The sequence below is a fragment of the Talpa occidentalis genome, unplaced genomic scaffold (assembly GCF_014898055.3).
Source record: "Talpa occidentalis isolate TD23 unplaced genomic scaffold, MPIMG_talOcc4v2.1 talOcc4.7, whole genome shotgun sequence".
NCBI lineage: Eukaryota > Metazoa > Chordata > Mammalia > Eulipotyphla > Talpidae > Talpa > Talpa occidentalis.
This window is the reverse complement of record NW_023605083.1, coordinates 92,166,277-92,288,172: the sequence shown is the minus strand read 5'-3', so window position 1 is coordinate 92,288,172 and position 121,896 is coordinate 92,166,277. Positions and strand designations below refer to the sequence as shown.

General features: G+C 46.7%; 7 protein-coding genes across 19 annotated transcripts in view; 3 read left to right on the top strand and 4 right to left on the bottom strand.

Annotated features, from left to right (window-relative positions):
- Window positions 1-2,368: 2,368 nt before the first annotated feature.
- Window positions 2,369-8,298, top strand: RPL26 (ribosomal protein L26). The gene is made up of 4 exons (XM_054689236.1): window positions 2,369-2,481; window positions 4,148-4,320; window positions 5,097-5,237; window positions 8,108-8,298. Exons 2-4 carry the CDS (start codon window positions 4,153-4,155, stop codon window positions 8,234-8,236), a joined length of 438 nt encoding a protein of 145 aa, XP_054545211.1. The 5' UTR covers window positions 2,369-2,481; window positions 4,148-4,152; the 3' UTR covers window positions 8,237-8,298.
- A 17,171-nt stretch (window positions 8,299-25,469) lies between these two features.
- ODF4 (outer dense fiber of sperm tails 4) lies at window positions 25,470-32,358 on the bottom strand. Of its 2 annotated transcripts, XM_037492992.2 has the most exons (4): window positions 31,718-32,358; window positions 26,720-26,893; window positions 26,260-26,394; window positions 25,470-26,086 (listed from the first exon to the last, which is right to left on the bottom strand). In XM_037492992.2, exons 1-4 carry the CDS (start codon window positions 32,154-32,156, stop codon window positions 25,656-25,658), a joined length of 1,179 nt encoding a protein of 392 aa, XP_037348889.1. In that variant the 5' UTR covers window positions 32,157-32,358; the 3' UTR covers window positions 25,470-25,655. The 2 variants fall into 2 exon arrangements, with proteins under 2 accessions (XP_037348889.1, XP_054544833.1); XM_054688858.1 differs by lacking the exon at window positions 26,720-26,893.
- Window positions 32,359-33,289: 931 nt separating this feature from the next.
- ARHGEF15 (Rho guanine nucleotide exchange factor 15) lies at window positions 33,290-52,616 on the bottom strand. Of its 4 annotated transcripts, none has more exons than XM_037492991.2 (16): window positions 52,527-52,616; window positions 50,093-50,745; window positions 49,175-49,507; window positions 48,893-48,947; window positions 47,883-47,941; window positions 47,566-47,777; window positions 47,310-47,470; window positions 47,023-47,175; window positions 46,776-46,905; window positions 45,039-45,113; window positions 44,828-44,920; window positions 44,582-44,742; window positions 44,338-44,490; window positions 44,107-44,189; window positions 43,888-43,995; window positions 33,290-33,681 (listed from the first exon to the last, which is right to left on the bottom strand). In XM_037492991.2, exons 2-16 carry the CDS (start codon window positions 50,694-50,696, stop codon window positions 33,665-33,667), a joined length of 2,397 nt encoding a protein of 798 aa, XP_037348888.1. In that variant the 5' UTR covers window positions 50,697-50,745; window positions 52,527-52,616; the 3' UTR covers window positions 33,290-33,664. The 4 variants fall into 4 exon arrangements, with proteins under 4 accessions (XP_037348888.1, XP_037348884.1, XP_037348887.1 ...); XM_037492987.2 differs by lacking the exon at window positions 33,290-33,681 and adding an exon at window positions 38,355-42,891; XM_037492990.2 differs by lacking the exon at window positions 33,290-33,681 and adding an exon at window positions 38,355-42,891 and having other exon boundaries at window positions 43,888-43,992.
- Window positions 52,617-66,545: 13,929 nt separating this feature from the next.
- SLC25A35 (solute carrier family 25 member 35) lies at window positions 66,546-73,231 on the top strand. Of its 5 annotated transcripts, none has more exons than XM_054688859.1 (7): window positions 66,546-66,571; window positions 67,022-67,389; window positions 69,070-69,466; window positions 70,320-70,385; window positions 70,829-70,981; window positions 71,324-71,458; window positions 71,626-73,231. In XM_054688859.1, exons 3-7 carry the CDS (start codon window positions 69,092-69,094, stop codon window positions 71,797-71,799), a joined length of 903 nt encoding a protein of 300 aa, XP_054544834.1. In that variant the 5' UTR covers window positions 66,546-66,571; window positions 67,022-67,389; window positions 69,070-69,091; the 3' UTR covers window positions 71,800-73,231. The 5 variants fall into 5 exon arrangements, with proteins under 5 accessions (XP_054544834.1, XP_037349756.1, XP_037349755.1 ...); XM_037493859.2 differs by lacking the exon at window positions 66,546-66,571 and adding an exon at window positions 66,670-66,689; XM_037493858.2 differs by lacking the exon at window positions 66,546-66,571 and having other exon boundaries at window positions 66,821-67,389.
- Window positions 72,202-73,650, bottom strand: RANGRF (RAN guanine nucleotide release factor). Of its 2 annotated transcripts, none has more exons than XM_037493861.1 (5): window positions 73,444-73,650; window positions 73,248-73,364; window positions 72,869-73,025; window positions 72,696-72,781; window positions 72,202-72,471 (listed from the first exon to the last, which is right to left on the bottom strand). In XM_037493861.1, the coding sequence occupies exons 1-5, from the start codon at window positions 73,518-73,520 to the stop codon at window positions 72,348-72,350; spliced, it is 561 nt and encodes a 186-aa protein (XP_037349758.1). In that variant the 5' UTR covers window positions 73,521-73,650; the 3' UTR covers window positions 72,202-72,347. The 2 variants fall into 2 exon arrangements, with proteins under 2 accessions (XP_037349758.1, XP_037349759.1); XM_037493862.2 differs by having other exon boundaries at window positions 72,890-73,025.
- Window positions 73,651-87,291: 13,641 nt separating this feature from the next.
- PFAS (phosphoribosylformylglycinamidine synthase) lies at window positions 87,292-105,776 on the bottom strand. 2 transcript variants are annotated; one of them, XM_054689788.1, is made up of 29 exons: window positions 105,612-105,776; window positions 104,824-105,297; window positions 101,613-101,768; window positions 101,395-101,530; window positions 100,852-100,957; window positions 100,317-100,506; window positions 100,100-100,205; window positions 99,605-99,745; window positions 99,380-99,504; window positions 99,077-99,205; window positions 98,442-98,573; window positions 98,217-98,345; window positions 94,728-94,801; window positions 94,461-94,617; window positions 94,106-94,167; window positions 93,781-93,942; window positions 93,061-93,186; window positions 92,796-92,927; window positions 92,311-92,541; window positions 91,945-92,125; window positions 91,781-91,864; window positions 91,400-91,555; window positions 91,079-91,198; window positions 90,607-90,752; window positions 90,290-90,497; window positions 90,070-90,161; window positions 89,877-89,991; window positions 88,966-89,289; window positions 87,292-88,867 (listed from the first exon to the last, which is right to left on the bottom strand). In XM_054689788.1, the coding sequence occupies exons 3-29, from the start codon at window positions 101,752-101,754 to the stop codon at window positions 88,557-88,559; spliced, it is 4,017 nt and encodes a 1,338-aa protein (XP_054545763.1). In that variant the 5' UTR covers window positions 101,755-101,768; window positions 104,824-105,297; window positions 105,612-105,776; the 3' UTR covers window positions 87,292-88,556. The 2 variants fall into 2 exon arrangements, with proteins under 2 accessions (XP_054545763.1, XP_037348554.1); XM_037492657.2 differs by lacking the exon at window positions 105,612-105,776 and having other exon boundaries at window positions 104,824-105,363.
- A 6,603-nt stretch (window positions 105,777-112,379) lies between these two features.
- CTC1 (CST telomere replication complex component 1) overlaps window positions 112,380-121,896 on the top strand; it is a 25,121-nt gene continuing 15,604 nt past the window's right edge. For 2 of the 3 annotated variants that reach the window (XM_054689789.1, XM_054689790.1), the window contains exons 1-5: window positions 112,380-112,733; window positions 114,330-114,508; window positions 119,919-120,156; window positions 120,313-120,524; window positions 121,778-121,896. The exon at window positions 121,778-121,896 is cut by the window's right edge and continues 26 nt beyond it. In XM_054689789.1, coding sequence (XP_054545764.1) covers window positions 112,701-112,733; window positions 114,330-114,508; window positions 119,919-120,156; window positions 120,313-120,524; window positions 121,778-121,896 — 781 coding nt within the window. In that variant the 5' untranslated portion in view covers window positions 112,380-112,700. The remainder of the gene's footprint in view (window positions 112,734-114,329; window positions 114,509-119,918; window positions 120,157-120,312; window positions 120,525-121,777) is intronic. The other variant, XM_037492336.2, reaches the window with a different exon arrangement.

Sequence of the window (121,896 nt, the reverse complement as noted above, 5' to 3'; positions counted from 1 at the left end):
TCCTTCCTGGAGACGATGTGTCATCTTGCTTCACACCTCCGTGCCTTCCCTCAAGCTATTCCCATTGCCTCATGCAGCTAATTTTAACATTCTTCAAAAGTCACTCAAGAGTGACCTCACCCCTCTTCCCTGACCCCAGAGCCCTCTAATATTCCAGAAGCATAGAAGCACCCAGGCCAGTCAGGCTTGGAGTATACTACGATCCTGTGGTTAATTCAGTTGTTTATCTCTCCTCTTAAGACAATGAACTTTCTGCAGGCAGACTTTGGCTAATTTTGTAATCCCAGCATCCAATTCAGGGTTGCTTTGCAAAGATGATCCATAAACATTTGTTGAAAAGCATTACAGCAGAGGAATCCTCACTAAAATTGTGAATTGTGAATAAAACTTGGGACTATTTCCTTCACAGCTTTTAAAACACAACTTTTAAAAAATTATTGATTAAACTTCATTTTCTTTTTTTTAAAGATTTATTTATTTATGCATACAAGAACTGGGGTACAGGCCAGAGGTGCAGGGATGAGAGGATTCACCAGAGACAGAGTGGGGAGCAGAACAGGCAGATCAACCAAAGTACACTGCTGAGGGGAGCAGCAGGCAAGACAGGAGAGGTCTGCTGTGCCATGTGGGTAACCCCCTGGTGCCATGTGGATAACTCCCTGGCCAGCCGGGGATGGAACTCGTGCTGCAGAGGCTGCAGATAGCTTCACGTTGCAGTGCTTAACCCCTTGTACCACCAGGGAGGCCCAAACTTTTTTATTTTCTTACATTGTTGCTTGTTTTGTACAATATTTAATTTCCCCCCTCAGGTGTAGTCCTCATAAATCTCCCACCACAGGCCTCCCTAGTGGCACAGGGGTTAAAGACTCAGCACTGCCAAACTATTGCCAGGCACTGCAGCAAGAGTTCCATCCCCAGCCAGGGAGGCGACCCACATGGCCCAGCAGACCTCTCCTGTCTCGCCTGCTGCTCCCCTCAGCAGTGGATTTCAGTAGATCTGCCTGTTCTGTTCCCCACTCTGTCTCTGGTGAATCCTCTCACCCCCACACTTCTGGCCTACACCCCAGTTCTTGCATGCATAAATAAAATCTTTAAAAAAGAAAACTCCCACCACTACATCAATCATGAGCCATCACCTTAGTCACCTGCACTCTTCCCTCCTGTTTTGATCCTTCTCTCTCTCCCTCCCTAACGTATGCCTCAGATTTAGTTTGCCTGCAAGTTTTTTCTTTATTTTTTTACCGTTTGTTCAGTTTCCCTATATTCCTCCTAGAAGTGAAACCATCCAATATTTTTCTGTTTCCTTCTGACTTATTTCACTGCGCATAATCCCTTCTAGACCATACATGTTGTTAGGAATGGCATGAGTTTATCTTTTTTGATTACTGAATAGTACTCCATTGTCTAAAACACAACTATTTTAAGATCATAAAGCACGTGTTCTTTATTGATTATAGTCTGGACCCTCAAGGACATGGCTTCTCACTCTTTTGACTTGACCTCACAGATTCCTACAAACTGGGAACATATACAATTACCGCAAGGGCTGGGTAACCAGCCTGCAATACGTTCATCTATAAGCCAAGGGCTTTACAGGACCTTACACAAGCTCCTCCCACTTCCGTGTGGTTCAATATCTTTTTGTAAAATGGACTAAGATACACCAGCAGCACAAGACTACTGGATTAAAGGAGTTCCTAATGAAAAGTGAGAAGAGTGTCCGTAGCACTCAGCAAGCTAGTACTACATATCGTGTCTGATGTATCATTATGAAATGTGTCTTCTGCCAGCATGACACCTGTATTCATTCAGCAGAAACCGATCCCCAAGATGCCCGGCTAGGCACGCCGCGGGAGTTCACCCTGCCCCGCAGCCTGTCCCGGAATTCATTTGCAAGGGAGCGCATCACCTTGCCCTGCTTAAGCTCTTTGACTGCATGACAGCAGGCAGCGAAATTCAGAAAGAGGCTCAGGTCTCGGCAGGGAAACACCTCCTCCCGCCGCGCTCCTCGGGCCAACGCGCTCGGTATCACTGGGGGGCTCGTTGGAAACGCGGGTTCAGACGTGCTTCGGGGGTGGCGGGCGGACCGACGGGTGGCCCGACTCCTGGGAACGCGCCTCGCAGACCGGAGCCGAATCTGGGGCAGACCCCACGGCGGCAACAGCGCGCGCCAAGCTGTGTGGGCGGCAGCCGGCCCAGCAGGAGCCGAGGTACCTGAGGACTCCACACGCCCACGCGTGCCGGGCGGGCAGGAAAGGTGTCCAGGTAGCCGAGGTGCCTGGCGCCACCTGGCGGCCCAAAGTAGACCGCGCGCGCGAAGCCCGGAAGTGACGGGACAAGGACCCCGGGGGCCGCTCGCTCCTTCATCACCCACCGGGATCGCCAGATCCTGAGCAGCCCCCGCCACTCGCGGGGTGACGACGCTTCCCAGACAACACCGCTGCATAACCCAGCTCTCAAGAAACAGCAGGAACCTGAGAGGTGAGCTTTGCGGTCCCGCGCAGCGTCCCTGGCAGTTCCCCTCCTAGCCGCGAGAGGACACTAGTCACCAATTTCTTACCCAGTTTCCTACCCTCGTTCGAACTCGGCGCCTCTCCCGCTCCGAGACATCGAGTCTCGCGAGATCTCTTGTAAACTTGCCGAACCGGAAGTGGCGTGTGGGCCTTTTCCCTTTTGCGGCCATCGCTGGAGCACCGGCGGGTGAGCATTTGCCGGGGAAGCAGTAACAATCCGCAGCCATCCGTTCTCAGGCAGCAAGGCTTCGGACCCCGAGGAGTCCTATATTCTCCAGGCAGCCGAATGGCACCGGAGGAGAAAAGCTAGGATGATGTCGACCTGTTTTTCCCCCTAGCTGAAGGACGCCGAACTGGGGAAGAGGGGAGGAGAAGGGGTTTGGGAACTTCGAATCGGAACAGGGAGAGGAGGGATTCTGTGGAAATAAAGACAGGTCTGGACAATGTAGTTTAAAGAATGTTCTCGAGGGGCCTCCCCGGTGGCGCAGCGGTTGAGCGCTGGGTTGCGAAGCTGCCCGCGGCCTCTGCGGCGCCGGTTCAATCCCCGGCTGCTCCCCGGCCACCAGAGGAGGATCCCACATGGCGCGCAGACCTCTCCTGCCACCCGCTGCTCCCCTCAGCAGTGTACTTCAGTCCTTCTGCCTGCTCTGCTCCCCACTCTGGCTCTGGTGAATTCTCTCACCCTCCCGCGCTTCTGACTGTACCCAGTGCATGTATAAACAAAACAAACAAACAAATATAATAAATAAATAAATAAACATGCCTCTATTTTAAAAAAAAAAAAATAAATAAAGAATGTTCTCGAAATGACCTTGGTAAAACCAGGGAACTTCGAGGCTCTCGCACATGGGGAAGTTTTGGTGCCCGACAGTGCAGTATTTCCAGTTTGGGGTGATGGGGGTCTGATTGATTTTGCATGTGGCTAAATGTTCGCGCTCAAAATCTCATAAGGTAGCGATGGTCTTTCTAAAACGTGATGTTGTATTTGAAGAATTGAGTGGTCGCCCTGCTTTGCACTCAGCAGAGATAAAGTCCTAGCCTGTACATAGTACTTCAGGACTTTGAAGGATGTAAACAAAGTTCAGTGACTAAAGGAAGTATTTTATTAATGGGGAATTTTTTTTTTTTATAGAGGCATGCTTTATTTATTTGTTTGCTGGTTTGTTTTGTTTTGTTTATACATGCACTGGGTACAGTCAGAAGCGCGGGAGGGTGAGAGAATTCACCAGAGCCAGAGCGGGGAGCAGAGCAGGCAGAGGACCGAAGTACACTGCTGAGGGGAGCAGCGGGCGGTAGGAGAGGTCTGCGCGCCATGCGGGACCCTCCTCCGGTGGCCGGGAAGCAGCCGGGGATCGTACCGGCGCCGCAGAGCCCGCGGGCAGCTTCGCAACCCAGCGCTCAACCGCTGCGCCACCGGGGAGGCCCTAATGGGGAATTCTTTATTCCACAAACACAGTACCTATCCTGGTGAAGCAAGTTTTTTAAATTTCAATAGGCCGTTCAGTTTAAGTAGTTCTTTGATGGAGTTACAGAGCATGACAGTTTCTGTGAGCCTTTGAAATTTCAAAATGAAATTATTGCTGTTACTTGCGTGTGGTCATTTAAAGGTTTACACCTCTTAATTTCTCATTTAGCCAAAATGAAGTTCAATCCCTTTGTGACTTCTGACCGGAGCAAGAATCGTAAAAGGCATTTCAATGCGCCATCCCACATTCGTAGGAAGATCATGTCTTCTCCTCTATCCAAAGAGCTGAGGCAGAAGTACAATGTCCGATCCATGCCCATTCGGAAAGATGATGAAGTTCAGGTATGTGCTTTTTTCAGGTCATCTTGGCAGGTATCCTGCCCACTTGGCATAGAAGACCACCCACATTCTGAGAACAGAATTAACTGCAATAGAGTTGAGCTGGGCACTAAAAGTCAATTTGTGAAATTAAGTGAAAAGCTACACTTTTTTTTTTTTTTTAAGCTATCACCTGCAACGATTGATTTTGGCTGTCTCTAAAGTGCATCTATATCATCCATATTTCATGAGGTTAACATCCACTTAAATAAAATGATACCATTCCCAAATTGTATAGGTTGAGACCATCAGCTGCTGTGCTGTTAAAATTGCCAGTAGAGTGGGGAGGCAGTCTGCTGTGTTTTCAAGATAACACCAGAAGGTTTGCAAACAAAGACAACAATCTGTTCAGAATCACTGTTTTCCTGTTAAGCTGAGGATCACTTGGGACTCTTAGGTAGGAAAACAGTTAACCTGAAAGATGGAGTAACAAGTTCCTTGTGATCAACTTACTACGGAAAACCAGGTGGGCTAATTTTTTAGCTTTTAAGAAACCCACCACTGCTGGTGGGCCATTAGTTGTGTGGATGCACTGTCCATAGCTGTAGTCTTATACATGGGGCATGGTTTTTTGGTAGGCTAACTAAAACCAGAATTACTGACACATTTCTATTAAGAATACAATCTTTCAAAATTGAAAGGTCCTAAAGATTTGATAGAATGTTTATGATTACTGCTTTTCCTATTTACAAGGTTAATATTGTTTCATCTGCATATTTCTGTTTTTGAATTTTTTTTAGGTTGTTCGGGGACATTATAAAGGACAGCAAATTGGCAAAGTAGTCCAGGTTTACAGGAAGAAATATGTCATCTACATTGAAAGAGTGCAGCGGGAGAAGGCAAATGGCACAACTGTTCATGTGGGCATTCACCCCAGTAAGGTAGGTGAATGCTTGAACAGGGAGAAGGAAATTAGTGCAACTGTTGGCAAATATGATTTGTTACTTATTTGCAGGGCAACTCCCTAGACACTGGTTTTAGGTGTGTTGGAAATCTTAAAATCTTTATGAAATCAAGGTCCCTTTAAGTCATTCTGTGTTTAATATGTTTTCCTAAAAAGTTATTAATGAGCTGTTTGAACCATCTTAATAAATGCACCTTAATATTTAGGTTAAATTGAGCTGACACTGTTTACTTTTGTGCATTAAAAATGAGTTGGGGGGGCCTCCCTGCTGGTGCAAGGGGTTAAAGACACAACCTATGAAGCTATCCACAGCCAGGGAGCTACACACATGGTGTAGCAGACTTCTCCTGACTCGCCCGCTGCTCCCCTCAGCAGTGTATTTCAGTCAACCTGCCTGTTCTGTTCCCCGCTCTGTCTCTGGTGAATCCTCTCACCCACCACACCTCTGGCCTATACTCTAGTTCTTGTATGCATAAATAAAAAAACTGAGTTAGCTGTAAGGCCGCTTTACAAGCCTCTGCAGTGTGATTATTAAAAGTCAAAGGCTAAGATCCCATGGACGGTGGTGTAATGTCAAAGCCGAGATAGACAATCCAGTCTAATTCTATAGCAACCAGTGCCTTTCCTAGACTTTAATGTGAATTATCCAATATTGTCGCTAATCTCGGTTCCCTTTTTTTTTTTTTTTAAATGTTGAATGTAGAGGTAGTGAGTACACATAGTGATTGATCAAATACTGAAATGTTTTGTGGGTTTTTGTTTTGTTTTGTTTTGTTTTTTTAAAGATCTTGTGTTGGCACCATGAATTTAATTTTCAAACTGCAGAAAGATGAAAGACCTCCGTCTTTTGCCTAGAATTCATTATTAACATTTTGCCTCCTTTGCTTTATCTCACTTCCCCACCCCACAGTAGTCACAAGCCTCATGACACTTCAGCTATACTTCAGTATGAATCTTCTAAGAGCAAGTGCTTTCTCATTCTTGAACTGTGCCAGTCATATTTTTGCTGCCCTCACCAGATCAGCTAGTACCAGGGTCACTGATCCAGTGACAGCAGAACTCCTGTCACCCCCACTGCTCCCCTCAGCAGTGTTTTTCAATAGATCCTCCTGTTCTGCTTCCCACTCTGTCTCTTGTGAATCCTCTCATCCCTCATACCTCTGGCCTGTACCCCAGTTCTTGTATGCATAAATAAATTTTTTTTTAATTTTTTTTTTTTTAAAGACTTCAGGTATCTACAGGCGGATGGCTTGTCCCAGACCTCAGTATCCAGTTGCCTCTTTTGCATTTCAACTTGGATTTCTAATCAGTAATCTCAAACCTGACATTTTCAAATTTGTCTTTATCTTTGAAACCACCACCTCACAGTGTGTGACAGCCCTAGTCTCATTGTTCCACTCAAAATGTCATTTTTTATGTTTAAATATCCTCTGTCAGTCAATAAGACTTACTGCTGTTACCAGACACCTGTTACCATTAAAGTGGCCTGTGAGACCGTATCTCTTCTCCCCTCACCAGCCACTTCTTAACAGAAGCTTACGCCACTCATAGTGATCTAGCCCCCTAGCCTTCTCGCTGTTTCTACAACTGTGCTACTCAGTGTGTCTTTTGAGTAGCATCGCCTGGCAACTTCATAAACCTGCAGATTCTGTTCCCAGCTAGCTTAAGTAGAATTTGGGGGTGAGACCCAAGGGTCTGTTTTATAGGCCTTCCACTAAATGCAAGTTTAAAAAAGACATCTGTAGGGCCTCCCTGGTGGCGCAGCGGTTGAGCGCTGGGTTGCGAAGCTGCCCGCAGCCTCTGCAGCGCTGGTTCGATTCCCGGCTGCTCCCGGCCACCAGAGGAGGGTCCCACATGGCGCGCAGACCTCTCCTGCCGCCCGCTGCTCCCCTCAGCAGTGTACTTTGGTCCTTCTGCCTGCTCTGCTCCCCGCTCTGGCTCTGGTGAATTCTCTCACCCTCCCGCGCTTCTGACTGTACCAAGTGCATGTAGAAACAAAACAAATGAACAAACAAACAAATAAATAAATAAAACATGCCTCTATTTAAAAAAAGAAAAAAAAAAAGACATCTGTAATTACATTCTCGGGCTTCTGGACCTTTGTACTTCTCTTTAGGACACTTAGCCAGAGAGCTCGCTTCACTTTTATCCCTTTTTAGGTGTCTGTTCAAATGTAGCCCCATCAGTAGGGCCTTACCTAATCTTCCTATATGATTTAGCTCCTAGTCTCCAGCATTCCATGGCCTCTCCCATTGCCCTGTCTTTTCTGTTTAAAAATTTGGTGTACATTCACGTAATTGCTTTCTATCTCCCCATACTGGAAAATAAACTTAGTGATGGCAGAGGATTTCTTTTGGTCACCATGCTGTTATTTCCGGACCTAGTACAATGTTCTCAAAGGACTTCTTCATAAAGCTAAATTTTATCTAGTATGGAGTCTTTAGCAGTTAGATCTGTTGAAGTAAGATCTGTGCTAGTTTTGCAGGTTACCACATTTAATTTCCAATGCCATTCTAAAGGTACTCTAAAAACAACTGTATATGACTTGGTTGGATTGCAAAATTGGAATGAGGAATAGAATGGATGATTTTTGCAGTAAAGCATAGAAGATATGAGAAGAACCATTAACCTCATACTGCCTTCCATCCCTTGTTGGTAGAAAATTAGCATTTAAGTCAGATTTTATTTGGGGCTAAAGAATAATTTTTGGCATTTGTGAGTAATATAATCATTTCATGTTTAGGTGTCCACTAGGCCGCGTTAGAGAAATGGGGTTGAATGTTGAGCCTTCTCCTTCCCATGTGTTCAGTTGTTTAAAGCTTAGAAGTGTTTTTTCTTCTTCTGCAGGTGGTTATCACTAGACTAAAGCTGGACAAAGACCGCAAAAAGATCCTAGAACGCAAAGCCAAATCTCGCCAAGTAGGAAAGGAAAAGGGCAAATACAAGGAAGAAACAATTGAGAAGATGCAGGAATAAAATAGTCTTATATACAACTTTCATTAAAAACTGCTTAAATGAACTCTTTGCTATGTGTGTGGTGCTTTGGGATACTGCCTAGTTCTTAGTGGACTGGTTTTCAGGGAGCTTTAGGTCTCTGGAGGCCGGTCACCCCTATCTTAAGTAAAGTTGGTTTTTTACATTTGAATATCAATTTTTTTAATCATTGATGTTCTTTCTAAATTTTCTTAAGACTGATGAGATTTTTAAAGCAGCATTTTGGGGTATATCATGGCTTGTTGAGGCCTAGATTAAAAACTAAAACTAGTTGGGACCACTGCCTCTAGAACCTTTATCCCTATCTAAACTATATGGAGGCCTCCCTGGTGGCCTAGGTATTTAAGTCTCAGTACTATCACCCCTATAGCCTCAGGTGGATCCCCAGTCAGGGAGCTAACCCACATAAGGTACAACAGACCTCTCCTGTTTCACTTCCTGCTCTCCTCAGCAGTGTATTTAAGTAAATCGGCCTGTTGTGCTCCCCACTTTTGTCTCTGGTGAATCCTCTCAATGCCCTCCCCCCACCTCTGGCCTACACCCTAGTTCTACACAAAAATTATGGCTATTTTATGGACATAGCATGTTTTAAGATATTACATAAGTTTTATATTGCCCTTAGAAAAGCCTTGTTTAGACTAAATAGAGGCGCTGCTGTGGCTTCCTGTTAACACCCCTGACCACTGCTTCAGTAGGCCCCCTTTACCATTTTGTTCGTATAGTGCTGGATGAGACCCATGAAGCCCAAACAAATCTCTGGATTGCACTTGGAGCTTGTTTATAGTGAATTAAGTAAAATGGTGTTAGATGTGCACCCCCCTGCCTTTCCTCGCTTAAGGTTAAATTTGTAAAATAGGCAGAAAGATTACAGTTTACTTACCAGCCTGGAAGTTTTGTAAAGTGACAAAATAGCTAAAAACGATTTTGCTGCGGGAAGTTGAGTGGCTGGGGCCTCCCTGGTGGTGCATCGGGTTGAGTGCCTGTGCTGTGAAGCTGTCCGCAACCCCTGCAGTGGAGGGTTTGATTCCCAGCCGGCCAAGGAGATACCCACATGGCTCGGCAGACCTCTCCTGCCTCGCCCGCAGCTCCCCTCAGTAGTCTTCGTCTGTTCTGCCTGTTTTGCTCCCCGCTCTGGCTGTGGTGAATTCTTTCACCCTCCCGCGCTTCTGACTGTACCCCAGTTCTTATATAAATAAATATTTTTAAAAATATGTTTTAAAAAGTTGAGTGTCTTCCAGACCACGCCTTAAACGACCCCGCGGAGCACCGACACGCTGACAGCCCAGGGGAATTTCCAGCCCCTGAGCGGGTTCCTGCCCACCCCGCGCCACGGCTGGCGGCCTGCGGGAGGGGCGGGGCTTCCGGTCCGCGCGAAGCAGCTTCCGGCGTGGCCTCCGGGAAACGCGGGGCCTCCGTGGGCGGGAGGTGAGGCGGCGCTCGGGTGCGGCTGCACGCGGGCCAGCGGGTGGAGGGGCTGCCCGGCCCGGCGGCCTTGGCAGGGCTCCTTCCGGGTCGCCCCCTCTTCTACACAGGTCTGGTGGTCTCCGGCCCTTGCCTCCTATCCCCCGCCTGGCTCAGTCATTCAGCCCCGAGCGGGCTGTCCCGGGAGGACCTGGCGGGGGCGGCGAGGAGCTGGAGCCGAGTGGATCCTGGCGCCGCCAGAGCTGAGTCCGCGGAAATCGGGAGGGCACACAGGAGGTGGTGCCCGAGCCGGGGCTTCTGGAATAAGAGGAGTTTCCGGGCTGTGAAAGAAAGGTGCTTTATTTGCATGAATGAATGCATGGTCTCCATTTTCACAGTCTTCAGAACAACCTGTTATAGAGCAGCCCCGATATTAAACGGGTTCCTGGCTGTGGGTCCTCACCCGCGCGCTTAAAAGGGACTTATGAATACTCCACTACAGACACACACAAAAGGTTAATAAAAGGTTTATTTACAAGGGAAAAGGAAATAAGGAAATTGTACAACTCAGGGAGAAAATAGGGAAATAAAGTCTTTAATGCGTCCTACCCGATCCGACGACCTGGAAACCCAAAGTCACTCTCAGAGCTGGCGGGATGCTGCGAGCTGGCGGAGAGCCAAAATGGGGATCCCCAAAAGCCCATGTGTCTGCCTTTTATAGCCACCTGGCTGCTTAACCCCACCCTCAGGTCCCAGCCACCTTCCCTTTGGTGGTGATGGGATTTGGAGTTCCCAGTGTCTTTGGCTTTGACCTGGGGTGGGGGTGGAGTCCACAAAGCCTGTATGGAATTAGCTTTGGGACATCCTTTTCCCCCTAACAATTCCCCCCTTTCACTTTTTGCCACCATTTCCATGGTGATGAAGATCGAATATATGGAGGTTGGGATGCAGTCTCAGATGAACATTTTTTCCAGGTTCCAGAGTGAAAGAAAACCAGTCTCTCCAAGTATTTGTCCATTGTGGAAAGCAAAAGTCCTCTATTCCTGGAAAAACAGTTCATCAGTTCAAGCCAAAAAAAAAAAAAACATGTGGAGGCATTAGCCAAAACAGGACAGCAGATATGTATTTTGATATATTTGTTGTCTTGTTTTAGCCAATGCTCCAAATTTTTTTTCTTTTGGCTTGGATAATGGACTATTTTCAAGTAATGGAAAACTGTCCTACTGGACATTCATGGACAATGCTGCTGACTAATTGTTGCTTCTCTTACACACATTGTAACCCTGAAAAAAAGACTGTCTCCTAAGATTACACCATGAGATCTGTGCCACCATAGATATGGTGGAATAAAAATTAAAAGGGGGGATTGTAACAGGGTGGTCCCCAGGAAAGGGGGAGGTTCCCTGACCCTCCCAAGGGAGGGTGGAGCTGAGCAGGGAGAGGAGAAGCTGCAGAAAAGACTGAGGAAGGAAGGAGCAGGATGGAGCCAGGAGACCTGGAGGAGGCGCATGGAGCCTAGAGACACGTGAAGAAACTGCGCTTGTCTTTTGGTCATGGACGGGGTGACACAGATGTGGGTGAGACCCGTGGGGAGGTGACCATGGCAGCTTTTATCTTGATGTTGATTTTGCTCTTTTCCTTCCGGGATTGTCTGGTTGTTTCTGACCCTTTTCTGTGGATCCCCGCGGGAAGATGCTTTAGACTTGTGGCAGGCTTTGGGGCCTTGTTCTGGGCAGATCCCATATGGATGGACTTTTACCCACGAGGGGACGGGTAACTCTGGGTGCTTCATTTAGAAACTAGGCTCTTTGCCTTTCCTGTATTGTTTCCTAATTGTATTAAAGTTCCTTCCCATTAAAGTCTCATGTGTTTTGTGTTGATGCGGCGGATGGCAGAACCCATTTAGAATAGGCAGGTTTGCGGGGTTTGGGCTGCCCCTCTCCCTGTCCTATAACGAACCCACTGTTCTGGAGATTAGAATCTCCCCATTTTATTGTTGAAACTCTTACAGGATAGGGAGAGGGGCATCCCAGACCTCGCGAACCTGCCTGCCCTAAATAGATTCTGCCATCTGCAGCATCAACCCAAAACATATGAGACTTTAATGAAAAGGAACTTTAATATAATTAGTAAACAATACAGGAAAGGCAAAGAATATAGTTTCTAAATCAAGCACTCAAAGTTACCCGTTCCCTCGTGGGTAAAAGTCCACCCAAGCAGGATGGGCCCAGAACAAGGCCCCAAAGCCTGCCACAAGTCTAAAGTATTTTCCAGTGGGGACCCACAGAAAAGGATCAGAAACTACCAGAGTCTGGAAGGAAAAGAGCAAACTCAAGACAAAAACCGCCATTGTCACCTCTTCATGGGTCTCACCCACATCTGTGTCAACCAGTCCATGACCAAAAGGCAAGCACAGTTTCTCCACGTATCTGTTGCTCCATGTGTCTCCTCCAGATCTCCTTCTGGCTCTCCATCCTGCTTTGTTCCTTCCTCAGTCTCCTCTGCAGCTTCTTCTTCTCCCTGCTCAGCTCCACCCTCCTTTGGGTGGGGCAGGGAACCTGGAAACTCCCCTTTCCTGGGGACCACCCTATTACAAAATTAAATCCTCACTTTGCCCAAGTTAATCACACTGAATGGTAAAAACCAGAAGTTGAATTCCTAAGCCTGGACTCTTAACCATACTCTGCACTGCCTCAATACTATACCTTTAAGTAAAGTGTTTGACAAATGTCCTTTGTAATCATTTGTCACAGCGGGAATATAGCTAAGTAGAAACTTCAGAACATATACACCTGAACTAGTCAACTAAAAGCAAAGAGCTTCAGTGAGTGCAGGTTTTGGGGAGGTGGGAGAGATGGCTATCAGCTGGAACTGGTGAATGCAAATGGAAAGGACTGATTTGAGCTAAGTGTCATTTGAAAGGTCAACACAAGAACATCTCAGGGCTGAGAGGCCAAAGCAAAGATGCACAAGTGAGCAAGGAAAGGAAATGATCCCCATTTTCTCTAATGAAGCTCATTTTATCAGTTACTCCACTAACATACTGAGAAGCTGACCGCATTTCTTTAGGCCACGTTTCTCTTGCTCCTTTAGCACTTGTGGGAAACCAGAGAGTACAGGCTCAGACTAAAGGTAACTATCTGGCGCAGACACTCTTGTTGCACCTCTGCTTCTCTGTGCAGGGTATTCAATAAATCTGCTTTTCCTGGCCCTCAAAAAAAAAAAAAAGAAGGAAAAAAAAATTTAAACTAGCTGTGCCTCTCCACTCCAGCTTGTTACCAAGCAGATCTTTCCATTTTTCAAGAAAGTCAAATCTAGAATTTGAAATCTCCCAAGTTGTAAATATAGGTAAACCAGATTTAAAAATGAAACATTGTGTGGACTAACCAAAATAAGTCTACTAGCCAAATTTGCCTCTTAAGCTATACTTTAGATTTTCATTGTATTATGCAAGGACCATATCACATATGAGAGACTGATGGCGAGTTCAAGTTTATTTTATATTACCAGGAACACTTGACCAACTTCATTATTTTATAGCCAATGAAAGCCAAATAGGCCCATGAGGTGGTCAGTGTCCTATTGGATATTTTCACAATTCTTGGTACACCTAACATACTGGAGTCTGACAGTTGCATAGGGTTCATGAACCAGGTTGTTAACAAGCTCAATGATATTTGATGTAAGATTGTTTTTGCTAAGTACCACCCTGGCCAAGGCCAGGGCTTCATGGAGCAGGTAAGCCATGATGTCAAAAACATGATAAGTTCCTGAATGCAGAGTCACCACTCACGACACTGGGCCAAAGGCCTGCGATTCATACAGTTGAGGAATCAGGCCTTTGATGTTTCCTTGCAGCAAAATCCGTATGAGGCAATGTTCGGTTGCAAAGCCAAAATTGGGCTATATTCCTCACACTTACCCTGGGAAACTGTGGCTGTTTTACAGAGGAAGAACTACAAATTGCTGAAGAACAGCCAGAAAACAGCCTCCGGATTAGGTAGGAAGAAAGGACTGAGATCGGAGCAGACAGATTTGATATGGATGAGGACATCGATCCCACTCCTGAAGCTACAGAGTCCAGCACCTCACAAGGGGCCTCAAGTCATGTCTGCTGGTGAACTGACACCTTGCTGAGTGAACACTCATTGTGTCTCTGGGTATCAGATAACCATCTGAGAGCTGTTGCCAAAGACCCCAGGGGATAAGAATATGAGGTCTTCCATCTCCAGTCTCATTGTCCATGGAGGCTCTGAGAAGAACCCATTCCATGTCTTTCTATCTCTTTTCTCTCAGGGCTATCTATAATCTTTGGCATTTCATGACTTGCAGAGCAGTCTCTGGCTTGTTTTTATATGGGTCTTTACATGCCCTTATCTGTCTTTCTGTGTTTTCCTTTGCTGTCTCTTACAAGGCCACTATTAACCCCCAATTTCATGCCTTTGGATTTATGGGCCAGTCCTAATCAAGGATGACCTCATCTGGAGAGCCTTATCTTAATCACATCTGTAGAGACCTCTTTTCCAAGTAAGGTCAGATTTACAAGTATTGGACTTGGACACATTTTTTGGGTGGGGACACAGCTCTACCAACTACAGTCAGAATGTTTGTGGAACATAAACTGGTGTGGAGCTGGTGGGACATACACCTAGTACTTATTCCTTCCCCTGCCTATATCTATTCTTCAGACAGGTGTCCTGGAACATGGGAAAATCAGAGTGTAGATGAAAGACAAGTAATGACAGAAGAGATTGATTCACCATGCCCTAGAAACTGGCTGCCTCTCCAGTTGAGCGCAATTTCTTTCCTGCCTTAAGAAAAACTCTATGTACATCCCTGCCCTCAGAATGGCATGCACAGAGAATTGTGCAAACTGTTTGAAATGTATTTCAAAAAGTAGGTCAGAATTAAGGCATGGCTGAGACTTGGGTCTGAGTCTGCCAGCTGTCCATGCCTCAAACAGAAAAGCATGTTGAATTTCTGGAGCAGATCAGTGCATTGCAGGAAGTGACCAAATGTCAGGGAAACAACCAAGGACTCTGGAGCAAAATGAAAAAGTTGGCCTGAGGTCACTGATCCAACCAGAGCAAGAAGTGGAGAAGGGGAGCAAGATTGTCACCCACCTCTCCAGTCTGGGTCATGGTTCAGAGCAAGGATAACTGACACAGCCGAAGGGAAGCTTAATGCCTGGGTCTGTGTATGCTGTATTCCCAAGGCTTAGAAGAATGCTAGCCCATCAGAGGTTTTCAGTAAGGATTTGTTGAATAAGTAAATGATTCTGAGATGGGCACAGAGATGGGCACAAAGAGGGAGGAAGTTTTTCTCCCATACATCCCCCCTGCATGTCCTCAAACCATCTAAAAACCATTCTGGTCACCCTTAGTCCCAATATCCTCTCTTTTAAGGGTAATAACAGCCCTGACGCTGCCTAGTTGTGTGAGACAATGTATGTGAAGGACTTTCTCCAGAAACACTGAAATTCTACAATATGAATTGTCCTTTGTACTCACAGATCCCCTACTCCATGTGAGAGCTGGAGACCTCTCTCCCTTGCTATGACTTTGTTGACGAAACAGTGTTAGGTTGGCTGTCTGAAGAGACTGCTTTATTATTAGAGAAGAGGTGATATTACTTTCCAGCTTGTTTTGGGAGGGGAGAGGTGGGTTACAATCTTGCTCCCCTTTTCCACTCCTTGTCACTTGGCTTAGCAGAGTCTAGGAGCCCAACTAGTCTAAAGTTACCATCCCTTCCCCCATGTGACCTACTACCTCCTAGTTCCTGCACAAACCAGGAGTCACATCATCACTGCTTGTGGGTGAGAGGTGAGAGGAGGCACAACACTGCTGTCTTTCCCTGGGGGTGACTACAAATAGCCTAGGTTTCCAGAGCTGCTGCATCACACTTCCTTGTTTGCTTTTTGACATTAGAGTCATAAAGAGAAAGCATTGCAGGTGGACATCTAGACCCAGTCCAGCTTTACTTTGCCTTATCACATTTCAGCATCTGGAACAGAGGTTACTAACTGGTATGCCACCAACTGCTTTCAAATTCCAAATATATTTTCTTTTTTAAATTAAAGTGAATTGCCATCACTACAAAAACCTGCATGTCTAGCACCTCCTAAAAAATTGGGAGATGTGGCCACACTAACTCCAGATTTTTGCATGGCAGCACATGACTGGATCTAATGGTGGCTCCCAGAGGCAGCGCATGCAGGTATTCTCCAACTGGCCACAATCTTGGCCACTCACAATATTTGCATATCCGTTTCTGCAGTCCATTGCTAAAGAAAGATAAGTGAAATCAGTATGTCAATAAAGGTAAGAAACAGACCCTTGTATCTTTAGGAATACATGATTGAAATGGCATTTCATATCAGTGGGTAGGGTTGTATTCAATTAATGATGCTGAAACAGCTATCTGGGGGAAATGAATTGGGATTTTAAGCTACTGAATTTGGAAGTGGTTTGTTATGCAGCAGTAAATAAATGGTATGCTGATCTGAAAGTGTCAAATCTATTACCAGCTCCTGTTCCCCCAGGTAAGGCCCTTGTTATCTTGCTTAATTAGGAGCCAACCTGCCCAGTGAAATTTCTGGAAATAAAACTCTACTCAAAATAATAATAAGCACTAAGTACTTTAAATTTATATTATTTAATCCTCACAATTCTATAAAGTGATTGTGGGCCTCCCTGGTGGCATGGGGGTTAAGTGTCAGCGCTATCATCGCTGCCACCTGAGTTTGATTCCCAGCCAGGGAGCTATCCCACATGGCACAGCAGACTTCTCCTGTCTTGCCCACTGCTTCCCTCAGTGGTGTATTTCAGTCAATCCACCTGTTCTGTTCCCTACTCTGTCTCTGGTGAATCATGTCATCCCTTGCACCTCTGATCTATACCCCAGTTCTTCTACACTAAAATAAATAAATGAAGTGGTTTGAAGCTGAAGAAATGAGTTTAAGTAGGCAAAGTAACTTAACAACTTAATTTTCCTCTTTTATAGATAAGAAAATGATGCTCAGAAAGGTTAGTAACTAGCCCAAGATTCAAAACCAAGTCTGTATAAGTTTAAGTTCAGTATTTATAATCACCTTCTCTGCTCAAGGATTTCTAGTGGTTCTCATTGCTCAAAGATAATTATTTAAACCTAACTCCAAAGCTGATATCCCAGTTGAGATGAAATTTGGTCCCAGTTACCTTTGTGGCCTTGGGTCTAGGCATAGGAACTTTTCGGTTGCCCTTGTTTTATGGGGGGTGCTGCAAAGAAATTCAGCTCTCAATTAATCTAGGCACTGTCATAGTCACTTATTCCAGGACGTGGCTTCCTCATCAACATATGAGATGATTGAACCAGCTCATGTTAAATTTCTCTTCTAACTCACTGTGTAGTGTGAAAAATGTCTCTATACAGAAAGGAGATCCCTTACCTCTCCCAGAACCCCGACACCTAAGTCCCATGTCCGGGCTCTTGTCCACCCTTCTGGAAGGTGAGAGAAGATAGGAGAGAGACTTAGGGATTGGTGCATTAGTGAATGTTCTCAATTTACCATTTTATCAGAACTTGCTTTATGTTGTGAGATAAAATCTGCTTTTCTGCAGCTCTAGGAGAAGGGACATCTTCTTCCATATTTCTACAATTCTATTCCCAGTGGATTTTTAAGGTTAAGGCATTGGAATATCATTAGTGAGCAAAGAAAGGGGAAGGGGAGGCACCTATGAAGCTCAGACTTATATTCTTGCTTCCAAATTATTTTGTATGTTTTTGGACATGAGTGCAACAGGCCATAAAAGTGTGGTTTGCCAAAGCCACCTTAAATCACTGTGTGGGTTAATTACCTCTGCAGTTACTTCAGCCTTTCCAGATAATGCAGCTTGGGGTTGGTTTTGTTTTTAAAAATCACATCTTTTGGGCCTCCCCTGGTGGCGCAGCGGTTGAGCACTGGATTGCAAGGCTGCGCGCAGCCTCTGCAGGACCAGTTTGATCCCTAGCCACTGGCGAGGGTCCCACAAAAAAAAAAAAAAATCACATCTTTCCATTTGTTTTGTGGAAGTTTAACAGAAATTGATTTGAAACCTCAGAATATAAAAGAGCAAGAACCATTCTAAGACCATATCATTCAAAAACTTAGGTGATAGCAGAATAGTTTTGTCCCTGGAATCTTCCAAATTTTGTATGGGGTTCTATCCCTTTGAATTTGTTTCTTTTTTAGTTCCTGGTTCCTCTTTATTGTTGTTATCTTGGCACTAATCTTTGTTTACCCAGGTTCTGACATTTTTACCCCAGAATTAATTACCCCAGATGTTCTACTGTGTTTTCAAGCAAACAAAGAGGGCAGGAAATATGAGTTTCCTGAGCAAACAGGCTTTCCGTTTTAATGTGAAACTACCTTTTAGAGCCTTGTTTATCTTGTATCTACTTTTCTTATTTATAATTGATTAAAGTGGGTTGGGGTTTTTTGCATCTAATTTGATTTTGCCTTTTTCATTTAAAATTAGGTCCTGATATTTTGCCTTTTGCTTCCTCAGTATCCTTTGTAGACTATTACTGTTTTATTTAATTTAAACTGGTCCATCCTTCCTATTGACTACCTTCTTGCCAGGATAACTTATCCACTCCTGGAACTTTGGCCCAGGATTTCTTTTCACTTTTAGGCAACTTCCTTTGATATTCCCAACTGGGTGATTAGCAGATGAACTCTTTGGAGCCTTTGGGTTTTTCAGTCACTCCTGACTTTGGCAAGTCATTCAGTGACCAGATGTTTGCTTCTCATCTTCCTCCCCCGCCTCCCAGTCCACCTCAGTACTGTTCTTTGAAGGCTATTACCTCCCTGTATGCCTTTCTCCTCATGCAATAGCAGGAATCTTAGAAATCACTGCCTTAAATATAGGGACCACTAGGACCTTGCCTCAACACATAACCCAGATCACAAGTAATAACCCAACTGTCTTCCAGCCCTGAAACACTATGTCTGCCTGAAATGGGTTACAGCCACTCCAGACACCTGGAAGCTGCCATCCTTCTTCCTGTCCAGATGCAGATACTTTCTGTATCACGGATAGAGCCTCCCCGAAATCTATCATCAGTCTTGGCTTTTCCCCCTCAACCTCTCCTATCTTTTCTAGACTATCACGTTCATTCATTCATTTATCAACATTTATAAACACCAGCTATGTGCCCAGCATCATGCTGGTCTTTGGAAGTACCATCAAGGTCATGATAAAGCATCCTACATGCTGAAGAAGGGCTCAAAGCAGACCTCTAAGTCTCAAAAGGGATGCTCGGTTAAGACTCCATGCAAAAGTCCCGTAAGCCTAGTTTTGAAGGGTTGATTGCAGGCCACCACTGAACATTCTCCACTCTGCCTGCTATGCATTGGAACACTTCTTGAAGGGGAAATAGACTTGGCAGAATCCTGAGTAGAAAAGCCTGGCAGACACCACCTTAAACCAGTGACCAAGTTAACATCACCAGTATCCTGGGGCCTGACATGATGTACAGAGAAGAACAGAACATGTCTGATATTTCTATGAAAATGTATTACCTGAATCTAATTATAAAGAAACAAGTGACAAACCCAGGTTGAGGAGTAGCCTACAAAATAACTGGCCTGTACTTCTCAAAAAGATCAATGTTATGAAAGACTGAGAAAAAGTAGGCTAAAGAGACATGGCAACTGAATGCAATGCATGATCCAGGATTTTATTTTATTATAATGGACATCATTGGGGCAATTGGCAAAAGCTAATGTTATCTGAAGATTATAGTATGATATCAATGTTAATTTCCTGATCGTGAGAATTATAGTGGTTATATATGAGAATGTCCTATTTTTAAGAAATAAACATTGTGTATTACACATATTTGGGGGTAAAGAAGAATCAGGTCTATAACCTATTCTCAAGTGCTAGAAAAAAAATGTGTGTGTGTGCGTGCGTGCATGGTGCGTGTATGTGTGTGTGTGTGTATGTGTGTGTAGAAAGAGGGAGAGGCAAAAGGATAAAAGGTAAATGTAGTGATGTTAACATTTGGGGCAATCTGAGTGGAATATAAAGGAATTCTCCATACTGCTCTTGCAACTTTTCTATAAGTCTGAATTGTGTCAAAAAAAAAAAATTTCCATGGTCCACCAAATAAGACAATTTTGCCTTCTTGTGACCTTGGGCCCCTTGGGCTGCAGTGGTTGGATACCAGGCAAACAAGAATCACTCTATTTTCAGGTCCTGCTTTCCCCCATGTTGCAGATCCCAAGCAGTGTCTATAAGCCCCCAGACCCTGTGCCATTTCCTGCTCTGTACACCAGTATATTTTAGGAATTGAGTTGAATGTAGTGTCTGACAAATCCCTGCTCATCTAAACAGACATAGAGCCAGAATTCTCGCAAATATGAAGGACAGTTAGCTTCATTCCAAATAGTGCTCTCCAGCTGAGAACAATTCTTCTGTCCCACTAGTTGAATCCTTCCTTACTGCAAAGCAGGGGTTAGACTGTTTCTAATACTCTGTGAAGGCAGAAAAATGTAAGCCTGTGTTTTCTCCATTGTAGAAAAGCAAAATCTATACTCTCTTTCTTGACGTTTGGTTGGTTGTTTAATTGTTGTTGTTAAAGGACTTTTTTTTTAAAGATTTATTTTATTTATACAAGAACTAAGGTACAGACAAGATGCGTGGGAGGGTGAGAGGATTCACCAGAGACAGAGCGGGGAACAGAACAGGCAGATTGACGAAATACACTGCTGAGGGGAGCAGCAGGGGAGACGGGAAAGTTCTGCTGCGCCAAGTGGGATTCTTGAGGGCAGGGATCCAACCCTTGCTGCAAAGGCTTCACAGTGAGGTGCTCAACCGACTGCGCCACCAGGGAGGCCCAAGGCCTTTATTTTTTAGAGCAGTTTTAGACTTATAGCAAAATTGAGCATGAAATACATAATTCTTACATACCTCTTCCTCCCAACACACAGCCTCTTCCCACACCAACATCTGGCAAATTCTGGTGGTACATTTGTTACAATCATCGAGGTATTATTGTCATCCAAATTCCATAGTTTACTTTAGGGGTCACTCTTGGTATTGTACATTCTTTCGGTTTTTTTTAAAGATTGATTTATTTATGCGTACAAGATCTGGGGTGCAGGGCAGAGGAGCAGGGGCTGAGAGGATTCACCAGAGACAGAGTGGGGAGTATTACAGGTGGATCTACTGAAATACTGAGGGGAGCAGCAGGTGAGACAGGAGAGATCTGTTGCGCCATGTGGGTCACCTCCCTGGTGGGAGATCAAACTTGTGCTGCAGCAGCTATGAATAGCTTCATAGAGCTGGGACTTAACCCCTGCACCACCAAAGAGGCCCCCCCATTCTTTGGGTTTTAAAAAATGTAAAATGACATGTGTTCGCTGTTAGTATCGCACTGAATTATTTCATATCCCTAAAATCCCCTATGTGCCACCTATTCATCTCTCCTTCCCTGTTCCCAAATGCCTGGCAATTACTTGCCTTTTTTCTCTTTCCATAGTTTTGTCTTTTTAAGAGTATCATATGTTTAGAATGATATAAACTGTACAGCCTTTCACTTACCAAATGCATTTAAGTTTCCTCCATGCCTTTTCAAGGGTTAATAGTTCATTTATTTTTTATCACTAGTTAATATTCTGTTGTATGGATTTACCACAGTTCATGGCTAGAAATTTAGGCCTTTAGCAAATAGTCATATGAGGGGGTCACCTAGAAAAGAGATCCTGTACCCCAGTTAAGCCTTCAGATAAGTGCAGTCCCAGCCACATGCTCACTGAGCACTTACATGGTCTTTCCTCTGTGTGTTTTCATACCTAGGGTCTCTCTGTGTTCCTAATCCCCTCTTCTCCTGGGCCCACCCTAATCATCTCCTTTGAACCCAAGCACCTCTTTAAAATATCCTACCTCCAAATATACTTACATTTGGAGGGAGGAATAGGGACACATTCAACCCATAACAGAGGGCAAGTGTATTGTTAACTTTTAAAACTTCGTATTTTCCTGATGCTTCAATGTTTCCACAAACAGCTTGTGAGCACCAGGTGCACGAATGTGAGAAGACTGGTTCCTGCCACAAGTTCCTCTTCTTCCCTGACTATGATATAGTGACATTCAAATACACCAGTGAAGTCCCCTCACACATTTTGTTGTGTGCTCCACACAGACCCCAATAAAGGCACCCAATAAAGCCAGCTTGGTTGGACTGGCTCCTGGGGTACTCCTCTCATGGGGCCCCCCACATGCAGTGTCATGTCTTCCTCTTCTAGAACCAATGGGTACAATACATCCTCTAATCTGATCCATACGCCTTTCTGAGTGTAATTTCCACAAGTGGTAAGACTTATCCCAAAATACCCTACCCTTGGGCCTCCCCGGTGGCGCAGTGGTTGAGCGCTGGGTTGCGAAGCTGCCCGCGGCCTCTGCAGCGCTGGTTTGATCCCCGGCTGCTCCCCGGCCACCAGAGGAGGGTCCCACATGGCGTGCAGACCTCTCCTGCCGCCCGCTGCTCCCCTCAGCAGTGTACTTCGGCCCTTCTGCCTGCTCTGCTCCCCGCTCTGGCTCTGGTGAATTCTCTCACCCTCCCGCGCTTCTGACTGTACCCAGTGCATGTATAAACAAAACAAACAAACAAACAAATAAATAAATAAAACATGCCTCTATTAAAAAAAAAAAATTAAAAAAAAAAATACCCTACCCTTATGCACCATATTCCCCCATTTATAGTACAGTAAGATTCTGAACTTTCAACATATCATTGCTGTCATAAGACTTTTGGGGACTCTGGCAGAGAGTATTTTTCATGTGGGAGGAATGTTAATAATTTGTGGCCATAAACAGAATGTAGTGGTTTTAAAGTATATCCATGATGGGCCTCCCCTGGTGGCACAGTGGTTGAGCGCTGGGGTGCGAAGCTGCCCGCAGCCTCTGCAGCACCGGTTCGATCCCCAGCCACCACGCGAGGATCCCACATGGCGTGCAGGCCTCTCCTGCCGCCCGCTGCTCCCTTCAGCAGTGTACTTCCTCAGTCTGCCTGTTCTGTTCCCTGCTCTGGCAATGGTGAATTCTCTCACCCTCCCGCGCTTCTGACTGTACCCAGTACTTGTATGGATAAATAAATAAATCTAAAAATAAAAAAAATAAAATAAAGTATATCCATGAGTTCTTGATGCTTTTCCCACCAAGAGGTGAATGTTAATTCCCTTCCCCTTGAATGTGGGGTGGACTTAGTGATTTGTTTTCAGCAAATATCAATAGAACAAGGTGAAGTGACAGTGTATTGCTCCCAAAACTATGTCATAAAAGGTACTAGATGGCCTCCCCGGTGGCGCAGCTGTTGAGCGCTGGGTTGCGAAGCTGCCTGCGGCCTCTGCGGCGCCGGTTCGATCCCCAGCTGCTCCCCGGCCACCGGAGGAGGGTTCCACATGGCGCGCAGACCTCTCCTGCCGCCCGCTGCTCCCCTCAGCAGTGTACTTCGGTCCTTCTGCCTGCTCTGCTCCCCACTCTAGCTCTGGTGAATTCTCTCACCCTCCTGCGCTTCTGACTGTACCCAGTGCATGTATAAACAAACAAATAAACAAGAAATAAATAAATAAAATACATGCCTCTTTAAAAAAAAATAAAATAAAATAAAAGGTACTAGAGCTTCCTCTTCATTGCTCTTTCTTAGATCACTAACTCTGGGGGGAAGTTACCACTAAACACTCATATGGTCCATGAAAAGACCCTTATGGCAAGGAATTGGCTTCCCTGCCAACAGCCCAATGACTAACCCTACCAGAAGTAGATCCTTTAGTTCCACTCACATCTTAGTTAACTGCAACTCCAGCTGACATCTTGAATATAACCTTGTGATAGGCCCTGAGTAAGACCATTCAGCCAAGCTGCTCCCAGATTCTTGACCCCAGAAACTATGTGAGATAATATTTATTATTTCAAGCCACTAAGTTTGGGGTAATGTGTTACCTGGCAATAAATAACATACTAGGTCTTATCAAAGAAGTAAAATGATAGAGAGGGAAGAGTAGCTCCATTCATTTATTTACATCACCTGCTTAGTGTCTGTAGGCATTTGAGTTTATGACCCTACAAAGTCACAAAGGTCATCTATATCTCTAAGGAAGATGTCATGGCATCCCTTTGTTTGGTGTCCCTTCCCTCCAGCATGACTAATTCAATAAGTCCTCCAGTAAATCCTTACTACCAGGAGAGAGAAGTACAAGGGCAACACTGAGTTGTCAAGCCCATGTATTAGATTCTTCACTTGGAAATATTTGTTTGAAATTGGGAAATCCGCAACTTCTGGTCAGGTATGGTAAGAATATGACTCAAATCAAGTAGAAATCAGTTAAATATATTATGTTGAACCATATTAAATTGCCAACATTTAACTGCTAGAACAGCAGTATCATAGGGTTAAACCAATTTTGCGTGTGTGCTTATCATATTCAATCCACTCACAGTTTGTCCCTACACATTCATCCCTCCTCTAGCTGTCTGTCATCGTGACTCCATCTGGAGGAGTCATAGGTGCTCTCTGGGGAGGCCAGCCTTTCTATGCAGGCTGTGTGAATCCCAACAGTCATCCTCAGCGCTGCCAAGCCAACCGCTGCATGTATTCATAAGACTGGGTTTATAGCCCAAACATGTAGCTTGTCTTTTGATCTTAGGGCCTGACCCTAATATTTTCCTTGTGGAGGGTATGAAGAGCTGTTGCAACTAGAAAGTGGGTAGAAGTGGTGAAGTTGGTAATTGGTGGTGGTGGTGATGGTGGTAGGCTGTAGTAGTAAAGGTAGCAGTGGTAATGGAGGTGATGAGGAGGAGTTGAGGATGGTGGTGGTAGTTAGATAGCAGTGATAGAGGTCGAGGTGGTGGTACAGTTGAGGGTAGTAGTGTAAGTGGAGGATGTATAATGCTTGTGGTTGGGGATAGAGATAGAGGGGGTGGTAGAGTTGGGGGGTGGAGTTGAAGATGGTGGCAGAGGTTATAGAGGTGAAGGTGGTAGTAGAGCTGGAAGTATGGGATACGGTGGAGATGGTGGTGGTGCACGTGGAAGTGATGAAAGTGGTGGAGATGTTAGAGGTTGTAGAAGTAGAGTTGGAGTTGGTACTGGTGGTTCCTAGTCTCAGTTCTCAATATTCTCAGTAGGGACACAGCAGAATTTCTGCCTTGGACACATAGTACAGCTATACTTCCTCCTGTGTGCTCCTTATTTAACCCGCCTCTTACCCTGGAGCCATTTTGCCCTTGAATCCTTAACTATGTATAAGTCAAGTTCACAAATTATATCTCTGCTAATCACTGTCCCCACTCTGTCTCTGGTGAATCCTCTCACCACCACACACCTCTGGCCTGTACCCCAGTTCTTATATGCATAAATAAATAAATCTTTAAAAAAAAATAGGGCCTCCCTGGTGGCTCAGGTGGTTGAGCGCAGCGCTGTGAGGCTGTCCGTGGCCTCTGCAGCACAGTTCGATCCCTGCCAGCCGAGGAGATGCCAACATAGTCCGGCAGACCTCTCCTGTCTCGCCTACTTCTCCCCTCAGCAACGTTTTCGCATTTTTGGTCCGTCTGCCTATTCTACTCCCCGCTCTGTCTCTGGTGAATCCTCACACCCTCCTACACATCTGGCCTGTACCCAGTTCTTGTATGCATGGATAAATAAAAATCTTAAATACATAAATAAATATAATAAAATAAAGAGACTTAACTTTCAAGAGGCGTTTGCCTGTGTGTCAGTGTGTTATGGGAGCGGTTAGGCAGGTTTGGAGACGAACAGGTGCCAAAAGGCTCCCAGATAGTAAGAACGGGAAAGAAACTTGTTCTCCCTTTCTCTCCTTTAAGTTGTCTTGTTTCAACAACTGCAGGATATGATAAACAAGAGAATTTATTCCAACTTCCAATTTATCTCCCAACTTGTGGGCAAGGCAGGAACAAGGAAGGGCTGTTAAAAGCTGGCCTAAAATCCTCCCTAATACTTTGCATTGATAATGGCTTATCTACTCAAGGGCTGTAGGAATGGATGAGGAGGGAGATTCAGGTGAATGGTCAGAATTTGGTGTTGGGAGTTCAGTAAATTTGTTTTTTGACTCAGAATCCAGGGGTTCAGAAAATGCCTTTTTTGACTCAGAATCCAGGGGTTCAGAAAATGCCTTCTTTGACTCAGAATCCAGGGGTTCAGAAAATGCCTTCTTTGACTCAGAATCCAGGGGTTCAGAAAATGCTTTCTCTGACTCAGAATCCAGAGATGATTTCCTTTGCCCAGGATCCAGGACTTCCTCCTGGTTGACAGAGACATTTAAGATGTTTGAGGTAATCTGTTCAGTGTGTGATTCGCTGTAGTTACTGCTGATAGACTCAGAATCGGTGTCAGAAGGATGGATCTGAATCAGACTCCAGAAATGTTTGTAGTTGAAGTAGCAGAGGATCCCTGAGAAAGGACAAGGGGATGGGGAGAGGAAGGTCAGAGTGTAGGAGGAAGTGGCGAGCAGGATGAGGCCAAATAGAAGTCCCTAAGAGCCTATCCCTGGGGATTGCCAGCCCCCTCCCTCCACACATGTCCCACATGTCCCCTCCTTCCCAGGGGCTCTCCAGGCCACTCACCACAGGTGACATATAGGGTAAACACCAACCAACCAATGAAATAGCTCCAGCCAATGGGGATTGACAAATTCTTCTTCAATTCAAAAATCCAGAGGTTAATAGGAAACAACATGAGGGTGGAGAAAATGAAGGTAACTAGGAGACAGGAAACAGAGGGATCTTATTCTCACCCAAGAATCCCAGAGGGACTCTCCCTCATCTACTAAACACAGCCACAAACCACAGCTCCCTTAACACACAGAGTACAGAGCCCCAGAGTGTCATGAGAATCAACCCCTCCACCTCCACCTCTCCAGTGGCTGGGAAATGATGGAACATTGTTCTCAGTCAACAACTACTAGTTCTGTTCTCTTATCAGCCATAAAACCCCTACCCCACACCCCAAAAAAGGAAGAGGGAGAAGTGCCTGTGAAGATAGGGTTAGGAGAAATGAAGGACCTTTTCCAGAGCTAGGGGGCACCTTCAGAGAAGCTCATGACAATCCCAATCCAGCCAAAGAAGGGCAGTTTCGGGCAAACAGGTAGGTACGGCAGGTGCAACCAGATGGTGAGGATGAAGCCCAGCCCTAGGGCGAGGGTGAAGGTTATCTTGGCCAACCCAAATATTGGGTGATTTGTCCACAGCTTAAAACTGTCTGAGGAAATGAAAAAAAAACAGGATGAACTAAGGAGTCACAAAAAGACAAAACATAGTAAAATAAGCAAATATGAGAAAATGTTCATCTTCACTAATAACTAAAGAAATGTACATTTGAGATTTCACATTATGTTTTCATAAAGATTCTTCATATGGGGGGCCTCCCCGGTGGCGCAGCGGTTGAACACAGGGTTGCAAAGCTGCCTGCAGCCTCTGCAGCGCCGGTTCAATCCCAGGCTGCTCCCCGGCACCAGAGGAGGGTCCCACATGGTGCGCAGACCTCTCCTGCCGCCCGCTGCTCCCCTCAGCAGTGTACTTCGGTCCTTCTGCCTGCTCTGCTCCCCGCTCTGGCTCTGGTGAATTCTCTCACCCTCCTGCGCTTCTGACTGTACCCAGTGCTTGTATAAATAAATAAATAAATAAATCTTTAAAAAAAAAAAAAAGATTCTTCATATGGCAACTGTTTGATAATCCCAACCAGATGAAATTTAATACCTCAATAGAAAATGTGGACAGGGAACTTGAACTGCAATTCTCAAAAGAAGAGATCAAATGCTAAAAAAAACACATGAGGGCCTCCCTGGTGGCGCAAGGGGTTAAGCACCGCACTATGGGGCAATCCACAGCCTCTGCAGCAGGAGTTCAATCCCCAGCTGGCCAGGGAGCAACCCCCATCGCACAGAAGATCTCTCCTGACTTGCCCGCTGCTCCCCTCAGCAGTGTATTTCAGTCAGTCTGCCTGTTCTGTTCTGTTCCCCAATCTGTCTCCGGTGAATCCTCTCACCCCCCACATCTCTGGCCGGTACCCCAGCTCTTGTGTGCATAAATAATAAATCTTTAAAAAAAAACAAACAAACACATGAAATGCAACATAAAGAATTGTAAACTAACTGTGATTTTTTTATTTTTTTTTTTTTTTGGCTTAAAAAAACTGGGGTATTGGCCAGAGGTGCAGGGTGAGAGCATTCACCAGAGTCAGAGTGGGGAGCAGAACAGGCAAATTTACTGAAATACAATGCTAAGGGGTATTTCAGTAAGTGAGACAGTAGAGGTCTCTTGTGCCATATGTGGGTCAGCTCCCTGGCTGGGGATGGAACTCAGGCTGTAGTCATCATGGTGCTGAGACTTAACCCCTAGGCCACCAGGGAGTCCCTAAATGTGATTTTTTTTAATCTATCAAATTAGCAAAGATCAAAACAAAATCGCTAGTATCCAGGATAGGAAAGGATTTAGAGAAAATAGGTGCTCTCATACTACTGGTGGACAGCATTTCTAGTGAGAGATCAGGCACAAAATAGCAAAATAAAATATTAAGTTGTTAAGATCCTTTTACTTAGAATTTGTGTTAAGAAAGTAACCCAAGATCTGCACCAAAATCTATGTACAGGAAACACTAAAAATGATGATAAATACTTCTCTCTGAATTGAATGTCTCTCCTGAGAAACGAAAAACTGGAGAGGAAGCCTGGAAGCCAGGGGTGGGAAGCAGACTCTGATATGTAATCTTTTGTATTTCTTCCTAATTTTCAGTCTGTTCAGATATTATCAAAGCAAATACATTTTAAACATTAGTGATGCCATACAGTAATGATTTAATGGCATGAGTAAATGCTTACAACTGTAAAATGGAGTTGGCAACACAGCATGTAGAATGAGAATTTTGAAAAAACAAAGTAACATTTATTAAAATACAAATGAGTGTATTTATCTGTATTTATTTTATATATAAATACAAAAGATATGCACCTTGAATATTTTAATATAGCTAAGTACACACACACACACAAGACAGGAAATAAATACATTACAATGTCAACTCTGATTGTATCTATGTGGGGAAATTTTAGGTAACTTTTACTTTCTTTTTTAAACTTTCTACATTTCGCACAGTAACTGCAACAATTTTTGAGTCAGAAAAATTATACATCAGATATTTAGATATTATGCAAATGCATAATGAGACACACTTTCTCAAACATTGTTAGTAGAAGCAAATTGGTATCATACTTTCTGAAAGCAACATGAAAATTTTTATTGTCTTAAAATATCTAAATTCTTTGATCCAGTAAGTCCACTTTGGGAAATCTATGCCACAAAATTAATACTAAACACAGAAAAAAACTTCAAGATTAACAAACCTATTGGTCCTTTTCTCTCAAATATGAAATTAGAAATAAATTTACCAAGAATAAGAAAATAGCCAAGTCAAAGGTAAGAAGTCTATTAAGTTATGGTCACTTATAATATGAAAAGTTTATTATAGCTCATAATAATAAAATTAATCTAAAAGATAAAATTACTTATGAAAAATGAGCACAACTGTGTAAAAACTATTCAAAATCCATTTGACTTTAGAAATCTGGGGAAAATAGAGTGCTCAGTAAGTTGCTGTTAGTGGGCTGTCTTTGAGTAATACTGTAGAGCAAGGTAGGTGTGTAATGGGGTGCCAGGAAAAGGGTAGACTCCAGGTTCCCTGCCCCACCCAAGGGAGGGTGGAGCTGAGAGGGAGGAGAAGAAGCATGAGAGAAGACTGGGGAAGGAAGGAAGCAGGATGGAGAGCCAGAAGGAGACCTGGATGAGGTATGTGGAGCAGAGAGACATGTGAAGAAGCTGTGCTAGCTTCTTGGTCCTGGACTAGTCCAAACAAATGTGAATGTGAGACCCGTGGGGAGGATAACAACAGCAGCTTTTACCTTGATTTTGATTTTGCTCTTTTCCTTCCAGACTTGTCTGGCTGTTTCTGACCCTTTTCTATGGGTCCCCACCAGGAGGTGCCTTAGACTTGTGGCAGGCTCTTAGACCTCAGAGGCCCTGTTTTGGGCCAACCCTGTTTGGGTGGACATTTACCCATGAGGAGATGGGTAACTTCAGAAGCTTGATTTGGAAACCCTATTCTTCCCCATTCTCCCCCTTTTCTGTTTTGCACACTAATTGTATTAAAGTTCCTTTCCATTGAAGGTCTTATGCACTAGAGTATGTTTTGTCTTGATGCAGCAGAAGGAGAGCAGAACAAATTTAGAGGAGGCAGGTTTGGGGGCTTTGGGATGACCCTCTCCCTGTCCTGCAACAGATTCTCACTGAGTTTTGGGACAGAGACAGCTGCTCTTCTTGTAGGTGAAAAGCAATCAATGATAGGCCCTCTCATGTGATTCTACCTAACACCTTTATGGCCCTGAGCAAAATACTTAACCTGAATTTCTCAGATTAAGTAAGGGTAATTATCCCTACCTCTCAGGGTTGATTGAGAATTAAATTTAGCAAACAGAATGTGTGTGTATGATAAATGATAGTTTTTGCTTCCCAAAATCTATTTTATTTAATAAAGATGTATTGCTCTCATCATGGAATAAAATAATGGCTGTGTAACTTTTTTTAACGTTAATGAGAGTAAAGAAATGGAAATGGGTTTCCAAAGCACTGGTTTTTTCATAAGAACTGAGAAAAATTAGTAAAAGGATTCAAACTTCCAACTACAAGATGAATATGGTGTAATGTAAAAACATGATGACTATAGTAACTGATCGTATAACTGAAATACGGAAGAAAGTATAACATATTTTCTCAGAGAGAGAGAAAAAGAAGTGAGGTGATGAGCTGATTAGCTAGATGGGGGAAATTCTTTTACAATGTATATCAAATCACCATGATGTACATGTTAAGTATCTTAAAAATTTATATGTCGGGCCTCCCCGGTGGCGCGGCGGTTGAGCTCTGGGTTGCGAGGCTGCCCGCAGCCTCTGCAGCGCGGGTTTGATCCTCGGCTCCTCCCCGGCCACCGGCGGAGGGTCCCACATGGCGCGCAGACCTCTCCTGCCGCCCGCTGCTCCCCTCAGCAGTGTACTTCGGTCCTTCTGCCTGCTCTGCTCCCCGCTCTGGCTCTGGTGAGTTCTCTCACCCTCCCGCGCTTCTGACTGTACCCAGTGCTTGTATAAATAAATAAAAATAAATAAATAAATCTTTAAAAAAAAATTTATATGTCAATTATACCTTTTAAAAAAAAGGAGGGCCTCTCTGGTGGCACAGGCAGTTGAGCACAGTGCTGTGAAGCTGCTGCAGCCTCTGCAGCACCAGTTCGATCACCACTGGCCTTGGAGCTACCCACATGGTGAGCCAGACCACTCCTGACTCCCCTACTGCTCCCCTCAGCAGTGTATTTCATCGGTCTGCCTGTTCTGTTCCCAGCTCTGGCTCTGGTGAATCCTCTCATCCTCCCGCACATCTGGCCTGTACCCTGGTTCTTATATAAATAAAAATAAATCTTAAAAAAAAAAGGAATTGAGAAAGGAGACCCAAACCTTGGACAAGAGAGGACAGCATTACCTGAAACTAACAAGTATTGGGGCCGAAGTGGCCGCAACAAGACAGGGAAAGATCAAAGAAACAAGGCATAGACGCCCACAGCTAACCCCAAAAAGCAAAATCTGGGGCAGAAGGGAAGAAAAACAGCTGGGGAATGCCCCCCACCGCCCCCCCACGCTGGGTCTCCTCTCCCAGGATACTGGTTAATTATGCACGGTGACTGAGTCCATGTGCTGGAGTATCCACGCCCCTCCGCCACAGAATTACTGAGTCGTATTTAAAATAATGACATGTTCTATTCGGTCAGACTAATGGATTTAACTTGAATAAATTTAAGGGAGGAAAAAAATGATCTTGGAGTGTGTGTGGGGGGCGGGGGGGTGGTCTCAGTGCCAGTGGTGGAGCCATTTTGCAAGCCAAAATAGTGGGGATGACCAGAAGAAGGAGATAAATATTGCAGGGTACAGACGGAAATCAAGGCGGGCGGGAGTCCTGGGGTGCCGTAGGGTGTGAAGGGTCTCACCTTTCCCATTCTCTGAGCAGGGACACCTGTTGGATATGGAGATGTGCAGAAGCCCCATAGACATAATTTGAGCCGATGTATAGATTGTGGTACTAACATTCATGGGCCAGCGCTGGTAGTAGCGGCTCCCGGAGAGATACAGCCATTTCTTGGAGAAGAGCATGACCAGCAGCAGGATGAAGGCGATCAGGCTGAGCTCTGAGGCCAATGCCTGCGCTATCCAGCGGGAGCTGTGTTTCATTTTCCATTGCAGGGACAACAGAGAGTCCCTCTGTCCCTCCCTGGACATCTGCCTAGCATTGGCCGAGTCCGGGACTGAATAATGCTTCTCATATTGTTCTTCCAGGCTCACCTCCGCCCTATCCTGCTCCCCAACCCCCTCCTGGCTTTCCAGGTCGCTGATGCTCATTCCTGTCTCCTCCTGACCCAGGGAACTCATCCCTAGAGTCCCCTGTTCCCATCTTGTACACCCCCTGTATCTCCTTCTATCCTCCACCCCATCGCCCCTTTCCCTTGTTAGGTTCAGTTGTCCCTCATCTTTTAAATATTTTCATCAGGCAGAGTAGTTGCCACCATTTTCCCCGGGGTCTAGGAAAGAAAAACCCATTCAATAGAACAGGGACCCTAACTGCCATGGAATATTCTTGTGGGCAAAGGGGGGAGGTGGAGGGAGCAGTCAGATGGGGGAGGGGCTCAAGGCTTAAGCTCCAGCCCTTTCTCTAAATACTATTCCTCAGGCACCAACTCAAAAATGTGGATTGATGCCTCATTTGCCCTAAGAGCAGTGACTCTAAGGGCCTCCTTTTCTTTTCCCATCTCCTCTACAACAGCCCCAGCCCCAAATCATGCTCACTGATGAATCCAGAGGAGGGAGAAGGAGCTCCCCCACAACATTCCCCTTTTGTTGTTATTTGGAAATGTCTTCCAGAGGTGAAATTAATCTTCCCACTACCACCCCAACCCCTTACCCCCTCTGCTGCCTATACTCACACCCCCTCCCTCCTCTGTGTCTTTTTCCACTTCTTTTTTCTCAAGAAGACAGGATCAGCAGGGAGGACATGAAAGTGTCATACAAGCTAAGATTTTTCTGACATCCCTTTTAAGTTAAAGAAAAATAAATCTGAGTCACTTGTCACAGGCAGCCTCATCATAGAGGCATCTAGACTTCAGACACCTAAAACTTTCATGAGGAGAAAGCCTTTCAAATTTGGATGTGAGTTTGAATCCTACCAGAGTTGGCTTACTTTGTGGAGACAGTGACAGACACAACTGGCTAAGAACACAGGCTTTAGGGTCTAGTAAGTAGAGGAATGAATCTTGGGCCTTCCTCTTAATAGCCCGTGAACCAGGGTGAGTCGTATAGCTTGGTTATACCTGTGTACTCATCTGTAACACAGCTGCAAGTCTCAGACTTGGTTTGAGTATTGAGTGAGAAAATAAACAAAAAAGCACTCATTGTTCATAGCAAATTCCCAAAAAGTAACAGTTATTATTGTTAAAGTATCATTCCAACTGTCTTAACCTCTTTCACTAACAGAGAAAAGGCAAAAACAGGTTTTTGTTGTTGTTGTTTTTAAGATTTATTTATTTTTACACAAGAGCTGGGGTTCAGGCCAGAGGCATGAGCAGGTGCGACAGGAGAGGTCTGCGGCTTCATATGGGATTCTCCCCTGCAGGCAGGGATCGAACCTGCACTGCAGAAGCTGTGGACAGCTTCACAGCACTGCTCTCAACCCACTGCGCCACCAGGGAGGCCCCAAAAACAAGTTTTTGACAGTTTTTGACAGGTTTCTGGCAATGTAGTGACTGCAAATGATGGAAGGGAACTTGAATTAGTTGAAGCAAAAACGAGAGTAAATCATGAATTACCAGGTCTTGTGCACAGCTGGAACTCAGGAATGGCTGGAACTGGGAATTCAAATCCTGTGAGGGTTCTTCCTCTGTGCCTTAATCCTTTTGGGCTGCTATAACAAAATACCACAGACTGGGTAGCTTATAAACAACAGAAAATTTTTCCTTGCAGTTTCAGCAACTCGAAGTCCAAGTTCACAGTGCTGGCATGGTCAGGTGAGGGCCTGTTTCAAGGCTCCAGGCTTCTTGCTGTGTTATTAGTGCAGCTCTGTGGGGTCTTTTTTATAAAGGCACTGATACCATTCATGAGGTTCATCCGTCATGACCTAGTCACCTCCCAAAGACCCCACCTCCTAATACCATAACCTTGGCAATTATTTCTTCAACATATGAATTTTGGAGGATACAACATTCAAGCCACGGCACCCCGTATTTGTTTCACTCCTCCCTGAGCATCTTGCTCTTCCTCTGTAAATCCTCCTCCCTCTCTCCTTTGGCCCACAGGGTGAGAAACATGGCCCTCTTGCTCCAAACTATCTACCTTGCACCTTGGGCCGCCAGAGTGGAGACTTCCCAGTCCCAACCCCAAGTATTCACTGGCTCTGTCAGGACATGAAGCATCCCTAGAACAATCGACCATGGTCAGGAGTGCCTGGATGAGGAAGCTGACCCCTGAAGACAAGTGGGGGAGCAGTGCTGGAAGAGGGGGTGCTGGCCTATGGGGAATGTCATTCATGCAGCACTAGTGATATTCAGGATTGCATTTCCTCCCGTGGATCAGTTTTAGTTTGCCTGAAGAGTGTAAGATTTTCTAATCATAATAAGCTAGTCAAACAGCAACATAAAACACAACACAAAACAACATGAAATGATTTGGGAAATAGAATGTTTCCTGGAAAATGTAACTCCCAGAAAATGACATTATAAATATGATACCATTTTATGGAGCTCATAAACAAGCACAATTAAGCCATTGTTTAAGCACATTATTATGATTGCATGATATGTTTTTAAGTGCTGGAATAATAAACACAAAATATGGCACTGTGGTCAATTCTCAGAGGGGGCAGGGGAACGCAGCAAGGAGGATTACACTGGTATATACACGTTGTTGGTCATAGGTTCTCGACTCCTCAGCTGGATGACAGATGCATGCATATTCATCATATTATAATAACTATAACTAACATATTTCGCATAATCCTGTGAATGTATAAAATACTGTTTTTCAAAAGGTAATTAAAAATAGTTCAAGAAAGGAAATGTAATCTCAGTGATTACTAGCTCTGCTGTGGAAGATATTTATATACTCACAATATATAAGGTAAACAGTGTTAATTGAGTTTCAACTTTTAAAATCAACAGATGGACAAAGCACGGAAGACTTAACGATAGCTACAAAAGTAAACAGAGCTGTTTTCAGCTTTGATGTTGCCCAAGTAAAAGCCTAGAAGAAATAAACTGGAAGGTGGAAGGAGAAGAGAGTTGAAAGGAAGGGAGGGGGCCGGACAACAAGGTCTCCGTGTACATTAGAGAGGGATGTGCACTGCACAAGTGCACAGGTCTGAAGGAGTGAGTGAGGACTGAACTCCACTCTGCCACTCCCAAAGAGGATCCAATGACATGGAAGAAGAGGCACTGTGTTCTTTATCTCATAAAGTTGTTTCATCCACTGAAGCCAAACACCCCATGCCTGTTCAGAGGGGAGATTAACCACGAGGCACAAAGGTGACTGATGGGCTGGAGATAGTCCTAGTGCACTATTTTTAAAGGTTGTACATTGGTGAGAGTTCTTTGGTTCCAGTATGAACCCAGACTTACCAAGTTAGGTCAAAAGAAGTGTATTGAGGAGATAGATACTGGATGAACAGTCTCAAAGAGGAAGCTGTACATCCAGGCTAGAACTAAGCAGGGACTGGGAGAACATGGATGAATCACTAGCAAGAGCTGCGTCTCTGCTCACTGCTTCCCCACAGTTTGCCCCCACTAATCTCCATCCTTCTCTATTACTGGCCAGGAATCCCTGGAATAGGCTGGCCTGGGCAGGTAACGTATTGCCTCTGAAACGGGAAGGTGACACCCTGAAAGCCCACTAGAGCCACATAAACTTGGGAATGGATAGTTGCTCCAAAAGAATGGAAAACAAGCTGTCAAAAAATAGTAATAGCTTATTCGTACATATACAGAGTTGCAGCCAAAATGAGTGCAAGCCTGAGAGGTTTTCTGAAAAGGAAAGTGTTCACTGTTTTATCTGTAAGGGCAGGAGCCTGGACAGCCTATAGTGTACAATAGCCTCTCAGTGACCACAGACAAAGTCAATCAGGAGAACATGGACTCGGACTTTTTGGTCACTCCTTGACTGTCCTTGTGGACTTGCTTTGCTACCTGCTCAACATTCAGAAACAGCCTTACCGCAGGCCTGCTTACCTGGTGCTTACCTGCTTACCAGTGTGAATCTCCTTGGCAGTGAGCCCCCTGGCATAGTTAGGACATTTCAATAGACAATTCCCTCCCATTTGCACCAGTAAAAGTATGCATGTTTCTTTCATGTGAGTCATAGTATTCCTGAAACTCTAATGTGTATACTAATGACATGGGCATCACATTAAAATGCAGCTACTACACTTCTTACAAGCTCCCAGGTGGTGCTCGTGCTGCTGGTCCAAGGATCACACACTGAGTAGTGAAGTTGTACAAGACCTGGGTTGCTGGACCCTCTTCTCTAGGGTGCCTCTTGACTATGGGTACATAAGAAAATGATGAGCAGATCTATCAGCTTGTGCTCCCATTGCTATTTTTCTGCCTCTTGCTCTGTTTCTGTCAGCAATGTCTCCAGTACCTTTAACTTTGGCTCTCCTAGCCAAGGTCATCCATGACCACTTGGGCATCATGGAGGGACTCATGATCAAAGTCCATGCCATCGCTGCCACCCAGAAGACTATAAAAGCTGTGGCATGATAGCCAATGGGTTGCCAATAATATCCCTACTTCACCTGGCACCACCAACACTGTGGGCAAGATAACCAATAGCTGAACAGAAAATTCACTGGCATGGCCTTCCATATCCCCACATTCAGTGTGTCACTTGTGGATGTGATCTGCAGCCTGGAGAAAACTGCCAATATGATGACACCAAGAAGGCAGTGAAGCAGAACACTCTGGGAGGACCAGGTTGTCTCCTTTAATTTTAACAATGATACCCACTTCACCTTTAATGCTAGCATTTCCTTCAAATACTATTTTTGTTAAGCTCATTACCTGGTATTAAAATGAATGTGGCTACAACAAATAGGGTGGTACACTTTATGGTCCCCATGGCTTCCAAGGAGTAAAAGCTCCCTGGACCACCAGCCCAGGTAGGAGCACAGGAGGAAGTGAGAAGCCCTCAGCTGTTGGGGCCTCTCTGCTCAATTGGCAGAAACTGACTTGAGCTGGCTTGGACAACAACCAAGAAAACTAAGTATAAGGAATAAATATAACGGATGTAAGTGTCATATTCTGCCCTGGAGAAGCAAAACGTTCCTGGATTTGGGAGTAGGAGCAGAGACTTATTTTCAGTGAAGCTAATAAAACTTTAGCTTCAGGGTTGCTCACTTGCATTGGCCCCTTTCAGACTGCCCTGCAGGGGCCTAAAAATGTGTTCATAAGGGCATGTTTCTATATTTGCAAATATCGGTCCTCCCTGGTGGTGCAGGGGTTAAGTCTCAGCTCTATCAAGCTATTGCCAGCCACTGCAGCATGAGGCATGAGTTCAATCCCCAGCCAGGGAGCAAACATACATGGCACAGCAGACATCTCCTGCCTCGTCAGCTGCTCCCCTCAGCAGTGTATTTCAGTAGATCTGCCTGTTCTGCTCTCTACTGTCTCTAGTGAATTCTCTCACCCCCCACCCCGCCCCTGCGCCTCTGGCCTAGACCCCAGTTCTTGTATTCATTAATAAGTAGAATAAATCTATAAAAAAATAAAATTATAAAATTGTTGTCATATGAAGAAGTAAAGACAGCATGCACCCAAAGATCACAGGAAAAAAAAACAGAGACGTGTTAAAATCACAAAACTTTCTTACTTTCCTGGGTTTTTGTGTTGTATTTGCCAGCTCTAAAAATACGTAATTTGGCCTCCCTGGTGGTGCAAGGGGTTAAGTACCGCATTATGAAGCAATATGCATGCAGCCTCTGCAGCACGGAGTTCGATCTCTGGCCAGCCAGGGAGAAACCCACATGGGGCAGCAGACCTCTCCTGACTCGCCTGCTGCTCCCCTCAGCAGTGTATTTTGGTCAGTCTGCCTGTTCTGTTCCCCACACTGTCTCTGGTGAATCCTCTCACCACCCACATCTCTGGCCTGTACCTCAGCTTTTGTATGCCTAAATAAAAAATCTTTTAAAAAATACGTAATTTATTGTGTTCAATCATTCTACATAAAAACACGTTCATATCCAATTTTTAATTCATATTTTGTACTTTTTTTTAAATTTTTTTTTATAGAGGCATGTTTTATTTATTTATTTATTTGTTTGTTTGTTTGTTTTCGTTTTATACATGCACTGGGTACAGTCAGAGGCGCGGGAGAGTGAGAGAATTCACCAGAGCCAGAGTGGGGAGCAGAGCAGGCAGAAGGACCGAAGTACACTGCTGAGGGGAGCAGCGGGCGGCAGGAGAGGTCTGCGCACCATGTGGGACCCTCCTCTGGTGGCCGGGGAGCAGCCGGGGATCGAACCGGCGCCGCAGAGGCCGCGGGCAGCTTCGCAACCCAGCGCTCAACCGCTGCGCCACCGGGGAGGCCCCATATTTTGTACTTTTGTATATATCCAGAAGAGCAAGTTTATTAATTTAAAAAAGGGGGAAAAAAGATGCTTGCACAGACACAAACGGGCAGAAAGAGTTGACATAGTTTGTATTCTTTTTCTTTAAAAGGACCCCTCAAAATTTGGATTCAACCCTTCCCACAGAAGGCATCTTCAGATTTCCAAGCATGGGGAAAGACTTCGCAAGTGAAGGAAAAGGTAATTGCAGGGGGCTGGGGGATAAGTGGAAATGGAGGCGAAAAAAAGGAAATTAGGGCAAGGAAGAGAGGTTGGGGCCCCAAAGTCCCAAAGTCAGTGAGTCCGGGCAGAGCAGCTTGAGCTTTAGCATTGGTAGAAGGTTCACCCTGACAGGTGTGTAATCGCGACCCAAGGAAACTGCCAACCCCTCCTCTGATGCTCAGGAGTGAGCCTCGAGGGGATCCAGTAGGCTCCCCCGCCACCCAACCAGCTAAAGGGTACAAAATTCAGCGGTGACTGGGTGTCCGGGCGACTGCGGGAGCTAGAGAGAGGACTGCCCCGGAGGGGAGCAGTCCCCTCTGGAGGCAGAGCCAGTCCCGAAAACACGGACTGGGAGGAGTCTGGCCACGCACCCGAGCGTGGTGGGCAGCCTGGTTGGTTAAAAGGGTAAATTCTTGGGGCTCTGTCCCTTTGCTCAACTTTGTCTACCTTGAGGAACTGTCGGGTTGCTGTGGGCTGGAAGGTTCTCCCTTGGTGAAGCGGCCAGCCCTGACCTGGAACCAGCAGATGAAAAGAAAGTTGAACCCCAGAAGGAAGGAGAAGAGATTTTCAGGAATGGACAGTGCGCCAAGCTGAAGGGCTCTGGAAAGGATCACAGGAAGTGGGCTGGAGGCGTGGGGCAAGACAGGGCAGAGCAAGGGAGCAGGTTTGTTGGAGAAAGGGTGTTCTTCACATCTACGGTTGCTTGTGGTCACAAGTGCAACACCTCGCAGCTAAGGTGTGATGACCTAGCTTGGGGAAGCCACGCTTTGTAGAAGGGCAAAGCAGGATCAGTGCCGTGTTTTATCATCAGCTCCCCAAATATGGTGGCTACAAATAAGAAGAACAGGGCTGTGACTAGAGGAGCACATCCTCAGAGAGACTCCCAAAGTGGACACAGCTTCCCCACCCTGCCCCGACAGGCACTTCTGGAACCAGGCCTTTCCAAACCCTATGAAAATGTTCATCTCGGGACTCCTCAGTGACACAACAGGTTGAGGGCAGGGCTGTGGGGCTGTCCGCAGCCTCTGCAGCATGGGTTCGATTCCTGGCAGGCCATGGAGATACCCACATGGTGCAGCAGACCTCTCCTGTCTCGCCCGCTGCTCCCCTCAGAAGTGTCTGCCTGTTCTGCTCCCCGCTCTGTCTCTGGTGAATTCTCTCACCCTCCCGTGCCTCTGGCCTGTACCCCAGTTCTTGTATAAATAAATAAATCTGAAAGAAAAGAAAGAGAAAGAGAAAGAGAGAGAGAGGAAGGAAGGAAGGAAAATGTTCATGTCTTTCACCTCCCCAGCATGCGTCTATGTAAAACTGATAGCTGCTTCATGCTCCTGGGCCCTCTCAGACAGGCTCCCAGAACGCAGACCCCTCCAGGACTTCACACAAATACTCAAATCACCCCAAGATGGAAAGGGGTATCTATGGTAACAGAAATATGGATGTCTCCCTCCCTCCATTTTTTCAGTCACTTTCGGAACATGTGGTTGTATTTTATGTGCCTTTCTGTCCTCCAAACGATTCTTATTTAGACTTCATCTCCCTATTATCCCACTATTAGAACATATGGATTGTAGCTGGTGCTTCCTAAGTAACAGGACTTGGGGAAGGGGTGAGGAGCTGGGAGGAATATTTATAGGATACATGCAAAGCTTTGTGTCTGCCTCTGAGTGTCTGTCTGTCTCTCTCTTTCTCTGAGGGAGAAGGGAGCACAGAGGAGTCTGGCTCTCCCCACCAGGAACCTTGAAGGAGCACAAGTGCCAGGTCCCTCTCACTACCACTATATTCTCTTCCTGGGCTTCAGTTCCCTTCTTGTCACCCACACTTCCCTTCACCCCCTGCCCAGAATACTCTTAGCACCGGTCTTCCCAGGGCCACTTCCTTCTTGTCATTTGGGTCTCAACTCAAACATCACTTCCACCTAAATACACACACACACACACTATCACAGCCCTTGCTGAATTTTCTACATAACACTTATTGCTACTTGACTTTATGTTCTTTTTTTTTTTTTTTTTTTTGTGGGACCCTCGCCTGCAGCCGGGGAACAAACCGGCACTGCAGAGGCTGCGGGCAACCTCACAGCCCAGCACTCAACCGCTGCGCCACCAGGGGAGGTCCTATGTTCTTATTAACTTGTTTACTTGGTAATTATTCTCCCCATCTGCGCCCCAACCTAGAATATAGACTCCTGGAGGGCAAATCCCTTGTCTTTTTCTTCTCAGATACAGAGAGCCTGGCACATAGAAAACACTCAATAAATAGGTGTAAAGCCTGGCTAGCTCAGTCAGTAGAGCATAAGACTCTTAATAATAAATAGGTCTAGAACTGAACTGAATTAAATATAGAGATATTTGACTGATCTGTAGAGAAACTTTATTGCTGCTGTCTTTTTATTTATTTATTTTTTGTCTTCTCGGTACAACTGCAACCTGGAGCCCCAGCTGTAGGTGGCCCTGCCCTGTCTTTTTCTCCAACCTGCAGTAGCCCTACACCCCAGCATCTCCAAACTCGCCACTGCCAGATTCTTAGGCCTTGAGCTATGTGTGATCCAACACATTCATGTCTTGCAGCTGATCTACAACCCTCGGTTCCCAGCAGAACCCAGCCCTAATCTCAAAGAATAATTTTCCAACCAGCCCCACCCATTTGGGAACCATATTTGGAAACCACCTTTAAGTACACAGTCCCCTGGAGAGCCTCAATATAGTTCCACCAACATTTATTGAAGGTTTTTCATTTGCCAGTGAATCTCCAAAGTCATGAACATGCCAAATGCCAATGCTTTGCTCCCTCTTTCAGAGTTTCTGCACCTCCTGAGGTCAGTGTGGCAGTTTCTATCCTGGGCAAGTTGCCATGTATGAGCAGAAGAAGAGGTGTGATGACCTAGCATGGGATGCTTGGGGCCCTCCTCACTGTCTGCTCTGCCCTGTCTGCATCTCTCACCTGAGCAGTTTCTCATCTTGAAGCAGGTGCTTTAGATGGAGTTGGACAGCAGCACTGGCTCTCCTTTCTCTCCCCACTTCCTGGCCCAGTGTTTCTGTGACAGGACCGGGGTAAAGGCAAGAAAGCTCAGGCCTAGCTCACCAGCCAACTCATGATCCAGAACTCTCATTTCTTCACCTGAACCTGGGACCCAGAGCCAATCCGAAGCCCAGAGCTGAGGCTAGATGACTGATTATAGCTCAGGTCAGAGGGTCTGCAGACAGAGATCATGGAGGCCAAACTGTGGGGCAAGGAGAAGGGCCTGAAAACTTCCAGGAGCCTCAGGCCCCAGCTGTTGGCCATCTTTAGTCCCTTGGGCTACTCTGCCAGGCAGCTTGACTGTACCATAACATTATCCTCCACTGTCATGGAACACTGGCCTCAAAGAGACCCAAAACCTAGGGCTCTCATCCCCAGCTCTGGCTTCTGACTGCCAAGCCACACCAAGCACGTTGTCCTCTGGAGCTCAGTCAGTGTGCTCCTTGGAGAAAGGAATAGGAAAAATGAGGGGTAGGAAAGAAATCATCTGGGAGGGGAGAAAAACCATGCACACACACCAAGTTCAACAGAATCACCTTCCTGACATGTGAACTAAGACAAACAGATCCTCTGAGACACACACTGTGGATTCTTCTAGAAGAGAAGTAGCTTGAGAGGGCACAGGAGGCACCCCAGGAATAGAATTTAACACTTCCCAGACTCAAAAGGCAGGATCCATCATTGCTATAGAACCAAGCAGGGTCACGAGATCTCTTGGACCCCTCTTTTGACTGCACGGGTCCCTGTTCACTACTGTTGGCTCTTTTGTTCTAGGACTTTTATCTGCAACCCAGTCTTTTTTAGCTGCGTTGATCTAGCTTCCTCTTCCTTAGCTATGAGCATAGCAGGGATGCTCATTGGCCAAGGGCTCAGTCAGCTCAGCACCCATTGGCTGCTCTGTTCTAAATTTGTCTCCACTGGCAACAAACTCAAGCCATCCTCATTCTCTCTGATGTGTGAGCTCCGACGGCCCCATTTTCATTGGCTGCCCTGTCCTGAAGTTTGTTCCCTGTTGGTTGCCATTAGAGGTAGCGTTTCCACTGACAGCGATTCCAGTGGATGAATGGGTTCTGTCCTCTCCACAGCCAGCTGCCAGCTGTCCCAACCTGTGCCTCCTCCCCAGGCTCCATTAAGGTGGGGGGGCACTGGGGGTGTCTGAAGAGGGCCCAACAGCCTCAAGAAGCTTCTGGTGCTTGCGAAGGTGCTTCCTCCTTTCATGTTCCCCTGTGACTTCACACACCAACTGGGCAGGGAAGGCCCCAGGAAGTCCTTTCAGCCAGCCTGGGGAAAGAGACAGACCCAAGTGGGGCAGGTAAGGAGGGAAAGGAGGCCCTGGAGGATCAAATGCCTGAGAGTGGGTGTGGGAATTAGTGGAGAAGTCTGCGATATTGGTAGAAAGGTCATTGGGCAGTGGAGGTGAAGATGACAGCAGCATCAAAGAAGGTGGGGTCACTCCTCTGTCAAACCCTGCAATGGCTGCTCATCTCACACAGAGTGAGAGCCAAAGTCCTTACAGGGGTCTATGAAGACTGATGTGATCTAGTCCCATTTACCTTAGGATCTCATTGGCTCTTCTCTGCTTTCTTCACTCCCTCGAGCCACCCCCCTTACTGCCCCTCAAACACACTGGCCAGGGGATCTCTGCACTGACTCTTGCCTCACATTCTGTGTACTTACATGCCTCACATCAGGGAACAGATAGCTCACTTGGAGCTCCCTATTCTAACTTTCAAACTCCCCACCCTGGGCCTCCCTGGTGGTGCAAGGAGTTAAGACAATTCAACCTATGAAGCAATCAGCAGCCTCTGCAGCACGAGTTCGATTCCCCTACCAGCCAGGGAGCAACCCACATGGTGCAACAGACCTCTTCTGACTCACCCATTGCTCCCCTCAGCAGTGTACTTCGGTCAATCTGCCTGTTTTGTTCCCCACTCTGTCTCTGGTGAATCCTCTTAGCCCCCACACCTCTGGTCTCTACCCCAGTTCTTGTATGCATAAGTAAATAAATCTTTAAAAAAAATAATAAACTCCCCACCCTGGGACTCCTGACCTCCTTGACTCTGTTCCACTTTTGTTTTTCTATAGCATTTCTTATCCTCAGCTATATAAGTTACTTATTCATCTTTTTTTTTCTTTATTGTTTCTCCTCTGCTAGAATGTTTGCTCCAGCAGGGACAAGAATCGCCATGTGTTCAGTTGCTCACCTAGCATGGTGAGCAGCCCTTCCTAGGTGCTAAATAAATATTTATTGAATGAATAAATAAAAGGCCTTCTCACCTTCAGGGCTCTTGTGCAAGTGTTTGAAGGGAGCCCTGGATTCCAGATTCTGTGCCTCTGTCTTGACTGGTGTTGAAGACTCTGAACACAGTTCCTGGGAACAATCTGCTTAGGGGTCAGTGACAGGACAGTGAGATCAGCACCTTTTTTAGCTTCTCCCCAACCCCAACCCCGCAATGATCCCCTCAAGACTCTCTTTTCCCCTCTATGGCAACTTACCACAGTCCTCATAGATGGTGTCTGGGGAGCAGGGAAGGGGACCTGGGGTAGGGAAGGCTCCCAGCCAGCGCTGCATGTCTGATCTAGTGGGGACATAGAGAAGGGTCACAATTAGCCCACGAGATCTTCGGAATTAGACAGAGGACAAAGGAGAGAGAGATGGGGGAGGATGACCACTCTGAGAGGTCAGGTGAGGGTTTCAAGGGTGTTTTCTGAGGAGACACAACTCACAGGGATGAAGCCTGGAGTAACCGGTGGGTGGGGCGGCCCTGGTGGTTGCTGAGAAGGGAGAGGCGGAAAGTAGGGGGTCCAGATGGGTCTGGAACCTGCTGAGCCTGGACCAGGGAACGATGAGCATAGTCCAGAACGTGTAGTCGCTGCCCACTGCCCAGAGAAGAAGTTCAGAGGCGAGCAGAGGTCCAATTGGACTTCTCTCCACCCCTGCCTGGGCTTGCCCACACTCCCTGAGACTCACCTCTTGGGTTGGGTGATGAGCAACAGGTCACTAAAGAGCAGCAGGCAGAGGGGGGTAAATCGAGGACGTGAAGTGAAAAGCACGCCTCCTCTCCGGCACCCTAATTCAGTCAGCTCCCCTTGCAATTCCAGGCGCCTTGACCAGGAGACCAGGGGCAAGGCCTGCAAGGAAGCAGGGAGAAGTTCTAGCTTCTCCAAGCATTGTGGGGAAAAGGAGGGAGGGTAGCTACCAGATGGGCAGGCTAACCTTGACTTTGTGGAAGCGTAGCCTCTGCGTGAGCCGGATCAGCTCCTCTGTCTGTTTCATGCGCCCCACCTCGGCACTGCAACGCTCAATGATCTGGGTACAGGGAGCCATGTCACCAATCCTGCTTCCTTTGCACCTCTGAATGTCTCCCTACCCAGGACTCCAGCCTGGATCTCTCCCTCCCCCAGCCTGAGCATCCCCTCTTGCCCACCTTGCTGATAGCACCCAGGGCCTTCTGGGCATTTTCCTGGCGGCTGGACCCCTCCTCTGTCTGGCGCAGGATATTCTGGGAACAAGGAAGAAGGGTGACTGGGCCCCCTGTTCTGTGCCCTGGGCTGCAGCTCAAAGAGTGCCGTATTTAACTTGGCAAAGTGCTCCATTGGAATTCACAAAGTTGGGGGACCAGCCTCAGTGAGGCTAAGAGACCTGGTCACTCACCATCTGCATAATAAGCAAGTCATATTGCCTCTCTGAACCTCAGTTTCCCCATCTGTAAAATGGAGATAGCATCTACCTAGGATACCAATAGCATTGTTTTGAGGATTCAAAAGTTAATAAAGTACTTAGCATAGTCTTTGTCACATAGTAAATCCTGAAAAGAAGGTTGCTTATTATTTTAACAGTTATTAACACAATAGTTAGTATAAACAATATAGCAGAGTGGTGAAGAGTGCTTCAATTTCAATTTTGTCTCCTTCAAATATTATTTGTATGATCTGGGGGAAGTTATTTAACCTCTCTGTGCCTCAGTTTTCTCATCTATAAAATGGGGTCAACAATAGTTCCTACCCTCCTACAGTTGTTGGTAAGTTTGAGTGGTTGTATAGCACTTAGAACCATGCCCAGGATAGAGTACTCAATAACTAATTAGCTGTGATTATTACTATTATGCTGTTTTTGTTGTCATCTACATGGGGATATATTAAGCTGGAGACAACATAAAGATGCTAATAATCTAGTTGTGGGGCCTCCCCTGGTGGCACAGGAGGTTGAGCGCCACCCTGTGAAGCTGTCAGATCCCGGCCAGGCGGCAAGGGTCCCACATGGCGTGGCAGACCTCTCCTGTCGTGCCCACTGCTCCCCTCAGCAGTGTATTTCGTCAGTCTGCCTGTTCTGTTTCCCACTCTGTCTCTGGTGAATCCTCTCACCTCCCACGAATCTGGCCTGTACCCTGGTTCTTGTGTAAATAAATTAATAAATCTTTTTTTAAAAATACTTTTTAAAAAATCTAGTGTTGGGAGAAGTTTCTACACTGCAATGAAAGAGTAGTTCTCAATCTTTTTTTTTTTTTTCAGTATTACCCCACTAAGGAAACTTTTTAGACATTTTTTTCCCTAGTTGTCCCTCTCACCATAAAATTTTACTTTATTTTGTCATAAATTTCTCTTTAAAAATTATGTTTATTGAGGTACATTGCTTTATGGTACTATATGTGTTTTAAATCACCACAAAATTTTAATACCACAGGTAGATACTGAGTATCTAAGTACCATGGCCCTTTGGAGAACCACAACCACTGGTATAGCTAAGAAATGTTTTGCACTCCCTCCCTTCAAAGAACCAATCTTTAGTTCTTGGGGATGATTGTCATCCCCACTGGGGTAGTATGCAGTGGCAGACTACAGTGGAAGAAGCTTCAGGGACAACTCACCAGATTCCCCCCAAGACCCAGAGAGTAGAAGAGACCTGCTCAGCAGTTAGTGGCAGAGCTAAATCTAGACTCTAGCCAGAGGCTCATGCCTCTAGCCAGAGGCTCTTTTCCTTCACCCACACTGCTCCTTTAAACATTTGCGTAGCTACAGGAAAGGTTTGGGAGATCCTGGATTTAGAGGCCCAGTTCGGAGTCCTGATTTAGGGATTTCTGTGTTCATGGTGGGAAATGATAATGACTGGGGAGAGTTCTCCAACAGGGCTGGTGGGGCCAAAAGGCCCAAGCCTTGGCAGGTACCTGCAGCAGCATGCGGAGCCGGGTAATGCGCTGGAAGGGTAGCAGCAGGAAGGACGGCAGAGGGAGCCGCTCACACTTCGGGAGGCTCTGCAGCCTCCGCAGCTCCGCAGAAAAGCGCACATTCGTGTCCCTGCAGAAGCAGGCCCAGGTTGTTTGCATCTCCCTGATGCTCCAACCTACCCTGACCTGGACCCAACCCCTGCTCCCCAGCTTCTCCCACCCGTGGCTCCCCCTCTGGTACACTCACATGAGGCGGCTGTAGGTCTCCTCCTGATACTGCTGGTTTCGCACATAGTCCACATACACCGAGAAAGGCCCCATGGCGTGGTCATGCACCACATCACACAGGTCGCTGATGTGGGGGGAAGAGCGTACTCGGGACAGCAATGTCCCTAGGAACCTGAAGGAGTGGGGGAACAGTTAATGGAGGGGGGCAGAGAGCCAGTCCCTTGGGTGCTGAAGGGAAGAACTGGGCACAACTGGGCCCCTGGAAGGGAAAACTTGGCACAGGGAGAAAGCTGGGACCCCACTGACCGCTCGCTGACTCCCTGGACTCGCTGCACATTGGAAAAGAGGGTGTGGTGATCCCGGGGGGTAAGCGTGTCCCGGAGAGCCTGGCTCAGCACAAAGGTGTCTGTCAGCAACCGCAGGGAGCGCAGGTAGGAGGCCTCAGATGTCACCACCTCAAACAGGCTCTGAGCAGGGAGGGCAGGGAGTTGTGGAAAGTTCAGCTCCCACCCGGTCCAGATGCTTCTTCCCTAGACCTGTCTTCCTGCCCAGGTATGCCTACCTCCTGCATGCGTCTCTCCTCTGGACTGAGGGTATCCAGGAGGCCACTGGCTCGCACAGCCGGAAGTTCCTGCCATAGTGTGTTTCGAGGTCCAGGGGGCCGTGAGAAGGTGGGCGCATCCCCAGGAATTGCTGGAGAGGGACCCCCATCCTCACTGACCCCCCATAGCTCCTCTGACAGCACAGCAGCTCTGTAGGTCTGGTACAGGGGTTCTGGAGAGCAGATGTCATTTATCAGGGAAACCCAGTACCCCAGAACCTTCCTCACTGCTTGATCATCACAGCACCCTCCCTCATCCCAGATCCAGAGGTGCTCACCATCCTGCAGGGGTAACTCCCAGTTTTGCTCTTTCAACAGCTCCAGCCCTTCCTCCTCCCTGTGGAGAGAGAAAGGGGAGTCCCCCAGAGCCACTGCTGTAATACACCTTCAGGGGGTGGTGTCTCATTACAGTGTAAGGGACTGCATAACTAGCATGCAGGTTATATGCAGGAATCCTGATCAAACACCAATTTCTTTTTTAATGTGCCTGTTATATGGAAGACCCTGCACCAAGGGAGTCCTATCTATTCCTTTATTTATACATATTTTTACATCATTTTTCATTTTTGCACAATGTATGCATTTTCATCTTGGTTATAGTCCCCATACAATTCCCACCACCCCTTATCTATTCCTATTATCTCCACTAATGTGTACCAGAGACTTCCAAGTCTCTGGATCCTACTCACGTAGCAACCGTTGTCTAGACTGTCCTATTTGTGCCTCTGTGAAACTCAGTCTGATCAAACCCAAATTCTTACACCTCCCCCACTCCCCACTCTTCTGATCATCACACCACCACCCATTCACCCAAGTTAATAAATAAATAAATAAATAAACCAGAACAGTGAGTAAATTGTTGGATAAGTGAATGGGCTCAGATTAACTCTGATAACAATGATGAACCCAAAATGATAAACAAGCCCAGAAAACACAGAAGAGATGCACGTAGTTTACAAATGGATTTGCAGACAATACTTGCAATGGAGACTCAAGCTGAGGGAAGGGAACTAAAACAGAGCACACACTATGGGCTGGCTCTTCACCAATAGCATACTCCATCTGCTCTGTGAAGCAGCTGGTGTGCTTATCCTTACTCCACAGATGAGGACTCTGAGACCCAGAAAGGCTCAGTGACTTGGATAAGGTCTCACAGATGATAAGGGATGGAACTGAGATTAGAAACCAGGAGCCCTCCTTCACTGCACTTTGTGGAATTAGGATTTAACTGAACCTGGAGGTTTGCAGGCCCTCAGGTGGGAGTGAGACAAGGGGAGGTATTTGGTACCTTCCCTCCATGGTTGCTGGAGGAGCATTCCGAGGAATTTCACGAGGACTGTCCCCTGGAGAAAGAACCCAGAGTTAAGAGAACAAACCTCCATGAGCCCCAGGACTCTCCCCAGACACCCATGACTATAAACACTACAACTCCTATCAGCCCCAAAACAGCATCTGGTGGAGGAACAAAAAGCCCAGGTCCTGTTGGGGGTCGTAGTTCATTGGTTTTTGGCCCACTCCACCTTGACCCCTTCCCTTTCCAGCCCAGAGGTCCACTCCCCATGCCCTGTACCTGTTTTGATTCCATCTTCGGAGGGCAGATCGAGATCTGGCAGTGGGTGGTCCTCAGAGATGATGGTATCCTGCCTGACTCGAGTTGGTTTGGGGGGTTTTAGGGGTGGCAGGAGTTTGCGCTCAGCAGTAGAACGATAGGATGTGAGAACAACTGAGGGCTTACTGACAATTGGAGGATTGGGCCGTGAGCGGGAGGCTCGAAGTGGGGAGGCCCGACAGAGAGTCCTGGGGATGTCCTCATAGCCCCCCACAGGCACCCATCGGAGCTCCTGGCCAGGCCGAGCTACATGGCAGACACAAGGGCAGGAGGGAGGGCAGACCAGGGCAGCATCTGTGGGAGACAGGGGTGTCCTAAGGAGAAGCCCCACCCTACCCAGACCTTTTCCCTCCCCTTAGCTTATCCAGCAGCAGAAACACAGAGGTCAGGGCCTCCCTGGTGGTGCAAGGGGTTAAGATGCAACCTATGAAGCTGTCCACAGCAGCCTCTGCAGCACGAGTTCAATTCCCCGGCCGGCCAAGGAGCAACCCATATGGCGCAGCAGACCTCTCCTGACTTGCCCGCTGCTCCCCTCAGCAGTGTACTTCAGTCAATCTGTCTGTTCTGTTCCCCATGCTGTCTCTGGTGAATCCTCTCACCACCCCACCCCCCCATGCCTCTGGCCTGTACCCCAGCTCTTGCATGCATAAATAAATAAATCTTTAAAAAAAAAATAGAAGAAGAAACACAGAGGTCAAATCCCAGGCATCTATTTCCTTGACCCTGACTCTCTTCAATCTCTAGAAGTGTGAAAATTAGATTTTCCAAACATAAAAGTCATTTTTGAAAAGGTAGCCCCTGAAAGTACCCGGTGTTGAAGTATGGAAAGTAAAGTAGGTGAGCTGAATTGAACCCACCCTAATCCCTTGACACACTTACCAGGAGGCCCGTTATCCTGAGACCCACTCCCATTGAGGATGCCCTGCGGACTCTCTCTCTCCCCATTCACATCCACTGCCCCTTGAGGCCCGGGCTCCAGGGCATCCACAGCCTGCACTCTGCCTTCAGTCCCCCACTCAAACTTGCCAGCCAGTCTCCGCACAGTGCCGGGGGCTGAGGAGGAGACTGAGGAAGAGCTATCGGGAGCCAAGACTTGGGGCTGAGTTGTGTGGGGTGACCCTGAGGGTTTGGGTGGGGGGACTGGAGATCGGGGAGCCGGCTCTGGGGAGATGGAGCGCCGGGACACTGGACTGGGGGTGCTAGAAGGTGAATCTGGGGAAGCCTGGGAGTCAAGGCTGACTTTAGAAGCTGAAGGGGGAAGAAGGGCAGGGGGCTTGAGGGATGAGACCGGGGGCTCCCAGAAAATGGGAGTGCACATTGGGGTAGCTGCATCATTGGAGGTGAGGGAAGATTCTTGTGGAGAACCATTGTGGGGGGGCCCTGGGGACTGGGCAGCCCGGGGGCGTGAAGGGGGGCGGGGGCGGATGATCCGAGGGGGTTTCTGGGTAGGGGGAGTTGCTGCTGGAAGAGACTGGGCTGACATCTTCCTCTGATCTCTTGGAAGGAGTGAGATAGTATGCAGGAGTCATCCCCTGAGGAAGAGGGAGGGATAAAGAGAAACACTTGCTAAGCATTCCCCTTAGCCCCCATCCTGTGGTTAGATTGAAACCTCTGAGCCGAAATCTTTTGCAAGCAAATACACTAGTCAGGAGGGAAGGCTGGTCACTTCCTCTCATTTCCACTGACTTCTCTCTTCCATCCACCTCTTGCCCCTCCTTTCTCCATCCCTCGGTCCCTAGACCCACTTGGCAACTCTTCTTGGCCCTGCCAACCTACAATTCTCTCTCAGTCTTCTGACTTCTGCCAAAGCCAGAGAGGAGGAGGAGGCTGGGGTAGAAGCACCTACATAGAGACCCAGTTAAGCGGGCATGGGGTACAAGGTCCCCAATAAGTGGACCTCTGCTTGCCGATAACACCACCAGGGGCCTGCATGATGGCTGTGTGTTGTGTGTGTGTGGTGTGTGCTGTGGAGGTTTGCATGTGTGTTTTAAGTATGTGGAATACGGGGTGTGTGTGTGAGTGTGCGCGCGTGCGTGCACACACACACACACACACACACAAGCACACTCATACCATGCACAGGCTTGGGCTTTGAGGGATGCATCATTATTTCCCTGCTCCAACAGGCTCTCCACCCCCCATTTCCCAGTTCCTCTCTCCGGACTCTCCCTTTCCGGATTATTTTTAGTCTCCTTTTCCTGCCATGAAGATTCCTGGAGCCTCTGACCCCAAGAGACCAGGAGGCCCCGGGCATGGTCTTTCCTGCGCCATCCTCTTATCCCTACCTGCCCCCTGCCCCCCATCTGTTCATAGAGAGAAGCCCCAGTGGCAGCCTGGGTCCTGCCAGGATGCTTGGAGAGGTGGTCGGGAGACCAGACAGAAGGCAGAGACTGATGGAGCCAGGACACGGAGCTTGGGCTTCCCGTCCTCCCATGGCTGCATAACTAAGACGGCTATAGGATGAGGGCTGGGGGCAGGGGCACCCCCAAACTTCCTTCCAGAGTCAACAAGGAGTCAAATTCCTCCAGGACCCAGATTGGATTCTTGGGAAATGATGCTGGGTGGGGGCTAAAGACTGAGTCTTACAGCTCAATGGCTTCTGTGTTCTGGCAGGAAGCCCCTTATCGAGGTGACCCAGGCAGTGCCCTCACCAGTAAGCCAGCTCCTCCCCAGCCTCTGCCCCCCTCAGCAGTCCCGCCCTTCTCTTAGCTACCTGTAGTTACTTCCTGTCCCCCTCCCCCAATTAAGGCCTACTGCAGGGACCTAGGTACTTGGCCCCAAACACTCACCCTTGAGTCCTCTCCACTCTCAGTCACCTCCCAGGGCTGAGTGAGTAGGGGCAGGAAACAGGAATCAGATCCTCCCTCCCAACCGGACACCCCCCCAAACTGCACCACATTCCACATGCGCACACTGGTGCTCTGGAAGACGTGAGGGACCCTGTATCCCAGTCTCGGAGGTTAGGGCAGGGAAGGGCTGAAATCCAGGTGTGGTGGGTGGGCTATTCTGTTCGTGCATAGTTTGTGGGCACTGCTGTGTGGATAGGGGCACACCAGAGCTGGGGGTGGACAGGGGCTGGGATGAGGATGTGGTGTCACTGGCACAGACTGAGCTGGTGGTAGGACACCGGCGTCTAGATACCTCAATTTCAACTAAGGGATGAAGGGACGGTGTATCTAGCCATCTTTCCCACACCCCACAAGACAGCATGTTCCTTTAGCTTCCAACCTGTTCTCCTGAGTGTGAACCAGCCCATTATTTCGCACCAAGGAACTCCCCTCACCCGGCCCATTCTCCCTCCCCCTAAATTTACCTTAGTCTCTTTGAAAGCAGTTCCGTTTTCAGCCTGTCCTGCCTGCCCCTTGGAACAAGGAGTGTGAAGTCAGGTCTCTGTGTCTGTTCATGTGTTTCTGGGGCAGGAACTAAGGACCCAGATTGAGATCTCCACAGAGGAAGCCAGTTCCTCAGCCCCACCCGGCCATTGTGTCAGGAGTGTGTGTGTGTGTGTGTGTGTGTGTGTATTGGGGGTGAGGGGATAGGGAGGTAGGGAGGGAGATCTGACATTTGACTCTTCCGTGTGGGCGTGACCTTTGCTGGGACCCCTGCCTCCACCATTCTTAGTCCCTATTTCTCTGAGTTCCAGCCCCTGTCTCTCCCAGTCTCACTGGAAGGTTTTGATGTTAATTGGTTGGGCGTCAGTACTGCTGGGGTGGGTGGGCAGGGGTACCTCTTACCTCTAATTTTCCCTATGATTGAGGAACTGAGTTCCCAGGGCTGGGAGGTATGTCATAAAAATAGCCCAGGGGGTAGAATGAACCACACCCCAGCCTGGGAAGTAGAGTAGTGGAAAGAAGTTATGAACTCTGGGGGCCTTTGTCCAACACCCCGGTGCCTGCTTTTGCCTGACCTTCTCTCTCTCTCTCACACACGCACCCCCCCCCCCAAACCAAGGCACTAGAAAGGAAAGCTAGAAAACCAGGATAAAAACATAAAAACGTGTTTTAACCCCTTTTCCCTTAGAGTAAAAAACAAAGGCCTTATCATGACCAAAGCCCTTAACTTCTATTGGGGACATTCCTGCCCCAAAGCCTTTGTACTGGCTATGCCTTCTGGCTGGAAATCTCCTTCCCAGGACCTCCCCTCTTTTAAGACATTGTTCAGTGATCACCTTCTCAAGGAGGCCTGTCCCATCACTCTAAAATTGCAACCCACACATGCACACTTTCTGACCTTCCTTTTCCCATAGAAATCATTCCTTTAACGTACCATGTATTTTAATTTTAAATTGCATATTATGTTTATAATTAATTAGCTTTTCATAATATAAAGTAAGTTTCCTGGAGGCAGAATCTCTATCTATTTTGTTCACGGATGTATCCCAAAGTTCTGAAACAGGGTCAGGCACATAACAGGTGCTTAATATTGATAAATTGAGCCAAAATGAATTGAATTCTCCCAACAGCCCACTATGCCCCAGACTATCCTTCCCCAGAGGCCATTTCCATAATTCTGTTGACCCCACCAGTTTTTCATCCCTCACACACACACACACACCAGACACACATACCATATTCACACCAATCACACACTACACACTCACACACCCTATACCAAATACACATACCACACACTACAATCATACATACCACACCCCCCACATACATACACCATACACAGACCACTCACATGCCACATTTATACATCACACACATGCACATACCAAATGCACACACCATACACCACACACATCATACCCCACCCCACATACACACATATCACACACCATACACACACATCACATACACACCACACCCAACACATATATACCACACCTCATCACTCTATACAAATATCATACAACCACACACAACACTGGTGTGCATGTACACACACCAGGACCAGGCATTCAACCTCCCAGCCGCCACCTCTCAATTCTTCTGGGCTTCCAAGGAGAGGAAATCTTGTCTCCAACAGTGACCCTATCAAAGAAGATAGATACACATGTGTAGCCAAACAAATCCTGTTATGATTTGTTATTACTGAGATGGGAATGTATTTATTACTTTTGCTATTTACAAAAACAGCAGTAAAAAGATTCCTAACCCAGAGGTGCTGGTTATTAGTTGTAAACATGAAGCACTCCAAGCTTGAGGGGGGATGCAGGCAGAAGAGATTGAATTAGATGGGTCAGGCAGCCCCTGCATCTTTACTGTCTTCCTGTCTGGTCTGAGTTTATTTCCCTTTCTTTTCTCTATCCAGGGCAGACAGACCCACCTGGGGAGGTTTCTCACAGGTCTAGTGGGGAAACACCTCCCCCACACCCAAAGGCAGAGAATAGTTCTAACACTCCTAAGAGAGACGCCATTGGGCCACTGCTCAAAGCAACTACAAAGATGAAAATTATGACTTTTCGGATGACTAAACCACTCACTTTATTTAGTCCTTATCTCATTCCAAAAACAAACTGAGATCTGAAAATCATACCATGAGCTCTACACCAGATTCTTTTTTGCACCAATGTATTTTATTGTATAATTGTTTTTTACAAAAGTACTGAAGGTTTTTAGTGTAATTATGCATTTCCCCAGCACTCCACAAAGCAAAGAGTTTTTGGTTTTCTATATTTCAAAAGTACTTTATCGTTTCAAGTATTTGTTCTGCCCTCTTACCATTCTGCCTTCAAGTATTTGTTCTGTCCTCATACCTCCACCTTCTCTTACCATTACCCTATAACCATTTTTCATGTTGGTACATGGTCTTTGTGGCTAAACCTTTCCTGGAATTTAATAATGCATCAACTAGATTTTTGCCATTCTGGTAACAGCAGTAGGAGTCTTCTAGGAAACATTCCATCCTCAACCACTCCATGTGGTCCAGTGGGGTTGCCAGTCATAACAGCCTCCTCCAGGCCACCTGACCCAGGTTTGGTCAAACACTGTACACCATTTCTCTGCCCACAGAGTTTGGCCTGAGAATGAGTAAGTCACCCAAGCCAGGACAATCTCCTTCCTTAGGAAAGAGCCACTTTCTCCAAGGTCACAAGGCAGGGACAATGTAAGCCTAAAGTAATTAAATATGGCCTCCATTCCCCCACAATGGAGGAAAATAGCTAATAGTGGGAGAAAATTAACCCAAGTGCCCAAGAGAAGTAGATGCAGGAGATGGAGGGGGCTAGACAACACAATTTGCACCCTTTGGACTGTTACTTTCCTGAACCACTGAATTCCCCTTTCTGCTTAAGTTAGTTTGAGCTTGGTTTCTATCACTTACTGCTGAAAGAAACTTGACCATTACAATTTATTTCCTAGTGCAGGAAACTTGGGTAGCATCCAACGTTTGCCATTACAGTTAATGTTGCAATGAATGTATTTTTTAAAAAGAAAACCGGGCCTCCCCGGTGGCGCAGCGGTTGAGCGCTGGGTTGCGAAGCTGCCCGCGGGCTCTGCGGCACCGGTTCGATCCCCGGCTGCTCCCCGGCCACCGGAGGAGGGTCCCACATGGCGCGCAGACCTCTCCTGCCGCCCGCTGCTCCCCTCAGCAGTGTGCTTTGGTCCTTCTGCCTGCTCTGCTCCCCGCTCTGGCTCCGTGAATTCTCTCACCCTCCCGCACTTCTGACTGTACCCAGTGCTTGTATAAATAAGTAAAAAAAAATTAAAAAAAAAAAGATACAGATGCATTAAAAAAAAAAGAAAAAAGAAAACAAAAGAACTTTTCCTTTGAAACATGATTAATGAAGTAACCTTAGGACCTACAATATGATTGGTTTTGCTTTTGCTGGAAGACTTTTCTGGAAATGATGGAAAAGTCCTTAGATTTTTATCTCTCATCTCTTTACCTCCACATTAGGCAGCTCTCACCCTCTTTCAGTCTCCCTTATGCCACTCACCTCATCATGGGAAAGGTTTCATGGAGGAGAGGTACTTAGATTGTTCCTTGGAAATCTGGTAGAGTTTGGCCAGACCAAGAGGCAAGGCATGGGTAACCACTTGGGGGGACCAAGCAAGCAAAGGCACAGTGAAAAGGAAATCAGGCCCATCTGGAGAACTGGGAAAAGGAAGCTTAGATTAAATGAAAAGAAAAATATGAGGCTGGAGGAACAAAAAGAGGCTACACTGTGGGTAATCTATGGGCAGAACAGGCAAAGAGGATTTCTGAGCAACAGTGGGGGGAAGTGGACAGACAGCAAAAGTTTAACCAGCTCCACACACATTCTTCCTTCTTTCAGAACCTGGTTTTTCTTTGGAGACCTTCCCCTCCATCAGGCTAGTCCACATGGCTCATTCAGGGAGCAGCCAGTTAACATATTCTCTCTTTCCTGACTACCAAAATTATTTCAGGGTGAGCATGTCACAGCAGGACCACAGCATAATCCACATAGGACTCTGCTCCAATTATTTGAAGAGACTACTTTTTTTTTTAAGATTTATTTATTTATTTATGCAAGAACTGGGGTACAGGCCAGATTTGCGGGAGGGGTGAGAGGATTCACCAGAGACAGAGCAGAGGGTGGGGGGGAGAGGACAGAACAGGCAGACTGACGAAATACACTGCTGAGGGGAGCAGCGGGCGAGATAGGAGAGGTCTGGTGTGCCATGTGGGACCCTCGCCAGCTGGCTGGCCAGGATCAAACCGACGCTGCAGAGGCTGCGGATAGCTTCACAGCGCTGTGCTCAACCACCTGCGCCACCAGGGGAGGCCCTGAAGAGATTACTTTCTCTGATAGATTGTTCTCAGAGATGGTTGCAATGACCCCTCCCATCCCAAATGTCTTTATGCAATGTGACTTTGACACTCCTTCCATTAAGAAGGAAAATCTATTTCCTCTCCGACTCATTCTGGACTGGCCTTAATAAACTGCTTGATCAAGAGAATGCAAGGGGGCCTCCTCGGTGGCCCAGCTGTTGAGCGCTAGGCTGCGAAGCTTCCCCGAAGCCTCTGCAGCACCGGTTCAATCCCCGGCCACAGGCGAGGGTCCCACATGGCCCGCAGACCTCTCCTGCTGTGCCCGCTGCTCCCCTCAGCAGTGTCCTCCATCTGTCTGCCTGTTCTGCTCCCCGCTCTGGCTCTGGTGAGTTCTCTCACCCTCCCACGCTTCTGACTGTACCCAGTGCTTGTATAAATAAATAAATAAATCTTTAAAAAAAAAAAAAAAAGAGAGAGAATGCAGAGGAATTGACACTGTGCCTGTTTGAGGGCTAGGCCTTAAGAGGACTGGAAGCTTCTATTTTATTCTCTTAGTAGCCAGTCATCAAATACAGTTGGGTAAGAAGCCCTATGGAGAAAGAAGTCACTTGAAGACCCAGGATGTCCCAGCCATCAGCTAGGCAAGGTCTTAGACATGTGAGCAAGGTCTTCTTGGACACTCTTGTCCCAGCCAGGTACCCATCTGATGTCATATGGCACCCTCCTCCCCCATCCCGCCCCCAAACCTTCCCCAGATTCTTGATCCCCAAACTCTTGAACAATGAAATGGTTTGTATTTTAACCCACTAAGTTTTTTTTTTTTTAATAGAGGCATGTTTTATTTATTTGTTTGTTTGTTTGTTTTTTGTTTATACATGCACTGGGTACATGCACTGGGTACAGTCAGAAGCGCGGGAGGGTGAGAGAATTCACCAGAGCCAGGACGGGGAGCAGAGCAGACAGAAGGACCGAAGCACACTGCTGAGGGGAGCAGCGGGCGGCAGGAGAGGTCTGCGCGCCATGTGGGACCCTCCTTCTGTGGCAGGGGAGCAGCCGGGGATCGAACCGGCGCCGCAGAGGCCGCGGGCAGCTTCGCAACCCAGCGCTCAACCAGCGCTCAACCGCTGCGCCACCGGGGAGGCCCTAACCCACTAAGTTTTGAGTTGATTCATTAAGCAGCAAGAGATACAAAAACACACTTTTTCCACTGTGTTGGGCCACAGGCCTGGATGGCATTCAGTGAGGTGGCCTGAAAATAAAACAAACAGAGGGGAGATGCAAAGAGAGACAGATTTGCGCTTCTGATCCTGCTGGTTTGAAGTCTCATTCGGGTTTGCCGCAAGTCATTAAGGGTAGGTGACCTGCTGTTCTATCAGAAAAATTAGGAAGAGGTCAATGAGGAAGAACGGCCAGCTCTGGCCATTGATACAGGTTCTTGATCTAAGGATAGCGAATTCTGTCCAACTGCCACCAGATGGAGTCTGAGCACTGAAGGTGTTACAGCCCAAATCCATCTGCGTCCAGGTCACCTGAGGCTGCAGTGCAGAAAAGCACAGCTCAGTGCCTTTCAAGCTTCTGCATCATCCTTCTTCCCCTTTCTCAGGCCCCACCTATTCTCTCACACACCTGGGTTCACCTTTGTGTTATACCTCTACTCTCAAATTTGTCAAAGGAGATTCATACCCAGGAAAAAATGACAATAGCAGAGTATTGGTGAAAGAATAGACACATAGATCAATGGAATAGAATAGAGAGCACAGAAATAGACCTGCAAAGGCATGAAGCCAACTCAGTGGAAACAAGACAATCTCTTCAATGAAAGGTGGAACAATTATATATTCATATGTTAAAAAAAATCTACACACAGATCATATACGATTTGCAAAAATAAACTCAGAAAGAGTATAGACTTAAATATAAAACTTTAGAACTTGTGGAAGAAAATATGAGGTAACCAAGCCGTGTGGCAGTAAGTTTTTAGATATAACAGTAATACAGAGGGATCTCCGTGAAAAGGGAAGTCCTCCCTGGTGGTGCAAGGGGTTAAGACACAACCTATGAAGCTGTCTGCAGCCACTGCAGCATGAGTTCGATCCCCAGCTGGCCAGGGAGCAACCCACATGGCGTAGCAGACCTCTCCTATCATGCCTGCTGCTCCCCTAAGCAGTGTATTTCAGTCCATCTGCCTGTTCTGTTCCCCACTCTGTCTCTGGTGAATCCTCTCACCTCCACACCTCTGGCCTGTACCCCAGCTCTTGTATGCATAAATAAATAAATCTGTAAAAAAAAAAAAAAAAAGGTGGGGGAAGAACATTGCAAAACAATGAATGGACACCATTTTCTCTGCCCCCGCTTATATGCAGCCACCTTGGGTTAGAAGTCCTAGTATGCCATAAACCAGACTTCCTGAGCAAGGGGAGCTACAGGGAAATAGGGGTGGCGCCAAGTAGACTAGCTAACACTGAAGGCAGGTGGACCAGTCTCTGTCTTGCTTCTGTGACCTGACTTGCACCCTGGTACTGATGGGAAGGAGACTTAGAGGAGACAATGTGGCAGAGATGTGGACATACTTGGAAGACACATGTGGGTGAGAGACACATGGGGAGGCTGTCTTTGGCATAGACAACGGCAGTGATTATCTTGATGTATATTTGTGCGTCTCTCCTTCCGTCCCAGACCTGCCTAACCCCTTTCTTGTGGTTCCCTGCCAGAAGGTAACTTAGATATTTGGCAAACTTTTGGGACTCAGCCATCCTGCTTCAGGCTGATCCTGTTTAGCTAGGTATCTGCTCATGAGGGGATGGGTACTTTTGGAGGTTTTATTGGGAAACTAATATCCTTTCTTCTCTTCTCTCTATGTGCACTAATTCTATTAAAGATCTATTAAAGATCTTTAGCACTATGAGTCTGCTTCCTTTGTAGTGGATGGCTGGACTCCTTTCAGAGTGTTCATCCCTTAACAGTTTGAGGTTCCCTAGGTAGCCCTTAGGCATGCACTAACAACAACAAGAGGATGATTTGTTAAAGATAAAAATTGATGCTGAACCTTTTTTTTTTTTTTTTTGCATAGAACTGGGGTGTAGGTCAGAGGCATGGGGGTTGAGATGACACACCAGAGACAGAGTGCGGAACAGAACAGGTGGATCCACTGAAACGCACTGCCAAGGGGAGCAGGCAAGACAGGAAAGGTCGGCTGCACCATATGTGGGCCAACTCCCTGGCCGGGAATCAAACTCAAGCTGTAGAGGTGATAGCACTGAGGCTCAACCTCTAGGCCACCAGAGAGGCCCTGATCTATTATTATAATTTAAAACTTCTTTTCTTAGCAAAGGAAATCATCCCGTATACCTCTGGGTTCTTCTATGCTGGCAAATTGTCAAATTAGCATCAGATAGACTGACAAGAGAAAAAAACACGAAGTTTTATTAATAACAGATATACCTCCTATATATGTGGGAGAGACCCAGCTTATACCCACTGGCTTCACATGATATCTTAAGTATAGATAAGACAAGAGAGGTTGGAGGCGCAAGAGGAAATTCAGTTAGGCAATTTTTTAAAAAATATTTATTAATTGGGCCTCCCTGGTGGTGCAAGGGGTTAAGACACAACTTATGAAGCTAGCCACAGCCACTGCAACACAACTTCAATCCCTGGCCAGGGAGCTACACACATGGCGCAGCAGACCTCTCCTGACTCGCCCACTGCTCCCCTCAGCAGTGTATTTCAGTCAGTCTGTCTGTTCTGTTCCCTACTCTGGCTCTGGTGAATCCTCTCACCCCCTGTTCCTCTGGCCTGTACCCCAGTTATTGTATACATATGTTTTGTAGGTCAAGAAATCTCCACACAGCTCTCCATAGTGGTTGGACCAGTTTGCACTCCCACCAACAGTGCAGGAGAGTTCCTTTTTCTCCACATCCTCGCCAACATTTGTTGTTGCTAGTTTTTTTAATATGTGCCATTCTCACTGGTGTAAGATGGTATCTCATGGTAGTTTTGATTTGCATTTCCCTGATTACAAGTGATGTTGAACATTTTTTCATATGCCTGTTGGCCATTTGCATTTCCTCTTCAGAGAAGTTTCTTTTTAGCTCTTCTGCCCATTTTTTGACTGGATTATTTTCTTTGTTGTTGCTGAGTCTCATCAGCTCTTTGCAGATTTTTGTGATCAATCCTTTATCATTAGTGTTGTGTGCAAAATGTTCTCCCAGTCGGTGGGGTTTCTCTTTGTTTTTGTTATTGTCTCTTTTGCTGTGCAGAAGCTCTTTAATTTGATGTAGTCCCAGCTGTTTATCTTTGCCTTCACTATCACTGCTTTGGGTGATGTGTCTGTAAAGATGTCTTTGATGTGAATGTCACGTAGTGTTTCGCCTATATTTCCTTCTATAACACATAACTTTTTTTCTTACATTGTTTTTTTTTTGTACAAGTTGATTTCTTCACTCACAACGTATCACCCCTGAACCTTCACAATAGTCCTTTGTCCTCTTCCTTATTTTGACACATTCCCTTCCCCTCCCCTGCTGTATACCTCAGGTCTATACATACAAATGTGTTTCATGAGTTTTCCCTTTTTTTCTGACCCTTTGTTCAGATTCCCTATATTTCTCCTACGACTGAAACCAATTATTTTTTTCCTTCTGACTTATTTCACTGAGAATAATCCCTTCTAGTTTCATCCATGTTGCTGTGAATGGCATGAGTTTATCTTTTTTGATTAGTATAAATAGTATTCCATTGTGTATATACACACAAATAACTCTAAACTCAAGGAAACAACAACCCTTTAGAAAATGGGCAAAAGGTCTGAAAAGACACCTTACTAAATAAAATATACAATGGTACACATTTGCAATTATAAGATCTGGGGATCTAATGAACAGAATGCTAACTATCGTTAATAATACTGTATTATATACTTGAAATTTGTTACTTTTTTTTTTTGTGGGACCCTTGCCGGTGGCCAGGGATCTAACTGGTGCTGCAGAGGCTGCGGGCAGCCTCGCAACCCAGCGCTCAACCGCTGCACCACCAGGGGAGGCCCTAAAAGAGTAGATCTTAAAATTTATCACCACTCTCCCCCACCACACAGGTAATTTTATGTAAACCTAGAGGGCTGTACTAGTCACTAGACAATATATATGTAATCATCAGGTTGTATACCTTAAACTTACATGTTATATGTTAGTAACATCCCGATAAAGCTGAGGAAAAAAGATATACAGATGGCAGAAAGCATGAAAAGATGCTCAACATTGTTATGAAGAATTGAAAATTAAAACAGCAGGAAATGATAGGGGCTAGGGAGGGGAGAAGATCGGGTAAGACTCTGTGAATGGTAAAGGGAATCTGCACACACATATTGTTTATGGCCTTTCTGCTCTGAGTTACTTTCCAGCCAAGGACATGCCTGGAGGAGTGCTGGGACCCAGCGCTATCTGAAGACCAGCCTCAGCACCCTGGGAGGAGCATGAAGCCAGGTGTCCAGGAGGGTGATAAGGAGTGCTAGGGGCTGGGCATCACAATCTCCTGGCAGCAGTGAAAGCCTGCTTACTGCTGAACTGTCTTTGTTCAACTCACTATAATAAGCCAGCTGGAAATGAAATGTTAAGGCAGTTTCTTCAGGGTGTTAACCCCTGTCTTTCAGATTGCCAGCTGTCTGATTAAAGCACATCTTAAAGATTCAGTTCCTTTTATTTTATTGGCATTCAGTGGGGATAGGTGGCCCAAACTCCTGTCTTCCAGTTACAGAAACACCACTACATACCCCTCAGAATGGCTGAAATTCAAAAAATCTAACAATACTAGATATTTATGAGGATGCAGAGTAAAAATTCTCATTGCTGATAGGAGTGCAAAATGATACAGCCACTTTGGAAGAGAGTTTGGCAGTTTATTACAAAGCCAAACACAGTCTTACCATTCAATCCAGCAGTCATACTCTCAAGTACTGACCCAACCAATTAGAAAATTAATGTTCATTAAAAACCAATACACAGGGGGCCTCCCCAGTGGCGCAGCAGTTGAGCGCTGGGTTGCAAAGCTGCCCGCAGCCTCTGCAGTGCCGGTTCAATCCCCGGCTGCTCCCTGGCCACCGAGAAGGGTCCCACATGGCGCGCAGACCTCTCCTGCCGCCCGCTGCTCCCCTCAGCAGTGTACTTCAGTCCTTCTGCCTGCTCTGCTCCCCGCTCTGGCTCTGGTGAATTCTCTCACCCTCCCGCGCTTCTGACTGTACCCAGTGCTTGTATAAATAAATAAATAAATAAATAAATTAAAAAAAAAAAAAAAAACCAATACACAGGGCCTCCCTGGTGGCGCAGCGGTTGAGCGCTGGGTTGTGAAGCTGCCCGCAGCCTCTGCGGCGCCGGTTGGATCCCCGGCTGCTCCCCTGCCACAGAAGGAGGGTCCCGCATGGCGCGCAGACCTCTCCTGCCGCCCGCTGCTCCCCTCAGCAGTGTACTTCGGTCCTTCTGCCTGCTCTGCTCCCCGCTCTGGCTCTGGTGAGTTCTCTCACCCTCCCGCGCTTCTGACTGTACCCAGTATGTGAATAAATAAATAAATAAACCTTAAAAAAAAAAATACACAAATATTAATAGCAGTTTTATTCATCACCAAAAACTTGAAGCAACCAAGACGTCCTTCAATACATAAGTGGATAAACTGTGGTATATTCATTAAATGGACTATTATTCAGTGATAAAAAGGTATGTCCAATGGCCACCCCTAGTGGCAAAGGGGTTAAATTCTCATCGCTATCAAGCTATGACCAGCTACTGCACTGAGACTTGAGTTCGATGCCCAGTCAGAGAGCTGACCCATATCTGGCACCCCAGACCTCTCCTGTCTCGCCCGCTGCTCCCCTCAGCAGTGTATTTCAGTAGATCTGCCTGTTCTGCTCCCCAGTCTGTCTCTGGTTAATCCTCTCACCACCTCCCCATGCCTACACCCCAGTTCTTGTATGCATAAATAAATGAAATAAATCTTTAAAAAAAAGATATGTGCTGTCAAGCCATAAAAGACATGAAGCAAATTGCTAAGTCAAAGAGGCCAGTCTGAAGAAGCGTTGAAGCATGGTGACTTGATATAATTAACCTGGTGACCTTAGTAACAACCTTAGTCCCTGATACAACTCTTGCTTCATGTTAGACCATGTACTGCCATGAGGCAGAATGGACTTAAGGGGTCCCCTGACTACAGACTCTTTACTCACTCCTTGGTTTGCAACTATACAATTCACCTTTTGGTGCTGCACCTCCCCCTGCAGTGACCCTTAGGGCTAATGGCTTGCACCACGGTCCCTAGGTCCGGCTGGGCAACCAGCGCGCAGGCGGAGAACAGCAAAACCCCCTGAAGGTATACCTGCTGCACCTCCTCCTGCAGTGACCTCTAGGAATCCCTGGGTCCGGCTGGGCAACCAGCGCAGGAGGAGAACAGCAAAAACCGCCTGAAGACATAGATAAGACGGAAGCCTGTTGAAAGATAACGACCACCAGGAGCCACTACAGGAATGCTGTCAGCACGGAAACTTATCTCACCTTCTCTAGACCCACAAACTTTATTCTAATACAACTGTCTCTCTAAAATCTTTTCTCTTTCTCTGTTTAAAAGGTCATTGGTTTGCCGATTAAAAAAGAACATACGAAATCTAATAACTAGGCTGATTCAAATAAAACGTTACTAAACTCTGTGTATTAATAGAACTGCTAGCTTAATAATTTCTCTGTTGTATACTTACCCTTGTTAGTATTAATCTAAATAATAAAAATATTACATTGTGAAAAGTAAAATTCACCCGTGTTAATTAATAGTAATAGTAAGTAGTTAAAACAAAAAGTAATCATATAAAACAAAAAGAAAAATTAATAGCCTAACTACTTAGGAATGCGCCTGGGTCCAGATGTAAATCACTGCCCTGTCAATGATAAGCTAAACCTATAAACAAGCTGATTTCTTCACTGATGTTCGCCATTCCTATGCTTTTAGAAAACATATATATACTGGTCACCAACTCAAATAAAATTACACTCAGATTTTCACTCTTGAAGTGTGTCTGTTTGTCATTTCTTTAACCGAATCCCTGACCACCCTGCGCAGTCTCTCAACCCTGAGACGGCCTCATCGCTCACTGCTGTGCTGGTCCGCGGCATTTTGGTATGTAGCCACGTCATATCTGATCATGTACAGCTGCCAATGCAAACCCACCTGGAACCTTATAGAAACTGAAAGTGTATATAAGCCCCTGACATTCTACAAAGGGGGCTCAGCCTTGGGATACGAATCCGCTGAGTCAACACCAGTGCATTAAACTTGCTTATTAGCCCTGGTGTCCACTTTACCTTTGTGCCATATAATTGCTACATACCTTATGATCCCAACTATATGACATTTTGGAAAAGACAAAAATATATAGATAGTGGAAATATCAGTTTTTACCAGGGAGGCGAAGTACAGGGTTCTTTTTTTAAGGGTAGTGAGACTATTTTATATAATATTATATTGCATTTGTCAAAAACCCTTAGAACTTTATAGCACAGAAAGTGAGGCTTAATGTACGTAAGTTATAAAAATCCATTTAGGAGGTTGAGGAATCCCAAGAAGGAATACAGAATGTTCCCAAATCCTATAACTTCAGTCCAACCTTGAGATAAATACCCCAATAGAGTGACATTCTATAAAATATCTGACCAGTACTCCTCAAAACTGTCAGTCATCAACACAAGAAAAGTCTGAGAAACTGTCAAGAGTTAAGAGGAGTCTAAGGAGATGACAATTGAATATAATGTGGTATCCTGGATGGGATCCCAGAATAGAACTTAAAGCAAAAATGAAGATCTGAATAAAATTTGGGCTTTAGTTAATAATATATCAATATTGGTCCATTGATTGCAAAAATATATCATATTAATGGAAGATGTTAGTAAGGGAAACTGGATGTGGAGTATATGGGATTCATAGAATCTTTACAATTTTTCTGTAAATCTAAAACTTAAGTTTATTTTTTTTAAAGATTTATTTATTTATGCATACAGGAACTGGGGTATAGGTCAGAGGTGCAGGAGGGTAAGAGGATTCACCAGAGACAGAGTGGAGAAGAGAACAGGCAGACTGACTGAAATACACTGCTGAGGGGAGCAGCGGGACAGGACAGGAGAGGTCTGCTGTGCCATGTGGGTCAGCTCTCAGGCCAGGGATTGAACTCGGCTGATAACTTCACAGTGGCTGCTGATAACTTCACAGTGCTGAGACTTAACCCCTTGAGCCACCAGGGCGACCCCTAAAACTTAAAGTTTATTTTTTTTGGGCCATCTGAATATTAAAGATAAGAGTTAGCCAGAGGTACTATGAAGGGTAAGGAAAAATGTCAGGCTTTTCTGCCCTCCCGCCATCAGGATAGATGATGGATCCTTGCGGTCCTGAATGCATGCCTGATGGCAGGCATCTGGAATAGGGTGTGGGCATAGGTAGATGGGATTCACCTGGCTAAGACTGTGCTTTTTTTTAAGGGCGGAGTCACAGGGACGCCAGCAGAAGCCGAGAGAAGTAGAGCCGAAAGAGAAGCCGAGAGCAGAGAAGCCAAGAGAACGCCAGAGAGCCCAGACAGAGTGAGGATTTGCTGGGGTCTGGGAGAACTGTCAGCCTCCTGGCCCCCCAGGGCCCCTGCCTGCCATGTACCTGGTAATCTAAAAAAAAAACAAAAACAAAAAAAAAAAAACCCTGCAAAAGCCACTGAGGGCTCCAGAACGCTGACTCCTCCTTTATCCTGTCTGCTGAATCATAGAAAACCTGCACTGTGGTATTCCCGACCCTACATACTAAAACTTATAATCTATGGGGTTTGTTAAAACAGGTTATCAGGCCCCACCTCCAGAGTTTCTGGCACAGGACTAGGGGACCTTTTATCTCTTACAAATACCAAGGTGCTGCGGTTGCTGCTCCAGGGACCACACTTTGAGAACCACTGGTGTAAACTCAAGGATGAAAACAATAATGAGCTCTGTCCCATCCAACCAGTGGAGGCATTTGGGGAGCATTCCTTAGAAAATTTTAGGAGACCCTTTCATAGCCCCTTTGAGAAGCTCCATTTTCTGCTCTACCTTACCTTCCTCCCCCTCTGCTTCATCCTAGGCTCAAAGACTTAGCAGAACACTGGTGAGCTACAGATGACTCAGACCCATCCCCCAGGATCACCAGGTAGTGATGGGCGATGGAATTAGAGTAAACAAATGCTAATCAGAATGGAAAACGGAAGGTAAAGGTTTGAGAAGCAAAGCAGGATGGGAGTGCCTGAATGTGAACTTGGAAAAACGTCAAGGTTCAGGAAAGACCAGCCTCAAGTTGAAGAACCATTTGGAAATCGCTACAGAAAGGAGGCAAGGACCTTTCAAGTGGGAACTGGATACATAACAGCACAGCGCCTTTACAGCTCTTGACTTTTCAGGAAACCTGATCTTTGAACACACGGTACAAGTCTAACACTTTCACTGTTCACTCAGGTATGTGCCATATATACTTGTGTTCTCATTTTCCCAAGGAGACTGGGATGTTAAATAACTAGCTTAAGGCCACCTAGCCGGTAAGCAGGAAGACCCAAACTGGGACTCTTATTATAAAAGTCTGGGAGCTGCCTCCAACATAGTGAATCTTGTGTTAGGCGCGGGTGAGGACCCAGTCAGGCAACCCGTTTTGTATCGGGGCTGCCCTATAACACTTGTACTTCGTCCTTCCACTCCAGATGATGCCTCCTATGGCCCGGTCTTCTTTCTCCAAGCCTTCTCCCTTAACCCCTTCCCAGCTACTGTCCCCGTCTCTTCTCAAAAGCTCTTCCATGACTAACCATTACGAGACTCATTAGCAAGGAAGGAGTCAGGACCTATCCCACTGTAACAGGGTGGTGTTTGGGCTGCCCCTCTCCCTGTCCTGTAACACCACCACTGGCTGGCCCGGTGTAACCCAAGCCCAGTCATATGGGGGCCATTAAAATCCCCACCTTGGCCTGTCCGTTCTTCTCTGGGCTGCTGTGAGGATCAAAAGAGCAGAGCGTGGGCCGGGATATGGCTGCGCCCGCACCGTGCTCCAGGCCTCCCTCCCTCCGCGCCTGCAGCCAGCCACACCCGTCCCTGGAGCCGTCTTTCCTCCGCCTCAGGAGAGCCGTCTCGTCCAGCAGTTGTGTCCCGTCAGCCCCAAGGGACGGCCGAGGCTCCCGGGCTCCCCTGGCTCGCGAACCAAGCAGGGCGTGGACCTAGAGCTGACAGCACGCCCCGCGCACCCCGGGAGAGACGGCGAGGGAGGGGCGCCCTCCGCCCGCCAGGGGAGCAGTCCGCAGCACCCCTCGGGGCACCTCTGCCTCCGCGCCTTTTCTCCGCGCCTGTCCGGGAACCTAGAGTCTAATCTCTTCTCCCCGCCAGTGATCCAGCCCCAACGCCCCGGGTCCCCTCCCAGAGAGCTGCGTCTGGGGCCCGCGCCCAGCGGCCGGGGCGGGGAGAGTTAATTCTAACCGCCCGTGAGCGGGTTCCTGGGCCCGGGTCGCCGAGAGCACCTCCCATTGGCCCGAGAGCCGGCTCGGCGCTGATTGGCTAAGGCTCTCGGCTACTCTGCTCTCGAAGGTTCCCCATTGGACGCCGCCCTCCAATGACCGGAGCGTGGCGGCCCCGCCTCCGCAGGCCGCCCGGGCCCTAGCCGCTGCGGGCTGCCGCAGCTGCTGGGGACATTCATCCCCGGGCTGAGTACCGACTTTCTTCCCAGATCCAGATCTCGTTGCTGTCCCGGGGACGCCACCGGATCTTCTCTCGGATCCTTTTCCTCCTGGTTTTCTTTTTCCTCCCCCCGCGCCCCCCATCCCTATCCCATCTCCCAACTCCGCATTTCCCTCCCCTACTCCCCGGCCGCCAAAGACATAGCATCCCGCCTGCTCTCCTCCTGGCTTCTGCCCTTCCTTGACCAGCTAGCCCCTGGTGGAACCTTCTCGCCAGACTTTCCTAAACTATTTCTTCCCTTTGCTAGCCCCTGACTCCAAGGTTCCAGTTAACCCTTGACCTCTTGACATTTGACCCTGACTTTCTTGACTCCAGACCTCTAACTTCTTACATCCTAGAACCTGGATTGCTGAAACTGAGATCTCCCCCGTGATTTGTGACTCTCTGAAACTCACTTTGACTTTCTTACCCCTGGGCCAGTTCCTGCTACTGCTACCTCACCATGGACTTCTTGATGAGCGGCCTGGCAGCCTGTGGCGCCTGTTTGTTCACCAACCCACTGGAGGTGGTGAAGACCAGGATGCAGTTGCAAGGAGAACTAAAGGCTCCTGGCACCTACCAGCGGCATTACCGAAACGTCTTCCATGCCTTCATCACCATTGGCAAAGTGGATGGCCTGGCTGCCCTGCAGAAGGGCTTAGCCCCTGCCCTTTTATACCAGTTCTTAATGAATGGCATCCGGCTGGGCACCTATGGGCTGGCTGAGGCTGGGGGCTACCTGCACACAGCCGAAGGCACCCTCAGCCCTCCCCGCAGCGCTGCAGCTGGGGCCCTGGCTGGGGTCATGGGAGCCTACTTGGGAAGCCCCATCTACATGGTGAGAAGAAGGGTCTTGCTTGGGGCCTTCAGAGCAGATCTTTGATCAGCGTGGGGGCTGGGTTTTATAACCTCATATTGAGGTTGAAAGTGGATTTGTATAGGGGAGGTTAGGGAATTTGAGTAACATACTTCTACATCAGAGTGTGGCCATCAAACGTCCTGGTCATTGCAGAATTATAATCTCATAGTCTACCTCTCTGATGTAGGTGGAAGGGTTGGTAGCCTGAGACCCAAAGAGGGGAAGTGACCAGCTCAAGGTCATATAGTTCTTTATTGCAAAGACTAGGCCCTATTTATTGCTCCTACTGGAAAGTCACTGAGAGGCATTGAGTTCCATAGAAAGAAAAAAGGTCTCACTCCCAAGCTGTGAAATTCAGGGACAGTGACCCCTCCAAATTCAGTTGGACACATGGGTTTCAGGGACTAGAGAGCAATTTTTGCAGATTCTGCAATCTGCCTCACAATCTGCCCAGATCTAATGGGAACCGGGTTTTGGTGGTGGCTAGAAATCTAGTTGAGAATGGGAACTCACATGAAAGTCTGGATACCCAGGTCTTGCCTAATGTGAACAATCTTAGGAAATGTTGCCTTTCTCCAACCTCTCCATCCCCCACACCTAACCCCAAGAGAAAGAGAATGGAGAGGGGGTGGGGTGTCTTGTAGTGCTAGGCGATCCATCCCCCTGAGGCTAGAGCCAAGGGATGCAGAGTCTCAAGACCAATTTGTTAAGTGGGAACAACAATAATTATCAGATTAAAAGGATATTTGTTGCTTAACACCCTAGAGGAAGTGTTTCTAAAGTGGGAGGATGACCAATGGACCATTGGCTGTGTTAACTCTCTTTTCCCCAGGTGAAGACACACCTACAGGCACAGGCAGCCTCCGAAATTGCTGTAGGACACCAGTATAAACATCAGGTAAGGGTTTTCCAACCCTGTTGGAGTCCCTGCCACTCCCTGAACCACCCCTATTCCCATCCCCCCACCCCACTTTCTGCCTGTACTGAACTCCACCCCAGCCATCACGTTGTCTAACTCATCAGTTCAGCCCCACTCTTATCACTGGAGTCCACCCAGACCCTTTTTCCCACGATGGTCTCGTTTCTCTAGTCTTCCACACCTGTTTCTCCTGCCCCATTCTCATGACCTACTAATGCACCCTGCCCCTATTCTGGATGCGGTGAGGAAGGGAACAGGTGTGGTAGGCAGCTGGGGCGCCACATCCTTGCTCCAAGCCCACCAGGAACTAGTTATTTAGACAGTGGGTGCCTCCTAATGACCCATCCTTGGTAGTGTTGGGAGGTTGCAGCCCCTGATGCTGGGATAACTGAACCCTGCACCCATGGTCTTCCCCCCATCAGGGCATGTTTCAAGCACTAAACGAGATTGGCCAGAAACATGGCCTGGTGGGGTTGTGGCGTGGGGCTCTAGGCGGCATGCCCCGAGTTGTCATCGGTTCCTCCACCCAGCTGTGCACCTTCTCATCCACCAAGGACCTCCTGACCCAGTGGGAGGTACTGCCTGGGGAAGGGGCGGGGTCATTCTGGGAGTGTGGGCAGGGGAGGGCAAACTGCAATGGGCCCCTAAAGGGGATATTCAATATGAGGGAGCAGCAGGAGTGCTCTGGGGTCACTGACTATATCCTTCCCACAGTTCTCTTTTCCCTTCCCCTTGAAAGTATACCAGAGCCCGTAAGGCATTCTGCACCTTCTCCTTTAGTGTTATCACACTGTGTGTAACTATTAGGTGGACACTCCCTGCATTACTAGCTCTACACTGTATCTCCAGCACAGGGATAGTCCTTTCCTAATGATTGAATGATAATGACTGACAAAGCTTTCTCCCCTTCCCTTTAGCTATTTCCTCCCCAGAGCTGGAAGGTGGCTCTGGCAGCTGCGATGGTGAGTGGCATTGCCGTGGTCCTAGCCATGACACCCTTTGATGTGGCCTGCACAAGACTCTACAATCAGCCCACAGATGCCCATGGCAAGGTAAAGGAGTGCTCTGGGATATGGGAGGGAGAGTTGGAAGGGGTGGGGAAAGTAGATTGTGGTTGCAGGCAAGACAGCCTAAAATGCAGCCTGCAGAGGTGAGGCCTCTGGTGGGCTCTGACAAACTCCTTCCCTGTGCTCTCCTTCCCTCTGCAACCTACTCTCAGGGCCTCATGTACCGGGGGATACTGGACGCTCTGCTGCAGACGGCTCGGACAGAGGGGATTTTTGGCATGTACAAGGGTATAGGTGCCTCCTACTTCCGCCTTGGCCCCCACACCATCCTCTCCCTCTTCTTCTGGGATCAGCTGCGCATCCTCTACTACACATATACCAAATAATAGCCACTCTTCCACATGCCACCAAATCAGCACTCCTTGGACACTTCTGCCTCAATTTCTATGTCCTGGTGACTTCTGACCAGGTGACCTTTCATCCATTTGAGGGAGACAGCCAACTCTACTCCCCATCTGTTTTCTCAGGGCTGAATTACTACAAAGGTAGATTCCCTCCCTTCCTTGCTGTTGCTTTAAACCTTCCCTACCCACCTCTCTGATTATTTCACAACCCTCCCTCAGGGATGAATCAGTCACTCCAAAGTGTATTTTTTCCTTTTCTCCACTGCCAGCCTTGGATCCCTTCTGATCCCAGGTATAACTTTAAACTCCCCCACCCCCCAAGACCAAAGGAAATTGGGGCGACCCTGGTGTCCTGTTAGAGTCAAAGCACAGAGATTATATTGGTTATAAAGCAAATTTATTTCTTCAGAGAAGATGTGTCTTATGTTTATGCATGAGGGAGGAATTAGGGGAATACATCCACCTCCTTGTCCCCCTTGCAGACTGGGGTCCCCATGTCTTCAGCAGCATCATGCAGTGTTTCAGCATCTTTACTGGGGACCAAAGATGTTGGGATCGTGAAGGGTCAGACTGGTCACCAGCTGTTCAAAGTCACCCAGGTTCCAGGGCATTGGTGACAGATTTTCAGGGCCAAGAGGTGACCTATTGTCAGGGCTTGGGGGTGGGGGAACAGATAGAGAGAGAATATCATCCAGGTCTCAGGTCTGGAAGTTCCCACTTCTTATTCCCTGGAAGACCTAGGTATCTGTGACCCCAAACCTCTGGCCCACTCCTGCTTCCTTGGAGAACCTCACCAGCCAGTCTCCCTGTTCTGCCCCTCCCAGTTGAGTGTCCTGGGGACCCCGTCACGAGCTATGTGACCTTTCTGTCCTCCTTACGGGGGCTGATTGAAGGTGAGCAGGAGATCAGTCTGGTACTGGGGCAGCCGCAGCAGGGCCTGGTGCAATGTCACGTTCTTTGCTACCTAAAGGAATCAGAGTCTGGATACTTATGTGGTCCCTTGGGCCACCCCTTTCACCCCTCCAGGACATCTCACTCCCCTAGCCCTCACCTGCTGGTTTTCTTTAGCTACCTGCTGCTTGCCAGAGAGAACCCAGGCTTCTTGACAGCAGTCTCTCAGGGCTAGCTTCTCCAAAAGGAGGGGCTGCACAGCCTCCACTTGCACAACCCTAGCCTCTTGCACCCCTCCAACATCTTCAAAGTGGTATCTGGAGTAGGGGAAGCAGAGTCAAGAAGGGCATCTCTCACTGCCCCACCCCCGCGCTCAGCATCTCTAAATTCTCAAGTTCGCACACTTCAGGCGACACGCTGTTGCCCTTGGAGTTCTCATTGCCCAGGTTAACCGTCCAGCCCCAGGCCCCGCCCCCACGCTCCCCCCTCCGCGCCTTTCCCTTTCTCCCATTAGCCACTCGCGGGCCCGCCTCCCTCACCGCGCTGCTGCTTCGCCTTGCACGTGGGCCTGCAGCTCCAGAAGTTCCACGATCAGGCTCTGGTCCGTCCCGCGATGGCAGAAAACTTCTTGGTTGTCTGGGACTGGTCGGAGGTCGCTGGGGACAGGCGAAGCAGACCTTGGTTGGCCCCGACTACTTCCCGCAACCCGCCCGGCGGGCGCCCCAGTCTTCTCACCTGACGTCAATAGCCCCGGCAGGGAGCGTAGCAGAGAAGGCGCCCCCGAACAATGGATAGTCTCGCGTAGGCTCCATGGGCCTGAGACGGGGGTATGAACTTCAGAGAGGTTTAAAAGAACCCCGCATGGGACCACGTGACATTACTTCCCCGCGATTTGAAGCGGCCACCGCAGCCTCTGGCTTCAGCAACCCGACCCTTTAAGACTTGGCCCCACCCAGCGATTGCGTTGGCCAATCGGCGCCCGCGCCTGGGGGGCGGTGCCCAGGGTGCTGCTCCGGAAGCCGTGCTCTGGAGAGGGCTTGGGGGCGGGACTGCGGGGGTCGACCGGGAGTTCAGGCCTGGGTTTGGGATTTGTGAGTGACGGGTGGTCTCTCTCGGACGCCGGTCTCCTTTTAAAGGGGCCGCACCTTCCAAGAAGGCTGCCTGAGACCCATTTTAGGGGAGTAGTTCCTCCACGGGACTGATGTTTAGGTGAGGTCTTGAGTCAGGGGAGAATAGTTTTCAGGGTCTCCCCGTGTAGTCCACGAGGCTTCTGGTCAGTGAATGAGCTGCCAGACCGACCGCTAATTCCAGATCAGATTCCCGGATCGGATGTGGGGGAATTAGGGGAACAATGGGGCCAGGTGTGGAGCCAGGTTAGGATTCAGCCCTCACACCTTTCTGAAAGTGAGACCCAACTCAGGGATTAAATATCTAATCCCCCTCAAATCTTCACCTTGGGAAGGCAGCGAGGGCATGGGGAGGAGAACCATTCCTCCTCCACACACACACCTGGACGAAAGCAGGGATTAAATCTTGTTTTTCTTTTATATATATTTTTAGAGTGTTCTTCAAGTTTCAGTTAAAGTATATTCTCCCAGCTAATTTCTCTATTCATCTTTGATCCCCAGCACCTGGGAGAGTGTTTAACATGTAACAGAACCATTATGTATTGTTGAGTGATTAAATAAAACGAATAACGTGTAATCTGGAACCCTGGACACCACCCATGCCCACAGGAGTCTAGATGTCACCTATTTCCCAGCCTAGAACTGAGCAAGAGGATTCTCATCCTGAGGCCATGCCATCCACAGTATTCCAAGTACTGACCATACTTTATTATTTTTTTAAAGATTTTTAAAAGATTTTTTTAAAGATTATTTTTTTAAATAAAGATATTTATTTATGCATACAAGAACTGGGGTGTAGGCCAGAGGTGCGGAGTAGGGGGTGAAAGAATTCACCAGAGACAGAGTGGGGAGCAGAACACTGCTGAGGGGAGCAGCCTGCCAGTCAGGAGAGGTCTGCTGTGCCATGTGGGATCAAACTCGCTGCAGTGGCTGCGGATAGCTTCATAGTGCTGAGACTTAACCCCTTGCACCACCTGGGAGGCCTATGACCATATTTTAGGACCCTAATAATTTTTTGACACTGGGGCCAAGGAGCACATATTTTTTGGCCACTTAACTTTGCCAGCCCCTATGTGAAGGGCTAAAGATACAAAGTATACAAGGAATAGGGGAATAATACTTTAAGTCTTAAAGGTTGACTTAGAGAATTCACCAGAGATTCCTAGGGGTATTGTCTCCAGGGGAATATCAGGAGCAAAGAATTGGAGATGAGAAGGCATATTTCTGGAAATGCAAATATATGAATTTGGCAAGGGGTGTGGTGGAGAATGGGTAGCAGGGAGCTATGAATGCTGAGATTGGAGAGGTAGTCATGTGCTTGGTTTTTATAGCGCATACAAAGGAACTTGCATTTCTGACTTCTGATGGCTAGAGTCAGACTTTCTATGAGTTTCATTTCCTCATCTCTAAAGTATAACAATTAAAGGAGCTATAGGTGTAGCTGAATTTAAATCTATTTCTGGACAATGAGAGTAGACTTAGACTAGGTTTTATCCATGAGCAAATCTAAGGAGGGGATCCCTTGTTCTCTCTGCTAGTTGCAATACCAACTCTTAACTGCTTTGTGAATAATCAAGCAGAGAGGGAGCCCACAAGGACATAGACAGGCCCTGGCACTGGGCACAAAAGGCAAGGGCCTGTTCTTACTAAGAGGAGGTCAGACTAGGTTAGGAAGACTGAGGAAGAAAGTCCCCCAATTTCCTTATTTTGTTTCTCTGGAATGTTGGAACTCATGCTCTGCTATGAACTTTGTGTAGCTCAGGACTCCTGGCACACCACAATTCTAGAGCTCTTAGGCACAGGTTAGGTGGGCTCTTCCAGGTAACCTCCATGAAGTAACAGAGGTATAGGGCTAGTCTTCTGGGAAAGTGGTGTGTCAGGCCCCCCTAGCTTGGGCATATTCCCACTCTTGACACCACTTCTTCTCTTTTGCCCATATTCTTTCTTTGTGTCTGTCACAGCCATCCCAACCGTCAGTTCTTCCCCTGTGTGTTTAAATTCAAACTCCCCAAGAGACAGGATCTAATAGGATCAATTAGTTGTCATTCAATTGGAGAGTATCTATTTGGCAAGCTCCCCAGTTCTCAGGCCACTAGCCAGATAGGATGTGATCCATTGTCCATCTGGCTGTGGCTAGCATGAATAACAACATCATGGCGCAAATCTCAGTAGATGGATATGGCCACAATCACTTTTCTCAAGAGGGTATGAGGCTATGACCAGCTCTCAGCTCACTGACTGACTGGTTGCAAGTGATTGATTCAGTATCCCCAGGGTATTCCCTTATCCTGTACCCTGTGTGTAACCAATGTCATTGTTTGCATAGGGGACAGGTCTCCCAGAGCCTACCCACTCAAACCCTGCCACCTTTGAGGGTACCAAGAGGTACTAGGGCTGGGCTCATACCAGAGAAATGACTCAACAACCAAAGGCAAGTACCCCTTTGGAAAGAGTTAGGGCAACGTATATTTCTATTAAGCAGGATTTTAAAAACTTTTTTTCCTACCATGCACCCCCTTGACAGTTTGGTGAAGCCTGTATACCCTTACTCAGAATAATGTTTTCAAAGTCATAAAATAAAATAGGACTACAAAGGAAATGAAAATATTTAACTATATCAAAGCCCATATTTTGATATAATAAAAATAAGCTTCTTTGTTTCATTATTAGACTGTATTAGACTCATCTAGAAGTCTAATATTTGTTTTTTATTTAAATTTTATTTTTATATTCCCCATACAATTACAACCCCATTATTTTGACCCCAAGCCCTCCTTTCCCTGTCCCCCCACTCCCCCATAGTGTGTCTCTGGTTCATAGTTGTTTGTCGATTTTGATATTTTCTTTTTTATAGTTACTCTTTTTCCTGGTCCCTTATTTAGGTTTTCTAGATTCCTGCTATGAGTGAGACCATCCGGTATTTTTCTTTTTCTTTCTGGCTTATTTCGCTGAGCATGATCCCTTCCAGCTCCATCCATGTTGCTGCAAATTGTATGTGTTTATCTTTTTTTGAATAGCAGTCTAATATTTGTAGTATCAAACTAGTGTGCACATAAATCCTGGTTCAAGAGATCTGCAACAACTCTAATGTGAGTGATACTATCTGTGATTGCTACTGTGAAAAGTTTTGGTTACAACTAATACCATTGTGGTTTATTATCTGTGGCCACAAAGGAATGCTAAATTTTGGTGAAGAGATCATTAAAAGTAAATGTAATTTTTTTCCATCCAAGTTGATTGACCATAGCTTAGGAAACCCAGCTCTGAAGTATTATATGCCCTATCTAGTCTTTAGGCTCAAGGTGAGGGTCCCAAACATGGTGTTTCTTCCTGAACCCCAAATTAGGGCAAATAGTTCACTTCCTGTACTGTCATAGGCATTAGTGCCCCTGCTTTACCACTGAGCAAAGTGTATCGGAAAGATGCCCAGGGTCCTTTGGCAATCAACAGTTGCCAGTTATTTTTAAACAAAGACTTGATAACATGAATATAATGTATACAGAAGTGTGTCCTTGTTTGGGGTGATTCTATAGCTGCCATCCAGCACCCCATGGAACTTTCCAGCCCCATACCTTCCCATTTCCCTCTCATACTCTATAAACAAGACCCTTTGAATTTCCCTCAATTCTTTGGTTGAGTTAATTTTTTCATGCTTCTGGGCTTTTACACATGCTCTGCCCTTTGCCTAGAATTTTGCCCCTCTTTCTGCTGGCTGGTTCATCAGATCTCCAGAAAACCTTTCTGGGTTAACTACTTCACTGGATACCTATGACCTCTGGCCTTCCTGTCCCCCTCAGGGACCTCACTGCAATGTAAAGCTCTAATCTCCTGGAGGGCAGGCACCATCATCTGTCTTTACCTTCCCACTGAGTTGCACAGGGCTTGGCCCATAAGTATTATTTCATGGATATTGCTTAAGAAACAGTTAAGACTAGGCTGTTCTGTTCCCTGCTCTGCCTCTGGTGAATCCTCTCACCCCACCACCCCCCAACCCCTCACCTCTGGCCTGTGCCCCAGCTCTTGTATGCATGGATAGATAAAACTTTAAAAAGAAAAAAAGAAACTGTTAAGATCAGCTGTGAGATGTTGAATAATAGAGAGCTTGACTTGCTCTTGTCCCTGGCTCCTGAGAAGAAAACAAAATCCTTGGGACTTCCCAAGTGACAGGAGTTCTGTTTTCATGGTGTGCCCTGATAATTTATGTTAAGAAGAGAATCAGGATGGGGAAAAGCCACACTAAAAAGACCAACCTGTGATTAAAGGGTTGAAGATTTAAGCCACTTAATATCAACCCACTAAAGCCCCCATAAAACTTCTGGACACTGAAACTCAGGGGAACACATTAATGTGTCCAGTGGGGGAAAGAGCAGGGAAGCTCTGCTGCTGTGACCTTCCAGAACTTGCCTATACGTAGCCCTACAATGAAGCAGTAGTCACAAGTACAGCACTTCTCCAAGTTGTTCTAGGGAATTATTGAACCAGTGAGATTAGCAGGAGCCCCTAAATATACAATCAGTTGGTCAGAAATGTAGATGGTCTAGGGATCCCTGAGATTTGTGGCTGAAATGAAGGTAGCCTTATGGAATCTGAGCCCTGAACTTGTAGAATCTGATGCTAATTCTGGGGAGCCAGCATCAGAGTTGTATTATACTATGTGAAATTGGTGTTAGACCAGCTAGGGATGAAACAGAATAAGAGGTCATTGCAATATCCCAAGTGTAAGGTGATGAGGGCCTGCACTAAGCTGATAGAGGTAGGAGAGGAAGACATGAAGCCAGATTAACAACAAGCAAGGGAAGCACTAATATGAGTGATTTATAAAGTATAGAGGAAGGATGAAAGGTATATTCAAAGAGGGAGGATTGGTCAAGAAGAATGGAGGGAACTGTCTGGTGGTACAAGGGGTTAAAACACAACCTATGAAGCTATTCGCAGCCACTGCAGCATGAGTTTGATCCCTGGCCAGGGAGATACCCACATGGCGCAGCAGACCTCTCCTGTCTTGCCTGTTGCTCCCCTCAGTAGTGTATTTCAGTAGATCCAACTGTTCTGTTCCCCACTCTATCTCTGGTGAATCCTCTCACCCCCACACACACCTCCGGCCTATACCCCAATTCTTTTTTTTTTTTAAAGATTTTTTATTTTATTTATACAAGAACTGGGGTACAGGCCAGATGCACGGGAGGATGAGAGGATTCACCAGAGACAGAGTGGGGAACAGAATAGGCAGACTGGCAAAATACACTGCTGAGGGGAGCAGTGTGTACCCCAATTCTTGTATGCATAAATCTTTTTTAAAAAAAGAATGGAGACACTAATGACAGAAATTGGGTGTCTGATGAAGGGTTTGGTTGTGCACAGGGCAAAGAGGTGAGAGGGTCTCTGTTCTCATACCTAATCACACTATTCTCTGTCCCCTACTCCTCAACGGTGGAATTCAGTACCTCTGATACTGCCATTCATCCCTTTTCAGTGTGGGATTACCCTTAACCAGTGGAGCAGGGATGACTATGTCATATGTGCTCTATAATATTTTTTCATAAGAACCCTGTTTCTGGAGCTGGTGAACAGCATACATTCCCAACCCCCTCAGAAGGAGTTACGTATTCCCCTGACTAGTTTCTGGCAACCCTCAGTTTTGACTTTCAACAGACACATGCCCTCCTCCATCTCACACCTGTTTCTCAGCACATATCCCAGAAATGGGAGGTAACGGATTTGGATTATTCAAATGGGAGAAGTTGTATGTGGTCATGGGCAACCCTTGGTGGCCTGTTCTGAATCTGAGGGTGGATGGGGGACTCCTACCACAACTCTTCAGAATCTAATGGATCCTTATGGGGAAGGGGAGACATATCACATATTCAAGGGTAAAGGGGTTCCTTTGGACTATAGCCCAGGCCAGGATCCCCATTTCTTGAGCCCTGTGGGTATGCCCCCTGTTTCTTCCCTTAGAATCTCTTAGAAGGTGTCATTGGGAGTCCACAGGGCCCTAGCCTCCCAAGAACCATAAAATTCAGGTCTTTTCATCTGCTTTATTTAGCCAAGGCCATTTCCTTATAACCTTCCACAGGTGAGGTGTTGGGGAGTAGGGAGGACTGTCTATACTATGTTGACAATGGATCAAGGGGAGAGGCGTTTGCCCCTGGGTGAAGACAGAGAGCAAAACTAGGACTAGTGGTATAGGAGAACAGGCTGGCTCCCTAGTCCTTTCTGTTGCTCTGGATACCTTCCCAGGGAAGTCACTCAGCTGGTTAGAATATAAGGTTGGTGGTGCCATTCCTTCTTGGCTGCCTTTTTCTGCCAGTATCTTAAATATTGGGTTACCAGGCCCTACGTGCTCCTCCTAGAAAACCAGCACTTCCCAAATCTTCATCTTTATCCCCCATCTTTCCTGCTATTGGGTATCTCCATTTCTATATCCCACACATACCTCAAACTCAACACATCCTAAGCAAAGCATATCATCATCCTCCCAAACATGTAGCATCTTCTGTCCAGGCTGCCCGCCTGTGACTATGCAGGCCTCTCTTTTAGCAAAACTGTCCCTTTCGGAGGCAGTTCTTTCTGCCTACTTGTGTCTAGGCAAGTGTCCTTTATTCTCCCCCCCCCTTTTTTTAAAGATTTATTTATTTATGCATACAAGAACTGGGGTACAGGCCAGAGGTGTGGGGGTGAGAGGATTCACCAGAGACAGAGTGGGGATCAGAACAGGCAGACATACTGAAATACACTGCTGAGGGAAGCAACAGGAAAGCCAGCAGAGGTCTGCTGCGCCATGTGGGCAGCTCCCTGGCTGGGGATCGAACTCGTGCTGCAGTGGCTGCTGACAACTTCATAGGTTGCATCTTAACCCCTTGAGCCACCAGGAAGGTCCATTCTCTCCCCTTTTTAATAAACTTTCTACAACTAAGGTCAGGGCCCCTCCCTGATATATATTCCTGTCTTTCGAGTGCCTTCTTACACCACTGTTATTTTCATAGCTTCCTTCCCTTGCCATTGCGACCAGCTTTTCTCTCTGGTTAATAAGATGGCCCAAGTCTTTAATTCAAGGTCAAGACACTCTTGCTATGTCTGTCTTAACATTAAAACTTTGAAAGAGGACCTCCCTGGTGGCCTAGGGGATAAGTGTCAGTGCTACCACCATGAAGGCCCACCATGACAATTCCAGGCCAGGGAGCTGACCCACATGGTTCAGCAGACCTCTCCTATCATGCCCGCTGCTGTGTATTTCAGTCAGTCTGCCTCTTCTGTTCCCCACTCTGTCTCTGGTGAATCCTCTTACCCTCCTCCCCACTGCCACACTTACGCCTGCACCCTAGTTCTTCTATGCAAAAATAAATAAATAAAATCTTTAAAAAAAAAAAAAAAACCTTCAAAAGAACCAAAACAATTCCTCTCAGGAATCCTTTAGTGGCAAAATCTTATAATTCTGTCTTACAAATCATCTCATCAGATGCCACAGAGTCTACATGCTAGCCAGTCCTATTATAATGCCCAATTCAGAGAAGAGGGAATGACAGGGCAGATACTAAGTCAGGGAGTTTCTCCTAAAAGTGGGGACACCCACAAATATAGGACCACTTCCTCTGGGGAGTATGCCTGTGACTGCCGCCACTGTAATCTGTCCGTGACAGGTTCAACCTCTTTCAGACACTCATCCATGATGGAGTCTGCTCAGTCCATTCCAGCGGATTCTGTCTCAGAGGTTGTCTCTTGAAAAGTTAAAAGGCTAGTTCTCCCCACTCGGGAAAAAAAAAAAAAAAAAAAAAAGATCTTGATTCATTATTGTAATTCAGCCTGACTTCCTAACAAATTAACCCAAGAGCCATGGCCACCCTCAGCTGTAACAGCATTCTCTAACTAAATCTCCTTTGCTGTGGCTGAGGCAAAAGCTAAAAAAATGCTCGAAAATAAAGTGGGGACCACACCCCGGCTGACACGTGAGGGGCTCCCATTGGTCTCAGCAAGCAGCTGCCTGGACATTTGTTCCAGTGCTGAGAGCATTGGTATGTTTCTACTACCACCCAGCTGTGGAGGACTGGGCTTCTCCTTCTATCCATCTTGATATACTGTTCTGGTACATTCCACAGGTAGGAAATACTATTTTAACTGCATCTTCCTAGTCTTAAAAGTCTGTTTAATATAAAAACTATTAAATTACTTTGGTTTTATTAGTGGCTATGTAGAATGCTTATTGGTTGGCTTAAAAAAAAAAAAAGGAAACTTCTGACTTGTTGGGTTTATAAGAAAATTTTAGCTTCTGTCTCTTGGAGAAACTTGCTGCATACCGCTGAAAGAGGAGCTCTAGTGAAACTTTTCCCAGAGTTAACCCAAGGACCCTACTCTCTGAACCCAAAATTTCCAAAACAGACCTCACTATCATGGTTGATAAAATTATTACCTACCCAGTCATCCAAATAAGGTGTGAGGGGGCCTCCCTGGTGGCTCAAGGGGTTAAGACATAACCTATGAAGCTATCTGCAGCCATTGCAGCACGAGTTCAATCCCCAGCCAGGGAGCTACCCACATGGCGCAGCAGACCTCTCCTGTCTCACCCGGTGCTCCCTCAGCAGTGTGTTTCAGTCTATCCACTTGTTCTGTTCCCCACTCTGTCTCTGGTGAATCCTCTCCCCCCACACACACCTCTGGCCTGTACCCTAGTTCTTGTATGTATAAATAAATAAATCTTAAAAAAAAAAAAAGACAATAAATAAGGCCTGAGCTTTATCACTGGCTCCCCTTGCATCCAGTTCCTGGTGACTCTGTCTTCTGGTGTCTCTTGAATTCTTTATTATTTCTCTTCATTTCCATTATCAACATTATTTCTCCTGCCTGGAAATTGCAAAGCCTTCTTATTGGCCTGCCCAAAGCCCTCCTTTTTTCCCTCCAGAAAAGGAAATAGAGGCACAGAGAGGTTAATGTCATTGGGGACACAGAGAGGTTAATGTTGTTGGGGAGAAGCAGGTGTAGGCCGAAGGAGCAGGGGTGAAAGAATTAATTCACCAGGGATTAAAGTGGAGAACAGAGCAGGCAGATTTATTGAAATACACTGCTAAGAGAAGCAGCAGACAAGACCAGAGAGGTCTGCTGCCCTGAAACTACTTACTTCTCCCCTCTTCTCTTCAGTGAGAGTGATCTTCAGAAATGTAGAAATGCTTGTTGGCATCTCTCTACTATATAAACCCTTTCAAGTGATTTCCCTTTGCTCTTAGAATAAAGTCCAATTCCTTAACATGTCCCAGTAGGTCTCTAACTATGCCTGTCCAGTTCCCCATTGTACTTAATGATCCAGACTCACCATTTTTTCACTTCCTTATTCTAACTCCATGTTGCTTGCCTCTGAGGCTTTGCAAATCCTGTCCTGCTTTCCTAGGATGCTCTCGCTCCCCTTTCCTATATCAAGCTGCTTCTCATTGCCATTGATCTTTTCCTGATCCCAAGTCTGGCACACACCCTCTGCTATAAGCTCCTACTGTATCCTCTGCTCCCTTAAAAAGACACTGTACTTCATAGAAATCACTTGTTTTGTCTCCCTCCATGTGAGTCTATGCAATTTTTTCACCTCAGTCTGTGATAGAATTGGTGGGTCTCTGTTTCACACCCTTTGTCCTATTCTGTAGCCACAGACCACTCCTCTGGCCTGACCAGGCAAAATGAAGCTGCAGAAATCCACCCCTCTGTGGAAAATGGCCCTCAGTCATAGGCACTCCTAGTGGGCTGCTCACCCAGGAAGATCTTTCCTGAAGTCCAAGGAGGGACTCCTAAACCTGGCCCCTGTGAAACAGAGCACAAGTTTCCACCATCTGGCTGTTTGCTGCCCCAAATGAGAGGCTAAAGATTTGACTTTTGCTACGGGGTTTTGAATACAGCAAGTGCTAGAGAAATACCATTTGCGGGCCCCTGGGACTATGGAGGCCAAGCTGCTGTAGGAGACACCTGCCATAGGCTCACAGCTCTCATGTGGACTTCCTTTCTTTTCAGCCAAGTCCCTTCTCTGTGCCCTAGTTTGGGCAGGATCTATCAGGTGCAGTTTGGAGGGACACCTAGGGGTAGGCTGGACTGTTGGAGAGGTGGGAAACTCCCTGGAATAATTGGCCTTCTCCAGGTGGTCCCATCTGGACCTTCTTGCAAACATTTCTCCCTCTGTGCTCAGCCCTGCCAGGTAGTGCTCCTCCTAGCACACCGCACGCTGACAGGAGGCTAATGCACATGCATTCAGTGCTGGGTCTTCCTGCAGTGGCTGACTGACAGGTAGGTGTTAAATTAAGAAAGAAGTAAGACTTACTGGTTCTCCCTGTTTCTCCACCCCCACCCCAACATACAGTATCCATTTGATGCAGTGACAAGAACCTATAACATTGTTTGTTTTTTTTTTATAAAGATTTATTTATTTATGCATACAAGAACTGGGGTACAGGCCAGAGGTGGTGGGGGAGGAGGGGTGAGAAGATTCCCCAGAGAAAGAGTGGGGAGCAGAACAGGCAGACTGACTGAAATACACTGCTGAGGGGAGCAGCAGGGAGACAGGAGAGGTCTGCTGTGCCATGTGGGTCAGCTCCCTGGCTGGGGATTGAACTCATACTGCAGTGGCTGCAGATAGCTTCATAGCGCTGAGTCTTAACACCTTGTGCCACCAGGGAGACCCCAAACCTATTACTTTGAATGACTGAGAAGCTAAGAGGGGTAAATGCTTGAAAGGATCTGCAAAGCCAAGCCACCACCAAACTTAATTAAGCTCACTCTTCTTGTAAAGAAAAAGTGATTCAACCTTTATAATTCTAACATTCATTTTATTTCATTTGCTTAACATATTTATTGGGCATCTAGCAGGTGACAGACACTATGCTAGGTAGTAGAATACAGTGGAGAGCAAAAATGAAGTTCCTACTCTTGTGGAGTTTACTCTCCCAAAGACAGGTCTTTGATTAAAGAAACATAGTTCAATATAAGAAAAATAAGTAAAAACAGCAACTTGGCTAAAAAGTATGGTGTATGAAGGAGGAGGAAGAAAAGATGGATTGGGAAAAGCAGTGGAGCTGGAGGTCCTCATGACTTTGGAAAGGTTATAGTCAGAGGTAGGATACTTGACTAAGTAAGATTGCAGCTGGGGCAGATCTGGGTGATGACAAAAGGTAAGGTAGTTGGCGGAGGTGGGATGGTTGGTGTAGAACATGGATCCAGGATAACAGAAGGGACTGAAGTAGAAAGCTAGACTATGAACCAGGGACCAATGTCCTTAAAGAATGAAGGGAAGTTAAAAAGGGTTAAATAGGAGAAGTTTGGCTACAAGTGACAGGAAATATCTAAAATTCATAGAACTTAGTTAAGACAGAAGTTTCCTGCACTTAAGACATCCCATGACAGCCAGGCCAGGCTCCTATGTACTCCTCAGTGTCCTGTCTTATTATTCTGCTTTGCAAGGTATCAATTCACAAAGCCACCTCATGGTCCAATATGTGCTGGTTTCCCAGCCATCACATCTTCATTCAGATAGCAGGTAGCAAGAATGGATGATACTGGAGGGTTCTGTTAAGTGGAATAAAACTCTCACTAAGAGACAAAGTTAATCAAAGTGAGGATTTGCACCCAGGAATGACTGAAAAAACAAGTAAAAGGGGGCAATAGTTCTGTGAGAACTATTCCAACATTCATAAATTTGATTTAGTTTATATAGACAGGAACAATGAGTCACTGACATAAAAAAAAAAAGGTAATCTTGAAAGAGGGTTCTGAGTCTTAAGTTATTTTGACCTAAAGATATGTTGAAACTATCTATGTAGAGGAAGGGAAATGCTGGAGTTTAATCTTTTCCTTTCTGAAGAATGTACTTTAGAGAGGCCCCCAGGGATCTGAGATTCGTCTCCATTTTCTGGGAAATTTCTTTAATCAAGAAGCTGACCTGGGCTTCTCTGGTGGTACAAGGGGTTAAGACGCAACCTATGAGGCTATCCGCAGCCACTGAAGCACGAGTTCAATCCCCAGCCAGGGAGATACCCATAGGGCACAGCAGACCTCTCCTGACTCTCCTGCTGCTCCCCTCAGCAGTGTATTTCAGTGTATATCTGCCTGTTCTGTTCCCCACTCTGTCTCTTGTGAATCCTCTCACCACCCCCCACACATACCTCTGGCCTATACCCCAGTTCTTGTATGCATAAATAAATCTTAAAAAAAAAATGCTGATCTTGGGGCCTCCCTGATGGCATAAGGGACTGAGTCTCAGCACTATGAAGCAATCAGCAGCCACTGCAGCATGAGTTCAATCCCTGGCCAGGGAGCTAACCCACATGGTGCAGCAGACCTCTCCTGTCTTGCCCGCTGCTCTCCTCAGCAGTGTATTTCAGTCAATTTGCCTGTTTTTTTCCCCACTATCTCTGGTGAATCCTCTCAACCTCCCGCACCTCTGGCCTACACCCCAGCTATTGTATGCATAAATAATAAAATAAATCTTTAAAAAAAGATGTTAACCTTTTTGAAGAGCCAATGAGATGGCAGGTGTGAAGCTGAAGTGTACCTTCAAGTTCAACTGCCAGTGTGGACCTCAACCAGCTTCTGGACATGTCCACCAAGCAGCTGATGCAGAAGCAGTGTCTGGGAGCAGCAGGGACCAAACCCTAGTCTACAAGAGAGGGGTAGTTCATGGAGAAGCCCCAGGTAGGAGCTCTCCCAGGTGGGAGAGACACAACTGTAACTGTGGGACATGATCATCCTACGTGCAAAGGTGGGGCGCATGGGGGCACCTATAGCTGCAAGACCTTTAACCAGATGAACATAAAGTCTGAGGTGATGGGCTGCTACCTGGTGAGTTCTTCATCACCAACAATCCCAGGAAACACAGGTTAGGCTTTGCACACAGCAGAGTGGGATGTTGTCCTATTCCACCTGCTTCCTTCCTCTCAAATAGCCTGCTGGGCCAGTAAATTACAAATTGCTCTAAAAAAATGTTGAATTCTTCTTATGATGGTGTCTAGAAGCATTCAGAATATTTCAGCATTTGACAAACCCTCATAGGTTATCCTACAATACAGCCTCCAACAAAACTAGGCAGTTTCAAATCCTTGGTAATAGAACTGTTTACCTCTATACCAAGGATGGGAAAGCACCAAAATCCACATATGGCTTGTTCCCAAGCTAATGTGATGGGCTCCTGCCAAGACCTGAATTTCCTTATGAGGTGGTCTAAAACAGAACGTGTCAGCAGGACCTAGGATGGCTCCATGTGTTCTAAGCGTGTCTGTCACAGGAACCCATGTGCTTTCTTTATTGAGGAGCACAAAGTCATTGTGTAAGGGTTAATGATACAGATAGCAAGCTTTCTAAACTTATTTAGAAAGCTAAATAATTTGAGTAATAAAAAAAATCAAAAGAAAAAAATGTTGACTAGGGGGCAAACTGACTTCAGCTGTACAACAAAACAGTCATGAGGAAGTGACTTTTTTTTTTTTCAAAAGATTTATTTATTTATGCATACAAGAACTGGGGTATAGGCCAGAGGTGTGGGGGGTGAGAGAACTCACAAGAGACAGAGTGGGGAACAGAACAGGCAGACTGACCTAAACACACTGCTGAGGGGAGCAGCGGGCAAGACAGGAGAGGTCTGCCTCGCCATGTGGGTTTCTCCCTGGCCGCCCCAGGGATCGAACTCATGCTGTAGAGGCTGTGGATTGCTTCAGAGTGAGGTGTTTAACCCCCTGAGCCACCAGGGAGGCCTAGGAAGTGTCTTCTATACACACTCCTGTGACTGAAAGAACAATGGTCCAGCTGTAAGAACTCTTCTGCTGCTTCCAGGAAATGTGATCACAGGATGGTGAGGAGCAGATGAAGCATGAGAACACAGCTTCCTGGCTCTGCCTTTACAAGCTGGGTGACCCTAGACCATTTATTTAACCTTAATTCTTTCTTATAAAAAACAAAACTATCAAGTACGTTGCTGAATTCTCTTGAATTAATTTATAGACACATATAAACTGACTGGCATGTGCTTGGCTTGCATTAGGTGCCACATACAACTATTACTATAAATTCTACTAGACCATAACCCCCTGGGCAGTGACAGTGGTTGACACTATAGCTAATCACCAAACATTACTGGAATGAATGAGTGAAGCCTTAGTTGAGGGCGCTGAACCACTTCTATCAGGAAGGGAGCTGCTAAATTAGGAGGGAAAAAAAGTCAGAACTATTGAGTTTAGAAGCCAGCACCAAGACAGCCAAAAACTCCATCAGAGAAACTTCCGCAAACAATTGCTTAGCATAGGCTATATTTTAAAAAGAGTCCATGAAACTTCTGTTTTCCAGAAGAGAATGCCGAAGTCCTAACCCCTGAACTCCAATGATCAGGAAGGAAGGCTTCATTGAAAACATTCCTCCAAGCCCAGATGTGTGACGCAGGCACGACATGGTTGAGTGAAGTGGAGCAATGGGAGCCCCTCCCCACACAGCCCAACTCACCCCTGCAGGCTCTTTTCTCAGGATCACCTGCTATTTCTTGGGCTCATGAAGGCCAAAACATGTTAGAACAGAACTAGAAACAGATCCCACAGCTTAAGGCAAAGAATGGAAAGATTAATAAAATTAGATGAGTCCTTTTTGGGGCATTTTTGTCCTTGTTTGTCCAAGATACATTTGGAAATAATAGGGGGTACCTCTGAAGATAAAGGAGAGGACAGCAGATATCCCCTGGCACAAACCAAGAGGCCTAGATGAGTCTCCCTAGCCTGCTCAGCAGCCTCCTTCCAGGGTCCAGTTTCGAGCATTGATGAAGAGCTGAAGCCAGGGGGAGGTGGTCAGAGTGTCAAATGGAGGGGGCCGCCACGCCCACTGCCAAGGCCTCACAGCCCGCTCAGGGTGAGGCATGAGAGCCAGGTGGCGACCGTCAAGGGAACAGACACCAGCCACACCCCCTGGGGAACCATTGGGATTCAGGGGGTACTGTTCTGTGGGGTTCCCGTCATCATCTGCCCAGTGCAGTGGGGCCAAGCCCTTGGCCTCAAGCTGGGCTTGGAGTTCTGGAGAAGAAAATGCCATGTAACCTGTAAGGAAAGGAAAGGGAAAGTAAAAGCAAAGCTCCTTCATGTCCTTCACCCACCCCTGCCCTCAGACCCTTCCCCCCGTATTCTGGGAACCTGACCTTCCCCATGAGCACTCCACACAGGCAGCACGGCACCCTCCATTCCTCGTAGCATCAGGGCTGGTCCAGGCCCCACACGCACGCTGGTCCAGCGAGACTCAAAACGCCCAGACAGGTTGTGGCGCAGCAGAAGGCCAGGCTGGGTTGGCCAGGGGCCATGGTCCATTTCCCTTGTTTCCTCATTGGGGTCACCTCCCACCCAGCCCAGCAAAGCCAGCAGTTGACAGCCATTACACACGCCCAAGCTGAAGGTGTCTGGTCGCTTCTGGAAGCGCCTCAGCTCAGCCCCGGCCCGTGGATGAAAGGTCACAGCAGCTGCCCATCCTAGAAGGAGAGAGGGAAGTTGGGGTGAGACCTGGAATGAAAGAGACAGCTGTACTTCCATCCCAGCATGCACTGTTACACTCCTAGGACTGTCCCCCTCTGCAGAGCACAGGGCAAATTTAAGGGAAGAAATGGGTTTACTGGTTTAAAACAGATGTTGCCAACTCCTAGGCCAAAGATGGTCCATAAGCTTTTTTTCTTGGCCAGCAGAGCATTTTCAGAAGTTTTTATTCCATTGCCTAATATTTGAAAATAAGATTCATGTAAAAAATACAGGGATTTTTTGCTTCACTGGGAAAACAAAAATCTGGTTATGTTGAGTCAGCTTTTCAACAGGACAATCTGCTGGAATTGGCTGCCCTTTTAGACAGAGTATAAGCTCTCATGGTTGGGACAGTGCCATCTCACCTGCAGCCTCATTCATGTTTCCTGCAGGTCTTCTGCTGGCATCTGGCCCAGAAAAATATACCCATTCTCCCCTGGACTGACAGACATGAAAGGCCAATTCTCAGTCAAGCAAGGGGGGAGCTATGGCACCTTTTCAGAAATGTGTCAGGAAGGGAAGGAATAGAACTTTACACACCTACCTTTGGCAGAGCCCAGGACATCTGCATAGCTGAAGCCACCCACGAAGGCCACACCACAAAATGTGTCCAGCCCAATTGCCCCACAGCAGAGATCCTGCATGGTCACATCCCACACCTGGCAAGATGGGGAGGGGTAGGGTCAAAAAACAAACCATCTGAGCCCTGTCCCAACTCTGCCAGTCACCCTGCTAACCTCAAACCCAGCCATGTGGAATGCATCAGCCATCTCCCGGTCTCCATTACTGCCCTCTTCTCGCAATATGGCAACTCGGGGGGTGGGGCCACCTGGGGGGAAGAAGCAGCCCTGTGCCAGGGAACTATTTCCCTATGCCAAGTCCCTAGATACCTTTTCAAGGGTAGGCTTTCGGATTTAAAGTGCCCAAAAAGCCAAGTGGAGGCATACAATCTCTCACCAGGCTCATGGGGCACAGAAGCTTTGGGAAAGGTGGCTGGCAGGTAGTAGCTAGGCCCAATCCGCTCCCTCAGTCCCCGTTCTTCTTCTGCCACACAGAATGGTTCTGCCTGCAGCCGGTCCAGCTGGAAACTTGTGTCCTCCCAGAGGGCTCGCAGCTGACCAACAGATTCCTCCAGAACCTTAGACCCATTCACTGATACTTGGACCTGGAGAGAGAGTCACATCTTTTAGGGGCCAAGAGCAAGGATGCCCAAGCTGGACCTCCCTCAGGCTAGCAGAGGTGAAGGTGATCTGCACCGTTTTTCACTTCCTCACCATAGCATGGGGCCCAGCGTCACCCGTGCAGCCCAGTTCCAGGCAGTGGAGGCCAGCATCCCAGTAACGTTTCAGCACTTGGGTCAGATCTGGCTCTTGTACCTCCAGCACCAGACCCGGCTCCTCAGCAAACAGCACAGGCAGTACTAGGAGAGCCATGGGGCCATTAGGGTGACTAGGGTGCAGTCAGAGACTCGGAGGTGGAGCCAGGGGTATGGCTGAGGTTGTGGGGGCAGGAGACAAGGGTGAGGTAAGGTTTGGGAGAGTGGGACCAAGGATGTGGCACTAAGATCTGTGGGAGGTCTCAGAGGGGTACAGTCAGGAACAGTGGGTGCCACCTAGATGAGTAATCACAGATGAGAGCAAGGGTACAGGGAAAAAGGGATTGGGGATACTCCATTCTTGACAGGATGTGGGGCCTAAAGGGTGGGGCAGGCAGCCCAGGCCTGAGTCTAGACCACAGGCTTCTCACCATCGACCCCAGGAGCAGGCACGTCCACCTCTATCCCACAATTCCCAGCAAAGGCCATCTCTAGCAGGCAGGTAATAAGACCCCCATCACTGACATCATGGCCTGAACAAAGAAGGCGGTCTAGAGGAAGGAGAAAGAAAAAGTTCAGCAACCTCAATGCACCACCATCCCCATCCCTTCTGGAGAGTTGGTAGAGAGTATGTGAGAGAATGTGGGTGCACTCAGAGGCCCAGAGAGAAGGGCGTGTGTTCTTGCCTCACCCCACATTCTCAGCTAGGGAACACCTGCCCCATGCACCATCTCCCCCAGGGACTTACTCACCTCTCAGTAGCCCCTGTGTGATGCTGAAGGCATGCACCAAGTTCTCAGGAAGGTCCAGATCAGGAGGCTGGTCACCAAGCTGAGAGAAGCACTGGGCGAGAGCCGTGCCTCCCAGTCGGTGCTGTCCAGGGCTCAGAGGCACGTAGAGCAGGTGGCCTGGGAGACAGGAAAGGCATGATAGAAGGGAAGCTCAGAAGAACCCCTCTCCACGATGAGCACAAACACTGAAGCTCCCAGCATGTGGTGAGACACATGAGCCACCAGTCACAGAAAGTACCACCATGCTGTGCCAACATGAGGGGGCCCAGAACTCACACCACAGACCCCAGTGGACGAGGATCTGTAATACACATTGCTGTGAGGAAGGGGCAGAATACATACCTCTCCCTCTAGGACGCTTGAGGTCTGGGGTCACAGTGGCTGTAATGTCTGGACAGACAGCATAGGCTGAGATAACCAGTGACCCTACCGAACAAGGAATATGAGTGAGGCACCCACATAGCCTTGCAGGTCCCAGTCCTCTACCTGTGGCCCCCAGACCTTACCAGGAGCCTGCACGGTCTCAGAGCCAACCCGGGCAGCCATGCTGAGGGAGTCCTTGCCACCATCCACCGCCACACCTAGGGCTTCCATCACTGCCACCATAGCCTCACAGGCATCAGCCAGAGCCGCGCCCTCCCCTGGGAGCTTAGCTGCCCACATCCAGTTCCCACTGCACTTCACATCCTAGAAGTAGCAGAGACTCAACATCAGAGGGGAAGGTAGAGGGAGGGTGGAGGGCCTGGGTTGGGGGAAGAGGGATGGGAGGTCAAGAGCACAAGAGCACAAGGGGTGAGGGGAGAAAAGGTGAATGGCAGTTGTGGACGTGTCCAAGGCCTAGAGCCCCAGGGCAGAAGCAGTGGGGGACTCACTCGGAGATCAGTGATGAGGGCAAACACCAGGTTGGTGAGAGCTTCAGCCACAGCCAGCCGGGCGGCAACCTTGGGGTCCAGTAGGCTCTTGACTGGCTGCTCTCCTAGGGCAGTGGCAGCCCCAACGAGCTCCTGATGACTCAGTGCCACAACTGCCACATCTGCCAGAGGGGTTTGTAGGGGCCCCACACACTGCTGCTGTGCCACCAGGCCACCCACGGAGCGGTCCACCTGCAGAACCAGGCAGGATTGGCAAGAGGCCAAGGGACAGGGACACAGGTGGTAGAAGGTCTACTTTGGCCCGAACATGCAGACAAGAGCTCTATTCAGAGGGTGGATAACAGGGGATCAGGCCAGTGGTATGGCTGTACTGTCCCTGTCACTTCCTCTTCGGGCCTGGTGAAGGCCACAGCAGTCCACAGGGACAGAAGGCCAAGAGAAGGTGAGCAAAGGGCTAAGGGGGCAGAGCAGGGGTACAGGGAGACCTTGTTGGTGAGGTAGCGTTTGCTAGCCACAGCAGGTAGCCTCAGAACCCGCTCTAGAGCTTGGCGCGTGCTCAGTCCAGGGGGCAAGGTCAGAGGCTGCAGCATAGGAGGATTCCTCTGGAGGAAAAACTCCTGCAACACAGATGATGACATGATGTGAGCAGCAGCCCTAGACAGATGACAACGTCCACATAGGGTAAAATGAGGTCTGAAATGCTGGGCTGGATAAGGGAGTGATGTAGTTCCTTCATCCCCACCTACATACCTTCTGAGGCATCTTGCCCAGCACCCAATCCAGCTCCAGGTCCACAGGGGTTGGGGGAGGCCCTGAGGGGGCATCGCCTTGGCCATTTCTTCCCACAGGGCACTCCCGATCATCCACCAACACTATCTAGAGACCACCCAGAGAGAATAGACTATTAGGGAATACTTTGAGAGCAGAAACGCTCTTTACACCTTGTTTGGTTCTCCCTGTTGAGTCGCCACCCCTTACAATCCCTCACCGTCCTATTCCCCACAGCATGCTTGCCACCAGCTCCCGTCTTCCTCTCATCTCATTCTCTTTTTTTTTTTTTTTTTTTTTTTTTTTTATAGAGGCATGCTTTATTTATTTGTTTGCTGGTTTCTTTGTTTGTTTTGTTTATACATGCACTGGGTACAGTCAGAAGCGCGGGAGGGCGAGAGAATTCACCAGAGCCAGAGCGGGGAGCAGAGCAGGCAGAAGGACCGAAGTACACTGCTGAGGGGAGCAGCGGGCGGCAGGAGAGGTCTGCGCGCCATGTGGGACCCTCCTCCGGTGGCCGGGGAGCAGCCGGGGATCGAACCGGCGCCGCAGAGGCCGCGCGCAGCTTCGCAACCCAGCGCTCAACCGCTGCGCCACCGGGGAGGCCCTCATCTCATTCTCTTAATGGCTCTCCCTCTGGCTGTACTTAGGCAGCGCAAACCCACTCACAGCACCTGTTGCTGACACCCTGGGTCAACTCACTCTCTTATCTCCAGTGATGTTGCCCACAAAGCAAACTGGGCAGCGTTCCCGGGCACTAACACGATTCAGGAAGTCCCGGTTGAGGGGCCTCAGCAGAAGTGCATTTGACTCCTGGTATTCAGCCCCCCATATTTCCAGGGCATTCAGAGTTGGGTCTCCAAGCTGCACGTCCATGAGGGAGGAGGAAAGAGATGGGTCAGTTCTTGTCAAGTCTCAAGATCATATTAAGAGTGGGAGAAAAAAAAAAAGAGTGGGAGAAAGCTGGAGGGGAGAGCTGGGGCGGGTAACGCAGGGAGATAGCCAGATTCCAGGGAATGAGACCTACCTGGAAGCGGCTGGTGTAAATGATGGCCCCAGCTGGGTCACTCAATTCTTTCAGGACATTGCCTGGTGAGAGGGTTTGCAGAGAGGAAGCAATCTGGTCATGATTACCATCAGGGAAACAAGGGGCAATCCCAGCCTCCAAAGGAAGCCCTAATTCCGGGTGTCTTTACATGAATTATACCACCAAACATCGCTTGGCTATAAGCTTCCACCCCCAAGCTGCTTAGAATGTACAGAGGGTAAAATATGGGGCCCAGAGTTAGGCATGTGGGTTGCAGACACTAACAACTCTCCTTAAATCAAACATGGCAGGACTCCAGGTAGGCCTGGTCCTTTGTCTGAACCCCTTCTCTCACCATTGCCACCAGCACCCTGGTCATGAAGACTGCAGATGGGGTTTTCTTTAGGGGATTCTACACAAGCCCGGATCACACGGTTCATCTTCTGTTCCATCTCTGGGTCTCCCCGCTGTACAGCCCCAAAGTCCAAATCACTAGCATTATCTCCTTGCACCTGGGGAAAAATATGGCAGTTTAGCTTAGGAGGCCAGAAGCTTAGATCCCGTGCATGTATGGGGCTCCAGTGACACCATGGAGTCTGTGTCTGAAGCTATTCTCACTTACCTGCACAGATGAAGCAGCTCCACCACCAACTCCAATCCTGTAGACAGGACCCCCAACCTTTACAACATCCATGCCTGTAAGGAAGGAAGGTAGAATTAAAACACTGGGAAGCCACCAGGAGAAGAGTACAAAGATGTATAAGGATAAAGGGAAGCTGATATTAGGCTGCCTGTTCTGCTCCCCACTCTGCCCCTGGTGAATCCTTTAACCCCCTGCACATCCGGCATGTATCCCAGTTCTACACAAAAATAAAATCTTTTTTTTTTTAAAGGGAAATTGATATTAGGGGAAAGCAATTAAAATTACAAATGTCCATTTCAACGAATTTATCCTCCAGATTTATTCAGACAAAATCATCTATGTACTGGGCCTCCCTGGTGGCCTAGGGTTAAGTCTTAGCACTATCACTGCTAAGGCCTGATCTTGAACCCCAGTCAAGATCACTGTCTTGCCCACTGCTCCCCTTAGCAGTGTATTTCAGTAGATTCACCTGTTCTGCTCCCCACTGTCTCTGGTGAATCCTCTCACCCCTCACACTTCTGGCCTGTACCCCAGTTCTTCTACACACACACACACACACACGTCAAAATCACCTATGTACAAAACCAAACATTACAACATTATTTGTATTACCAAAAATAGGAAATCTAAATGCTGAAAGTGGATTAAATGAATTGTGGTATACCTATATGATGAAAAACTAATCCACCAAAAAAGAGAATTACATATGAAAGAATATGATTTCATCAACACAAAAGGATCTCCAATAGCTTACTAAATGAAAAAAGTGTACAGAAGCATGCATACCCATTTATAACAATGTGGGATTGGTGATTAAATGCTATCAAAAATAAAAATTAGTACATGCTCTTATGTTACTTCACAAATGTTACATTTGCAAAAAACAAAATTTATGCGGAAAGGTGAGGAAACTAGATCAAAACAATCTCAAAAAAGAACAAAACTGGAAAACTCTTAATTTCTGCTTTTAAAATCTCCTATGGGGCCTCCCTGGTGGCGCAAGGGGTTAAGACGCAACCTAGGAAGCTCACTGCAGCCACTATAGTGCAAGCTCGATCCCCGGTCAGGGAGGTAACCCATATGGTGCAGCAGATCTCTCCTGACTTGCCAGCTGCTCCCCTCAGCAGTGTATTTCAGTCGATCTGCCTGTTCTGTTCCCTACTATGTCACTGGTGAATCCTCTCACTCCCCAACACTCTGGCCTGTACCCTGGTTCTTGTATGTATAAATAAATCTTAAAAAAAAAAAAATCTCCTATAAAGTTACAGAAATCAAGGCAGTGGTACTAAGATAAGGGTAGAAATAAGATCAATGGAATAGAACTGTGATTTCATAAATGAACCTATACATCTGTGACCATTTGATTTTTGACAGGTGTCCCAAGTCCAATGGGGACAAGAATAGTCAATTCAAAAAGTGATATTAGGACAACTGGATAGCCACATGTGAAAGAATAAAGATGGACCCCTACTTCACACCATATACAAAAATTAATTCAAAAAGTATCAGACACTTAAATGTAAAAGTCAAAAGCTATAAAAGTATTATAAGAAAACATTCCAGTAAAACTTTGTGACCTTGGATTAGGCATGGTTTCCTAGACATGATACCCAACCACAAGCAACAATAACAAAATAAATACACTGGACTTTATTAGATTAAAAATGTCTATGCTTCAGAGGACACGATGAGAAAAAGTATAAAGGAAAATCATAGAATGGGAGAAAGTATTTGCAAATGCAAATATTTGCATACTCAGATACATAAAGAACTCTTACAACTCCAGCAAAGAAGATAAGTAACCCAATTTTACAGTGGGCAAAGAATTCAAACAGACATTTCTCCATACACAAATGGCCATCAAGCATATGAAAAGATGCTCAACATCTTTAATCATTAGGGAAAGGCAAATCAAAGCCATAAGAGATACTACTTCATATCCACCATAATGGCTACAATCAGATAACAAGAATTGACCAATATGTGGAGAAATTGAAACCCTCATTATGTTGCTGGGAATGGGAAACAGGATGTAAATGGCACAGTTGCTTTGGAATAGACTATGGTAGTATTTCAAAAAAATAGCTACCATGTAACCCGCAATTCTATTCCTAGCTATATACCCAAGAGAAATAAGAACATATGTACATGGAAAAACATATACACAAATGTTTACATTTATCAATTGATGAATGGGTTTAAAAAATGTGATATAATCTGTATAGTAGATTATTCAGTCATAAAAAAGGAATGGAGCCTCCCTGGTGGCGCATCGGTTGAGCGCTGGGCTGTGAAGATGCCCGCAGCCTCTGCAGCGCTGCTTTGATCCCTGGCCGCCGGCGAGGGTCCCACATGGCACGCAGACCTCTTCTGCCGCACCCGCTGCTCCCCTCAGCAGTGTGCTTTGTCGGTCTGCCTGTTCTGCTCCCCACTCTGGCTCTGGTGAATTCTCTCACCCTCCCGTGCTTCTGACTGTGCCCAGTGCTTGTATGAATAAATTTTAAAAAAATCATTAAAAATATAAAAAATAAAAAAGGAATGAAGTAACTATATATACAACATGGGTGAACCTCAAAGATGTTAAGCTAAGTGAAATCAGGTAGTCACAAAAAGGCTATTTACTGTATGGTTTTATTTATATGAAATGTCTTGAATAAGCAAATCCATAAACACAAAAAGTAGATTAGTAACTGCCAGAGACTGAGGGAAGGGGCATGGAGAATGACTGCTAATAAGTACTGAGGTGATAAAAAATATCCAGGAATTAATGGTAATTGGTGCACAACTTTGCAAAGATACTAAAAGTCGCTGATTTATGCTTTACGAGAATAAACTTTATGATACATGAATCACATTTCAATAAAGTGGTTATTTAAAAAAAAAAAGAGTACACATGCTATTTGTTTTTAAAAAAAGGAGCAAATATATGTATGGGTCTGTTTATATATGTAAGGAATACCTCTGACAGTTACAAAGGTGACCTATTAATATTGATTATCTCTAGGGAAGAAATTGGGTGGAGGCAGGTCAGGAAAGGAGTTTTTAAAAGCTTTACACCTTTCAAATTCTGAACCATGTGACTGGATCACCTATTCAAAAAATTACACTTGGTCTTTACCTTGATTCTACCACAGCACCTAGCAGAATACTCAGCCCCCCATGAGCACTCAATAAATAAGCTAGTAAATAAGAACCCCTAAACACAGCAGGTACTGAATAAACACTGGCTGCCTTGACATAGCAGGCTGGATCCTTGCCATGCAGAGGTAACCCCGGAAGGACACAGAAGCAATATAATCTGAGAATGTTCTATTAGCTTAAAGCCCTGTCCTGCCTTGAAAACTATATTGAGGCAAAAGCTGGGAGATTAAAAACCAACCACTGAAGTGTGCTCTAAATTCCTTTCCTGCACTACCACATGCTCAGGAAAAGGCTAGGTGGATTTGGAGAAAGGTGGCAGGCTCTTACCTGGCTCTGGGAGCTCCTTGCTCACATGTTCAGCTTCCATGGACCCAATACCCCCACTAAACATGATGGGCTTGATCCACTCACGCCGCTGGCCATCTGGGAGCTGGAGGCCTAAGGAGCGGGCAAAACCTAGAGCAAAGACATCAGAGAGAAGGGACAGGATCACATACCCTACCGACCTCTGGGACTAAGTATCCCAATCTCCCCCATATCCCCCAGTCTCACCAGCCAGGACTGGTTCCCCAAACTTGTTGCCATAGTCAGAAGCTCCATTACTGGCCTCAATGGCAACCTCCAGGGGCTTGGCAAAGTTCCCAGGATACTGAAAGCTTGGGTTCTCCCAGGGCAAACTGTAGCCTGGGAGGTAAAGAGAAAACGAATGGACTGTAAAGAGAGAAAATATGGGAGCCAGGGTCCTACAAGAAGAGTCAAAATCACCAAGGACCACCTGCATGGGCAGACTGTGCCATTTCAGGAAGTCCCATGTTAGGAAGATGCAAGCCTGCAATTCAGCAGTGATCTTGTGCCCTACGTCCTACACCAGCCTTCCCTCTAAATCTTTGGATCAGAATTCTCAAGACTTTTATGAAATTGAATTTTGGTGGCAGGTGGTGGTTATAAGATCCAACTAGTAGATATTCTTGCTGAGAAGATGCAAGCCCATAAGGAAAATTACAGTTCTGTAAAAGCAGTCTAGAGACCTGGTTCTCCCATGGTCTGTAGTCCTCATGACCATGGTCAGTGAAAGACCAGCTACTCTAGAGCCCTCCCTCTCAAGAAATGCTACCCAAGATGACCCTATGCTGAAGACATAAAAGAGTTCAGTGCTAGGAAAAGAAATCTGGAGGGGGAGATGGGACCTGGGATGTGCAGATTTCCAAAGCAATAGCCAGCAGTGCCAGCTACTACGTGGGCTCCACGGCCTGTACTCTGGACATCTCGGATCCGACCCCCAGTGCCAGTGGTCGCACCGCTGAAGGGGGCTACACCTGTGAAGAGAGGGCGGAGAGACATGGGTACTGAGGAGACAAACCTCAGCTCTGACAACCCCATCAAAAATCAGACCAGCCAACCTGACTGTATTTCCCAGGTTTAACCATGAGGCCTAGGATCTTCACCCTACCCTACTCTCTCTGATCTATCCTCCCTGGCACCCAGCTCACCTGTAGGGAAGTTGTGGGTTTCTGCTGTGAAGACAACATGTCTCAGCCCCTGCTGTTGCCGGAAGCAGCTTGGCCGTGTAGGGTTCTCAGGCCGTAGGAATTGAACTTTCTTCCCCTGGATTGCACTATGGACACATTCATTCTCAATTTAATGCAACTGCACTTAACCCACCAGGGTTCCCCACCCCTGGGCCTGAGGTCACCCCAGTCTCAGGCACAGCCCACCTGCTGTTATCACAGAACTTGAGGATGTTGTTGGGGTTGGAGGATGCCTGGGTACTCATGATGGTTTCAAACAGTGAGTGTGCCAGCTCCTGCCCATCCACGTGGAGTCGGCCCTTGAAGAACCAGTGTCGGCTGTGCTCACTGCAGAGGGTGAAGCAGGGAGGCAAAGAGAGGGTGGAAACATGGAATCATTTTCTCAGACTTGGCCTAGTCTTCTCAACAGCATGAGCAGCAGTTACAACAAACTCATACTTAGATAACTGTTCAAGATACATTCTAGCAAGTCACAATCTTCAAACATTCTGTTCTTATGGATTGTTCAGATGTCCAGATCCAATGTGAAGACAAAACCAATATTTGAATATAGACTACAGGGTGAATGGGAAGCCCAGACTCTCAGACTCTGGGAGACTCCTAGGCCAAGAAGGTGAGTTGCTATGGATTTCCCTTTCAACCTCCAGCCCTCAGACATCAGAATATCCCCATTCTCCCCACCTATTGGACTGTGCCAAGTCAAAGGCTTCCACGGTGCTGGGGTTTCGCTGCAGTTCCTGGAAGCGCTTGGTATAGAAATCCAAGTCCCAGGAGTCTAGGGCCAAACCTAGGAGACAAACCCCAGGAGAGCTGACTATAGGACTCAGGTTGCCAGATCCCAGTTCTCAGCATCCTTCCTAGCCTGGACTGGGCCTTCCTCCCAGGGACCCCTGCTCACCCAGCTCCTGGTTGGCTTTCTCCAAGGCTAGCCGGCCCTCAGCCAGTATGTTGATGTGGCTGTTAAGGGGTGTTGGCATGCTACCAAGAGAGAAGCTCTGGATGGGATTGGGAAAGTGCTGCTCAGTCATCCGGTCATGCAGGGTAGCCAGAGCAATGGCTTCCATCTCAGATGAAGGGGGATGAGCAAACTGGGGATAAAGACACAGAAAGGGAAGGGATGGAAAGTAGAAGAAAAGACAAAATGATCCACTCTCAGTCCTCCCAGGCAAGCAGGCCCAGCCCCCTGCGGCCTATATAGCACCTCTGATCAGATTAGAAATGCCTTCCAGGCATGATGCCAGGATGTACAAATTAGTAAAGGAGCAAAGACTAGATTTCTGTTCCCTTCACCCCTTGACCAGGTGACCTTAGGCAGTGAACCATATGTAAACAGGCCAGGCCTAAGGTCAGGAGCTCCTCTTCCTGCTTCTCCCATCATTTCCCTCACTCTCTTATCTTTGGTCCACCTCCGCTATGATCACCTATCACCTCACCGAGAGCAGGTAGCGCCGGGTAATCTCCACTCGATCCACAGCCCCCAGCCCAGCAGAACAGCACACTGACACGATGTTTGTGGATGTTGGGGTGGAGAAGTTCAGCCTGAGGAGTGGGATGAATGGTTATGACCTGAGAACCAGTAGATGTATCTATCAGCGTTTAATCTTCCAACTCTACTCCCTGGCTATGGGCCTCTGGTCTCCCAATTGAAGCACTAAGAAATCTACTTTCAAAGGTTCCTCAAAGTAAACCATACCTGTTTTTCTGTCTTTTATCAAAATGCTTCTATTTCAATTTTCAGAATGCAACCTGTTATACTTCTAGAATATGCCTGGGAACTAGCGTAGTCTTCAAAGACATTTTCCCACACGGGAAAGGCATGATATGGTTTTTTAGGCAGGTAAAAGGAAGGAATGAAGGGAAAACAAATCTCTCAAGGATCACAAGGGGAGGAAGAAGAATAGAAGGGGTGAGCAGTGTTTGGAAGGGGTGATGTGCCCCTGAACATGAGATGAGTTGCCCCAAGCCAAGACACTTGCCTGGGCCCAACCTCCAACAGTAGGTCACTGGAACCAGGAAGGAGCCAGGACTTCTGAGCAACATCATCTTGGAATAAGGGGCAGCCAAACAGCCACGTCAGCTTCTTCATTTCCTCAGTGCTTGGGAGGGACTTAGCTGCAGGGAGAGAGGGCAAGGACCTGAGACTGTGCCCCTGGCTCTGCAGTACCTCCCTCAAGAACCCGATACCTGGTCCAACCTGTCCAGTTCACATTGTAGCACAGCTCAGTCTTGACACCCCGGAGCTCTGGCAGTTTTCCTTGCAGCTTTCTTCGAGTGCATCCAGAGGCTGCCCCCTCATGGCCAGAAGGACGGACATAGAAGTGAAGGACTGAGGACATCTCTGTGGGTGTCCCTGTTGGAGAGATGAACTAGGTTCTTAGATAATAACATTATAGCCTATCTGTTGAGTCGAATTCAAGTCTTTTTTTTTTTTTAAGATTTATTTATTTATACAAGAACTGGGGTACAGGCCAGATGTGAGGGAGGGTGAGAAGATTCATCAGAGACAGAGCAGGGAGCAGAACAGGCAGACTGACAAAATACACTGCTGAGGGGAGCAGCAGGCGAGATAGGAGAGGTCTACAGTGCCATGTGGGACCCTCACCGGCTGGCCGGGATCCAACCGGCACTGCAGAGACTGCGGACAGCTTCACAGAGCAGCGCTCAACTGCCTGTGCCACCAGGGGAGGCCCTCTTTTTTTTTTTTTTTAAAGATTTATTTTTATACAAGACTGGGGTACAGGCCAGAGGTGTGGGAAGGTGAGAAGATTCACCAGAGACAGAGCAGGGAGCAGAACAGGCAGACAACAGAAATACACTGCTGCAGGGAGCAGCGGGCGCAACAGGAGAGGTTGTTTGCTTCGCCATGTGGGATCCTCGCTGGCTGGCCGGGATTGAACCCACACTGCAGAGGCTGTGGACAGCCTCACAGCGCGGCGCTCAACCCCCTGCGCCACCCGGGAGGCCCTCAAATTCAAGTTTCAAGAACAGCTGAGGCTTTGGAGGCATTAGGGTGGGGTAGAGGAAATAGGGGTATTCAGAGATATGGTTACCTGAAGAATGTAGCTTTGGGGGTTTCACCTAATCCTACAAAATGTATGCTTTCGTAATGGGGGATCAGGGTGTGCATACATCATTAACACATGTCCCTTGAACACATGCACTTTGCTGGGCCCCAGGCATGATGTTAGGAACACAGCTGTGAACAAGACAAAACCACGTCTTCCTCATTGAGCTTATATTTTATTGATGGAGACAGAAATAGGAAAGTACCAAGACATTTCCAGTCTAGAATGGTCAAGACCAAAAGAGTGTGGGAACCACCCTAGTACTTAAGGAGTAAGAAAAGACTTTCTGAAAGCAATGAAATCAGAGTATAAACCCAGAAGATGAGCTGGGCTGAAGTCAAATGATAGTTCCTCTACTTCAATGCTTTAAAATATTATGTTCTGGCCCTCCCTTGTGGCGCAGGGGTTAAAGACTCAGCACTATGAAGGTATCCAGCCACTGCAGCATGAGTTCAATCCCCGGCCAGGGAGCTGACCCACATGGCACAGCAGACCTTTCCTGTTTCGCCTGCTGCTCCCCTCAGCAGTGTCAATTTCAGCCAATCAGCCTGTTCTGCTCCCCACACTGTCTCTGGTGAATCCTCTCACCCACCCCCAACCCATGTACCTTGAGCCTACACCCCAGCTCTTGCATGCATAAATAAATGTCTTTTTAAATTAAAAAAAAAAAATGTTCCTGCTTAAGGTAAATCCAAAGCCTTGAACCTGATGTTCAATGGCTCCCCACATCTCTCTCTGATCACCTTTCTAACTTTTGATCCCTTTTTTTTTTTCCAGCAGAACCCTGGCTTTACACACCAAACCCTGCCTAGGCCCCTCTCCACTCCTTTGCCCCAATTCATGCCTACCCCCACGCTATCTAAAGCCTTCCCACTCAAGACAAGCACAGGTTTCTCCAACTCTGGGAAGTACTCCTCACTGCCCCAATGTTCAGGGACACTTCCCTTCCAGCAGGGCTGAGGGCTTCTGATCTGCACCATTTATTCAGCCATGACTACACACACAGGGATCACAGGATCAAGTCACTACCATCATAGACTAATACACAGGCTTCCAGACCAGTACCCCTCATTCCAGTCAGAATCACAATCTACTTGCCACACTGTCAGCATATATGATATCATGTCTTCTAATCACACATGGTATGACCTTCCAACTCAGTATCCTGGCTTATTCAGTCTCCCTCTCCAACCCTATCTCATAACACTTGCCTTCTCACCCTCTAAATACCACAACCGTTTCTTTTCTATTCCTCTAATTTGCCAAGCTCAGTTCCAGAGGTATTTTTGTCACCCTGATAATCTGCACAGATTTCAGTTGCAATCACATTCTTTTTCTTAAAAAAGATTTATTTATGCATACAAGAACTAGGGTACAGGCCAGAGGTGTGGGGGGTGAGAGGATTCACCAGAGACAGAGTGGGGAAAAGAGCAGGCAGATTGACTGAAATACACTGCTGAGGGGAGCAGCAGGCGAATCAGGAGAGGTCTGCTGCACCATGTGGGTATCTCCCTGGCCAGGGATCAAACTCATGCTGCAGTGGCTGCAGACAGCATTATAGGCTGCGCCCTAAATCCTTGTGCCACTAGAGAGGCCCCACAATCCCATTCTTGAAAAGGACTTCCTTGACCAACTGCTGTGAAGAAGCCTATTTTTATTTCCTTCATAGTACTGGTCATCATCTGACATTTTAATTTTTAGTTCTACATCCCCCACTAGAACATCTCCATGTGAGCATGTACTGTGGTTGTTTTATCTTCATTGGAATACCAAAGCTTCGAATACTTGAGGCTTAAAAAGGAAAAACTTTAAAACTTGTTGACTAGATGGACCCTTGATTCCCATCACTCACCAGCGCCCTTTCCCCTACCCATTCAGGCCTCATTTCACTAAAGGAAGCTCTTTCCAGATCTGTCCGGATATCTCCCTTTCTCAGGGCACCCCAACCCAGGTTGACCACCCTTTCCAAAGTTAAGTCCCTGACAACAGTCCTCCATACCGTAATTCCTTCACAGGAATTATCAAAATAAACCTTTTGATTTTGGTTTATCATTTCCATTGATACAGAAAGACGCAGGGTTGTTTGCGTAACAGCTGTATCCCTAACTACTTGTCTGGTCCCTGAAATAAAGTAAGCGGTCGATAGGTTGCTTGGTTCAATAAATTAATTGGGAAAGTGGCCGAATTACGTGGGACCCACTTTGCAGGGCGTTCTACACAGTTCACAGGAAAGATCATACGAATGGACCGCTTATGGAATTACTAAGGTGGTCTGAATCTGGCTTGGGATAGGTAGCGAAGAGGTGGAGCAAGCAGGGAATACCACGGAAAAAGCCATACCCTCGTGCAAGCAGTTGTCCCGGGCTCAGGAGCCTCGAAAAATGGCGCGCTAATTGCGTCATCATTGTGCGCCGCTGGCAGAGGCGGATCTTCCTTCAGGTCACTTCCTGGCCTTTCTGATTTGATTCCTGCACTCTGGTTTCTCTCACTTCAGGCAGTCCCAGGCTCCACCCAACACCTATCTTTCAGCTCCTTCTGGGAGTCTTAGTTTGCTCAGTTTCTGGTTCTGTCTCCTCCACATGTTAGCACTCCCTGTGCACCGTAAGGCAGGAGGCAGGAGAGGTCTGCTGTGCCATGTGGGTTTCTTCCTAGCCGGCCGGGATCGAACTCGTGCTGCAGAGGCTTTGGATTGCATCATAGTGTGGTGCTTAACTTCCAGATTTCAATATAGTGAATTCCAGAGTTATCCCTTTGGCCCTGATCTCTCTTCTGACTGTGATACAACATTTCCAGCTGCCCCTGGACAAGCACAGCCTGTTCAAAATCATCAGATCAGAGGCAGTTCACAATCCACACTTCCCTCCCTCTAACTCCTCCCCCTTGCCCACCTTTCCTTTAAGATCCTTATTAAATCAAGCCTAGTCTACTTCAGTGGCCTCTTGTTCTCTCCTGCACTTCTCATTTGGTCCTACATACTGCCACCAGATTAAGCTCCTGACATTTAAATCATACCAGTGGTGGCACGGGAGGTGGGGGTGGGGTGGGGGGAATGCAGCAGATCAAATACTGCTTTCTCTTACCACTGTAACCTAAACTCTACGCACCCATGAATTATCAAAAGTAAATACCAGAATACAGGGCACATCTCATGGACTGGATAAATAGAGGGTGTCTTCCAGAGTTAAGAAAATACTGAAAGCAAAAAGAATAATTAGGTTTGCGACTTTGACTAGATTTTGGTTAGTGTTTTAACAAGGTGGCCAGAATCTGACTCCAATGAGAGAAAGCTTTCAACTTCTCTGTGGGATTTGTTATTATTGTAACAGGGTGGCCCCCAGGAAAGGGGGAGGTTCCCTGCCCCACCCAAGGGAGGGTGGAGCTGAGCAGGAAGAGGAGAAGCTGCAGAAGAGACTGAGGAAGGAAGCAGGATGGAGCCAGGAGACCTGGAGGAGGCGCATGGAGCCTAGAGACATGTGAAGAAACTGCACTTGTCTTTTGGTCGTGGACTGGGTGACACAGATGTGGGTGAGACCCATGGGGAGGTGACCATGGCAGCTTTTATCTTGATGTTGATTTTGCTCTTTTCCTTCCGGGCTTGTCCGGTTGTTTCTGGCCCTTTTCCGTGGGTCCCCACTGAAAGATGCTTTAGACTCGTGGCAGGCTTTGGGGCCTTGCTCTGGGCCAATCCCATTTGGATGGACTTTTACCCACGAGGGGACGGGTAACTTTGGGTGCTTCATTTAGAAACTAGACTCTGCCTTACCTGTATTGTTTCCTAATTAAAGTTCCTTCCCATTAAAGTCTCCTATGTTTTGTGTTGATGCGGCGGATGGCAGAACCCATTTAGAATAGGCAGGTTTGCAGGGATTGGGCTGCCCCTCTCCCTGTCCTATAACATTTTGACAGTAGGGAAGGAACCCATCTCTGATGTAATAATGGGAAATAATTGCAAACAAAGATTCATTTTATAAAGAACCTGGCATCAAAGTACACAACTAGTCCATTTGTTATAGGACAGGGAGAGGGGCAGCCCAAACCCCGCAAACCTGCCTATTCTAAATGGGTTCGGCCATCCGCCGCATCAACACAAAACACATGAGAGTAATGGGAAGGATCTTTAATAAAACTAGGAAACAATACAGGAAAGGCAAAGAGTCTAGTTTCTAAATGAAGCACCCAAAGTTACCCGTCCCCTCGTGGGTAAAACTCCATCCATATGGGATCGGCCCAGAGCAAGGCCCCAAAGCCTGCTACAAGTCTAAAGCATCTTCCAGTGGGGACCCAGAGAAAAGGGTCACAAACAACCGGACAAGCCCGGAAGGAAAAGAGCAAAATCAACATGAAGATAAAAGCTGCCATTGTCACCTCCCCACAGGTCTCACTCACATCTGTGTCACCCAGTCCACGATCAAAAGACAAGCGCAGTTTCTTTACTTGTCTCTAGGCTCCATGCGCCTCCTCCAGTTCTCCTGGCTCCATCCTGCTTCCTTCCTTAGTCTCTTCTGCAGCTTCTCCTCTTCCTGCTCAGCTCCACCCTCCCTTAGGGTGGGGCAGGGAACCTCCCCCTTTCCTGGGGACCACCCTGTTGCAATCCCCCCTTTTAATTTTATTCCACCATATCTATGGTGGCACAATCTCAGGGTGTAGTCTTAGGAGACTGTTTTTTTCAGGGTTACAATGTGTGTAAGAGAAGCAACAATTAGTCAGCAGCATTGTCCATGAATGTCCAGTATGACAGTTTCATTACTTAAAAATAGTCCATTATCCAAGCCAAAAGAAAAAAAATCTGGAGAATTGGCTAAAACAAGATAGCAAATATATCAAAATCACAGGGAAAAAATGTTAAAATGGTTCAACTGATGTAAAACACAAATTTTCTCAACCTTGATCCCAAACTTTTAACAGCATAGCAAAAGTTTGCAAACTAAATCTACTTTTAAACCATTTTTCCTATTTTTGCATAAAATCACAGGGCAGAAATAACTAACAGCAATTTTTAGCTGGCTTTGTTGAAATATTCCATACAGGATCAGAGCGAACCGGTGGCATCCAGTCGATGTAGGCTTCAGGTATAAAGTTGGTCTCATCAGACTCCACCTGGGCTTTCCTCTTCTCGAGGGTACCAGGGCATTTTTGTTGGCCAGGTTGTCCAGTCCTGCCAATGGAGGCAAGCTTCCTCACCTTCTTTGGAGGTCTCTGGAACCCTACAAACAAGGCAAACAGGTTCTCCTCTTCTTGGTTCAGCTCTTTTTCAACTTTCTGGAAGAACTCCACACAAAGCCACACAATCAAACTCACGTCCAATTTTTTGTTAAAACAGACAAAATCCCTATGGAAGTTATGCAAAAACAGACTCTGAAATAAGTAGCAAAAATTACTACCACTATTTGTATGCTGTGTTGGTATCAAGGGGAGAAAAAAATGTGACAAGTTAGCTTTGCTGGAAAAAAATTACAACCTTTCTGCAGATCCTGGTTACTCAAAACAAAACAAAACAAAACAAAAACTTCGTGGATTCAGGACAGAATGCATAAAAAAATTTCCAGTATTATGTCAAAGAAACCTTAGTAAATGTCAGGTGTATTTCCAGGTCTATTCAGTCCTTTGTAGGAAAGTTTTTTACTCTCAACAGTGCCATCAATAGGAATCTGTTGAGACCTTTTCTCCCTATATTTCCAGAAACAATTTCTGTAGATTTGAAACAATTGAATTATACAATATTACAAGGTGACAATCACCATTGACAATTTACATACATACCAGATACTGAGAGGTTTTTTCATACACATTTTAGAAAACTACTGTTAACATTTTGTACATACCAAAGTTTTACCATTTTCCCAAGTGACAGTGCTTCCCTTCCAGTTTTACTTCATTAGGTAAAAGCCAAATAGAACAAATTCATGTAATGCCTTCCCAGGAGGAAAGGCAGAAACTTTGTGGAGTGTCTCAGGAGCTCTACTGAGGTTCCACAAAATTTCCTTGCATCAGTCAAATGACAGGCTACCAAATTTGTACTTGAATTTAGATTTCTGGGAAGCTTTGCCATAAATATCAGAAAATTAGCAGAAACAACAATATTCAATCTCTATGAAGGCACCGGCTTAGTTCAGTAGCACAATGTTGACAATCAAACCATAACTTTTTTGTTTTTATCATAACTGGAGACTCTTTTTTTTTTTTTCCAACGTCTATGGGCACCATGTATACCAATTTGTCGATCACTGGAGGTCAAGACAGTTAGACACAAGGACATACAGACATACAACGTATAGACAAAGACAGTTTTTTTTTAGTTATGCCACGTAGAATATGTTATGTAACTGCAGTTTTACTCCATAGGCTCAGAAAAAAAATATCAAAGTCCAAAAAAAATGTGGAGTGTTGCTGGCAGAAAAATTTCCAGTTGTCATCCTGCAAACCTAAGACTTTGGAAATAGGAAGGAAAAGTTTTATTAATCACAAGAGTTTTGTCTGCTTAAACAAAAAATTGGACGTGAGGTTGTTTGTGTGGCTTTGTGTGGAGTTCTTCCAGAAAGTTGAAAAAGAGCTGAACCAAGAAGAAGAGAACCTGTTTGCCTTGTTTGTAGGGTTCCAGAGACCTCCAAAGAAGGTGAGGAAGCTTGCCTCCATTGGCAGGACTGGACAACCCGGCCAACGAAAATGCCCTGGTACCCTCGAGAAGAGGAAAGCCCAGGTGGAGTCTGATGAGACCAACTTCTTTCAGAAGCCTACACGGACCGGATGTCAACAGTTCGCTCTGAATCCTATATGGAGTATTCCAACGGAGCCAGCTAAAAATTGCTGCTTAGTTATTCTGCCCTGTGATTTTATGCAAAAATAGGCAATATGGTTTAAAAGTAGATTTGGTTTGCAAACTTTTGCTATGCTGTTTTAAAAAATTTGGGATCAAGGTTGAGAGAATTTGTCTTTACATAAGTTGAACCATTTTAAGATTTTTTTTCCTGTGATTTTTGACATATCTGCTGTCTTGTTCTGGCTAATGCCTCCAGATGTTTTCTTTCGGCTGGGACTGATGAACTGTTTTTCCAGGAATGGAGGACTTTTGCTTTCCACAATGGACACTACCTGGAGGGATTCGTTTTCTTTCAGACTGGAACCCTGGAAAATTTTCATCTGAGACTGTATCCCAGAATCCATATGTTTGATCTTCATCACCATGGAAATGGTGGCAAAAAGTGAAAGGGGGGAATTGTTAGGGGGAAAGGATGTCCTGAGATAATCTCATACAGGCTTTGTGGACTCCACCCCCACTCCAGACTAAAGCCATCAGGACATTGGGAAAGACAAATCCCATCACCACCAAGGGGAGGGTGGCTGGGACCTGAGGGTGGAGTTGGGCAGCCAGGTTGGATATAAAAACCAAACACGTGGGCCTTGCTCGCTCTCTGGCTCGCGATCGCTCGCCTCCTGGCTTCACCGCTCCTGGCTGGCGGCCAGCTCTCAGAGCGCCATTTTGGGATTCCTGATCGGCGGATCGGGTAGGACGCATTTAAAACTTTGTCTCCCACTTTTCTCCCAGAGCTGTACATTTCCTCATTTCCCTTTCCCTTGTAAATAAACCTTTTATTAACCTTTCACGTGTGCCTGCAGAAGAGCATTGATAAGTCCTTTTAAGCGCGCGGGTGAGGACCCACAGTCAGGCACCCCGTTTTGTATCGGGGTTGCTCTACAACACATTCAATAAGGTATAGAGAGCTTTTATCAAATGTGAAGTTGAATTAGAGGATACCATACCTTGTAGAATTTAAGTCTTTATTTTCCTATTAAATGACGAAAGCATTCTTATTGTCTACAATGTTTATACTTACTGTTGACTCCATCTTGTTCTAAAAACAATTTGAAGCTCCAATTGTTAGGGGGAAAGAATGTCCTAAAGCTTTGTGGACTCCACCCCCACCCCAGGCCAAAGCCAAAGACACTGGGAACTCCAAATCCCATCACCACCAAAGGGAAGGTGGCTGGGACCTGAGGGTGGGGTTAAGCAGTCAGGTTGGTATAAAGCCAGACACGTGGGCTTTGGAGGGGTCCCCCATTTTGGCTCTCCGCCAGCTAGCAGCGTCAGGCCAGCTCTGAGAGTGACTTTGGGTTTCCAGGTCGGCGGATCGGGTAGGACGCATTAAAGACTATTTCCCTATTTTCTCCCTGAGTTGTACATTTTCCTTATTTCCTTTTCCCTTGTAAATAAACCTTTTATTAACCTTTTGTGTGTGCCTGTAGTAGAGTATTAATAAGTCCCTTTTAAGCGCGCGGGTGAGGACCCACAGCCAGGCAACCCGTTTAATATCGGGGCTGTCCTTTAACACTATAAGTGCACAAGGGTTTAAAATGTTCCTTTTTCACTTTACCTTTTTACTCTCTCCTCCCCTCTAGCCTTACTGACTTCCTTGTATTTCCACCACATCGTCTTTGTGCTTATCATTCCCCTGGCCATTTTTTCTCTTTAAGTTCTATCATTTGATCCTTTATCTCTCTTTTTTCTCCCCTGCATTTTTAAAGGCCACGTTTACTAGGAAAATTAAGAAAGAGAGGCACCTGTATAGTCACAGGCAGGCAGGAGAGCTCTGAACCTTTATATTTTTCCCTTTATATCTTTTCTGGTTCTGTCTCCTCCACATGTTAGCACTCCCTGTTCACCGTGTCTGTCTCTGGTGAGTTGTCTCACCCCCAGCAACTCTGGCCTGTACCCCAGCTCTTGAATGCATAAATAAATAAATCTTTAATAAATAAATAAATGATGGTTATTTCAAAAAAGAAAAAAATGGATAATTTCTAAGTCTGTTAGGCAGGAAATAGGGTCTAGTGATTCTCACTCAGGACATTCTCACCAGACCGGACATAATCTGAGATTGAGACTGACCAGGTCATTATAAAGTAGAAAATAGCATTTTCTTCCCTGATGATGCAAGACAAGGTCATCTACCCACACTGTGAATCCCTATCTTTAAGAAGGAACCTCTCCCCAGTGCATACTTTAGATGAAATAAAGTTTCACACTAACACAACCCTTTAGGCTAACAACCTTTAAGGTGAATGATATGGAATCCATCATGAAGAGGTCACAGGCACAAGGAACCACATGTTTGAGATGGAATGACTTCACGGAAAGGAGAGTAAACAAAAGATTTTAGCCCTTTAATTATACTGGGTTAAAACTGCTTAAATAGAGCCTCCACCTGTTCCTCAGGGAGCAGCATACAGACCCTGTCTCTGATGCTGACTCTCTTATGCTGAACTGCACAAGATTTACTAAGTTCTTCCTTGGTACCTACAGGATTAGTCTCCATTATTTCTACTTTTCAGTGAGCTCAAGAACCCAGAGTCCAGTAACATAGGTACTGACAGTTAAGTGGGAGAAGAGTTAAATAATTAAAGCAATTAACTAAGGCCATAACCTAAATATGACAGAATGTTCTGGTTGTATTAAGGAAGAAATACTTCTCTCGCGTAACAAGATCAAGTAGCTCCGAAAGATGCTTAGGAGTTATCAAGCAGGCCCACTGTATTTGAACTCCTGAAGTCTCGCTGTTATAGGGCAGTCCTGATATTGAACGGGTTGCCTGGCTGTGGATCCTCACCCGCGCGCTTACAAGGGACTTATGAATACTCCACTACAGGCACACACAAAAGGTTAATAAAAGGTTTATTTACAAGGGAAAAGGAAATAAGGAAAATATACAACTCAGGGAGAAAATAGGGAAATAAAGTCTTTAATGCGTCCTACCCGATCCGCCGACCTGGAAACCCAAAGTCACTCTCAGAGCTGGCCGGTCGCTGCGAGCTGATGGAGAGCCAAAATGGGGAACACCCCCCCACCCCAGCCCACGTGTCTGGCTTTATGCCAACCTGACTGCTTAACCCCACCCTCAGGTCCCAGCCACCTTCCCTTTGGTGGTGATGGGATTTGGAGTTCCCAGTGTCTTTGGCTTTGGCCTGGGGTGGGGGTGGAGTCCACGAAGCCTGTATGGAATTAGCTTTAGGACATCCTTTTCCCCCTAGCACCCCCACACCATTCCAAGGATACCCGACCGAATAGCACTGGGAAGGTAGACCAGGGTGACAGAGAATGGCGGCCGGATGATGCCCGTGGCAGGAAGAAACGGAGGCGCCCCCACCGATGACGTCAGCGATCCTCCCGCGAGCACTCGCGCGGGCGACTGTCCCGGGTTCCTCGGAGGCGGAGCCTCGGGCGCCCCATGGCTGCTTACCGGTCTCAGCAGCTTGGCTCCGTGAGTGCTGTTTTCGTACCCTGTCCTTTTTATCTTGTCTGTCCCGAATTTTCTTTCTGTTCTGGTCCCCTCTACCTTGTCTTTTTGCCTCCCTGGCTTCGCTGGCAGTGTCCGGGCGACACTGCCACCTTTCGTCCTACCGCTACTTCTGCGACTCTCTCCGTGAACCGTAAACACTTCTCCAGCCACTCTGTAGGCTTCAAGCCCATTGGGAAACGAGAAGCGGACTGATGGCAAACATTGGAGCTTTGAGTTCCTGGGGTAGACCCTCTGACGCAGCTGTAGGGGGAAAGGATAATTGATGATTAGGAAAAGCTTCTAAGACCCGAAATATGCATAGGAGTTAGCAAGGCAAAAAAGTGCTGAAAGAGGTTTCAAGATGGATGCAAAAACCTAATCAAGAGGTAGAAATAGAGGCCGGTGTCTGAAAAACTCAAAGTGGGGGGAGGGGGTTTGAGGGGGCCTCGACTTACAAGTTTTACTCAGCAGAGATTTTAACCTAAGGATAATTGGGAGTTATTGGAGGATTTCATGCAGAAGAGTGATTGGGTGAAATTTGAATTGTCTCTGAGGAAGCAGTGTAGAGAGTGGATTAGAGATTATCAGAAGACTGGTTTAACGTATTGAGAGATGATTGTGATCTGACAATGACAGCAGTGTTGAGGTTCCAAAGGTGAAGACAGAGTAAAAAAATTATTAAGGAAATAGAATCTAAAGGACTTGGGGAAAAGAAGGAGATAAGGAGCACATGGGATTTCGGGGTATAGCTATTTGGTTGGGGGTGCTATTTGCTGTTAGTGAACTTTGGAAAAGGATTGGGTTTTATGAAAAGCTGTGTCAGGCCTATGTGGCACTTGTAGATTGACCAGTTGGAGAATCTGGTAGACAGATGAATATAATTAGAACCCAAGGGAGAGATCCCAGTTAGAGACTTAGAAAACAATATCTAATTAAGACATCCAATTCATGAGGTTATTAAGGGGAAAGTGTGTCGTGTTTTCAGATGTCATCCTATAGTCACATTAATCTGAGAAGATTATTTAATATGCTGTCTTCTGAATCCACCTATTCTGCTCCCCACTCTGTCTCTGGTGAATCCTCTCACCCCCGCACCTCTGATGGGGGGATGGGTGCAGAAGAACTAGACAAATAAATATTTTTTTAAATAGCAAATGCTGTCTTTTGGATCGCTCACTCCTCCCTGGATTCAAATTTGGTAGATAAGGTCCATGAATTCATATTTTAAGCAAAACTTAACAAGCATATGTGCAGAGTGCTGTGGGAGCTCCAAAAAAGAAGTGGCATTTTGACTGGGTGGTCAGAGAAGGGTTCATAGAGAAGTACAATATATATTTTAGGTGAGCATGTTTCAGGTTGGTGCAGGTTTGTTAGAAAGTGATAAGACCAAAGCTGGATGTCTGACTAAGGTGGCTGTATGACTGGACTAAAGACTTCAAGATTTCTCCAAATTCTAAACTCCTTTATCACCTTCATTTACATGCCCTCTTATTTCCAACCCCTCCCCCGCTCAGTTGCTTTTTTTTCTTCCCCAAGATTCCTTGTAGGGTAGGGTGATCATGAAAATATTTTCACTAGGTTCATTTTCCTCAGGAGGAAGCCTGGCTTGAGACTGCCCAGACCTTCATCCAAGAGACCCTGTGTCCACCTGGCAAGGAGCCTAATGTCCAGTTGACTCAATTAGTAATTGACTGTGTGAAGACTGTCTGGTTGTCCCAGGGAAATAAGCAAGGTTTTGCATTGCCCCTTAGCTACAGGTAAGGAGTGGTGTGTGTGGGGTGGAGGGGTGTCGTTAAATATTTGGAATTTAAAAGGAAGGACTTACGGTTTAAAGGGGGAGAAATGAGTAGAATGAGAGGATACAAGCTAAGGGGAGAAAAATGTGGTCTAACCACAACCTTTTTCTGCCAAACTATCCCATTCTCCATTAAGCTACTTTCCTTTTCCTATAATTCTAAATTGGCTTGAGTCAAATTTAGAGGAAAGGAAAGGGAGAGAGAGGAAGAAGGGAAGATAGAAAATTTGGGAAATGAACCCTCAAAGTGGGGACAGATTGATATATCATCATTTTGTATATTAGGAAACTAAATACAGAGATCAGACCAAGTTTAAGAAGACACGAGTCCAAGGTCTTCTGAAGACCCCCCCCCACCTGCATTTCCATTTCCTAAACTGTTCTGAGTGATTTTGTTAAAGTACCACAAGAAAAGGGTTCCCTAACCAAATAAGTTTGAGAGACATTGGATCTGATTAACTGCTTTAGGAGAGTCATGAGACTCATAAACATATTAAAGGCTCTGAAAAATTCCTACAAAAAACAGCCTTTTTACTTCTCATAAAGTGACCACTATTTTAAATATGGGCTGTATTATTCCTGTGAATATCTATTTTTACAGCACATGCATCAACCCCTAAGCAATCCACAGAATTTTGCATACCTTCACACTTTATATAAATGGTGCCACACCATACAGATCCTCTGCTGTCTGCTTTTTGTATTTAACATTATGTTTCTGAGATTTATTCATATTAATAACTAATTTATTTTAACTACTCTATGGTATCCTATTATATGAATATACATATCACTGTTTATCATTTAAAAAGTGAAAAAAGTACAAATCTGTTTAGCTTTTTTTTTTAATTTTTTATTAATTAGTCATTTAGATAAATATTACTTTGGAGTTGATGTTTTTATACCTCCATATGTGCCCAGGCTTCACTCATCCTCTACCAAGTTTCCTGTGTCAGTGCCCTGTCCCCTTCCTTCCCCTGCCCCCTCCTCTCTCGCCCCTGTTCCCTCTGGTAACCAGTATATTTTTCCCAGAGTCTAAGAATTGTTTTTGCTCTGCTTTATCAATGTATGTTTTTTGGTTATTTTTATACCACAGGTAAAGTGAGACCATCCAGTGTCTGTCTTTCACTTTCTGACCTATTGTACTTAGCATTGTTTAGCTTTGTTTAATTTGTCATTTCCCAAACGTATTTCAGCACAGGATGCTTTCCCTCTGGCACCCGTGCTTATGGCAGTTTTGGGAAACCCTTCAGTCAGCCTGGCAATCTGCCTCAGCTAGTACAGGCAAGCAGTCTTTGGTGAGAAGACAGCTTAATTGTACTCTGTTATCCAAAACATCACCAGCAAAATGCTGTGTCATTTTTTCATCCTTAGACTAATGGAAACTAAAAGTGCTGGTCTACCAGCATATAAATCAGCACACTACTTCTTTCATTTGGAGTCTTATCTGGGACCAGTCAGTTGAACTAAACTGCTTGACTTTTAAAAATTGTAACATCTTTCTATATTTGTTTCAAATTTTTTTAAAGATTTATTTATTTATTTATACAAGCACTGGGTACAGTCAGAAGCGAGGGTGAGAGAATTCACCAGAGTCAGAGCAGGGAGCAGAGCAGGCAGAAGGACTGAAGTACACTGCTGAGGGGAGCAGCGGGCGGCAGGAGAGGTCTGCGAGCCATGTGGGACCCTTGCAGTCGGCCAGGGATTGAACTGGCGCTGCAGAGGCTGCGGGCAGCTTCACAGCCCAGCGCTCAATTGCTGCCACCAGGGAGGCCCTCAATTTCTATTTTATAAAAAGTTGTTAAAATGTTACAGATTTAGTGACTTCCCTATCTGCTCACTCCTGTTCCAGTTCTCTCCTTCCTGTCCTCTAGATCACTGTCCCTGAAGGGAACTTTAACCTCACTGAGTATGCACATACCTCACTAGCCATGCTGCCAGTGCCATGGAGCTGTACCCATTGATGCAAATAGGAGCATACATGTATATTATGAATCTTTTCCAAATTTGGTGTTTACTTTGTTGAAAAATTTTTTTTTCTTTTACATAGGTATTAAATGATATCTTAATTCCAAAGTAATTTCCCTGGTGCACTCTTCCCAGGTGCTTTTTACCCCATTGGACTGTTTTTCCTTTCTTTTCCAACAAGTCTTGTCCAAGTTCAGAACTCTTAAAATTAAATACATTGTTAAAATTTATTTATTTTTTTTTTATAGAGGCATGTTTTATTTATTTATTTAGTTTGTTTGTTTGTTTTTGTTTACACATGCACTGGGTACAGTCAGAAGTGCGGGAGGGTGAGAGAATTCACCAGAGCCAGAGCGGGGAGCAGAGCAGGCAGAAGGACCGAAGTACACTGCTGAGGGGAGCAGCGGGCGGCAGGAGAGGTCTGCGCGCCATGTGGGATCCTCCGCCAGTGGCCGGGGAGCAGCCGGGGATCGAACCGGCGCCGCAGAGGCCGCGGGCAGCTTCGCAACCCAGCGCTCAACCGCTGCGCCACCGGGGAGGCCCCCATTGTTAAAATTTAAACATAGGATAGGGCCTCCCCTTTGCGCAGAGGTTGAGCTGTGGGCTGCTAAGCTGCCCGCAGCCGCTGCAGCGCTGGTTCAATGCCCAGCTGCTGGTTCGTTTCCCGGCTGCCAGCGAGGGTCCCACATGGCGCGCAGACCTCTCCTGTTGTGCCCACTGCTCCCCTCAGCAGTGTATTTCCTCAGTCTGCCTGTTCTGCTCTGGCGGATTCTTTCACCCTCCTGCGCTTCTGACTGTACCCAGTGCTTGAAATAAATAAATCTTTAAAAAAAAAAAAATTTAAACGTAGGATGAGATCTCCTGCGAAAACGATCCAGCTAGCATTGGGAAAGCCCTGGAGAGAACTACTTATCAACTAGTCATAATTGAAGAAATTGTGATTTCCATGATACCTGTATTGCAGTGGAATTAGAAGCTTCCATAGCTGAGTATGTGTCTAGTGGCCTCAGTGGTTGCAGTTTGATTAAAGGAACATTCAGATCTCTTAAAATTATGGCAGCATAGAATAATTGAAAAATGGCATATCAACTATGTTTAGGAAACTAGGAATCTTTCATAAAGTGTTCTTGTTCTTCAAGATAAATGTAAAATAGCAAATGTGTAGATGTGAGGCATTTATAAAGAATGGTGGATGAGAGTAAAATAGAAATTATTTGACAGTCTTATTCACTTCCATTTTCCATTGAGGGCTTGCTGCGTGCCAGGCACTTGAAAGTTGAAAAGCAATGACAAATGCAAAGTATTTGAGGTTATCGCTTTCTGTTTCCTGCCCCAAATCCCAAAGAATCTGGGGGATAATGACCCCTATCTTGACCCGTTTTCTATCCTGAAGGTGTCTAAAATAAAGATACAACTCTCTCCTGTTGCTCTTTTCCTGGACCTTTACAGAAGTAGGGAAACGTGGAGAAAGAACGTGAACTTCCGAGTAAGATATACCTGGCTTTATCATCTATGCCATTGTATACCTAAGCTGCTCTGTTTCCTCAGTGGTATTAACGGGGGGTTTTGGTGAAGATTCAGTGTAGTGTGGAGCATGAATGGCCCCAACATAGTATGTGTATAGCAGGGATTCAACACATGTTAGTTTCTGTCTTTGCCTTTTATCTTCTCCAAAGCCATTTGGGCATAAAAGGCAAATATGAAAGGGAAATGGACCATCTAGAGCAGATTCCCACTGTGAGTACTCCTGTGTGATTCAAGTTGAACACAAGGAGGAAAAGTTGTGGTGTTTTGTCACTGTATCCAGATTGTTTTCCACCCCAAAAACATGGGAATGCAAGTGTGTGGAGTAATGGTATTACAAAGATATGAGCCTGTCACAACTTTGATTAAGTTTTCTATAATACACCCCCAATTGACTGTGACATAGCAGTGTTGCAACACTTTGCTTAAGAATGGCTGATCTTGAAGGAGAAGGACAAATAATGAATAATTTTGATGATATGGAACATAAAGAAACAAAGTAAAGGGACAGGGCCTCCCTCATGGTGCAAGGGGTCAAGACGCAACCTATGAAGCTATCCGCAGCCACTACAGCACGAGTTCGATCCCTGGCATGAGTTTGATCTTTGTAATACCATTACCCCACACACTTGCATTCCCATGTTTTTGGAGTGGAAAACAATCAGGATACAGTGACAAAACATCACAAACTTTTCCTCCTTGTACTCTACCTACATGGCGCAGCAGACCTCTCCTTTCTCACCCACTGCGCCCCTCAGCAGCGTATTTCTGTCGATCTGCCTGTTCTGTTCCCCACTCTGTCTCTGGTGAATCCTCTCACCCCCATCCCCCCCCCCCGCACACACACACCTCTGTCCTTTACCCCAGTTCTTATATGCATGAATAAATAAATCTTTTAAAAAGAAACAAAACAAAGAGACAGGCAGAAAGAGACCCTTGAAGATATTATTTATTTATTTCTGCATAGAAGAACTGGGGTGTAGGCCAGAGGTACAGGAGGTGAGAGGATTCACCAGAGAGAGTGGGAAGCAGTGGGTAAGACAGGAGAGGTCTGCTGCGCCATATGTGGGTTAGCTCCCTGGCTGGGGATTGAGCTCAAGTCTTAGTGGTGATAACACTGAGACTTAACCCCTGGGCCACCAAGGAGGCCCCAGGCCCTTGAAATCTGATTGTAGACCTGAGATTGCCATAAAGGGAAGGTGAGGGGATGGGTACAAAGGGGGGAGGGGGACTCAATATTTGGGCTTTGGTGGTGTGTGGTGTGATAATATACATTTGTAGAGATAAGAACTTATAAACATTTAAAGAAAAAAAAAGAATGATTGCTCTCAAATAGCTGTTGGAATTTGGGAGTTCTTAATATCAACTCTCATCTCAGCCTCAGCTTCCCAGCCAGTCTCTAGTACTGTGATATTATAGACTAGGAAGGAAACCTGGCCGGGGCCATGAGGTTGAGCCATTAGGCAGGATGTGCAAGTGGCTCCTTGGAATTCCCTGTGGAACTAACACCTGAGATGCTGTCAAGGGAGCTGTAAAAGTAGCTATAAAGTGCTGTTGCCACATTTGTCTTCTCAGGTTGCTCTTGAAGTCCTACTTCATTTCTCTGGGTCTGCTCTGTGGTACATTCTTGTTCAGAGTATGATACAGCACAGACTTTCTTCTTGCTTTCCCTAGGTACTACCCAGTCTTTAGATCCAGGCTCTATCCTCATTTTCTTAAACTCTTAGCCCCAAGATTTTTCCCCTTTGGTCAGTCAAACTATCTTAATCTTGTGTTCTCCATCAACCTTTCTTTGGGATCCTGGGGGGACTTGTTGGAGTGAGGGTAACTTCCTAGGTTGGACATGACTTTACAGGACCTCTGCTCCCATCATTCTGCAGCTTTGTCTCAGTTCAGGACCTGAAGACCCATCAGCACCTCCCGTGCTATAGCCACCTGTCCTGGAGCAGCAGTACATACAAAACATGGGCCCAAGAAGCTGTACCAAGTGGAACCCCCCTGCCTCAAGAACGACTGTTACTTTTAGGAACGCTAACAGACCGACCAGGGGATTTGGGAAAAGAGTACAAAAATGGAGGACTCTATGTGAGAGATAACACGGGTATCCTGGGCTGTGAGGTGAGCAGGAACAGGGAGGGGAAGGATCCTTTACCTCATATCCTAACAAGAATGGTGTCTAGGGAGTGAGACAATTAAATCTCTGAGGGAACAGGGTGGAAGGAAGTTATTGGGTTACTAGGCTCCTGTTTAACCCCTGCTCTTGGTCTTTTCCAGCTCATAGACCTGGATCTTTCTTGGCTGGGCCATCTTTTTCTGTTCCCCGTTTGGAGTTACCTCCCTCCTGCCAAGTGGAATTCTTCAGGGGAAGGGCATTTGGAGCTCTGGGGTGCTCCTGTGCCAGTGTTTCCCTTGACCATCAATCCTGCCTCTCCTTCCCCTCTCCCAGTTATCTACCCAGAGAATGCTTCTCACCTGCTCAGGCACAGGTAATTCTTCCCTCTGGGAAAGAGGGAGCACCCTGAAACTGGGAGGATGATGATGGGTCAGTGGAATGAAGAAAAGAAAGGTATAGAGAGTGATGTATATGGATTGTTCCAAATCATGGGAATGATGGGTCCTCTCCAGATGTTAACAGCAGTGTCTTCAAGGGAAGTATGCCTTATCCAAAGATGGGCAGAGGGCCTCCCCGGTGGCGCAGCGGTTGAGCGCTGGGTTGCGAAGCTGCCCGCGGCCTCTGTGGCGCCGGTTCGATCCCTGGCTGCTCCCCGGCCACCGGAGGAGGGTCCCACATGGCGTGCAGACCTCTCCTGCCGCCCGCTGCTCCCCTCAGCAGTGTACTTCGGTCCTTCTGCCTGCTCTGCTCCCCGCTCTGGCTCTGGTGAATTCTCTCACCCTCCCGCGCTTCTGACTGTACCCAGTGCATGTATAAACAAAACAAACAAACAAACCAGCAAACAAATAAATAAAGCATGCCTCTATAAAAAAAAAAAATTAAAAAAACAAACAAACAAACAAAGATGGGCAGAGTCTAAGGATTTTTAAAATAATTGCTTTGAGCTATGACATTTTATTTATTTATTTAAGATTTAGTTATTTATTTATACAAGCAGTGGGTACAGTCAGAAGCGCGGGAGGGTGAGAGAATTCACCAGAGCCAGAGCGGGGAGCAGAGCAGGCAGAAGGACCGAAGTACACTGCTGAGGGGAGCAGCGGGCGGCAGGAGAGGTCTGCATGCCATGTGGGACCCTCCTCCGGTGGCCGGGGAGCAGCCGGAGATCGAACCGGCGCTGCAGAGGCTGCAGGCAGCTTCGCAACCCCGCACTCAACCGCTGCGCCACCTGGGAGGCCCGAGCTATGACATTTTAAATCATGACTAGATTATTCTTTTTTTAAGATTTATTTTATTTATGCATACAAGAACTGGGGTATAGTCCAAAGGCGTCGTGGGGGGAGGGGGTGTGAGAGGATTCACCAGAGACAGAGTGGGGAGCAGAACAGGTAGATCTACTGAAATACACTGCTGAGGGAAGCAGCCGGCAAGAGGGAGAGGTCTACTGTGCCATGTGGGTAGCTCCCTGGCTGGGGATCGAACTCATGCTGCAGTGGCTGCTGATAGCTTCATTGTGCTGAGACTTAAACCCTTTGCACCACTAGGAAGGCCCATAGGTTTACAGCTGAAGAGAAGGGTGTAGAAAAGAAATGAAAGTGAATTTTCCCCCTCCTCTTTTTCTTCCTTTAGAAGCAAGCTCAAAGTTGTGCAGCCAAACTTGGCTGGGACACTGGTTCGATTGAGTGCTCTTGTGAAAAGTAAAAAGAAAACTTACTTCGTCCTATCTCTTGGTGCATCATCCCAAGCTG

Bases quoted from the DNA above. Each gene is read 5' to 3' on its own strand.
- RPL26 (XM_054689236.1), top strand. From the start codon at position 4,153: ATGAAGTTCAATCCCTTTGTGACTTCTGACCGGAGCAAGAATCGTAAA. The intron at 4,321-5,096 runs GTATGTGCTTTT...AATTTTTTTTAG, and splicing joins GGAAAGATGATGAAGTTCAG to GTTGTTCGGGGACATTATAA. The intron at 5,238-8,107 runs GTAGGTGAATGC...CTTCTTCTGCAG, and splicing joins TGGGCATTCACCCCAGTAAG to GTGGTTATCACTAGACTAAA.
- ODF4 (XM_037492992.2), bottom strand. From the start codon at position 32,156: ATGAGTTCCCTGGGTCAGGAGGAGACAGGAATGAGCATCAGCGACCTG. The intron at 26,395-26,719 runs GTGCCCCCTAGC...CCTGTCTCCTAG, and splicing joins TGTCATGAGCTTCTCTGAAG to TTACCTTCATTTTCTCCACC. The intron at 26,087-26,259 runs GTGAGTGGCCTG...GTCCTTTCTCAG, and splicing joins TACCCTATATGTCACCTGTG to GGATCCTCTGCTACTTCAAC.
- ARHGEF15 (XM_037492987.2), bottom strand. From the start codon at position 50,696: ATGTCAGCCCAGTCTCTTCCAGCAGCAACTCCCCCTACCCAGAAACCC. The intron at 48,948-49,174 runs GTACAGGGCATG...TTCTTTCTCCAG, and splicing joins CGAAGATGGAATCAAAACAG to GGGACAGTCCTCGTGAAATT. The intron at 44,190-44,337 runs GTGAGTTGTGTC...TGTCCCCACTAG, and splicing joins TTACTCCAGGCTTCATCCCT to ATCAGACATGCAGCGCTGGC.
- SLC25A35 (XM_054688859.1), top strand. From the start codon at position 69,092: ATGGACTTCTTGATGAGCGGCCTGGCAGCCTGTGGCGCCTGTTTGTTC. The intron at 69,467-70,319 runs GTGAGAAGAAGG...TCTTTTCCCCAG, and splicing joins TGGGAAGCCCCATCTACATG to GTGAAGACACACCTACAGGC. The intron at 70,386-70,828 runs GTAAGGGTTTTC...TCCCCCCATCAG, and splicing joins GACACCAGTATAAACATCAG to GGCATGTTTCAAGCACTAAA.
- RANGRF (XM_037493861.1), bottom strand. From the start codon at position 73,520: ATGGAGCCTACGCGAGACTATCCATTGTTCGGGGGCGCCTTCTCTGCT. The intron at 73,026-73,247 runs GTGAGGGAGGCG...CCCCTACTCCAG, and splicing joins CAAGGCGAAGCAGCAGCGCG to ATACCACTTTGAAGATGTTG. The intron at 72,782-72,868 runs GTGAGGGCTAGG...TGATTCCTTTAG, and splicing joins TAGCTAAAGAAAACCAGCAG to GTAGCAAAGAACGTGACATT.
- PFAS (XM_054689788.1), bottom strand. From the start codon at position 101,754: ATGTCCTCAGTCCTTCACTTCTATGTCCGTCCTTCTGGCCATGAGGGG. The intron at 98,574-99,076 runs GTCCCATCTCCC...TTTACCTCCCAG, and splicing joins TGGAAATCTGCACATCCCAG to GCTACAGTTTGCCCTGGGAG. The intron at 98,346-98,441 runs GTGAGACTGGGG...TCTTTGCTCTAG, and splicing joins TGGGGAACCAGTCCTGGCTG to GTTTTGCCCGCTCCTTAGGC.